Here is a 144,179-nt window from a genome sequence, read left to right as displayed (position 1 = left end):
AAGGTTGAAATGTGAGGCATTCAAACTGGCATCCACCATAAATTGTTTTACTGATTACACGGCCATATGAAATAGATGCATCTGCCATTTTCATTAACTAGTACCGTTTATACAGAGGAGTTTAGTTTTCATATTTCCAATTTCAGATGATGACATTCTAAATAATACTATGTTTATGTAAATATTTGTGTTTTGTATTTGTATTTGTATACAATACAAAATATTGTATAACTGTAGAAAAATATAATGGCCACTCTGAAAACATAATTCCATTATGCAAATACAAATACCTCGTGTTTTTCTGTTTAAAGATACATTTTTTTTCCCTTGATATGACTATCTACTGAGTGGCTTATTAACACCCTCTTCTAACTGCAATGTCCCTGCTGATAATTGTAACTGATGGGGCTGTTCCAAGGCATTATTATTTCTCAGATGTCTCTACCTTTCACCTGTCACTGGTTGTGATTACTAGTCACCTAATTGACCTAATCTATAGGCTGGATGATTGGTCTATGACATTGAACAACAAGCTATGGCCTCTAAGCCGAATATGGCCCACTACCTATTTTTATAAATAAGGTAATTTTTTTTATTTTGGTTTCAGGGATATATGTGCAGGTTTGTTTTATAGGTAAATTACATGCCACCAGGGTTTGGTGTACAGATTATTTTAGCACCTAGGTATAATAAGCATAGTACCCAGTGGACAGTTTTTTACCTTCACGCTCTGCTCACCCTCCATTCTCAAGTAAGCTTCTGTGTCCATTGTTCCCTTCTTTGTGTCCATGTGTCCTCAATGGTTAGCTCCCATTTATAAGAGAGGACATGTGTTTGTTTTCTGTTCTGGCATTAGTTTGTTTAGGGTAATGGTCTCCAGCTCCATCCATGTTGTTGCAAAGGACACGATCTTATTATTTTGCGGCTGCATAGTATTCCGTGGTGTGTATGTACCACATTTTCTTTATTCTGTCTACCATTGGCGGGCATCTACGTTGATTCCACGTCATTGCTATTGTAAATAGTGCTGTGATGAACTGTAAGTGTTCTTTATAGTAGAACAAGTTATATTCTTTTGGGTATGTAACCAACAATTGGATTACTGGGCCAAATGGTAGTTCTGTTTTAAATTCTTTGAGAAATTGCCAAACTGCTTTCCACAGTGGCTAAACTAGTATACATTCCCACTAGTAGCGAATAAGAATTCCCTTTTCTCTGCAGCCTTGCCAGCACCTGTTACTTTTTTGGCTCTTTAGTAATAGCCATTCTGACTGGTGTGTAGTGGTATCTCATTTGGTTTTGATTTGCATTTCTCTAAGGATTAATAATGTTGAGCATTTTTTCATATGCTTGTTGACCGTGCTTAGGTATTCAGTAAAGTAATTTTGGAACAAAGCCATGGCCATTTACTTACATATTATCTATGACTTCTTTCAGGTTAACATGGTAGGCTGAGTAGAGACTTTATGGAACAAAAAACCTAAAATATTTACTCCGTGGCCTTTTACAGAAAAAAAAAAATCATTTATTATATTGTTGTCTTAGTAAAATTTTGGTCAAGTTTTGTCACTACCAATGAACTATCTTTATCTCTAGTAATAGTTCCCATTGTAAAATCTACTTTGTCTGATATTGATATAGCCACTCTTCTTTCCACTTGGTACTTGTTGAAATGGTGTATTTATTTCACTGTTTAACTTACCTATCTTCTAAAATATAAAATGGACTTCTTTTGATGATCACATACTCAAATCTTGCCTTTTTGTGCAACTTGATAAGTTTTGACTTTAATTGATATATTTATTAATATTTTATTTTTATTTATATATTTAATATTATATTTATTTATTTATATTTAATTTAATGCAGTTAAAATTTTTATTTGGTTTCAATATCATATCTTCCTATTTGATTTTCATTGTTCCATGTATTTTTTTAAAAATTTTCTTTTTGTGTATCTACATTAATATTCCTGTCTTTAAATGATGCTCATTTTGTCTCCACTAGTGGCTTATTAGCTCTTCACCTTTTTTTATCTAGAGTGAGAGTTAGATCTAGAATTTGAAATTGACATCTTTAACAAAATTTACTTTCAAATAATATTTCACTGCTTTACCTATAATGGAAAAGCCTTAGAACATTATACTTTCAGAGGTGATGTCAGCAACATAGGGAAATAGGAAGCCCCTGACTCTCCCTCCATCCACTAAAGCACCAAATAAATATGCATTCATAGATCAGTCTCCTCTGAGAGAGAGCCAGAGTCTAGCTGAAAGATTTTAACCAATGGACAACTGGGAAAATATCCACATATGACAGGGAAGAAGAGTTAAGGCACACTCCACTCAGGCACAGAGCTTGCCCTAGGCACTGCACCATAAAATAGGGAAAATAATTCCCAACATCCAGCTTCTCCCTGTTGAGAGGAGGAATCCCAGTTCACATACAATGTCCTAAATCTAAGATTCCCCACTGTTTGTCGCTTAATTCATCAGCAGAGGGAATTAGACGACATGAGTGTCTGTAGATCATAGGAAAAAAGCAGTCATTTTCTATAGGTGCCTAAGTTCTTTCAGGGGCTTCATAACCTACTAGCAGTGCAGAAACAGGGTTTAAAAATGCAACACCCAGTTTAACCCCAAAAGGGGCTTATGCACCAACTTTTATAGCTACCCATCAAAGAACTCCATCCTAAGCCTCTTACCTCTGGACAGAAGGGCCTAGACATATGTATGTATCCCAAGATGACAAAACGGATGGTTTTAAATGGATATGTGAACACTTCCAATGACTACAACTGCTTGTGGTAATGCAGAAAAGGGGTGGAAATATGCAGCTCTGATTTCCTCTTGGGAAGGGGATTACGGCAGACACTTCCAGTGGCTACTTGTTATCTTGGCTTCTAAGAAACTTGCTTCGGGGAGCTAACAGGGTAAACAAACAATAGTCCTTCAGCACCCACAGCCAGAGCTTGGCACTGCACAAGCATTCTCCCTGACTTGCCCAAGTGATAAAACCAGACCTACCCATTCTTCCTAGAAGGAGTGTGACCCATGCATCCAATACTGCAATGTCTGTAGTTCTCACCCAAGGTATTATCTCCTTAATGACTTAGCTCTGGGGTCAATATAAGTTTGCATTTCTGAGTGGCCCTAGGCCACAAAAGAACAAAGATTTGGATATACAATGAGCCCTCTTCCAGCAGCTATCCCCACATGATCAGAGCATCCTGAAAGTGAGTATCAGGCATTTTTCAAAGATCCTCTCCCCAGCTTAGTGCAGGAAGAATGGGAAATAAGCATCTTCAGTCAGCTTCACTAATCTTCCTTCTCAAATTGGACTTTTTTCTAATGTCTTTGAGTTCACTAATTTTTTTTTTCCATCTTGATGAAAAGAGCTATCTTCATCAAGATAGAAGGAACTAGAATACACATCTAACATCCCAACATTTCCAGATTTATCTGGAGAGTCTGGCTTGTACCTTACTTGCTTCAGTATCCTTACAAACATGGTACATCCTAAGCTCTAGGAGATCACCTTAAGCAAAGACAGTAGTCTGAACAAATGAATAGTTGAGAGACTCCATAAAGTCTCTAGCTGGACAGATTAATGAAATCCTTCTACTTCATGAGGCCAGTCTGACAAGACTGGGAGAGGTAGTGGTCTTAACTAATGCATACCAACAAAGTCAAGAAAAATGAAGAAATTGGGAAACATATTCCAAATAAAAGAAAAAATATCTTTCTCCAGTAATTGAACTGAGTAAAATAAAGATGTGATTTTACCCAACAGGGAATTCAAGATGGTGTTTATAAAGTTGTTGGCCAAGGTCAAAAGAACAATGCAAAAACAAACTGAGAATGTTAACAAAGAGATACAAAGTATTTTAAAGTATCAAACAGAAATCACAGATCTGAAGAATACTATAACTGAACTAAAAATTGAATAGAGTGGTTTGAGAGCAGACTAGATCAAGCAGGAAAAAAAAATTAGGGAACTTGAAGATGTTAGAAAAAAATTTGAAGAGGAAAAAATTTTAAAAAAGGAAGTGAAGATAGCTGAAGAGACTTATAGACGACATCAGATGGAAGACTTTATGCATTATTCACATGCCAGAAGGAGAGAAAAAGATTGAACACATATTCTAAGAAATAATGGCAGACAATTATCCAAGACCAGGGAAGAAAATAGCAAATCAGAATCAGAAAGCCCAAAGGACACCAAATAAAATAAATCCAAAGAGACCCACACTAAGACACACTTTACTAAATCTGTCAAAATTTAAAGACGGAAATATTAAAAGCAACAATGAAAAAGCAAATTGTCACATATTTAAAAAACCCATAAGACTATCAGTAAATTTCTCAGCAAAACTCCTGCAGGCCAGAAAAGGGTCGAATGATACATTCAAAATCCTGAAAGAGAAAAACTGGCAACCAAAAAATAGTACATAAGTCCCCTGCCTCCCCATGCCAATCAGTGGTTTCTCTCTCTGCGGTTTGAGTTACCTGTCATCAACCATGGTCTAAAATTATTACATTAAAAATTCCAGGACCAACTGCAGTGGTTCACACCTGTAATCTGAGCAATCTTGGGGCTATACCCATTTTGGAAAAATCTCCTTTAGGTCAAAAACTTAAAAAAGAGACAATGAAGGTTATTATGTAGTAAAAGGGTTCATTTCATCATGAAAATATAACCATTTAAAATATGCATGTACTCAACATCTCAGCACATAAATATTACAAGTAACATTAGGAGATTCAAAAGGAGATATAGACTGCAAGAAAATCATAATAGGAAATTTTATTATCCCATTTTTAACATTGCGCAGATCATCTAGACAGAAAATTAGGACAGAAAACTTGGACTTGATCTACACTTTAGACCAAATAGACCTAGCAGTCATATATAGAACATTCCACCCCATAGCAACAGGATACGTATTCTTCTCTAGTACACACAAAACCTTCTCTGGGATAGATCATGTTAGGCCCAAAACAAGACTTAACAAATTTAAGAAGACCGAAATTACATCAAGTACCTTTTTAAACCACAATTGTATGAAATTAGAAATTAATAACAGAAGAAACCATGGAAAATTAACACATGTGGAAATTAAACAATTTCTTTCTGAACAACTATTGGATCAAAGAAGAAATTTAACAATATTTTAGAGAAACAAAAATGGAAACACAATATACAAAAACTTGTAAGATTCAGCAAAATTATTTCTTAAAGGAAAGTTTAGAGCAATGAACACCTACATCAAAAAGAAGACAGACTGTAAACGATCTAACATTGTATCTCAAGAAACTAGAGAAAAATAACTAATTAAGCTCAAAGTTAACAGACAGAAGGAAATAAAAATCAGAGCAGAAATAAATGAAATAGAGACTAGGAAAAAAATAGAAAAGATAAATGAAAATGAGTTGGATTTTGAAAAGCTAAACAAAATTGACAAACCCTTGGCTAGGCTACTTAAGAAAAATGAAGACTCAAATAAATAAAATCAAAAAAGAAAGAGAAGATACTGCTGTTATACCCAGACCGTTTGTTCCCCAAAGAAGACCACCAGAGTCCAGAGTCAAAGCCAAGCGGCAAGGATCTTTTACTACAAGTTCGAACTTGGTCCCGCCATACCACAGTGTACAAGAGGGCCCTGAACAATGTGAGTGCTTGCTTTTATAGCCCGATGTAAACAGGATATGTAAAGTTACAGGGGAACAAGGTAATTCTCTCAGTTACAGCATTATAATTGGTTAATATTATACATTTAGCATTTTTTATTGGTTCCCGCTGTGTCCTTATCGGAGATTTCCCAGGTGGTGTTTTTCTGAAGTTTGAAAGAAATATGGAGGAATGTGTTTGTGCTGGGCTCAGGAAGTTGAGAGATATATGGTGGGTTGTGTTTGTGCTGGGCTCAGGAAGTTGAGAGATATATGGTGGGTTGTGTTTGTGCTGGGCTCAGGGAGTTGGGAGATATATGAGGAATGTGTTTGTGCTGGGCTCGTGCTGGGCTCAGAGAGTTGGGAGATATATGAGGAATGTGTTTGTGCTGGGCTCGTGCTGGGCTCAGGGAGTTGGGAGATATATGAGGTATGTGCCTTATTCCTTTCACTGCCGCTACAGAAATACAAAGGATCATAAGAAACTACCACAACCAATTACATAACAGGAAATTGGGCAACCTAAAAATAATGGATAAATTTCTATCAACATATAGCCTACCTAGACTGAACCTCAAAGAAATTGGAAATCTGAACAAACAAAATAACAAGAGATTAAATCAGTAACAAAAAATCTTTCATCAAAGAAAAGCCCAGGACCAGAAGCTTCATGGCTGAATTCTATCCAACGTTTTAAAAAAACTCATGCCACTCCTTCTCAAACTCTTCCAAACAAATTGAAGAAGAGGGAATATTTTTAAATGCATTTGATGAGGTCAGCATCACCCCGATACTGAAACCAGTCAAAGACACTGGAAGAATAGGAAAATAAAAGCCAATATTACTAATAAACACAGATGAAAAATCCTCAAGAAAATACTAGCAAATTGCATTCAACAGTACATTAATAGGCTCATTCACCATGCACAAGTCAGATTTATCTTGGAATGCAAGGTTAATGCAACATATGCAAATTGATTAACTTGCTTTGCCATTAAAGCATTTTTCAATTAAATATACTTTTATGATTAAAATCTTCAACAAATTAAGTATAAAAGGAGTGTTCCTCAAAACAGTATAGGCCACCTATGATAAGTCCACAGTTAACACCGCACTCTACATTGAAAACATGAAGGCTCTTTCCCTAAGATCGGGAACAAGACAAGGATACCCACTCTCAGCACTTCTGTTTAACAGTTAACTGTTAGTAGTTAGTAACAGGTAGTAGTTGCAGATGTTGAATGGTTTTTGAGTACAGTCATGTGCCACGTGATGACATTTTGGCCAATGATAGACTGCATATAGAACAGTAGTCTCATACGATTGTAATGGAGCTGAAAAATTCCTATTACTTAGTGATGTCATAGGCCTTGTAATGTTGTAGCATGACACATTATTTACTTGCTTGTGGTGATGCTAGTGTAAACAAACTTACTAAACTGCCAGTCATATAAAAGTCCAGCACATATAATTATGTATAGCATATAATACTTGATAATAAATGGCACTGTTACTGGCTTATGTATTTACTATACTTTTTTTGTTATTTTAGAATTTACTCTTTCTACTTTTAAAAAATAAGTTAATTATAAAACAGCCTCATGCAGGTCCTTTAGGAGGTATTCCGGAAGAAGGCTTTTTTTTTTTTTTTAAATCATAAGACATTATAGTTCCATGTGTGTTATTGTCCCTGAAGACCTTCTAGTGGGACAAGATGTGGAGGTGGAGAAAAGTTACATTAACGATTCTAAACCTGGGTAGACCTAGGCTAATGTGTGTGTTTGTGTCTTAGATTTTAACAAAAATATATATTAATAAAAAGTAAAAAAAAAAATTATAAAAATAGAAAAAGCACTTAGAGAATCAGGAGATAACTAAAGAAATGTTTTGATATAGATATACAATGTGTTTCTGTTTTAAGTTGTGTTATTATAAGAGTCGAAAGGTTTTTTTAAAAATTAGGTTTTGTAAAGTTAAAAAGTTACAGTAAGCTAACTAATTTACCATTAAAGAAAGAAAAACATTCTTTATAAATTTAGTGTGGCCTAAGTGTGCAATGTTTATAAAGCCTGCAGTAATGTACAGGAGCGTCCTAGGCCTTTACATTCACTCACCACTCACTGATTCACCCAGTGCAACTTCCAGTCCTGTGAACTCCATTTATGGTAGGTGTCTTATAAAGGTGAATCATGTTTTATACTGTACGTTAACTGCACTTTTGAAATGTTTAGATATGTTTAGATACATAGGTACTGATATGGTTTGGCTCTGTATCCCCACCCAAATCTCATCCAAACTGTAGTTGCCATAATCCCGAGGTGTCCAGGGTGGGACCTGGTGGGAGGTGATTGGATAAATGAGTGTGTTTCCCCCTTGCTCTTCTCATGATAGTGAGTTCCCACGAGATCTAATGCTTTTATAAGTGACTCTTCCCCCTCTGCTCCTTTGATCACTCTTGCCTGCTGCCATGTAAGATGGGCCTCTTCCTTTTTCACATGATTGTAATTTTCCTGAGGCTTCCCCAACCATGTGGAACTCTGAGTGAATTAAACTTCTCTTCTTTGTAAATTACCCAGTCTCGGGCATGCAAGAGCAGCATGCAAATGGACTAACACAAGTACTTACCATTTTGTTACAATTGCCTACAGTATTCAGTACACTAACACACTGGACAGGTTTGTAGCCTAGGAGCAATAGGCTGTGCCATATAGCTTAAGTGTGTAGTAGACTATGCCATCTATATTTGTGTAAGTACACCACATCACATTTGCACAATGACAAAATAACCTAAGGACCCATTTTTCAGAACTTGCCCCCTGTCAATAAGCTAAGCCATGCATGACAGTAGTTGAGGGCTTTAAAAGATAGGGTACCTGATACTTGGGAAACAAGTGAGATCTTAATGTGTGGGTTTTGTGTCTTGATCTGGAGAACAGATTCACCACCTGGACTGTCGTTTGCAGGTTGAGGTTAAGGAAAATATCATTAATCTTGGGTCTTGACAAAAGTCTTGAAAGGACTTTTGACTGATGAAAGAAACAAAACAGGTGTGCGTTTTCAGCTCTGCCAAGATTTCCAACTGCAGAGTTAGCTAAATGCTATGTATGCTAAACTCATTGTTTTCAATTTACTACTTCAAATTCTATTAATTGCACTGAAGGACAAAAGTAGGCACTTCTTTTTTGTAATTTTATGGTTTGGACATAGCCTCTTGAGAGCCACTTTGTCATCACAAGGTGGCTCTGGGTTTGATACATTCAGGAGTTTTGAACATGGCTTTAGATTTCAGAGATAGAAATGGTAAAATGATAGATTTTATAATAAAGAAACACATAAGGGTAGATGTTCTTATAATAAAGGTAATATTCTGTTGTTTGGTTTAAGTTATGAAATAATTCAGTGAAATTATTGTAAACAATGCTAAGAAGGGAAAACCAAGAAAGCAAGCAAGAAAGCTAATTTGTGCCTGGAAGAGCCTGATTCTGAGAATCAAGATTATCAAGGTAATTAAATCAAGTGAGAACTGAAATGATTTGTTTAGTCTTACTATCAGAAAAGAAAAAAATAGAATAACGAAAATAGAACACAATAAAAAGAAACATTTTAATCAATAAACCTGACAGTGATTATAATGAAAAAGATGTCTAAATCAGGATACATATTAATAAAAGATAAAAGGGAGTGCTACCAAGTGCTTGATCTTAAAAACAGCATTCAAAAAGAGAAAAATATTTTCAATATGCCAGAAATGGTGACTGGATTCAGTAGAATCAAAGATAGGATGAGAATCCAGATTTTGAGAGCAGATTAGAATGACTCCTCCACAGGACACAATGAATTAGGAAATGATACATTTTAGGTAGAGTCCAGAATGAAGCAATGAGGGAAAATCCCATACACCTCCAGGATGTCTTTACCAAATTTTCAAAGACTTGCAAGGGGAAAACTTTGAAAAATCAATGTAAAATACATAATTGCTAGGTGTAGTTATAAATCAGGTAGATACTTGAGATGAAGTAGCATACTAGATTAACATATGTAAGGCTGTAAGAACAGATAAAAATAAAGATGAGTAAATTAATTTCCTATTGATGTATCACATACTACTACAATCTTAATGGCCAAAAATAACACCCATATATTACACCAAAGTTTCAGTCTGTCTGGATCAAAGTTCATGGTAGTTGAGTCATTTGTTTAGGTCTCCTGAGGCTGCAATCAATGTGTCATGCAGACTGGAGTTCTTATGAGTCTTTTTCTAATATTAGTCAGGCATTGGCACAATGTAATGCCTGTGGTTATACTAAGACTATCTGATGTTAGATTCTGTCATTCTCCACAAGCGGTTCGCTACGTGCTACTTGCATCTTTCTTAAACTCAGTCAACTGACTGGGGAGCTTAATTACATCTGCAAAATGCCTTTTGCCACTTAACATAAGCTGATTATAGATGTGATATTCCATTATACACACAAACCTCATCCATATGTAAAGAGAGGTGATTATACCGGGCATGTACACTTGGGGACAGGAATCCTGAGAGTCACTTTAGACTTCTGCATACCAGAATGAGAATTATTAAAAAGGGCCAGTTAGTTTAATACTAGATTGAATCCTGGTTTATTAGAATATATTCAGAGAAACAGCACATTGAACAGATGAAGGAAATTTAAAATAAGAAACTAATTTCAAGTTTGGTGGCAGGAAAATTTTTAAAAGATGAGGCAAATACATTAGGAAGCTGTTATGCATTTTAGGGTTGGATGGGCAGAGCCTAATTAATAGGTCCGGTACCAACTGCTGCTCTGCAGGGTAATGAGACAGGAGGTAGTGCTGTGAAGAAGGGGTCATCTGGCTGTATCTGAAGCTAAGGGCCATGAATAAAGTACAGAAATTTGGAGCGTCAAAGAGGGCTACATAGCATTATTTCAGACCTCAGTGAGAAGAAGGAAAATCCTTCGGACTCTTTTCCTGTTTCCTGCCAAATTGTCTTTGGTGATCTCCCTTGGCTGTACACAAGCAGAAGCCAGCACACAAGATTATCTGGTACCTGTAGAATGAGGAAGTCATCTCACTTAACAAAGAGTGAAAAGAAGAAGAAGTGAGGCAGGTTGGGATGTGTGCAGAATCTGCGAACAACAGGCAAATGACTGTTATACGAGCCTTAGATTAGACATGGGGCCATTGGGAAAATGCATTCTGGTTGAGATTATCCTCAATGAGGAAGGTGAAGAGGGGTAATAATTTTTTAATGACTGAGTTTAGTGGCTATTAAAATACTGACTCTGTGTGTGTGTGTGTGTGTGTGTGTGTGTGTGTGTGTGTGTGTATGTATTCTCACATATAAAGGATTCCAACTATAAAAATTGGAAAAATAAATTAGAAAAACAGTATAATTCAGCTAGAGAGATATGAAAATGATGAAAGGATTTCCATTCCCACAAATAATGCTGGCCTTGTGTGCAGTGTGACTAAACTTCTGGATAGCCAGGGACAGTCATGGTTTGTACCTGCTGTCCCTATCACTCACAAAACTTAGAGAAGGAAGTAAACCAGCTTAAGGAGTAGAATAAGCTATTCAAAACTCAGCTACATCTTCCTCAAAGAAGTAGGAAAATAGCAGATGGAAATGACATATTTGAGGCATATCTCACTACTGCAGAAGAAAATGCAACATAGAAAAATATATGTTACCCAAGACCTGAACAATGAAATGTTGCAGACAGTGTTCTAATGATCATATAGCATGCGTATTATTCCTCTACAGGTTTACAGGGGTCCAGGCTCCACAAACATCCGCAACAGCTTCATTTCAGCAATCTGCTCAGATTGATTGTCCAGTGAGAGGGACTGCAGGCACTAAGGCTAATTTTTCCCTATAGGCAAGGTGTTCCAGGACTAAGCAATTCTAGAGAGACAGTAGAAACCCAAGAAACATATTTTTCCAAGAGAGTCTCGACTCTCACTATTGAGCAGTAGGATTCCAGGAACATAATGAAAGGAAATACAAACATTAAGAAGTTTTCATGTGTCTGTTGGCTGTATGAATGTCTCCTTTTGAGAAATGTCTGTTCATATCCTTTGCCCACTTTTTGATGGGGTTGTTTGTTTTTTTCTTGTAAATTTGTTTGAGTTCTTTGTAGCTTCTGGATATTAGCCCTTTGTCAGATGAGTAGATTGCAAAAATTTTCTCCCATTCTGTAGGTTGCCTGTTCATTCTGATGGTAGTTTCTTTTGCTGTGCAGAAGCTCTTTAGTTTAATTAGATCCCATTTGTCAATTTTGGCTTTTGCTGCTGTTGCTTTTGGTGTTTTAGACATGAAGTCTTTGCCCATGCCTATGTCCTGAATGGTACTACCTAGGTTTTCCTCTAGGATTTTTATGGTATTAGGTCTAACATTTAAGTCTCTAATCCATCTTGAATTAATTTTCGTATAAGGAGTAAGGAAAGGATCCAGTTTCAGCTTTCTACTTACGGCTAGCCAATTTTGCCAGCACCATTTATTAAATAGGGAATCCTTTCCCCATTTCTTGTTTCTCTCAGGTTTGTCAAAGATCAGATGGCTGTAGATGTGTGGTATTATTTCTGAGGACTCTGTTCTGTTCCATTGGTCTATATCTCTGTTTTGGTACCAGTACCATGCTGTTTTGGTTACTGTAGCCTTGTAGTATAGTTTGAAGTCAGGTAGCGTGATGCCTCCAGCTTTGTTCTTTTGACTTAGGATTGTCTTGGAGATGCGGGCTCTTTTTTGGTTCCATATGAACTTTAAAGCAGTTTTTTCCAATTCTGTGAAGAAACTCGTTGGTAGCTTGATGGGGATGGCATTGAATCTATAAATTACCTTGGGCAGTATGGCCATTTTCACGATATTGATTCTTCCTATCCATGAGCATGGTATGTTCTTCCATTTGTTTGTGTCCTCTTTTATTTCACTGAGCAGTGGTTTGTAGTTCTCCTTGAAGAGGTCCTTTACATCCCTTGTCAGTTGGATTCCTAGGTATTTGATTCTCTTTGAAGCAATTGTGAATGGAAGTTCATTCCTGATTTGGCTCTCTGTTTGTCTGTTACTGGTGTATAAGAATGCTTATGATTTTTGCACATTAATTTTGTATCCTGAGACTTTGCTGAAGTTGCTTATCATCACTGGCCATCAGAGAAATGCAAATCAAAACCACAGTGAGATACCATCTCACACCAGTTAGAATGGCGATCATTAAAAAGTCAGGAAACAACAGGTGCTGGAGAGGATGTGGAGAAATAGGAACACTTTTACACTGTTGGTGGGATTGTAAACTAGTTCAACCATTATGGAAAACAGTATGGCGATTCCTCAAGGATCTAGAACTAGATGTACCATATGACCCAGCCATCCCATTACTGGGTATATACCCAAAGGATTATAAATTATGCTGCTATAAAGACACATGCACACGTATGTTTATTGTGGCACTATTCACAATAGCAAAGACTTGGAATCAACCCAAATGTCCATCAGTGACAGATTGGATTAAGAAAATGTGGCACATATACACCACGGAATACTATGCAGCCATAAAAAAGGATGAGTTTGTGTCCTTTGTAGGGACATGGATGCAGCTGGAAACCATCATTCTTAGCAAACTATCACAAGAACAGAAAACCAAACACCGCATGTTCTCACTCATAGGTGGGAACTGAACAATGAGATCACTTGGACTCAGGAAGGGGAACATCACACACAGGGGCCTATCATGGGGAGGGGGGAGGGGGGAGGGGGGAGGGGTTGCATTGGGAGTTATACCTGATGTAAATGACGAGTTGATGGGTGCAGCACACCAACAAGGCACAAGTATACATATGTAACAAACCTGCACGTTATGCACATGTACCCTACAACTTAAAGTATAATAATAATAAATAAATTTTTAAAAAAAGAAGTTTTCAATATGCTACACGGAAAGGGAAAGTACCTTAAACATGATCCAGTGACTAGGGCTGTCATAATTGCAAACTATAAGAAATCATAAGATGTCAAGAATGGTTCCCAGTATAGGAAAACAGCCTGTTGCACGGCAAGAGTAACATCATCTCAAAGGATACATTCATAAAGAGGGATGTTTGACTCCTGTGTACCAAGGCAGTCCCGCGGCAAGGTCAAGAGACAATGCCTGTAGCATAAATATCTTCTCATAGAGAAACACAGATAACCCCTCATAAAGAGGTTTATCTACCCTGCCCAGTGGTTACAAGTTTTGTTAAATATTAAAAAAAAAAAAAAAAGTGTGATGTGTAACCAGCTGCACAGGTTTTATCAAAAACTTGCTATATAAAGAAAACTTACTGGAGGGCTGGTGTGAGGATCCACCATCTCATGGCCACCAGAGACAGCTTCTGTTGGTAAGTCCCTATTAATGTTTCTTTCCGAGAAACTGGATTTGGCAGCCTCTTTCTTCAGCCTCAGCTCCATTAGCCTTTGAGGAGAGGTTTGTGTAGACCTGCTCACTGCTGAACACCGAGTGACTTTTCTTGTCCTCTGGTGTTTTCCAGCAATAACGTGTCTGTCCTTTGCTTGTAGACTCATCACTCCAATCTCTGCCTTCTTCACCACATATAATTTTTCTTATAAGCAAGTGACATTGAATTAGGGCTCCCCCTAATCATGTATGACCTTACCTTCACTTGCTTACATCTTCAAAGACCCTACTTTCCAAATAAGGTCACCATTACAAACACCCGAGGTTAGGACTTCAATATGTATGTTGGGGAGACGAAGTTTAATTTGCAAAAAAGCACATCAATTTTATTTTTCTCTTCAATACAATTGCAAAGTCAGAATTGTTCTGGAAGCCAACAAGAACTATTATAATATTGCTTGAGATGTATGGTGTTCTATAATTAAGAGTTATAAAATTTTATAGTAATACATTCCATAAGAGCTTCTTCCTCACTAAAATGGCTGATGATATATCAAAATTCAATTAGTGGAAATGTTAAGTTTTGAATCATTCTGTGTTAGGGACTGGAACGAAGTGACCTGTTGCACATCAGAACTGTTTATTATAAGAAAGACATTTTTCTACTGTCTTGTAAAACAAAGACAGTTGATTTATCCTTTAACCAAAAAGTACTTTTGTGAGGAATCTGTCTCTTTACGTGGGTAGTATATACAATTTAGTTAAATTAAAATATCTGTCACATATATTGAAGTATTTCCCATTATTGAAATGAACCAAATAAAAGCATAATATTGTTCTCATGTTTCTTCACTTAATTTTCAGAAATATATATATATATGCTATTAACATAACAAGCATGAGTAAACTTCAGGAAAGCAGCCAGATTGTTTTTGCCTGTGATATCAAAGTTGATGCAGTTCACAGCTGTTTGTTTCTTGACATCTCCTAATAAAGGAGATCTGTTTTATTCAATTTTCCTTTAATAACCATAAAATTATACAATCAATTTGCATATTTTAAATGATAAACGAGTACTTCCATTATATATCAGTGGGAGAGTATCTTAAGTTTCATGCTGTCAGGAGCATTTTGAAATTTTGGTTGTTCTATTAGCTTATAGCTATTATGACATGATTCAATTAAAGCATTAGATACACTAAGATTATAACTGGGTAAAAATACATTTTTATCTTTAGAAACCCCATAGTCAAAAATCTACATCCAAAACCAATGATGACTTCAGTCTAAGAAGTGGATCTCTGTATTTTATACATGTTCTTTCAAGCAGATAACTTTTTGTTAATGCTCACAATGTCTACAAAAACCAGACATGAATGCAATACTTCAGAGAACTTTATTTTTAAAGTAGATTTTATACAAATGGCTTGAAACTAAAGGAAATAGTATAGACAACATTCTAAATGCTGAATGTGTTACAGAAGTACATTTATTATTTCTTTATGCATGTTTTCTTTTTGTTGGCTTAAAAAGCAACTGATTTCACAATTAACATTATAGAAATATTACTGTAACCTAGCAATAAAAGCAGAAAATAGAATATGTTGATGTGGTATGTTGTTTATGATATTGTGCATGATAATTTCTAACTAGTAGTGAGAAATAAAGTTTTTTTGAAACTTTCGAAGAAATCCACAACAACAAAAATACCATTAGAGCTTAGCGGTATTCACAGTATTTTAAATTTATTTAAAATTTACCTTTCTCTTTTCTGTATATAACATGTGTAATATATTAATAATTCTAATTTATAAGAATTATCTATTATAAAATAAATTTTTAAAAATTATTTTTAAAATTTATAATTAACATATAATTGTACATAATGGTACTTGTGGAATACAATGTGAGGTTTTAATGCATGTATACAGAGTAGAATCATCAAATTGGGGGAGTTAACATTCTGTATTTTTGCTCTTGTGAATAGTTCTAAATACGCACTGAAGTATAACTATCTCTTCAGTATACCAATTTTCTTTCTTTCAGCTATATACCCAACGGTGGTGTTACTAGATTATATGGTAGTTCTATTTTTAGTTTTTTGAAGAACCTCCATACTGTTCTCCATCATGACTATACTAATTTACATTTCCATCAACAATGGTATGTAAAAGTTTCCTTTTCTGTACATCCTTGCCAGCATTTTTGTTTGTTTCTTTTGTGTTATCCCGTGTTTTTGTTTTTGTTTTTTTTTTTTTTTTTTCCTTTTCAATTATAGCCATTCTAGCTGGGGTGAAGTAATATCTCATTGTAGTTTTGATTTTTTGATTTGTATTTCTCTGATGACTGGTGATGCTGAGCATTTGCCCTTACATCACTTGGCCATTTGTATGTCTAATCTGGAGAAAAGTCTACTCAGGTATTTTGTCCGTTCTTTAATCAGAATGTTTGTTTTTTTGCTGAGTTGTTTCGGTTTCTTATACATCCTGGATATTAACTCTTTGTCAGGTGGATATTTTTTTGCATATATTTCCCATTTTTAGGTTGTCTCTTTATCTTATTGCTTGTTTCCTTTGTTGTGCAGAAATCTTTAGTTTGATGTAATTCCATTTTGCCTGTTTTTGCTTTTGATCCCTGTGCTTTTGAGCTCTTATTCAAAACATCCTTGCCTTGTCCAGTTTCATGAAGCATTTTCCCTATATTTTATTCTAGTAGTTTCATAGTTTCAGGCGTCATATTAAAGTTTTTAATTTGTTTAGAACTAATTTTTGTGTATGGTGAGAAATCAGAGTCTAGTTTCGTTCTTTTACATGTAGTTATCCAGGGTCCCCGGCACTACTGATGGAAGAGACTGCTCTTTCCTTGATATGAACTTTTCATGCCTTTGAAATGAAGAAAAGAAAAACATTTGGTAACTCGGAAAAGGTAAGTAGAAAAAGTAAAAGCAGTAAGATGTTGAAGAAACACACATGCATTACAGGAACTGAGTACTTGTATGATTAACCAAGTTTTGAACAGAAAAGACAAATGCTTGAACCACAAGAAGTGGTAAGGAATAAGTGATTTGAAGAACTAGTCTCTATTATGGAAACTAAAATTATTCTCCAGGACCAGGAGAACTAGTTATAGCCCATTTGGAGTCCCAGCAAGAATGTCAATATGTGAAGTTCCTAAGATTAAAAATAATTTTAATAGGAAAGATGAAGCAAAGTCACTTCTTTGTGTATACAAGGAATATTTATTCATTTTTGTACTTGTAATTCTGTGAGTTTCCATAAGTGGGTTATTACTAGTATTGTGGCACAAACCGTTCTTGAAATATCATCTCCCAATCCTAATTCATAAGATAGAATCATAGCTCCCTCACTGTAAAAATAATTATTTTTAGCTAGATTTACTTTAGAAAATAGCACTTGAAATGGCAAAAAGCCCATGGCTAATGCTGCAATTTTATAACTCTGATACTAATTAATACTATAATAGCAAATTAAATAAAGCTAAAATAATTTATTAGAAAGCAACATTTCATATTCAGGAATTTATTGCATTTAATATAACTTCATAATGATTTAGAATTTGAAATTAGCCAGAAGATTTTTCATAATGATAAATGTATTGCATTTTATTAAAATGAAGTTTGGATCCTTGCTGAGAATGACCATTATTTCTTATCCCATTGGGATCTTTGAAGCCAAAGCATGCTACAACACTAATTCTTTATTTTGCTAAAAATGGAATTTGATTTGGATTATTCCTCCTTATGTCCTCAGTGTAGAAGTTTATATACTTCATATATTGTTACACTGATCTTGATTGATTATCAGACGTATTATAAGAGTTACTGTTCCTTTAACTATCCTCTATTCAAACTGTTTATTTGCCACATTTAATTTTTAGATAGCTCATGCCACCTACTCTTTTATAGAGTCAAATATGTATTGAATTTTAGAGACAGTTAAGATTGGGGTATTAAATAAGTTGAAATGCATTATGCATAAGATAAACTCAGTACTAAACAAACACAATGGGCATTTTATATATACTCTTGGTGGTATTGTATAAAAAGCTCTTTTGAAGTTGTACAACTACATTATGAAATATATTTTATATTACTATGGTATATAAGACATGGCATTTTTAGCTGGTTTTTTTTTCAGTAATTGCAACTTTTCACAGATACCATGAATTGACTTGCTCAATACTTATTCTGAGTTGCTTTTCAATTCTCGTCCTCAATGACACATATAGAAAGACTAAAATCTGCACTTCCACAAAAAGAACAAAGGTGGAGGCATCACACTACCTGATTTCAAACTATACTACAAAGCTAAAATAATTAAAATAGCATGATACTGGATTCAAATAAACACATTAAACAAATGGAACAGCATTGAGATCACAGAAATGAACTCATGCATCTAAGGTCAATGGATTTTCAACAATGGTGCCAAGAGTATGCAATGGACAAAGGACAATCTCTTCAATAAATGGTGTTCGGAAAACTGGACATCCACATGTAAAAGAATGAAATGGGATCATCATCTCACATCACATAAGAAAATAAACTCACATGGATTAAAGACATAAACATAAAACCTGAAACTGTAAAACTACTTAAAGAAAATATAGGAGAAAAACTACATGACATTGATCTTGGGCAATGATGTTTTTATGTTTGACCCCAAAAGTGAAGGCAGCAAAAGCAAATATAGACAGATTGAATTATATCAAAATGAAAAGCTTCTCCAAAATAAAGGTAACAATTAACAGAATGAAGAAACAACCCCCACAGATTAAAAAAAAATGTTTGTATGTTCTACATCTGATGAGGGATCTATATTCAAAATAAATAAGGAACTCAAACAACTCTATAAAAATGAAACAAATAATCCAGTTAAGAAATAAGCAAAGGAGTGGAGAGACATTTTTCAAAAGAAGATATAAGTTGCTAATAGATGGTACATGAAAAAATTACTAATCATTATAACGATGTAGTTTAAAACCACAGTGTGATATCACCTCACACGTGATAGATGGCTATTATCAAAAAAACCAAAGACAAGTGTTGGCAAGGATGTGGAGAAGAGGAAACACTTTTACTCTTTTTGTGGGAATGTAAATTAGTACAGCCATTATAGAAAACTATACGGAGGTTTCTCAAAAAACTAAAAATAAAATTAACATACGATCCAGAAATGCCGCTTCTGGGTATTTACCCTCCAAATTTGAAATCATTATATCAAAGAGATGTGTGTACACCTATATCCACTGCAACACTATTCACAGTAGCCAAGTCATAGAATCTACCAACGTGACCATCAATAGATGAATGGATGAAGAGAAAATGTGGTGTATATATATGCACTTTTCTTTACAAAAGAAAAGAAAAAATATGTCAACTGTGATAACATAGAATTGGAGAACATTACACTATGTGAGGTAAGTTAAACAAAGAAAGGCAAATACTGCATATTTCCATTCAAATTTGAAATCTAAAACCAATTAATCTTATAGAAGCAGAGAGTAGAATGGTGGTTACCAGAGGCTGGGGCATGGGGAAAATGGCAGATAGTAATCAAAGGGTACAAAGCCTCAGTTAGACAGGAGGAATAAGTTTGATTTTGTGGGTGTGTGTGATCTATTGCACCATATGGTGAATATAGCTAAGAACTGATTACTATACTTCTAAATATTGCTAAAAGAGTAAATCTCAAAAGTTTTTAATCACAAAAAACTCAAATATTTGAGGCGATGGATGGGTTAATTAGCTTGATTTTGTCATTGCACATTGTATTAGAAATCATCATGTCAATTCATACTCTATAAATATATACAAGTATAATTTGCCAATGCATAATAAAAAAAAGAGTATAAGGCAAGGCACATGTATAATGTTAATATTTATAGTAGCCACATTAAAAAGGTTAAAGGAAACAGGTGAAATTAATTTCAGTAACATATTTTATTTATCCCAATATAGCCCAAATAGTATCATTTCAATATTTAATCAATGTAAAGGCTAAGATATTTTATATTCTTTTTTCACATTGTCTTTGAAATGCTGTACGTATTTTATACTTATAGCACATCTCAATTTGAAGCAACCACATCTATTAATTTTTTAAATTAATAAGTAGTTGTTGTATGTATTTATGGAGTACAATGTGAAGTTTTCATACATGTATACATTATGAAATTATTAAATGAGTGGAGCAGCCACATTTTGAGTGCCAAATAGACATTGTGATGAGTGGCAGCCACATTGGAGAATGAACTTGCTGTGTCTGGTTTTTCTGTCCTCATTATGCTGTGATAGAGTTTGGTAACTACCTCCAAATATTCATTTCCCCTACTAGTTTAATAACAGCCCTGATTTTTTAGCTTCTATTTATTTTAATCACCTGCATTTCAATGCGGCAATGACCAAGTTCAGGTCAAGGAGATATAAGTGGCAGCCCACCGTGTCACCAGGATATATCCTTGTGGGCCAAAAGGCACACGTTCTTTGTCAGTGCTACCCATGTTTAACATCTGATTTGGGTTGAAAAATCTTTTAAAAATAGGGAATATGGCCAGGCACAGTGACTCAGGCCTGTAATCCCAGCACTTTGTTAGGCCGAGGCAGGCGGATCACCTGAGGTCGGGAGTTCGAGGCCAGCCTGACCAACATGGATAAACTCTGTCTCTATTGAAAATGCAAAATTAGCCAGGTATGGTGGTGCATACCTGTAATCCCAGCTACTCGGGAGGCTGAGGCAGGGGAATCGCTTGAACCTGGGAGGCAGAGGTTGTGGGGGAGCCGAGATCCCGCCATTGCACTCCAGCCTGGGCAAAAGCAGTGAAACTCGGTCTCAAAAAAAAAAAAAAAAAAAAAAAAAGAGAATAACCTGAGTTATTTGGAGAAAAGCATTGTCTGCCTTCTTTCATCAGTTGTAATAAGCCATGAAATGCTGTCTTGGAGCTACGATAGCAGCCCAGTGGGCTGCTGGCTTCTGGACACCTACGGGAAAGTAATTAAACTTCTGCTTTATTACAAAATTTTAAAAACCTCTTGTTCTTCAGTCTTACTGGTTCTCAACTCTGTTTGCATCTGTACAAAGGATAATGATGCCCTATTAACATGATTTTGAGAATTTTTTGTATGTCATACTGTGCCTTTGCAGATGCATATCTGTTTATGGATATATTTTTATACTTTATGCATAAACAGTCTAAGCATGTAACAAGCAAGGCAAAATATCCTATTGGTGAAAGAGCATGGTTCTGGACTCTACCACTTACTAACAATGTGATCTTGAGAAATGACTTTCTTTCCCTGTGTTTTGTGGTCCTCATTCGTATAATGGGGTTTATAATAATGACTACATCAAAATAAATATTGGAAACATTAATGCTCATAAAACAATTGAAAAATTCTAGCAGGTAGAAACTTTTAATTAAATGCTAACTGTGTTGTCATCATTATTATTGTAATGTGTGTTCTATTTTGAATAAGCAAACTTAGATCAAGGAAACCACTAGTTTTGAATTATGCCTAGCTAGTCAAATAGCCTCCTTTGAATTACATGACTAGGGAGTTATGGCCCTCAATGGTACGTGGCAATTCTTCTTCCCCCATCCGTATTTTTAGGCAGCTTCCTCTTATTTACTCATTGCACAATTGCACCAATGCTGAAGAAACACATCCTCATTTATAGTTTAACTCTAAAATGGGGTGTCCAATCTTTAGGCTTCCCTGGGCCACATTGAAAGAAGAACTGTCTTGGACCACACATAAAACACACTAACAATATCAATAGCTTACGGGCTAAAAATATCACAAAAAATTCTCTTAATGTTTTAAGAAAGTTTATGAATTTGTGTTGAGCCACATTCAATGCCATCCTGAGATGCATGCAGCCCGTGGGCCGCAGGTTGGACAAGCTTGCAAAAAAAGTTCACTAAATGAGTGTTTCTAAGAGACACGTTCCTTCCTACTATATATGCTGTTTTTAAGATCACTATTTGGAAATATTATATAGCTACAGAGAAGAATTAATTTAATACAACCCGGTTGGAAAGAGGCAAACTCATAAAAATGAAATACCACTAAAAGCTCCATTTTAAACCTTAATTTTAGTTAATTCAAAGCTCACCATATAGTATCAGTAATTTAGTAATTATTTTCTATTATTAAAACAAACGGTGACATGCTGTGAAGTCTATTAATGCTAAAGCTACTGAAAACAATTGGTATTTTTAACTGTTACAAGATGAAAACCATAAAAAAGAACAGTTTGTGTCTCAAATGGTCATGTTATGAAGTTTCCATGTAAATAAGAAAGCTAATTATCTATTTACTTAAGGCCTAAAGGCTCAAAAGCCCTGTCCATCAAGTTGTAGTTCTGAGGTGTGTGTTTCCTAGTTGAAGTGATTTTGCCCTGTGTGTATTCTCATCCCTAATCATAAGTCAGGGGCCTTTAGAGGCTGCCTCTACTCTTTCAGACAAGAAAGTGCTATTTAGTGCACTGAAGCAGTAACTTACTTAACACTATTCTGGTGACCTATAACAGCTGATGCAGTTTCCAAAGATAGTTAACTTTCAAATAGGCAGTATTTTACTGACTATTTAATGAGTACTGCTTCAATAGACTATATAATGATGACCTAAAAGATGTAACGCTCCTGCCAAAATTTTGGGAATCAATGGGAATACAGCAATGGTGTTTGTTCAACAAGTCATATTACGAACATGACTACCCACTGCTACCCTCTCCACAGCAACATAAATATAAAATGCTTTAAAGTAGAGTTTAAACTTATTTTTATGAATTAAAAGCATTATAAAATCAAAACTCTACCTTGGGCTTAGAAACAGCTAAATATGTGCTGATTAATTAAAAATGCAATCTACAACCTGCATCCCATTATAAGGATGAAGCTACAGACTTCAAGTCTCAAGTTCAGGGTAATTTTTATTTTCTAAATCCATCCTGTTTCCATGTCTGCATTACGTAATACATGCTTTCAAGTTGGTATCAGTAGCATTTAGTAACAGAAATAAATTTAAAATAACAGTTTTTGGAGAAGATTTTACTCGATTTTTTGATATTTAAACTAGCATCTAATGTATAGCAATTACCTTAGATTGGGATTACATGATATTAATGTGATTCAATCTAATTACATTAGATTTACATTAATGCTTGGAATAATTTTACAACTTTTTATCAAATAATTTTATAGTTTCTACAAATCAAATATAGTTAAGGCTGAGGCTAAGAACTAATGGTCAAACCCATCAAGTATTCTCTGTTAATTCCCACAACAAAGTATCAGATATTTACAATCAAACTACCACAAATCACCTGAACCACTCTCCTCACACCCAGACTTCGTTTGTCCATAAACATAGTCACAGTTTGAGCTCTAAAGTCTTGTGGTTGCCAACATATTTAATAATCTTCCTTTATTCCATTCCTCGATGGCCACCACAGGCCTTCCAGTCATATGCATTCAAATGAAACTAAAAATGTATAACGATTAAATATATAGGTTTAATAATCACAGGTGTCAGTCTCTTTGGGTAACGGGCACTTTACATGCTTGCTTCCTTCAGACGCTGTCCATGAAGCTCTTGGAGCCCCAAAGTAAGGGAGTTTTGCTTACATTATTTAAATGTCATTCTCCACGGATTTTTCCAAGGGTCTCCTCACACAGCTAGCTTATTCCCATTGAATAACATTACTGGAGGTTCCGTTGCAACAAAAGGGTAACATACAGATAAATTTCCACAATAGATTGTTTTTTATACCAGTGCCTTTACAATAGAGTTGGATGAAGAACAGGGTATATTAAGGTATTATTAGAGACCGTGGACTCCCTCCCCATCAAAAAGGTAGAAATTAACTTACACACTATGGTTTGTAAACTATTTCAACTGATTTGTCAAAACCAATATACATGTATGAATATTCTAGATGCTCCTCACCCTTCATTTAACAAACCTGTCCTATTCCAGTCACATTCTTTAGTCTAGTGATTTAAATTTGATTAAAAGAAAGGCTGATCAAATATTTTAAATGGTTCAAAAGAAGAGATCAATTTTCACTTTCCTTTATCTATATTCACAAGGGTTTATAACAGCATGTCTTGCATCTTTTCACAGTTTCCCAAACCAAATATAAATTCAATTGCTATTTTCTGAGTGAGAAACAAATAATTAAATAACAAAGCATCAAATTTATTGAAGAATAAAGACAAAAAGTATTTCATTTTATATTCATCTGATTTATTTTACATGGTTACATTAAATCAGATAAATTGTTATTACACTAAAATTTCCTAGCTTAAAGGAAGAAGTTGGGAATAACCAATAATTGATATATTTTAGGTTGGTGCGTTAAAAGTTATGTCAAAAACAGCAATTACTTTTGCACCAACCTAGTATTTATAAAATAAATCAGAAAAACTTGGTTCATTTGCTGCATAATAGTAACAATACTCTAAATAAATACTGGGTTCTTTGGTTAAAAGTTTCCTCCTAAACTATCTATATCAAAAGTGTATTAATAGCAGAAACAATCTATGATATCTTGCCACTTGTAGATTTAAAGCAGCATGAAATGATACCAAACTCTCAACATCAGATGAATCCTAGTATATATTTTTTATTGCAGTCACTGCTGATACCCTTCCAAAGTGCTATCAGCAATCTTAAACTAGGTCATATTTTTTCCTGTTACTGCATTGGACTTCACAAGAAGTCTTTTGAGATTGAAGGATGATGATGATGATGATGATGATAATGATGACGTTGATTTTGTGTGTGTGTGTGTGTGTGTGTGTGTGTAACATTCAATTCTGCACCAAAAAATCTGTCTGAAGTATGTAGACAGTACAAACATTCTTCAGAGCTTATCACTCCAGGAGTATGTTTTGTAATATTGGAAGCAGCTGTAGTGTATCTTCCGCATGTGAACTTTTAAAATAAATATGCTGGCTTATCAACCTTAACACAGAAGCTGAGCAGTTTCCTGTTATTCACTCAGGTAATGAACCTACACAATAGGTAGTCTTCCCCTGGGCAGAGCTAGGTTTGCATCTTGGCCTTTTTCTTCCTTAAATTTTAAAACATATTGTATCAGCTGCCATGCAGCAACATGAGCGTCTAACATTTTCATAAATGAAATCTCCAGTTCAGCCTCTTTCAGTGGCAAATAAGCAGCCATAACATTTTGTAAATTCTCCCTCTGAAATCGCAGAGAAGAAACTCGATATACTCACCAATGACCCTTATCAAATAGCAACTTTGTGGAATGCTCTTTGCCTTCATAGCCTCTCTGGAGGTTACTAACTCTAATGGGAAGGCAATGTACCATTGGCTATTATTCTTACCAGCGGTGAAACTTGAAGAAACATGCATTCATTAATTCTGTGTTCTCATTGCAGTGTATGAAATCCCAGTGGAACTCTCTTTACTTCCCTTTGGAAATTAATTGTAGTTTTTGTTATCTGTTTATAGTAGTGGCTTAGATGCTGGCTCCCAGAACTTTTATGAATCTTAAACCATCAATGTGAATGACAGTTCATTTTATTTACTCTGAGTTATTCTCATAATATTATTTTGATGTAATTTTATAAAATAATAGAGGCCTTATTTACTTTTCCTGAAAAGACAAAGCAGTTTTTATACTGTTTCTGAAATCTCCATCTTTACCAGAAGGATTGTACTATGTTAAGAGGGAAGAAGACTTTTACAAAATAATGTTTTTGGTAATTGAAAATGATAAATATGTTAAACTTTTTTTTCCACTGAGGTAAATTAATTAATTAGGTAGTACATCTAATCGCAAATAATGCAGTCATAACTACACTGGACTAAACACAAAATGGTTTAGATAATTAATTAATCTGAAGCAGGTAGTTAGGGATAGTGATGATAGTAATTTGGATGTTGAAAAATATCAGGATTAAGATCTTTGAAGTTCTCTTGATTTTTTTTCTCATAAGATCAAAATAACTGCTATAATTCCAGTCATCACATTCCGTTTTAGACAAGAAGGAAAAGGAAGGGTAAAGAGCAAAAGGCTAATTTAGCCCCATGACTTTTACAACTAAGTGTGCATCTTCATTAAATGAAGAGAAATATATCACCGAGTCCTCACAAAAGGCAATTTCATTAAATAACATCATTGTTCAATGTAGATTTTATTTTCTAATGTGTGTGATTTAAATCGTAGATAGAAAAAAATGCATTCTACTATAATGACAGTAATTCTTAGCTATTTGAATTATGTTATTTCAGTTATGTATAAGCACGTTGATTCACAAGAATCGTAACATCATCATGCATATCTTTGAATAAAAAGGGTTTATGGCTAAAATGTTTATTATTTATTTTTATTGTACTTCTATATTCACAGTTATGTTTATGTGTATGGTACTTTCCAGAATTTAAATGCTATTCCAAAGAGAGTGATTTATAAGCTGACATACACACTTCAGGGAAGGATTTTTTTTTCTTCTCATGCATTGAAAATACAGTAAAATATTATAATCTTTTCCAAAGTACTTTGAAAATAAATTGTAAGCAGAAATCATTATTAAATAGGAAAAATACATGTCTACACATTAGGTTGATCTGTTATCTTTCGTTTTAGTACCTTATAAACAGGTTTCATACTGTATCTGTATATCATGAATTATGAAGGTTGCATTCTTTGTGACAGGTATTTTAAAGTTAAATGTCTTATAAAAATTGCCTACACTTTCTATTATTATCCCCCATATATGTTCTTCCTAAAAAAGTATTTATTAAGGCTACCCATCGTCTCTTTGTAGATTCAGAAACTGCTGTACAGAGTACTTGAAAGTGTATGTCAGTTATTGGTGATGCGTCCTTTAAAATCCATTCACCTTTCTTGTGTTTTGGGTCATCTATTAAATGTTAATATCCATGTCTTCTTCCTTATAGACAATGTTGAGTATCTATAAAAATAAATAGTAGGATAATTTGTTCATTCATTCATCCAACAATGTATTCAGCACTAATATTAAACATATATATTGCTAGTCAGTATAATACGGTTATGAAAAATTTGTCCAATGCCAAATTAAACCACATGCATACACAACTATCTTTAAAATGACAAAGAAGTTACAAGTAAGTTCAATGCAAGGAATCTTCTGAAGACATAAAATAGATACCTAATAGCTAAGTATTTGAAATTGTGCGACTGGTAAAGAGAATCCCCCTCAATGTTTCCTTTAGCTGAATACGTCTATAATTTTTATGTGATTACTCATGTAACTTGTTATCTGGATTCCCAGGGCACATCAGATCATAAACAAACACTTTCAAGAGCCTGGGTATATGGTATTTAATTTTAAATGATATATTTCATCCGGATGCTAGAGTCACAGTGAAGACGCACAAAATAACTAATATCTTGACAGTGAGGGAGGATTTAGGACTCAAAAGAAATACAGGCACAAGGTTAAAAACATCCCTGAAAGCAATTTCTGAAAGCAATTTAATGTAACAACGAATGTCGCATTCAAATATAATAATAGTGCCAAAGACTATAAACATATATTTAGGGCTTGAGAGACTGATTGTGTGGCTCCCTATTCAAGTTATATAATACCTACTGACAGCAGAAGGAAATATGTATTTTGCTAAATACAAAATACATATTTACATTTTAAATAAATATTTATCATAATATTTAATATGTCATTTGTTTTCAGCAGGTAGGTATGTGGAAAACATACTTTAACATATTTAAAATTTGTCAAAGCTTTAATAAAATAAATCATCAAAATAGCTAAGTAAATTTAATTAACTAACACTATATATTTATATATTATTGGGTTTTAAATTAAATTTTAACTTTGGATGACTACTTATTAGCAACTATTCTCATCTTCATTAGCACAACCTGTGTTTTCACAGTCATTCTGTCAAAAAATAATAATAATAATAACCCGAGAGTTTCTACCACCTGTGAAATCATCTTTCTTTTTGATGTGCTGTCTGAATCTGCAGGAATTTGAACAATGTACATTCAACAATTTGTATAGAAGTTTCTATGCGAAAACCACAGTTATCTGGCATCATAAATCCAATGTGTTTATAATAATATATTAGTGTCCCTTTTAAATTTAGTGTCCCTCTTAAATTAATGCCATGGGCATCTCCCTTGCTAGCCACCCTGTTAAACTGGCTCAACACAGAATGACTCAGGCAAGACAATGTCTCATAGCAATAAAACACATGAGGTGTATCTAGGCATAAATAAATCCAAAGAGAACCACTAGGTAACTTCATGACTCGCATCGGACAATTATAAGTAATTTATAACTAAAGGCTTCTTAAAAACCTTAATTGATAGAATGAAAATTTTTAATAGTACCCACTTTTCAGTTAATTTGTAAGTAGTATATCAGATGTAGATGTAGAGTACACTGTGCTCAAGAAAATAGTCAAACTGTTCTGTATTTTCTACGATTGAATTTGAGTTGGAATTATGATTTTTTAATATGCATTCCAGAATATATAATAGAATATTAAAAAAATATATTTCTGTCATTTTAGAAAATCTGACTTATACTCAAGGACATTTCTTTCATTAAGTCAGGATCTTAAATGAGCAATTAACTACTCAGTCCTTAAATGTTGAAAAGTAAAAACTATCCACTCATTAAAATATACATAGTACATAAGACTATTCTTCTAAATTTTAAATACAGAACTAAAAGTGGAAAAATACATATCATATTGTGTTTTGATGACTGAAAAAGGCTTTGAGAAGAAAATGGACTGTAAGTCAACTTCAGAAACAGAGAACCTGAACTTGAATACATAAAAGAATCAATAGCGAAGCTTGACATGAGTCAGGATTTCATATAAGTAGTTCCGGGTTATAAAGCAGAAATCTGAATTTTCTAAGAGCATTGCAGAACATTCTGCTGCAGATGAACTTCAGTCCACACTCTGGGAAACACTGCTTTAAAAGGTAAGTTAAGCGCACATAAAATATACAATGTAGGATCCATGAAAGGCAGGCATAAAAAACGTGAAACATTTCAGTGCAATAGCAATTCAAAGTATGAGAAGGATTTTAATAGCTATTTCACAGATTAAGTTGATTAGATTAGATTCTGGTGTGTCTTGAATGCGCAGCTATGCATCCTAAATTTAATCTTATAGTTCCTGGAGAGCTATTTTATTTCTGCAAGAAAATTTTTATTCAGGATGTAATTTAAAATTAATTTATTAGTATCTCCCTGGTTGGGTATGGAAGAATACATGTGAAGTCAGAAAGATTAGTAAGAAAATCAGAGCAATAATAAATGAAGGGATGGAATCCTGATCATCACTGGTTTAAAGGTAATGAAAAATAAATACATCACTATGGTTGAAGAAGTGACCTAAGTTGGTAAGAGTTTATTCAGAGATAGAAAGCAAAAAAAAAAAAAAAAAAAAAAAAGGAAGATAACTCACTTTAAAATATAGAGTCCATAAATTTAACGTGTTCCTTATTTTTAAAACAAACAAACAAAAACAACTAGGTCCAGTTAAATGAAAAGAATGTCCATTTCAGACAGATTTTTACTTCCCAGAGGATAATCCAGAAGAATTGCATTACTATAGTTTGGAAAGTAATTGGGAGTAACTAAAGGGTTAAAAGTATTTTTCATAAAAATAAGAATCAAAACATCAAGATGAAGTGTTGGTTTTGAATGCATTAATTTACTTCTTCTTTATGTCTATTTTTTCTGCTTCAGATTAATCTTAAATCTTCCCTATGTAAACCAGCATATCTCTTAGTAAGAAAGAAGGAAGAAAAAAAGAAAGGGAGGGTGCAGGGAGAGGAGTGGGAGAAAGGGAGAGGGCAAGAAAAGATGCATATTGATTTTCCTCCACTCACTTCTAAGTTTTATGTTCCCTAAGAGCCTCGTTCCCATACCAGCACAACTCAGAATCCCCTAGACAGCCATGCAAATAACTGGATCACAGGTGGATATGGTAGTATATTCTGTTTATGAATTGTGCTGTTTATAAATTCTCAGTTTCCACTCACCCAACTTCTGAAACCAGCTCCCTATTTCTTTTGGAAGCCATCCTGCCCTCATATTCAGTCCATGGAACTTAAGTCCACCCTGTAACTCTGCTCAAGCTGTGCATACATAATCCATGCTGGACCAATTAATCCAAGTTACTTTTGAGTCACATTTACTAGTTCACAGATATGTTCACAGCCTAGCTAGTGTGACTATATTAGTTTCTCTTAACTGCTGCAAAAATACTAAAACCAACTTGGTCACTTAGAATAACAGAAATGCATTATCTCACAGTTCTAGAAGCCAGAAGTCCAAAATCAGCTGAAATCAAGGTTTCTGCTGGGCTATGCTTTCTCCTAAGACTTTAAGGGGAGAATTTGTTCTTTTCCTCTTACGGTTTTTTTTAGCTGTCTGTATTTGGTGGCTTCTGAAATCATCACTCTAACCTCTGTTTTCAAGACCTCATTACTTTCTCTTCTGTATTACAGTTCTCTCAACCCTCCCTCTTATAAGAATGTTTATGTTTGCATTTGGAGCCTATATAATAAACTACAATAATCTTTCCATCCCAAGGTCCTTAACTTAATCACACTTGCAAAGACTTTTCCATACAAAGTAAGAGTCACAAATTTCAGGAACTAGAATATGGACATCCATTATTCAGACCACCACAGTGACCATTTCTCAATATTTTACTTTAAAATATTTGGGTAGTTGTATCATTTTGGCGTTAAGTTGGAATGATTGGAAAACAGGATGGAGCCTCTACTGTTTCAATTAAATTAGTAACTGTTAGAAGAGAATCTGAATGGAAATTCAATCCAGATACTGAATGAGGGAAAGGAGAGAACAATTCTGAAATCTGGTAGTGTAATTTTAGCACCAATAGCTAGCCATGTCTGATGTCAACACTATCATTTTGATTTTTCAGAATGACAATTCCTAAATTCCTTGAATTGCTTTGTTACTCCTGCTTCTGCAATTATTTAAGCCACTTTGCAATTTAAATATAGATGTTTTACTATTCTGTGTGTGTTTTCAAACTTTCCTGAAGTTTTATTTGCTGGGAACTGATGCATGTAACCTAGAATTAAGGTAATTCAGAAAGAATATTATATGTACATATACACTTCCAAAACATAAATAAAAGGATTGCTTTTCCCTTCCAATTTGCCTCTCTTTAGTCATCTGCCAACATATCTGGAAATGAAACAAATATAGCTCAATATATTTTTTATTATCTGCTAACTCCTATGCTCAGAAACAAAATAAGCAAATCAATACTGGCTCTTCACTAAATATAGAATGCATGAATCAATACTACCCAGTTCCAGACAATGCAAGCTGCTTAGCTTCATGACACTGTCATGCTGTCAAGAAAGAAACAATCCTACAAGAGGGTTTATCCTGCCTTTTCTATTGTACACATTAATCTGTTTAATTTTTGAGTTTTTTTCAACTCTCTGAAGAGTAAATCTCAGTATGACTACTATACTTGTTCTTGACAAACTGTTATAGCTAGAGTCTCTTGGTGCCTGTGTTAGCCAGAATAATGACTCCCAAAGAGGTTCATGTCCTAATCCCTGGTATCTGTGGCTATGTTATTTTACGTGACAAAAGGGATGCGTTATTTGTTTAAGTATTTTGAGATGAAGGATGGTATTGAATTACCCAAGTGGACTCAATATAGTTACTGAAAAAAGATTGCAATATACTACTCTGTTAGTGGTGAAGATGGAGGAGGCAGCTGTGAGTCATGGAATGCAGTCAGCTTCTAAAAACTGGAAAACACAAGGACTCCCAATGCCTGAAATATAGCTCGCTGAAACCCACATTTGGACTTCTTTCCTACAGAATAGTAAAATAATTAATGTATGTCATTTTAAGTCAATGAAATTTTAGTACTTTGTTACAAAACCAAAAGGAAACTAATACAGCACCCCACCCCAGATCACAGTGTAGGTTGGTGTCCCATCCCCTTGTGGTTGTTGGTGCAGTTAGATACTTAATGTCCCTATTGTGTAAACCTTTAGGGGGTGATATGGTTTGGCTGTGTCCCCATCCAAATTGCAACATGAATTGTATCTTCCAGAATTCCCACATGTTGTGGGAGGAGCTCAGGGGGAGGTAGTTGAATCATGGGGGCTGGTCTTTCCTGTGCTATTCTCATGATAGTGAATAAGTCTCGTGAGATCTGACAGGTTTATCAGGGGTTTCTGCTTTTGCTTCCTCCTCATTTTCTTTTGCCACCACCATGTAAGTGCCTTTTGCCTCCTGCTGTGATTCTGAGGCCTTCCCAGCCATGTGGAATTATTAGTCCAATTAAATCTTTTTTTTTCTCAGTCTCAGGTCTGTCTTTATCAGCAGTGTAAAAATGGACTAATACAGTAAATTGGTACGAGTAGAGTGGGGCATTGCTAAAAACGTACCTGAAAATGTGGAAGCAGCTTTGGAACTGGCTGACAAGCAGAGGTTGGAACCATTTGGAGGGCTCAGAAGAAGACACGAAAATGTGGGAAAGTTTGGAACTTCCTAGAGACTTGTTGAATGGCTTTGCTCAAAATGATGATAATGATATGGACAATAAAATCCAGGCTGAGGTGGTCTCAGATGCAGACAAGGAACTTGTTGGGAACTGGAGAAAAGGTGACTCTTGTTACGTTTTAGCAAAGAGATTAGTGGCATTTTTGCCCTGCTTTAGAGATTTGTGGAACTTTGAACTTGAGGGAGATGATTTAGGGTATCTGGCGGGAGAAGTTTCTAAGCAGCAAAGCATTCAAGATGTCACTTGGGTGCTGTTAAAGGCATTCAGTTTTAGAGAGAAGCAGAGCATAGAAGTTTGGAAAATCTGCAGCCTGACTATACATAGAAAAGAAAAACCTATTTTCTGGGGGGACATTCAAGCCAGCTGCAGATACATGAGTAACAAGGAGCCAAATGTTAATCCCTAGACAATGGGAAAATGTCTCCACGGCATGTTAGAGACCTTTGAGGCAGGCTCTCCCATCACCAACCTGGAGGTCTAAGAGGAAAAAATGGTTTTGTTGGCAGGGTCCAGGGTCCCTGTGCTGTGTGCAGTCTAGGGACTTGGTGCCCTGCGTCCCAGTTGCTTCAGCCATGGCTGAAAGGAGCCAACATAGAGCTTGAGCCATGACTTCCAAGGGTGCAGGCCTCACCCTTGGCAGCTTCCAATGGTGTTAAGCCTGTAGGTGCACAGAGTCAAGAACTGGGTTTGGGAACCTTCACCTAGATTTCACAGGATGTGTAGACCGCCTGAATGCCCAGACAGAAGTTTGCTGCAGGAGCAGAGCTCACATGGAGAACTTCTGCTAGGGCAGTGCAGAAGGGAAATGTGGGGTTGAAGCCCCTATGCAGAGTCCCTACTGGGGCACCACCTAGTGGAGCTGTGAGAAGTCCACCATCCTCCAGACCCCAGAATGGTAGATCCACCTGCAGCTTGCACTGTGCACCTGGAAAGGCCACAGACACTCAATGCTAGTCTGTGAAAGCAGCCAGAAGGAGGCTGTACCCTGCAAAGCCACAGCAGTGGAGTTGCCCAAGACCACGGGAGCCCACCTCTTGCATCAGAATGACCAGGATTTGAGACATGCAGTCAAAGGAGATAATTTTGGAGCTTTACGATTTGACTGCCCCATTGGATTTTGAACTTGAATGGGGCCTGTATCCCCTTTGTTTTGGCCAATTTCTCCCACTTGGAATGGCTGTATTTACCCAATGCCTGTACCCCCATTGTATATAGGAAGTAACTAACTTGTTTTTGATTTTACAGGCTCATACATGGAAGCATTTTCCTAGTCTCAGATGAGACTTTGGACTGTGGACTTTGAGGTTAATGTTGAAATGAATTAAGACTTTGGGAGACTGTTGGACAGGCATGATTGGTTGTAAAATGTGAGAACATGAGATTTGGAGGGGCCAGGGATGGAATGATGTGGTTTGGCTATGTCCCTACCCAAATGTCAACTTGAATTTTTCTCCCAGAATTCCCATGTATTGTGGGAGGGACCCAGGGGGAAGTAACTGAATCATGGGGGCCAGTCTTTCTCATGCTATTCTTATGATTGTGAGTAAGGGTTATGAGATCTCATGGACTCTATCAGGGGTTTCTGCTTTTGCTTCTTCCTCATTTTCTCTTGCCACCACCATGTAAGAAGTGCATTTCACCTCCTGCCATGATTCTGATGCCTCCCCAGCCATGTGGAACTGTAAGTCTGATTAAACCTCTTTTCCTTCCCAGTCTCAGGTATGTCTTTATCAGCAGTATAAAAACAGACTAATACAGGAAGATATCCTCTAATGATCAAAGCTGCCTAGCCCTGTGGTCCTGGCACTTACGTTGCACCCCACCACACTAGTAGCAAAACTTTGCAGGCACTAACTCACTAGAGTGGAGATATATATGGCCCATTTCCCTGTCACAATTGTGAACCAAATCAACAGTTCAAATTGCATTCCAGATTTCCCCATGAAATCAGCTACCTCAAAATACATTTTCGCATGGCTGCTGTGCCTTCTGTATCCTGCTTCTCTCACTCTTTTACCTGTTCTCTAGGGAGCATTAATACAATAAATCACTAGCATCCAATTACCCAACTCAAGTTCTACTTTGGGAGAACCACCTAAAACAAATGCAAATTGCCCCCCCCCCTTTTTTTTTTTTTGGTCTTATGTAGGTCAATGTCTCTTCACAGATACTCTTTCCTGTATTCTTAGAACACTCCAAAAGCTAGGTAAGGAAAGACATTATTATGCTTTCAACATTTTCACCAAATTCAAACAAAAGGCTAAATAGGTTTTGTAAGCTATTATTTTCCTTTTCTTTATATCTAACTAGGTAATTTTTTAGTCGATTACATTATCATTTATATACTTAATTTTACCAATGCTTGTTCAATCTCTGCTTAGAATAACTACACACTATACACTATATAACATTCAAATGTGGCAACTATGACTGTTGCTTTGGTGGTTCAGTGGTAGAATTCTCCAGTGTGACAACTTTTTACGTCAATTTTAAGAAAACATATGAATAAAATTTGTCAACACCACCTGATAACTTAAAACTGAAAATACTTAGCGTTCTTTAACAATGTGAGTTATGTTAAAACCACTTAGTAAGTCTCTTTTTCCTCTATTAGCATCAAAATTGCTTCATAGAAAAAAATTACCCACATATTCAGGCCTTATATTAGAACTGGTCATCTTAGCAGTCATGGAAACAAAAAATTGGTAGTTTTCAAAGACCAGTGAACTCATTTTCAGAAATTATATCCCTCACTCTTACAGAATTACTAAAATATAAATGCTTTAATACATATCAACTAACATTTTCAAAAAGTAAAACAAGCTAGGTGTGGTGGCTCATTCCTGTAGTACCAGCAATTTGGGATGCCGAGGCAGACAGATCGCCTAAGGTCAGGGGTTCGAGACCAGACTGGCCAACATGGTGAAACCCCATCTCCACTAAAAACACAAAAAATAGGCCTGGCGTGATAGCACATGCCTGTAATCCCAGCTACTGGAGAGGCTGAGGCAAGGGAATCTCTTGATCCCAGGATGCAGAGGTTGCAGGGAGCCAAGATTGTGCTACTGCACTCTAGCCTGGGCGACAGAGCAAGACTCTGTCTCAAAAACAAAAACAAACAAACAAAAAAGGAAAACAATACAGTGTACTGAAGAAGACTTGATTCAATAGAAAAAAATTTGCTCACCAAATATTAAGTGTAAAAATTAAAGAATATTAAAATGTCAGTTTTGGTTACTGGTGTTGTCTGAAAAATAATACCTGTGTTGCTAGTTATGGCAGTAAGCAAAAGGAATAGAAGAATACATTTAATAACTTGACCATTGTCACAAAAAATTTTGTGATAACACTAGATTAAAAATCCTATTAAATGTTGAATTAAATTAGAAAATATTAGGCATGGAATAAAAAACTTCACATTTTAAATATTTTGCATTGGTGAACAAAGCAGAGGTGATCATATGCATAAAGTTTTAATCTGGGATTATTGACATGACTATATTGAAATTGGAAAGTACTAACCAAAATAAAATAAATTATTGTTAAGGGATATTATTGCATTCCTCTACACACAAGCAAGTTTTGGAGTTTGTGTACAATATTAAAAAAATATATCATAATTTATGTATTCAGAACAAAGTTAACTAAAGGAATAAAAAAGGAGAAAGTTTGTATTAGCTCAAAAAATTAAAAAACCAAATAAGATAATGTGACCCTATTACAAAGGTTTTAGTTGCAATTCCCAAGACATGGGAATAAACAGGAATTACAGGAATTATGTAGAAATTAACTCAATTTAGTCATGTTGTTTATATTCATAGATGCAAGCGATAGTAAATGTTGACAGTTCAGGGCTTTTTATTCTTTATTTTTATTTTTTTGTACTTCTTCCTTACTTTAATTTCTGCCTGCAACTCTCCTTTCTGTCTTCCTACTTTGAAATCCCAAAGGGGAGACAAAATACTGTCTCAAAGATAAAACAATTTCAAGATTACACATCACCTTTTATGAAAAAATAATTTGCATTAAAAACATTTAGGTGTTTTTAAAAATACAGCAAAGCAATACACAGAAATGTTGAAATTCCTTGACAAATAGAAATGCTTCAAAGGATAGTGCTTAATAAACATTAAATTGATAAAGTCTGTTAATAACACTGATAATAACCAATTTGATATATTCTACCTATATATTTAGAATGTTAATTAGATAACAGAACCATGCTGGTATAGTGAGATCTTTACCAGAAAATTATGATTTCTCTCAAGCAATTATTTTTAATAATAGATTCCTTGTTTCTCATTTTTTTATGTGTACTTAAGTACTTCTTTTATTGTTTTCCTGCTGGGGACTTGATTATGCTGGCAGCTTTATATATTTCTTTGTATTGTTAAAGCAGACACAATGCTTTATGCTTATATATGGAAATGACTCTGAATATAGGTTAAGAAGCTGTTTTAGTGCTGTCTTAGAACACACCAAAAACTAAGTAAGACATTATTGTGCCTTCAACCTTCAGCACTGGGGATGTGCTCTAATAAAATATTCTTTAAATACAACTTTTAAGGTTTATTTTCTCCTTTTATACTACTTAATTTCTCTTTACAATGAGAACCATTTGTTTTAATTTTCTATGACAAATAATAAAACTGTTTAGATTCCAGGTATTTTTTTTTTATCAGAATATGACAAAATGGAATGCCTAATGTCCATTGAATATTCTCCAGTTAGTGTTCAGCTTGTCTGGGAGCCTTTGAATACAAATATTCTGTGGAAGATGGACAAAATTGTAAGTAGTGACAAAATATCCCTAGCTTTTTTCCAGTGTTTCTATCTATGGAGAGTAGAGGGTGTTACTACAGGACTGCCAGTTTCATATGCCAAGTGCATAGCAACAGACCAATAAACTGTGAGCGGGATTGCAGCAGAGAAAGGGGTTGTTAATTACGAGGTGCCCAGTGAGGAAACGGGAGGAATTCTCAAGTCTCAAATCCATTTCATTGAGGGGTTCTGGGGAAGGGTTTTTAAGGGTGAAGGGCTGGAAAATTTGGGGTCATAAATTGGTCAGGTAGGGGGATGAAATTTTCAGAATGTGGTCATTGCTTCTCTCCGAGTTAGCTTTTTACTGGGCCCATTAGACCAGCTGGCGTCTGTCAGTATCCAGAACCTACAGAAGAAGCTCAAATAGAGGGTTTATTGTCCCACAATGTCTTAGATTTTACTTATAGAACCAAAACAAACAAACAAACAAAAAACCAAGAGTTTTGTGACAAGGGCCACACATGATCCCGGAATAGTAAATAACAACAAGCAACAGGGAAGAGGACCAAAAAGGCAAGCTGGCTTAATGATTGCTGCTGTAAGCCTAGTGGATTTTTATTTTTTGTTTAATTGATTTTATAACATTTTCCTGAGGTGATTTCAAGAACAGTGTTAAATGAACATTCATCAGATCTAAGTTGGTTTTTTGAAAGTTGGTTTGCAACCATAAAGGCATTGAAAAGCTTCCAACATTGTATAATTACAAAACTTTTGAAATAATGTTTTAAAAATAACAAAAATAAACTGAATGCTTTTTCTTTTTTTTTTTATAAGAGTTATGTGCTCATTACCCAGGCTGGAGTGCAATGGCGTGGTCTCTGCTCGCCGCAACCTTTGCCCCCCGGATTCAAGTGATTCTCCTGCCTCAGCCTCATGCACCACCATGCCCGGCTAATTTTGTATTTTTAGTAAAGACAAGGTTACTCCATGTTGGTCAGGCTGGTCTCAAACTCCCGACCTCAGGTGATCTGCCCACCTTGGCCTCCCAAAGTGCTGGGATTACAGGCTTGAGCCACTGCACCCGGCCTTATTCTTACTCTTATGTTGCTTGTTCTTATGTTGGAACCTCTTTTAGTGAGCTCAGGCTACTATAACAAATGCCATAGATTCACTGGCTTAAACAACAAACATTTATTTCTCATTCATCTGGAGGCTGTACCTCTAAGGTCAGAGTTCCAATGCCTCTCCTTGCGGCTTGTAGGTGGCCACGTTCTCTCTGGGTCTTCACATGGTGAAGAGAGAGAAAGCATCTTTTGCGTGTCTCTTCTTGTAAGGGCACTAATGCCATTCACAAGGGTTCCACCCTCATCACCTAATTACCTCCCAAAGGCTCTACTTTCAAATACTATCACAGTGGAGATCAAGACTTCAATATATTAACTTAGGAGGACACAGATATTCAGTTCACAGCACAATATTTCCTTTATTCATACATTTTTTTATTAGTACAGTCTCATGAGGAACAAGAAATGAACCTGTTTCAACTATGCCATTTTAAATGTTTCATTTAATCAGCCAATGTTATGTCTACACAATGAAGAATATCTAAAGTACATGGCTTCTGTATCCTGGCAGTAGGAAAATGGATAAGCCAAAATTTAAATACCTGTACTACAAACCAGATAATACAAGGCAATCTGATGCCCTTAATTTTAACCTAGGTTTGAATCTTGCACATTTCTCTGGCTTATATTACAGAGAAACCTCAGAGTCTAGCCTCTGATTACTAAAATATTCCGGGCTTCTTAAGGGAGAATCGGCTCCCTTCTCTTCTGAATGTCTCTTGAAGTATTAAAATTACAAATTATTCTACACTGCTACATCATCCATTTCTCTCATCTTTTTCCATCATCCAAAATTGTGTTGATATCTTCTCTTCAGTGCTGCCTCCACTGGAGATTTGAAGACAAGATAGAAAGAAAGACAAGCTTAACTAGAGGTCTATATTTTTAAACAATGGGCAAATTCAATACAGAATGTTGGATGGATTGAGATGAGCAAATTTTGATATTTATACCAAACTATATCCCTCTCACTAAGTTTTTTAAATTCTTTCACAAATTTAAAATACTTATGAAGAAGCATGAATTCAACTAAAGATATAAACTATGTCTATAATATACACAGTTTGTTTTTTCAAGCCCAGAAACTTGAAAAATTTTTATTATAAACAAAGCACATATCTATTTAGTTTACATATAAACTACGTTTATGTGTGTGTGTGTGTATATATATAGAGAGAGAGAGAGAGAAAACATATAAGTATTTAGTATGCTACAATTCTTTAGGTAATATTATTTAGATAATATCACATAACTATTATTATTTAAATTATAAAATGATAATTACTTAGTATAATATCTGTATAGTTTTATTTTCACACTTTTCTCCAAATAATTACTTTGAAAATATAGTGTCAGTTTGACACTTATTCTTGGAATAGCTACAATAACAAAAGTAATTGTCAGCAGATTGTATTAAAGAGGCATAACAGAAAACAGTGTATAAACATAGCATGTTTATAATTCCTTAATGATTCTCTATTTTTAGAAGGCACTCATCTCAGCTACAGTTGTTACATCCTTCATTTTTTCTGGACAATGTAGAAGACATTAGGTGTTATCTTTGTTTTCTTCACAGACCACAGCATCCCAGCTTTCCAAGAAAAACGTCTCTCCCGGCCGAGTGCCTTGGCTCACGCCTGTAATCCCAGCACTTTGGGAGGCCAAGGCATTTGGATCACGAGGTCAGAAGATTGAGACCACCCTGACCAACACGGTGAAACCCCGTCTCTACTAAAAATAAAATAAAAAATAAATAAATAAATAAAATTAGCTGAGCATGGTGGCAGGTGGCTGTAATCCCAGCTACTCAGGAGGCTGAGGCAGGAGAATTGCTTGAATCCAGGAGGCGGAGGTTGCAGTGAGGCAAGATTGCGCCACTGCATGCTAGCCTGGGCGACAGAGTGAGATTCTGCCTCAAAGGAAAAAAACAAAACTAAACAAAACAAAAAACAAAATGTCTCACCTTTGAATTGATAGGAAAACTTTGGATCAAAATAATTAAAAGGCGTTGATAACTAGAAATCAAGAATTTACTTGAGTATCAATGCGGCACCCTTACATTGGTGACTGTTTTCCTATATGCTCCTGTTTTGAACTGCTGTGCCTTCCCTTTCCAGGAATGTGGTGTCTCCTCAGTAATGGCACTTGCCTTGTCAGCTCTTGATTATGGTCCACTGTTTAAAATAAGGTAAAGATAAGCTCTTTTTGTTGCTCTTGTTAAAGCAGTTTTAGTTTAATTTTCTTTTTCTATGACTTTGCCTGCTCATAAAAAACGACGCTGTGTGTTTCCATTGGCATCTAATTTTTACCCACAAATATTCTACATTTACTTTTTTCCTCATCCACTGACAACTAACTCTCAGATGAGTATTACATTATTTCAGTTTAACTACCTCACAGATGATCAAAGTTAATCTGACTAAATACTTGAATAGGTAAACAAAATATTTAAAAATTAATCAATTATTCAAAATCCCTCAAACAAATTTGAATATTTAAATACTGATGTTTGAATGTCTGAATGATTTTTAAATATTTTAATAATAAATTATAAATTTCATACTGATCAAAATATACATTAAGAGGGCTTTTTATTTTGATGTGATGAATGGCAAAGTGACTTCTGTATTAGAGAGATACAAAATGCTTATCATATTCCAATCAAAAGCTAACTTTTGTTAACAGTATTCTTTCTACCCTTCCAAATGATTCTGCAAGTGTTTACATTCTTGAAATATGCCATGTGTATGTTAGGTCTTAGATTATAGCCATAAATAAACCAATATGCTTGCTCTCATGAAGACCTGGTTCTGGTGTTAAATAATATTAATTTGAAAAAATGTAAGTAGTAAACATTTTGTTAACATTTTTTGGTTGTGTCCATTTTTGCATGTAACCATGAAAAGTTATATCATGAAAATCCTGATCACTAGTAATTTTTAAGCACAAGTGAATCAAAATTAGAGTATATTTGATTTGGATTTCATATTTAAAGAAAACCTGAAATAAGCAGCGTTTTTATAAAAAAAAAATATTGATCACCTAGCAAAAAGAGAAGCTTTGCAACAATTCCTTTGCTAAAGATGCTTTTGACAAAGTAAAATTGGAGAAAAATTCTTTCATCGTGAAGAGCTTATTATTGATTTCCTTTGTCAGCCTTCTGAGTAGATTTTTCTCCAGCATCCACAAAGCAATTATTGATATCAAAGGGATTTCTTTTGATGCCAAAAGTCAGCTATCAAACATATGGCTTTGCCATGTAAATGTGTAATTAACTTTTTCCCTGAAGAGTCAAGAAAAATGTATCAGTAGCTACCGTATATTTTTAAGCTTTTATAAATGCTAGAATATTTTTTTAAAATACATCTGACAAATTATGCATTTCTATTAGTAGTGAGAGGTGAAGCCAGCTGGGCTTCTGGGTCTGGTGGGGACTTGGAGAACTTTCATGTCTAGCTAAATGATTGTAAATGCATCAATCAGTACTCTGTGTCTAGCTAAAGGATTGTAAATGCACCAATCAGCACTCTGTAAAATAGACCAATCAGCACTCGGTAAAATGGACCAATCAGTGCTCTGTAAAATGGACCAATCAGCAGGACATGGGCGGGGCCAAATAAGGTAATAAAAGCTGGCCACCCCATCCAGCAGCAGGAACCCACTTGCGTCCCCTTCTACACTGTGGAAGATTTGTTCTTTCACTCTTCACAATTAACCTTGCTGCTGCTGACTCTTTGGGTCGGCACTGTCTTTAAGAGCTGTAACACTCACCGCAAGGGTCTGCAGCTTCATTCGTGAAGTCAGTGAGACCGCGAACCCACCAGAAGGAATAAACTCTGGACACATCTGAACATTCGAAAGAACAAACTCTGGACACATCATCTTTAAGAGCTATAACACTCACCGCGAGTGTCCGCGACTTCATTCTTGAAGTCAGCGAGACCAGAACCCACTGGAAGGAAAAAATTCTGGACACATTTTGGCAACCACAAAGGGATTTTTGTCTATCGCCAAGCAGTGAGTACCATCAGACACCTTTTGCTTGCTATTCTGTCCTATTTTTCGTTAGAATTCGGGGGCTAAATGCTGGTCACCTGTCAACCAGTTAAAAACTAGTGTGGCCTCTAGACTAAAGATACAGGTGTCAGGTTTCTGGGAAAAGGCTCTCAAACCCCTACTCTTCGGAGTTGGAGCATTGGTTTGCCTGGAACCAACTTCCACTTTTCCTATACTTCGGGGCTGAGCCGAGGGTTGATAGAGAGGAAAACCATTCAGCTCTGGGGTCCCAACCACAAGTTGGTTGACCCTGCAGCCTTGAGCAGAAGTCTCAAAGTCATGTCACCCAAGCGAGACTCACCCATCTATCCTATTTATCCTGACCCTTGCCTCCTGGGTCCTAATGCCTTTCAAACAAACTTCCTCTTGCCTCTCTTCTCCGAGGGTAGTCCCACTTCTAAAACCACTGCCTGTCTCTGGTGCTTTAGTTTATCCTATAAGAATGATTTCTAGTATAAACTCCAGGACACTTCCCTTCTTTAGGCACCCAGGCTCGCCAATCAGAAGACATAATTTTTGCCCAAAGCTCCGTCACAGGGGGTACTATCTGGAATTTGAGGATCCCTCCTCAGACAAGCAGGCCTAACAAAAGCTATTCCTGAAGCTAGGATATAGGGAGCTTCAGAAATGGTATCATTCCTATTCATATAAGTGAGGACAAAAGGCATCACTCTTCCAACTCTAGAGATCCCTTCCTCCCTCAGGGTATGGCCCTCCACTTCATTTTTGGGGCATAACATCTTTTATAAGGCAGTGGTAAGGTCCCAATACTAACAGGAGAATGCTTAGGACTCTAACAGGTTTGTGAGAATGCATTAGTAAGGGCCACTAAATCCAAACTTCCTCAGTCCTCCTTGTGGTCTAGGAGGAAAATTAGTGTTTCTACTGCTGCATCAGTGCGTGCAACTATTCCGATCAGCAGGGTCCAGGGACCACTGCAGGTTCCTGGGCAAGAGGTGTTTCTGCTGCTGCATTGGTGAGCACAACCATTCTGATCAGCAGGGTCCAGGTACCATTGCGGGTTCCTAGGCAAGAGGTGTTTCTGCTGCTGTGTTGTTGAGTGCAACTATTCCCATCAGCAGGGTCCAGGGACCGTTGCGGGTTCTTGGGCAGGGGGAGAAACAAAACAAACCACAACCATGGGTGGGTTTTTCTTTCAGATGGGAAACACTCAGGCCTCAACAGGCTCACCCTTGAAATGCATCCTAAGCTTTTGGGACCAATTTGACCTGCAAACTCTGAAAAAGAGGTGGCTCATTTTCTGCACTATGGCCTGGCCCCAATATTCTCTCTCTGATGGGGAAAAATGGTCACCTGAGGGAAGTATAAGTTACAATAAGATCCTACAGTTTGACCTTTTCTATAAGAGGGAAGGCAAATGGAGTGAAATACCTTATGTCCAAGCTTTCTTTTCATTGAAGGAGAATCCACAACTAGGCAAAGCTTGCAATTTACATCCCACAGGAGGACCTCTTAGCTTGCCCCCACATCCTAGCCTCCCTATATCTTCCCTTCCTATTAATGATAAGTCTCCTCTAATCTCCCTCCCCTCCCCAGAAGGAAATAAGCAAAGAAATCTCCAAAGGACCACAAAAAACTCCAGGTTATCAGTTACATCCCCTTCAAGCTGTATGGGGAGGGGAATTTGGCCCAACATGGGTATATGTCCCCTTCTCCCTCTCTGATTTAAAGCAGATCAAGGCAGACCTGGGGAAGTTTTCAGATGATCCTGATAGGTATATAGATATCCTACAGGGTCTAGGGTAAACCTTTGATCTCACTTGGAGAGATGCCATGCTATTGTTAGATCAAACCCTAGCCTTTAATGAAAAGAATGCAGCTTTAATTGCAGCCCAAGAGTTTGGAGACACTTGGTATCTTAGTCAAGTAAATGATAGAATGACAGGTAAATAAAAGGGACAAATTCCCTACCAGTCAGCAATCCATCCCCAATATGGATCCCCAATGGGATCCTGACTCAGATCATGGAGACTGGAGTCATAAACATCTGTTGACCTATGTTCTAGAAGGACTAAGGAGAATTAGGAAAAAGCCCATGAATTATTCAATGATGTCCACTATAACTCAGGGAAAGGGAGAAAATCCTTCTGCCTTCCTCAAGGGCTATGGGAGGCCTTAAGAAAATATACTCCCCTGTCACCCAACTCACACGAGGGTCAACTGATCCTGAAAGATAAGCTTATTACCCAATCAGTCACATATATCAGGAGAAAGCTCCAAAAGTGAGCCCTGGGCCCTCAACAAATTCTGGAGGAATTATTAAACCTGGCAACCTTGGTGTTCTATAATAGGTACCAAAAGGAACAGGCCCAAAAGGAAAAGTGAGATCAGAGAAAGGCCACAGCCTTAGTCCTGGCCCTCAGACAAACCTTGGTAGTTCAGAGAGGACAGAAAATAGAGCAGGCCAATCACCCAATAGGGCTTGTTATCAATGTGGTTTCCAAGGACATTAAAAAAAAGATTGTCCAATGATAAACAAGCTGCCCCCTTGCCCATGTCTACTATGCCATGGTAATCACTGGAAGACGCACTACGCCAGAGGACAAAGGTTCTCTGGGCCATAAGCCCCTAACCAGATGATCCAACAACAGGACTGAGGGTGCCTGGGGCAAGCGCCAGCTCATGTCATCACCCTCACTGAGCCCTGGGTACATTTAACCACTGAGGGCCAGGAAATTGACCTCCCCCTGGACACTGGAGTGGCTTTTTCAGTGTTAATCTCCTGTCCTGGATAGCTGTCCTCAAGGTCCGTTACCATCCAAGGAATCCTGGGACAGCCTGTAACCAGGTATTTCTCCCACCTCCTCAGTTGTAACTGGGAGAACAGCAGGATAAGCGACAGGCAGAGGCAGGGAAAGACCAGCGGAAAGGAAAGAAAGAAAGAGGAAGTCAGAAAGAGAGAAAGAGACAAGACGTCAAAAAGAAGAGAAAGAAAGAGAGCTGGAAGTAGTAAAGAAAAAACAGTGTACTCTATTCCTTTAAAAGCCAGGGTAAATGTAAAACCTATAATTGATAATTGAAGGTCTTCTCTGTGACCCTATAACACTCCAATACCACCTTGTTGTCAGTGTAAGCAAGGGCATAGCCAGAAAGCACTGAGGCCACTGACAACCGATAGCCTTCCCATCAAAAGTCCTTAACCCAGCAGATATCCTAAAAGGGGATCTAAATCTTAATTAATTACCATACAAAGGTCCACCCAGACCTAGGAGGAACTCCCTTCAGGACAGGAGGATAGATGGTTCCTCCCAGGAGATTAAGGGGAAAAGATACAATGGGTATTCAATAAGTGATAAGGAAACTTTTGCAGAAGCAGTTAGGAAAATTGCCTAATAATTGGTCTGCTCAAAAGTGCGAGTTGTTTGCACTCAGCTAAACCTTAAAGTACTGACAGAATCAGGAAGGAGCCATCTATACCAATTCTAAGTTAATATGGATTGAACGAGGTCTTATTAATAGCAAAGAATAATTGAAATTCCAAGCTTACAAGGTTTTCAACAAAAGTAAAGTTTGCTAAAAGTTAACAGTGTAATATGTATTATCCTACTACTGTACACTCTCAAAGGATTTCTCAGACAGTTTGCAAGAAATAATGAAATCTATCCTTACTCTATAATCCCAAATAGACTCTTTGGCAGCAGTGACTCTCCAAAACCACTGAGGCCTAGACCTCCTCACTGCTGAGAAAAAGAGGACTCTGCACCTTCTTAGGGGAAGAGTGTTGTTTTTACACTAACCAGTCAGGAATAGTACAAGATACCACCCAGCATTTACAGGAAAAGGCTTCTGAAATTGGACAACGCCTTTCAAACCCTTATACCAACCTCTGGAGTTGGATAACATGGCTTCTCCCCTTTCTAGGTCCCGTGGCAGCCATCTTGCTATTCATCACCTTCAGGCCTTGTATTTTTAACCTCTTGTCAAATTTGTTTCCTCTAGGATTGAGGCCATCAAGCTACAGATGATCTCACAAATGGAACCCCAAATGAGCTCAACTAACAGCTTCTACTGAGGACCCCCGGACCGACCCACTGGCCCTCTCACTGGCCTAAAGAGTTCCCCTCTGGAGGACACTACAACTGCAGGGCCCCTTCTTTGCTCCTATCCAGCAGGAAGTAATTAGAGCAGTCATTGCCCGATTCCCAACAGCAGTTGGAGTGTCCTGTTTAGAGGGATGATTGAGAGGTGAAGTCAGCTGGGCTTCTGGGTCAGGTGGGGACTTGGATAACTTTGGTATCTAGCTAAAGGATTGTAAATGCACCAATCACACCCTGTGTCTAGATAAAGGATTGTAAATGCACCAATCAGCACTCTGTAAAATCACACCAATCAGCACTCTGTGTCTAGCCAAAGGATTATAAATGCACCAATCAGCACTCTGTAAAATGGACCAATCAGCAGGACATGGGTGAGGCCAAATAAAGGAATAAAAGCTGCCCACCCCAGCCAGCAGTAGCAACTGCTCGGGTCCACTTCCATGCTGTGGAAGCTTTGTTCTTTCACTCTTCACAGTAAATCTTGCTGCTACTCACTCTGGGTCTGCACCACCTTTAAGAGCTGTAACACTCACCACAAGAGTCTATGGCTTCAGTCCTGAAGTCAGCAAGACCACAAACCCACCAGAAGGAAGAAACTCCAGACATATCTGAACATCTGAAGGAACAAAGTCTGGACACACCATCTTTATGAGCTGTAACACTCACCGTGAGGGTCTTCAACTTTATTCTTGAAGCCAGCAAGACCAAGAACCCACTGGAAGGAATAAATTCTGGACATAGTAGGTCTCTTCATGTTCCAGTTATTTGAGTTATGAAGAGAAAATCTTTATTGTAAAAGCTTCCATTACACTGCAATGGAAATATATTATAATAAAAAGGGTAAGTCCATATGCCATGAATTGGCAACATCTGTTCCACCTCCATTCTATGGGATATGAAGGAATAGTAAATGAAGAACCTTGATAAATAGTAAGATATTAAGGAATAGCATAACTCTACAAAAATCAAATTCTTTATAGTAACATAATTAAATGTGATGGCAGAATGACAAGATATTTAATCCACATATTATAATTATCTGAAAGTTAAAACTTCAATCAGTCTAATAGTAGTGTGTAAGTGTATATATTAAAACAACATCAATTTATTTGAGTTATTTTACTGAATTAGCAAGGTGTACCAAAATATCAATACAATCTTTGTAAAGGCATATGTTTGAAACTTAACATCGTCAATTAAAAAAAAAAAAACCAACCTAGACTATACATAGGGACTTTATCATGTAATGCAATAGTTAAAATTGTATACTAATTAAACACAATACTACAGGGAATATAGAAAAATACATATTATACTTTTTTTAATGAAGTAGCTTTTTCCTGTTTCAACACAGTTTTCATTTACCTAATGGTAATTATAAAGTTGTATCAGTGATTAAAGGCACAAATTTGAAGACAGAAGCCAGGAATCAAATTCAAATTTTACCACTGACTAATTATATAACTTTGGGCAGGTAACTTAAACATTCTAAGCCAAAACTTAATCATCAATCCTAGATATGATTGCAAATTTATCATGCTAAGTGCTTATAAACACACCTAGTACACCATGAATAGTCGATAAATATTAACTATAATAGTTTCAGCTGTAGGGGACATGGGTTGAGTAAGAATGAACAAGATAATATCTTCTTTAGATTTTATGACAGCAAATTATAAAGATGTTTAGTATCAATTGTAGGAGTTTTATATTTTGTTAGATGACTAGTTATCATAGAATATTTTATTAGAATAGAATAATATTGCCAAATTCATAGGCAAATTTGACTCGATATTAGAAAAAAGTTCAGTGAATTGATAGGAAAATTTTGGATCAAAATAATTAAAAGGGACTGATAACTAGAAATCAAGAATTGCTTGAGTATTAAAATAATAAGTTAGAGGCAACAAGGACTTGCTTCAGGAAGAAAAGAGAATGAAAAGCAGTGAGGTTTGTCTGCATCAGAATGAACAAGATTTGATGACTGGAAGTAAATGAAAGAGCCAAATATGAGGACCTCAAGGTTCAGTAATTAGAAAAACAGTAACGTATTAACAGAATCAGAAATACCTGAAAAGAAAAAAAAAATAGAAGAAGAAAAGAAAAGAAAAAGAAAATGAAAATATGGGCTAAATGGAAATGAATAAAGATTTATGTTAAAATGTTGGTATCTTCTAACTTCCTTGATCCTATACCATCTAATAACTGTTCAAACGTATATTAAACACTGAGAAATGAAAAATGAAAAACAGAGAAAAAGGAAAAAAAGCAAGTTAAGAAATTTACTCTACAAAGTTAAATACTTTAAAAAGTTAAGGTGGAGAAGGATGGAGAAAATGTCATTGTATATGGATAGTTAAAATGTGATGATTGAGATCCTTAAAGTGGTTTCAGTTGTCTAATAATGTTGAAACAATATTAAACAGAGAGGATATGATGAAAAAGAAAAATTAGTGTTTATATTTTAAGGAACTATTCTTGATAATTAAAGTAATTTAAAAAATCGTTTAAAAAAAGTGGAAGAGAGGTCAGTTACAGTGTGAAGAAAAAAGACAAACAGATAAAATGGGAAGAAGTAAAAATGATATGGGTAGACACTGACACAGGGGAGGCATTGGTACTTCAAAATAGGCTCAACTTTATTTTAAATAGAGAGTTTATGTTTTGAATACTTCTAATTAAAATATGAGTTAACTTATAAAAAAGAAAAATCAGGCACTATAGGTTTAGTAAACTAAAGTGTGTGCTAAAACAAATGGAAGAGATGGATATGTTGAAGAACATCGAACCAGAAAACCTGGGATCAATTTAGCACAAAGCTTTGTTCGAACATTTCTTCAACATCAAGTAAGAGGAAAATACATTACAAAATGCTCATTTTCTTTTCTTTCTTTTTTTTTTTTTCTCTTTTGAGACAGAGTCTCACCCAGGCTGGAGAGCAGTGGTGCAATCTCAGCTCACTGCAACATCCGCCTCCCAGATTCAAGCAATTCCCCTGCCTCAGCCTCCCAAGTAGCTGGGATTATAGGCACTTGCCACCATGCCCAGCTAATTTTTGTATTTTTGGTAGAGACAGGGTTTTACCATGTTGGCCAGGATGGTCTCAATCTCTTGACCTCGTGATCCACCCGCCTCGGCCTCCCAAAGTGCTGGGATTACAGACATGTGCCACTACACCCTGCCAAAATTCTCATTTGCTCATGAGAGGGCATTCTAGTTTTGCAGTGGGAAATATTGGCTTATTTCTTGCATTAATATCTCAGAGTAATTCATGATATTAATTGTTCTGCAAGGGGTTCTTTGAACAATATAGCTTTAATAAAATTCAATATCATCATAATAAATAAAAATTCTGTTAGGGTATTCTTACAAAGAATAAAATGTTCTCTTCCAGTTATAATGTGTCTACTGAATCTGTACTGAGAGCCAAGTAGTTCAAGTCATAAACTATCAATCTGTGGCTGGATTACTGAAACATGGATTCTCAAGATTTTATTTTATTTGAATGAAGCCTTGGTATTTGTCAGGGTTCTCTAGAGGGACAGAATTAATACAATAAATGTATATATAAAGGGGAGTTTATTAAGGAGTATTAACTCACATGGTCACAAGGTAAGGTCATCTGAAAGCTGAGCAAGGAAGCCAGTCTGAGTCCCAAAGCTGAAGAACTTGGAGTCTGATGTTCGAGGGCAGGAAGCAGCCAGCATGGGAGAAAAATGTAGGCTCAGAGGCTAAGCCAGTCTAGTGTTTTCTCCTTCTTCTGCCTGCTTTTATTCTGGCTGAGCTAGCAGCTGATTAGATTGTGCCCACTCAGATTGAGGGTGGGTTTGCCTTTCCCAGTCCACTGACTTAAATGTTAATTTCCTTTGGCAACACACTCACAGACACACACAGGAAAAATACTTTGCATTCTTCAATCCAATCAAGTTGATGCTCAGTATTAACCATCACATCTTGTTTTTGACAGAAGATATAAGAGATCTCTGTGTGTGTGTTTTAGAAAATTAGAGGAAATGGACAAGAGAGCAGAGGTTTACTTAGCTGAGCCCCATAGCTAGTGCCTATGCCCCAAGGAGAAATTGATTTCAGTAGAGTTTCAGTAGCCATTTTCACAAACTTAAGAGTAAAATATGGGTACAAAAGCATGCTGACTACGTATTGAATTGACATAATATGACATGGAATAAAGAAGATAGGCATTTTGCTCACTTATTCATGAACTATTCCACATCCATTCTGATGTACTGGTACAAATACTTACCACAGCAGCTGCAAAGAAGTTATTATGCTATAGCAGATGTTATGATGTAGCCAATGCCTGGAAGACATAGTAAAATCTGCTGGTTGCCCAGCATAGGCATGACAGTATTGGAGGGATAGGACTTGCTTTTGAGAAAATGAGTGGTACATTCTCAAAGAGCAATAATAGGAGGAAGAGAGGTTTTATACAAGGAGCACATACCAGAGAATTTTGATTTGGTCAACATGGCAAAAGCATTAATGGAACTTACTATCAAAATGTTGAATGCAAGAAGCCATAATTAAAGTGTGTACCCTGAAGATTTCATTTATATAAAGTTTAAAGTTAATAAAAATTAATTTATGCCAGTAGAATTAAGAAGAGTATTTACCCTCAGATCAGAGACCACCGATTGCAAGGACACATAAAAAAATTCAGGAGTGATAGATCTTTTTCTATTTCTTGATTTAGCAGTAAGATCAAGCCAAACACTTATTATTTGGGCCATTTTAGAAGTGCAATTCATATATTAACGAAGTAGTTATTAAAATTAAGGTGAAGACTTCATGAAGATGAGTTAATAAAAATTCACATGCACTAATATCAAATGAGCTTCGAACTCTCTAGCAATTCAACTGTATTTCCTGTTTATTCTTCAACTCTTCTTAGGGTTGTTTCATACTTATTAAATTTCTAGCACCTTCTCTTTTCCTCATCCTCCATTTCAGTCAATGATCTTGCTTTCTTTTTTATGGAGAGAAACTAAAAGAAGGCACCTGGAGATTATTTCCACATTCATCTTCTACCATGTCCACCAATGTAACTGCCTTTGTAACCATACCCTGAATTTATTCATTCATATATTCATTTATGCATTTACTCATTCAATGGAACAAATAGGCATTGGAACCTGGTATGTATCAGGAACTGTTTTGGATATAGAATAATATAGCAGAGTCCAAAACATATGAGAATCTGAAATTGTGGAGATTATATTCTAGCAGGAGGATACAGAAAAAAATAAACCAAAATTTAAATGCTTGATTTTTCTATTTTTGAGATCTATTGTACTGTGTTGTAAATATAGTTAATAACTGAGCACTGTACATTTCATTGTCACCAAGAAAGTAAACTCAAATGTTCCATCACAAAAATTTCAAATATTTGTTGTGATGGATTTATTAGTTTGATTTAATTTTTTCACCTTGCATTCAAAATCACAACATCACTTTGTGCCCCATGAATACATACAACTGTAATTTGTCAATCTAAAAGAATAAATAAATAGTTGCTATGAATGCCATTGAAAAATAAAATAAGCAAACCATTTACATAGAAGGTATAATTTCCAATAGGGTAGTCTTGGAATGCTTCATTTTGTTAACATGAAATAAAAACATACAGAGATGAATCTTTAGGCAAAGAGTTTATTTAAAACTCTGTTAGAACTGCAAATCAGGACACACAAGTCAGGTTAGCCCCTAGGTATGTCCAAAGGCAAAGAGAAAGACTGAAGTTTTAGTGGGGGAAAAGAAGACAGCTAATTAAGTTGTTTTGAACATTCATTGGTACTGGGCAAGGTCTTTCTGGGTGAGCCTGCTTTGCATGTTCTAGGAGGACAGTGAATGTAGTTGGAATAGGAATAACAGGGTACTAAGGGATGGGATAAGCAAAGTAATAGAATACCAAATTATGAACGCCCAACTTTCTTGTTCCTTAGATGAATTATTCACACTTCCATGCACAATCAATTACAACATTTTTACACTAAGTACTATCCCGTCTAATTTCCTCAAGAGCCTTGCACTCACATATCTTCCTTCTTTCCTGCATTATCATATTTCCTAATCCATAGGTCATTCCCACTACCATCCATTTTGCTTATTTTATTGCCCAAACTGGTTTTGTGACATTCTGTAGGTTGTCTCTTTACTCTGTTAATTGTTTCCTTTGCTGTGCGGAAGCTTTCTAGCTTGGTGTAATTTCATTTGTCTAATGTTGCTTTTGTTTCCTGCGCTTTTAGCTTCAAATCCAAAAAAATAATTGCTCAGTCCAGTGTCATGGAGCATTTACCCTATATCTTCTACTAGCCCTTTTATAGATCAGGGTCGTATGTTTAAGTTCTTCATACATTTTGAGTTGGCTTTTGTACATGATGTGAGATAAGGGTTTAATTGTATTATTCTGTATTTGGATATCCAGTTTTCCCAACACCATTTATTGAAGAGATTCCAGATCTGAGATGCAATAAGGATGAATGAGTCTGATGTTATTAGATCTAAACAAAATTCAACTTGTAAGACAATACTAACATTGCCTTGAGGTACACAAAATGTGAGCAAAGTAAAGTATTTGTACTGTATTAAAACATCAAGAATATGATGATCAGTCTTCAAGTGTCCTGTCTTATTATGGAACATAATGAGAGTAGTTCCCTGGATATTGATAAATTAATTATGTATAAGGCTAAGGCTAATAACTAAAAAGATAGAAGTGTGTACGACCGTCAAGTGTTCATGGAAAAACATAAGAAATAAAATAAAACCAAAAGAATACAAGAATGGAAAGGAGAAAAAAAACCTAACAGAGTTGGGACAAACAAAAAAATTTTTAAATGGAGTGGTAACATAAATACACAGATTTCCAAAATTATTATAAATTTTACATAATATTAATAATATTTGGCTCAATGTTCCAGAGTGTTAAAATCTTGTGACACTGGGTCTAGTTTTTCATGCACCTCTATGCAATTTGTAAGAGACATATTTAAAATGTGACGGTAGTTTTAAATTACAGAAAAATATATTCTGGGTAAGTATTGTCTGAAAATAAGCTAACATAATTTACTAGCTTAGAACTTTAAAATATAACTTTTCTCAAGAACACATAACATATTTGTGGACATTGACTATATACTGAGTCATAGATTCAATCACAAGCATTACTATTATCATTGCAATCATATAAACGATATTCTCTGACAAAAACACAATAATGTGCAAATTTTTTTAAATATAAAACATCATGCTTTAAAATAAAAGGACAATGTCACAGTTTTCATTGGACAAGAAATAAATCAGAATGGCGACTTGAGACATACAAAATATTCATGAATTGGACACCTCATATCATCAACACGTCAATTCTCTTTTGATTAATCTTTAGAAACATTTACATTTCCTAAGAGAGAGAACAAGGAGGAATGAAAAAGGAGAAGAAAGAGGGGGATAAAGGAGAAAAAGGAGAAGGTGAAATAGCAGGAGTAAAAGAAGATGAAGGAGGAGAAGGTAGAATTTAAGAAGATGGAACAGATGGAGATGAAGGGTGAGGGAGAAGAGAGTTGAAGAGAGGAATGGTGAAGAGGAAGGAGGGAAGAAGGTGGGGAAGGAAGAAAAGCTGGAAGGAATGAAGAAAGGAAGAATAGGGAGAAAAGGAAGAGAAAGGGGGGAAAAGGAGAAAGAAGAAAGGGAAAAAATAGCAGAAGTATGCTACAGACAGGTAATGTTTGTATTCCCTCAAAATTACATGTTGCAACCAAATTTCCAAGGTGACAATATTTGGAGGTAAGGTTTTTTGGAAGAGGATTAGGTCATGAAGACATCCCTAATGAATGAGATTAGTGTTCTTTCAAAAGAGACCTTAGAGAACTGACTTGCCACTTCTGCCATGTAAGGACACATTGAGAAAACTATGAACCAGGAGGTGGGCCCTCCTCAGAAACTCACTGTGCCTGCTCCTTGATCTGGGACTTTCAAGCCTACAGAACTGTAAGAAATAAACTTCTCGTGTTTATAAGCCACAAGTCTGGGTATTTTGCTTGCTCCCAAAAATGGATGAAGACAAAGTAGTGGTAGTAAGCTTGTTTTATTATATATGAAAATAGTATAAAGCTAACTAACTTAATATAATAGTTATTGGCATACGTTTTTAAAAATTGACCAATAGAGAATAGTAATTTTAAAATATATACATACATGTATGGAAACTTGATTTTGATATACTTAGTATTGGGTAAAATATTCTTTTTTCTTTTAGCATTGGGCAAAGTATTTTCTTTTTGGCAAATGTATCTGAGAGAACAGGTAATTAATTCCATCATAAAAAAAATTAAAAGTGGATCCCTAATTTAAACCATGTAAAAATTAAATTCCAGTGAATTTTAATTGAGAAAATAATGATAAAACATGAAAAATAAAACATGAAAAATGAAACATGAGAATGTCTTTATAAGTGCAGAATAAAAGAATATTCTTCAATGAAATTAAAAATGTTCAAACCACACTCTCCTAAACTATGTACAAACTCAAAAAAATCCTATTGGCAGCTTCTTCAAAATATGGCATTTAATACATCTCACCACTCTATTATTAGATAGATAGATATTTTTAGATGGTAGCTCAAAGCTTGCATCATCTCTCCCTTTACTATAGTAACACTCTATTTCCCTCTTCTTACAGATTTGAAGACACATATCTTTGTGAGACATCTTTGTCAATGTGAACAAGGCCAAACACTGCTTTAATGGAAGGGACATGGGTGCTTGGCACTTGGTTGACTATATAACTATACAAATCCTTATTTAATTAACTTGAGAAATTGCATAGCTGACATAAAAACATAGTATTCTATCCTATTTAATCCACAGTAATTTGGGATTATTTATTACAGCAACCTAACCTGTATTCTAGCTAATGCAAGGAAGCTGCTAGATGTACATATTAAGGAATACAATCTCTTGGTTCTTAATTATTAATACTTCTTAAAAAAAGTAAAACATTTAGAAACACTTAGTTATGTGAATTTACTTTTTAAACTGCCAATATCATGGAATCTAAATTCAAATTAGGTATATTCAAATAAAATTGGGCTATAAATATAAATTATTATGCACATTGATATTAAAATAATTTCTATAGAAAAACAAGGTAAAATATTTCTTAAATAATTTTACAATGTTTTTATCTTTAAAAATTATAATGTTTGGGACTTACTGCGTTAAATACATTATTAAAATCCAATTCATTGGTTTCATTTTATTTTTTATATGTTGCTACTAATAATTCAAAATTAGAATGTATTGAGGATTATATTTCTATTGAAAAATGCCGATCTAGAAATTTGATGCTATTTACGTTGGTGCTTTTTTTGCTTTTCATTGGAAACAACATGACTTCAGTTGTCTCTTTTTTAAAGAATTACATTAGTAACTATTCATAATCATTGTCTATGTTAATGTTATCATTATGTATTACAAAACAATGATATTCTAATTCTAAAATGAATTATTTATGTTTTAACCAAAACAGTTATATAAAGCATTATTTGTACATTTGGCATTTATAGTACTATTTCATATCTACTTTTATATTTCAGATATATGTGGTTTGAGAAAATTATACATTTTTGGAATATTAGACATGATGCCTAATAAAATAATACAAATCAAAATATGCAATGTATATAATATTAAGCACAGAACTCAAAATGCATTTATTTAAATAAGCTACCCATTGGTGACTGAATTGAACTGATGAATACCGGCTTTTTAAAACTTGAGAAAATTGGGGGGCGGAGCAAGATGGCCGAATAGGAGCAGCTCCAGTCTCCAACTCCCAGCGCGAGCGACACAGAAGACCGGTGATTTCTGCATTTTCAACTGAGGTACTGGGTTCATCTCACTGGGGAGTGCCGGACGATCGGAGCTGGTCAGCTGCTGCAGCCCGACCAGCGAGAGCTGAAGCAGGGCGAGGCATTGCCTCACCTGGGAAGCGCAAGGGGGAAGGGAGTCCCTTTTCCTAGCCAGGGGAACTGAGACACACAACACCTGGAAAATCGGGTAACTCCCACCCCAATACTGCGCTTTAGGAAACAGGCACACCAGGAGATCGTATCCCACACCTGGCCGGGAGGGTCCCACACCCACGGAGCCTCCCTCGTTGCTAGCGCAGCAGTCTGTGATCTACCGGCAAGGCAGCAGCGAGGCTGGGGGAGGGGCGCCCGCCATTGCTGAGGCTTAAGTAGGTAAACAAAGCTGCTGGGAAGCTCGAACTGGGTGGAGCTCACAGCAGCTCAAGGAAACCTGCCTGTCTCTGTAGACTCCACCTCTGGGGACAGTGCACAGTAAACTAAGACACACAGATACCTCTGCACAGACGCAAACGACTCTGTCTGACAGCTTTGAAGAGAGCAGTGGATCTCCCAACACGGAGGTTGAGATCTGAGAAGGGACAGACTCCCTGCTCAAGTGGGTCCCTGACCCCTGAGTAGCCTAACTGGGAGACATCCCCCACTAGGGGCAGTCTGACACCCCACACCTCACAGGGAGGAGTACACCCCTGAGAGGAAGCTTCCAAAGCAAGAATCAGACAGGTACACTCGCTGTTCAGAAATATTCTATCTTCTGCAGCCTCTGCTGCTGATACCCAGGCAAACAGGGTCCGGAGTGGACCTCAAGCAATCTCCAACAGACCTACAGCTGAGGGTCCTGACTGTTAGAAGGAAAACTATCAAACAGGAAGGACACCTACACCAAAACCCCATCAGTACATCACCATCATCAAAGACCAGAGGCAGATAAAACCACAAAGATGGGGAAAAAGCAGGGCAGAAAAGCTGGAAATTCAAAAAATAAGAGCGCATCTCCCCCGGCAAAGGAGCGCAGCTCATCGCCAGCAACGGATCAAAGCTGGACGGAGAATGACTTTGACGAGATGAGAGAAGAAGGCTTCAGTCCATCAAATTTCTCAGAGCTAAAGGAGGAATTACGTACCCAGCGCAAAGAAACTAAAAATCTTGAAAAAAAAGTGGAAGAATTGATGGCTAGAGTAATTAATGCAGAGAAGGTCCTAAACGAAATGAAAGAGATGAAAACCACGACACGAGAAATACGTGACAAATGCACAAGCTTCAGTAACCGACTCGATCAACTGGAAGAAAGAGTATCAGCGATTGAGGATCAAATGAATGAAATGAAGCGAGAAGAGAAACCAAAAGAAAAAAGAAGAAAAAGAAACGAACAAAGCCTGCAAGAAGTATGGGATTATGTAAAAAGACCAAATCTACGTCTGATTGGGGTGCCTGAAAGTGAGGGGGAAAATGGAACCAAGTTGGAAAACACTCTTCAGGATATCATCCAGGAGAACTTCCCCAACCTAGTAGGGCAGGCCAACATTCAAATCCAGGAAATACAGAGAACGCCACAAAGATACTCCTCGAGAAGAGCAACTCCAAGACACATAATTGCCAGATTCACCAAAGTTGAAATGAAGGAAAAAATCTTAAGGGCAGCCAGAGAGAAAGGTCGGGTTACCCACAAAGGGAAGCCCATCAGACTAACAGCAGATCTTTCAGCAGAAACTCTACAAGCCAGAAGAGAGTGGGGGCCAATATTCAACATTCTTAAAGAAAAGAATTTTAAACCCAGAATATCATATCCAGCCAAACTAAGTTTCATAAGTGAAGGAGAAATAAAATCCTTTACAGATAAGCAAATGCTTAGAGATTTTGTCACCACTAGGCCTGCCTTACAAGAGATCCTGAAGGAAGCACTAAACATGGAAAGAAACAACCGGTACCAGCCATTGCAAAAACATGCCAAAATGTAAAGACCATTGAGGCTAGGAAGAAACTGCATCAACTAATGAGCAAAATAACCAGTTAATATCATAATGGCAGGATCAAGTTCACACATAACAATATTAACCTTAAATGTAAATGGACTAAATGCTCCAATTAAAAGACACAGACTGGCAAACTGGATAAAGAGTCAAGACCCATCAGTCTGCTGTATTCAGGAGACCCATCTCACACGCAGAGACATACATAGGCTCAAAATAAAGGGATGGAGGAAGATTTACCAAGCAAATGGAGAACAAAAAAAAGCAGGGGTTGCAATACTAGTCTCTGATAAAACAGACTTTAAACCATCAAAGATCAAAAGAGACAAAGAAGGCCATTACATAATGGTAAAGGGATCAATTCAACAGGAAGAGCTAACTATCCTAAATATATATGCACCCAATACAGGAGCACCCAGATTCATAAAGCAAGTCCTTAGAGACTTACAAAGAGACTTAGACTCCCATACAATAATAATGGGAGACTTCAACACTCCACTGTCAACATTAGACAGATCAACGAGACAGAAAGTTAACAAGGATATCCAGGAATTGAACTCATCTCTGCAGCAAGCAGACCTAATAGACATCTATAGAACTCTCCACCCCAAATCAACAGAATATACATTCTTCTCAGCACCACATCATACTTACTCCAAAATTGACCACGTAATTGGAAGTAAAGCACTCCTCAGCAAATGTACAAGAACAGAAATTATAACAAACTGTCTCTCAGACCACAGTGCAATCAAACTAGAACTCAGGACTAAGAAACTCACTCAAAACTGCTCAACTACATGGAAACTGAACAACCTGCTCCTGAATGACTACTGGGTACATAACGAAATGAAGGCAGAAATAAAGATGTTCTTTGAAACCAATGAGAACAAAGATACAACATACCAGAATCTCTGGGACACATTTAAAGCAGTGTGTAGAGGGAAATTTATAGCACTAAATGCCCACAAGAGAAAGCAGGAAAGATGTAAAATTGACACTCTAACATCGCAATTAAAAGAACTAGAGAAGCAAGAGCAAACACATTCGAAAGCTAGCAGAAGGCAAGAAATAACTAAGATCAGAGCAGAACTGAAGGAGATAGAGACACAAAAAACCCTCCAAAAAATCAATGAATCCAGGAGTTGGTTTTTTGAAAAGATCAACAAAATTGACAGACCACTAGCCAGACTAATAAAGAAGAAAAGAGAGAAGAATCAAATCGACGCAATTAAAAATGATCAAGGGGATATCACCACCGACCCCACAGAAATACAAACTACCATCAGAGAATACTATAAACACCTCTACGCAAATAAACTGGAAAATCTAGAAGAAATGGATAATTTCCTGGACACTTACACTCTTCCAAGACTAAACCAGGAAGAAGTTGAATCCCTGAATAGACCAATAGCAGGCTCTGAAATTGAGGCAACAATTAATAGCCTACCAACCAAAAAAAGTCCAGGACCAGATGGATTCACAGCTGAATTCTACCAGAGGTACAAAGAGGAGTTGGTACCATTCCTTCTGAAACTATTCCAATCAATAGAAAAAGAGGGAATCCTCCCTAACTCATTTTATGAGGCCAACATCATCCTGATACCAAAGCCTGGCAGAGACACAACAAAAAAAGAGAATTTTAGACCAATATCCCTGATGAACATCGATGCAAAAATCCTCAATAAAATACTGGCAAACCGGATTCAGCAACACATCAAAAAGCTTATCCACCATGATCAAGTGGGCTTCATCCCTGGGATGCAAGGCTGGTTCAACATTCGCAAATCAATAAACATAATCCAGCATATAAACAGAACCAAAGACAAGAACCACATGATCATCTCAATAGATGCAGAAAAGGCTTTTGACAAAATTCAACAGCCCTTCATGCTAAAAACGCTCAATAAATTCGGTATTGATGGAACGTACCTCAAAATAATAAGAGGTATTTATGACAAACCCACAGCCAATATCATAGTGAATGGGCAAAAACTGGAAAAATTCCCTTTGAAAACTGGCACAAGACAGGGATGCCCTCTCTCACCACTCCTATTCAACATAGTGTTGGAAGTTCTGGCTAGGGCAATCAGGCAAGAGAAAGAAATCAAGGGTATTCAGTTAGGAAAAGAAGAAGTCAAATTGTCCCTGTTTGCAGATGACATGATTGTATATTTAGAAAACCCCATTGTCTCAGCCCAAAATCTCCTTAAGCTGATAAGCAACTTCAGCAAAGTCTCAGGATACAAAATTAATGTGCAAAAATCACAAGCATTCTTATACACCAGTAACAGACAAACAGAGAGCCACATCATGAATGAACTTCCATTCACAATTGCTTCAAAGAGAATAAAATACCTAGGAATCCAACTTACAAGGGATGTAAAGGACCTCTTCAAGGAGAACTACAAACCACTGCTCAGTGAAATCAAAGAGGACACAAACAAATGGAAGAACATACCATGCTCATGGATAGGAAGAATCAATATTGTGAAAATGGCCATACTGCCCAAGGTAATTTATAGATTCAATGCCATCCCCATCAAGCTACCAATGAGTTTCTTCACAGAATTGGAAAAAACTGCTTTAAAGTTCATATGGAACCAAAAAAGAGCCCGCATCTCCAAGACAATCCTAAGTCAAAAGAACAAAGCTGGAGGCATCACGCTACCTGACTTCAAACTATACTACAAGGCTACAGTAACCAAAACAGCATGGTACTGGTACCAAAACAGAGATATAGACCAATGGAACAGAACAGAGTCCTCAGAAATAATACCACACATCTACAGCCATTTGATCTTTGACAAACCTGAGAGAAACAAGAAATGGGGAAAGGATTCCCTATTTAATAAATGGTGCTGGGAAAATTGGCTAGCCATAAGTAGAAAGCTGAAACTGGATCCTTTCCTTACTCCTTATACGAAAATTAATTCAAGATGGATTAGAGACTTAAATGTTAGACCTAATACCATAAAAATCCTAGAGGAAAACCTAGGTAGTACCATTCAGGACATAGGCATGGGCAAAGATTTCATGTCTAAAACACCAAAAGCAACGGCAGCAAAAGCCAAAATTGACAAATGGGATCTCATTAAACTAAAGAGCTTCTGCACAGCAAAAGACACTACCATCAGAGTGAACAGGCAACCTACAGAATGGGAGAAAATTTTTGCAATCTACTCATCTGACAAAGGGCTAATATCCAGAACCTACAAAGAACTCAAACAAATTTACAAGAAAAAAACAAACAACCCCATCAAAAAGTGGGCAAAGGACATGAACAGACATTTCTCAAAAGAAGACATTCATACAGCCAACAGACACATGAAAAAATGCTCATCATCACTGGCCATCAGAGAAATGCAAATCAAAACCACAATGAGATACCATCTCACACCAGTTAGAATGGCAATCATTAAAAAGTCAGGAAACAACAGGTGCTGGAGAGGATGTGGAGAAATAGGAACACTTTTACACTGTTGGTGGGATTGTAAACTAGTTCAACCATTATGGAAAACAGTATGGCGATTCCTCAAGGATCTAGAACTAGATGTACCATATGACCCAGCCATCCCATTACTGGGTATATACCCAAAGGATTATAAATTATGCTGCTATAAAGACACATGCACACGTATGTTTATTGCAGCACTATTCACAATAGCAAAGACTTGGAATCAACCCAAATGTCCATCAGTGACAGATTGGATTAAGAAAATGTGGCACATATACACCATGGAATACTATGCAGCCATAAAAAAGGATGAGTTTGAGTCCTTTGTAGGGACTTGGATGCAGCTGGAATCCATCATTCTTAGCAAACTATCACAAGAACAGAAAACCAAACACCGCATGTTCTCACTCATAGGTGGGAACTGAACAATGAGATCACTCGGACTCAGGAAGGGGAACATCACACACCGGGGCCTATCATGGGGAGGGGGGAGGGGGGAGGGATTGCATTGGGAGTTATACCTGATGTAAATGACGAGTTGATGGGTGCAGCACAGCAACATGGCACAAGTATACATATGTAACAAACCTGCACGTTATGCACATGTACCCTACAACTTAAAGTATAATAATAATAAATAAATTAAAAAAAAAAAAAAAAACTTGAGAAAATTGTAAAAATGCATTATGTAAGAACTTGATATGATTATTTAAAAAATCACAGTTTTTAAACCCCTGAAAAAATGTCTTCAAATAATATATGACTTTTTCGCTCCGAATACTCTCAAACAATTTGGAGCCATTTGTTACACATTTACAAACATTTTTCTTCTGAGAACTCCTTGGGAAATATTATACTTTGAATATAGTTTTACACTGTAATGCTTAAAAAGTGATGGAAATTTTTATAAATACTTAAAGGAATAGAAAAGTGTCCTGATCCAGAACTACTTATACTTCTTTTTGTTTAACAAATAATAACTGAAATTACAAACTTAAATAGCAATGAAATCAATTTCCTTCCCTTCTAACAACACAGCAAATGCGTCCTAGGAGGCTGATGATAAAAAAGAATATTTTCAGATTTAATTGTCACTATGAGACTCAGTTTCTGAAGGACAGAATATGTTACATTTATGTTATTTTTAACCTCTGGGTACTTCCTTAGAATCAAATACAAAAACTAGGGATTTAAATCATTTAATCTTAAAAAAGCATTCATTTGATATGTAAATTAGATAGGGAAACAGAGATGTGAGAAGAGTTTTATTCTCTAAATCAATCCCCTAAGGCCATTAGACTGTTTCAGGTTTTATTGAACATTCCATCAATTGCCTACTAACCCTAATAATAAGCTACCTAATGATCCTTCGGAATGTAAATTCTTACTGAAGTTTTTCCTAGGTTTATTTCTCCCTATTGTACCCTTAATAAACTTAAATTCATCTGGTTGATTTTTGTAATGCAATCGTATTATTAATCTTTAAATAAATGGAACCTTGTGAGCAGCAAGGGCTTTTGAGAGTTCTTTTTCTCCCTTTTGCAGTACAGTCAAAATTACATGTAAAAACTCAGTTGAAGATAGCATTACCTCTCCGTATTTGCATATAGTTTCAACATCAGTTTTAGCAAAGATAAACACAGAGTCTAAGTTCTGTATTGATCTTAAAAGGCTCAAGATATATTTTGAACATTTGTAGATATTTTAATTGCAAGAGCATTCAACAAGCAAATTTCTGACAATAACATGCTTCTGAATACAGACAAAACATAAGACGTTAGGTAAAGGGGGGAAAAGCCTCACTTCTCTCTCACTTTCTCTCCATCTCACTCACAGAGATTTATCTGTATCTATAAATATAGGTGTAGATCTATGCATGTATGGAAAGAGAAATAAATATAATACACATATGCCAATATCTTTATGGCAATAAAAGCAACCTGCTTACCAAATATAAACGAGAGATTCTAACACTTATTTCCTAGTAACTAAAATTATTCTTTCATTTTTTTTGTTTTTTTTTAAAGTTTTTCTTAAATTTTATACTATGCTAAAGTATATTTTTCCTGTATTTAATTTTACTGTCAAGAAGTTCATAATCTTTTCTGCTTATAGAGTCCCCATTCACCAGTAGCTATAAATGTATAGCTTTTCAACTGTGTCAGTTGCAGTGGGGACACTATGAGTTTATTAGCATTACTGTTAAATGGGCCAATAGCTGAATACTGTCATCAGTGACTTTCTGAAAAGGGTGATACTCAAGTCAGTAACAGACCTTTTAGCTTATTATAAAGGAATTTACTTTGTGGTACTAGTTTGTGGCATGAAGGAGGGTACAAAAAGAGAAGTATATTCACACTTCTTACCTGTTCTAGTGAAATCTATAGATAAGTAAAAAACATAGCTTCATAAATTTCCAGAAATTACTGATTTTCTACACACACACCACACACACACACACACATACCACACACACACACACATACAGACACATACACAGTTCTAAGCATTTACTCCATTGTCTAATCCCTACTGTTTTCTGCTAACATTCTCTATATCACATATCAAAGTGACTGCAATCACTGTGCACTAGGGTATTGAAATGAGGTCCCAATTTTGATATAACTTGCTCAAATTTCCAAAGAAAACATAAACTTTTTACTCTCCGTAGATAAATTATACTAACTTTTCTGTTTCTTCTATACTTGACCTTTTAGAGTAATTCCATCTCTTCCCTTTAAAACAATCTCTTCCAAGTTAGTTAAATTTAGGCAAATTCTTGGTCTCATAATGCCTCCCCCTTCTGATGCTGTGGTTATAAATAGTCTCTGGGCATATGAGCTAGAAGGACTGGTAAATGATGATTTGGTGATTTATGACTGTTAGCAACATGTGAGTTTTAACTCCTATGAATTCTTGCCAGTTTTTCCTGGGCCTTTTAAACTCCCAAAGTTAGAGATGTGTTTTAACTGTGTGTGTGTGCGTATGTGTGTGTGTGTGTATTGTTTTGTTGTTTTCTCTCTGGCTAGTTTTTAGATGCTTTTTGTGGTTGAATTGGATCAATCATTCTTGGTGCTGCAAACTGTTCTTGAACTTCGTCTATATTCTCCTCCTGGCTTCTTCCTGCCCCTTCATATTTGTGATAGCACCACTTTGCCACTTGCCACAGAGGTCCCCACAGCAGGCTTCCTAGATGTCATAGTCTGTTTTGAGTAGCTACAACTGAATACCTGAGGCTGGGTAATTCATAAACAGCATAAATTTGTTTCCTACCAGTTCTGGAGGCTAGGAAGTTCAAGATCAAAGTACTGGGCATCTGATGAGGGCCTTCTTTTACATCCTCACATGGCAGACGGCAGAAGAACAAAATAGGAACAAAATTCCCTACACGGCAGAAGAACAGAAAGAAATAACCACTCCCATAAGCCCTTTTAATAGTGGCATTAAACCCATTTATGCCCGAGGTTGCAATTTTTTTGATTTTCACAATCAGATCTTGGTGAGGACCTTGAGAAGTAGGATATAAATAACTCCCACATGCTTAATGTTCCAAGAATGGAACACTAGGCATACATCAGTTTTAATCCATTCATGAAGGTGGAACCCTCATGACCGAAACCCTTTCCATTAGGCCCAACCTCCCAACACTGTTGCATTGGTGATTGCTTCCAATGATGAATTTTGAAGTGGACAAAAACATTCAAACCATAGCACTAGTTGTCCACTTACATCCCTCATAGAGTCTCTAGAAACTCCTGAATTCTTTCTACACTACGTGAGAATGAGGACACTTTGAAGTGCAGACTCAGTCCTTCTCTTTCTCTCAGCAGTGCTCCCTTTGACAATGCATGCACCTCACACAGAGTCACCTTTGGCACTGTTTTTCCTTCAGTATCCAAACAGGGAGTGGGACATTCAAACTTCTCCATTGCCTGCCAGGATCTGAGTTCATTTGTCTGACAACAATTCTTCCATAAATTGATCCATATCTCTTGTCCCCAACTCACCTCATCAGTCCCTAACTTGTGTGAAGAAAAGGCTTAATGGAGTAAAGTCTGTGATGAAGGCATCATCGACTGAAAAAAAAATGCCTTCTTTATAAACTATGAAGCCTCTCTCTTACTTGAGCCACCAGGCTTTGCATTAGATGTGGGTCTTATTGAAAAACTAAAAGTTAGTGATGACAAAGCCATAAATATATAATTTAATTTTCAAAAATTCAATCCCAGATACTAACATTTGCTGTCTATGTATAATTTCCAAATGAACTTTAAACTAAAATAGAAATTATGAAAAGGTATCAAAATTTATAAAGATCAGTATTATACAAGAATATAGAGCAGTTTCATCTTAACTGTGGGAGATTTTTCCTAAGATCCTCAGAGGGTGCCTGATACAATGGCTAATACCAAATCCAACATATACTGTTTAATTTAAAACTAGGCACACTAAGGGATTAATAATAACTAATAATAAATAAAACAATTATAAAATATAGTGTAATAAAAGTTACGTTAATGTAGTTTCTTTCTCTCTCTCTCAAAATACTGCAATATTTTAGGAACAAAGTTGAAGGCAGGTAACTGAAACCACAGAAAGAAAAAGCATAGATAAGGGGTGACTACTATATTTAAATAATACTATGCTAACATTTATGCAAATTAAATGTATCTTATTCTTGTTCAAAATGGTATAATATTATGCCCTAATACTTTTCTTCCTGTAAAATTTTATCATTCAATGTATACTTAAGGTGTCCCTCTAATCTTATATTGCTGTGATTTTCAAGATAATAAAAATAAGTCCATTCTTTATTTCAAAGCATACATTTATATAAGTAGATTATAAAATGAGATCTTTCTTGCTATCTGTTGCCCTAAGTAGGAGGTTTCAAACGTGTACTTCCTAAAATTAATCATTTCATAAATAGATGTTCTTGATTTTGTATGATAAAGCTGGAAAATTCTATAAATTTAAATTCGTATTGGCTTTAAAAATGATCTAGCCAAAGTGACACTATCTATATCTAGTTATTTTAAATAGTTTGCTGTCATTCATCCAGTGTTTGCCTTTTAAATAGCATATTTCACAACAGTCTTTGATTAACATTTTACTCTAAGCAAGTAAAATTATGTCAATTAGTTCTTGAACTATTTATTTTCTGCACTGAAACCTTATAAATTGCTTGTTTCCATGGATAACTGATGGGTAGCTAGTGTTATGCATATAGACTTCTAATATGAAGATTCTAGATAGTATTTTTGTCTAGTGTGATTACCCTCTTGATGTCTGCACTATCATATGTATCTATCTCTTTAGAAATAAAAAAATGAGAACAATTTTTTATGCAAATAGTTGCAAAATGGTATGAAGGCTCCGCATTTTCAATATCAATATAATCTAAGTTTTAGTAAGTGTTAAGCAATGCCAATATTTGTTATTTAGTGCTGTATCACCTGTGTAACTGTTTAGCTCTTCCACTTTAATATTTTGTTATATGTGGATGTCTTCTAATTCCTTCAGCCATTACTGCAATCACCCGAATATTACTAATACTTGCTTTGCTATCATTTAACTGATCTTAAATATGTGGCATTATCATAAGTTTGTGGATCTATATTCTCAATAAATTCATTTTATCACAAAGATAGGCATCTTTTATATATCATAACATTTACATATATAAACAATTTTATTAACAATCTCTTTGGGGGCATCTAGGAGGAGATAAGGATAGGATTAAATATGTCTGATATTTCAGTTTAGAAGTATTTCACTTTGTCTATCCTACCTCTTCTAATTATGAAATAGTTGGATTGGGTGTGGATCAGTTGAAAAACCATTTTAGATTTTTAAAAATAAAGAAATCCAAATTATAATGTAAGGAAAACATCCAAGGAAGATATCGGACTTAAAAGTTATTCTTGTAAGAGGGGGTATGTCATTTTAAAACCAAAAACTATAGTCCACGTTGTTTGGGGTAAATTTCACTGGATGCTGCACTTTCCAAGTCGTTCTGGGTTCTTTACAAACATGAAAAGCAATATTTCTTCATTTTTTTCTGTCTGCTATTTATAAATTCATGAAATATAAAATAATTCCTTTTCACAATATTACTTGCAAAGAAAATGTGGTTATAATCAAATGCATTCAATTATCTTCATGTATATTATTTATAGTAAATATCGAAATCAAATTTCGGTCATGTTAGTCAAAACACTGGCACATTACATTCTCAGAGATTTTATCATTATTTTTTAAGGCATGGTTTCCTTTATTATTAATGTTATTAATTTTATTTAATTTTTGTGAGTACATAGTTGGTGTATATACTTATAAAACACCAGAGATGTTTTGATACATACATGCAATGTGAAATAAGCACATCATGGAGATGGGGTGTTCATCCCCTCAAGCATTTATCCTTTGGGTTACAAACAATTTAGTTATATTCTTTAAGTTATTATAAAATGTACAATTAAGTTATTATTGACTATAGTCCCCTTGCTGTGCTATCAAATAGTAGGTCTCGTTCATTCTTTCCATTTTGTTGTGTCCACTAACCATCCCCGCTTCCCCTAGATGCCCACTGCCCTTCCCAGCCTCTGGTAACCATCTTTTACTCTCCATGTTGATGAGTTCAATTGTTTTGATTTTCAGATCCCACAAATAAATGATAACGTAATATGTTTGTCTTTCTGTGTCTGGTTTATTTCACTTAACATAATGACCTCCAGTTCCATCCATATTGTTGCAAATAACTGAATTTCATTCTTTTCATGGCTTAATAGTATTCCATTGTGTATATGTATGATGTAGCCTGTCCAGTCATCCAGTGTCCAGTTGATGGACACTGAGGTTGTTTCTACATCTTAGCTATTGTAAAGAGTACTGCAACAAACATAGGAGCGCAGATATCATCTCTTTGATATACTGATTTCCTTTCTCTGTGGTATATACCAAACAGTGGGATTACTGGATCATATGGTAGCTCTATTTTTAGTTTTTTGAGGAACATTCAAACTGTTATCCACAGTGGTTGTACTAATTTACATTCCCACCAAGAGTGTACAGTTCATTTTTCTCCACCTCCTGGTCAGCATTTTTTATTCCCTGTAATTTGGATATAAGCCATTTTAACTGCAGAGAGATCATATCTCATGGTAGTTTTGATTTGCATTTATCTGATGATCAATGATGTAGAGCATCTTCTCATATGCCTGTCTTCCATTTGCATGTCTTTTTTTTGAGAAATGTCTATTTAAATCTTTTGCCCAGTTTTTGATCAGTTTATTAGATTTTTTTTTTCCTATAGAGTTGTTTGAGTTCCTTATATATTCTGGTTATTAATCACTTGTCAGATGGTAGTTTGCAAATATTTTCTCCCATTTTGTGGGTTGTATTATCCCTTCGTTGATTGTACACTTGGTGGTGCAAAAGCATTTTAACTTGCTGCGGTCTCATTTGTGCATGTTTGCTTTGATTGCCTGGGTTTGTGGGGTATTTCTCAAGAAATTTTTTGCCCAGTCCAATGCACTGGAGATTTTTCCCAATGTTTACTTTTAGTAGTTTCGTAGTGTGAGGACTTAAGATTTAAGTCTTTAATCCATTTTGATTTGACTTTTGTATACAGTGAGAGATAGGGGGTTCGTTTTATTCTGCAAGTGGATATCTAGTTTTCTCAGCACCATTTATTGAAGAGACTGTTTACCCTAGTATATGTTCTTGCCACCTTTGTCAAAAATGAATTCACTGTAGGTGTATGGATTTGTTTCTAGGTTCTCCACTCTGTTCCATTGGTTTATGTGTCTGTTTTATGCCAGTAGCATACCGTTTTAGTTACTATACCCTTGTAGCATAACTTGAAGTCAGGTGATGTGATTCCTTCAGTTTTGTTATTTTTGCTTTGGATGGCTTTGGCTATTCTGTGTCTTTTATGGTTCCATATAACTTTTAGAATTGTTTTCTTTTTCTATTTTGACCAATGTCATTGGTATTTTGATAGAGATTGCATTGAAACTGTAGATTGCTTTGGGTAGTAAGAACATTACAATATTGATTCTTCCAATCCATGAACATAATTTTAAAAATTTTTTTAGTGTCTTCTTCAGTTTCTTTCATCAGTGTTTTACATTTGTCCTTATAGAGATCATTCACTTTCTTGGTTAAATGCTAGGTGGTTAATTTTTGTGTGGCTATTTAAAATGGGAGTATTTTATTTTATTATTTTCAAATTGTTCACTGTTGGCATACAGAAAAACTACTGGTTTTTGCATGTTGATTTTGCATCCTGCAATTTTAATACATTTGTTGATAATTCCTGATAGTTTTCTTGTTGATTCTTTAGGTTTTTCCAAATATAAGATCATGTCATCTGCAAACAAGAATAATTTGGCTTCCTCCTTTCCAGAATGGATGCCTTTATATCTCTCTCTTGTCTGTTGCTCTAGCCAAGACTTTGAGTACTACCTTGAATAACTGGTGACAGTGGGCATCCTAGTCATGTTCCAAATCTTAGAGGAAAGACTTTCAGTTCTTCCCCGTTTAGTCTGTTACTAAATATGGGTCTGTTGTATAACATGGTTTTTATTATGTTGAGGCATGTTTGTTCTATCCCCAGTTTGTTTTAGGGTTTTTATCATGAAGAGATGTTGGATTTTATCAACTTGCTTTTTCAGCATCAATTGAAATGATCATATGGTTTTTATCCTTCATTCTGCTGGTATGTTGTATCACATTATTGATTTATATGTGTTCAACCATCCTTGCATTCTAGGGATAAATTCCACTTGGTCATGATGAATGATCTTACTAATGTATTGTTGAATTTGGTTTGCTAGTATTTTCTTGAGGATTTGTTGTCAATATTCACCAGAGATATTGGCCTAGAGTTTGTTGTTGTTGTTGTTGTTGTTGTTGCTGCTGCTTTTTTTTTCTTTCTTTTCATATGTCTTTGTCTGGTTTTGGTATCAGGGTAACACTGGCCTCTTAGAATGAGTTTTGTACTGTTTCATCTTCCTCTGTTTTAGAATAGTTTGTATATAACTGGTATTTCTTCTTCTTTAATGTCCGGTAACATTCAGCAATAAAACCATCAGGTCCTGGGCTTTTCTTTACTGGGAGACCTTTTATTATGGCTTCAAACTAGTTACTTTTTATTGCTCTGTTCACTTTTGGATTTCTTCTTGGTTCAATCTTGGTAGGTTGTATGTGTCTAGAAATTCGTTCATTTCTTCTAGTTTCTCTAATTTATTGGTATATAGTTGTTCATAGTAGGCTCTAAGGATCTTTTCAATTTTTGTGGTAATGTCTCCTTTTTCATTTATGATTTCATTTACTTGTATTTTCTGTCTCTCTCTTTTTTAGTTAGTCTGGCTAAAGGTTTGTCAATTTTGTTGAACTTTTCAAAAAACCAACCTTTTAATTATCTTTCAATAAAAAAGCTCTTTCTAATTTTTCAGCAGACATCCTCTGGACTGAAACTGGAACATTACCTCTCCTGGGTCTCCAGCATTCTAGCCTATTCTGCAGACTTTGGATTTCCTAGACTTCATAATAATTACTTGAGTCCAAATTCTTATAATAAATCTAATAAAGATATTACATATATATGTGCATATATACATATACATAAATATGGTACATATGTGTACATATGTCATCTCACAGTATACAGAGAGGGAATTGGTTTCAGGATGCTGTGCATACCAAAATTTATACATACTCAAGCCCTAAAGTCAGTCCTGCAGAATGGGCTTACACAACATATCAGCCCTCCGTATACACATATTTTTTTTTTGCATCCCAAGAATCTTGAATTTTCAATCCACATATAAGGTGGAACTGTACATTTCAAACCCATGTTCCTCAAGGGTCAACTGTGTGTGTGTGCATGTGTGTGCTTGGGTGTGTGGGTGAGTGTGTGTGTGGGTGAGTTTGTGTGTGTATCCTATTGGTTCTGTTTCTCTGGAGAACTCTGACTAATACACTATCTTAGCTAGCATCTTTTGTGGAGACACAGTAATTTATTTTCAAAATACATGTTCTTTTCTAATTATTAAGTGTAATTTATTTTCAAATTGCATGTTTTTTCTCATTATTAAGTCTAATTTATTTTCAAATTGTATGTTCTTTTCTCACTATTTAATTATTTAATTTTTGATTTTGTTAACTTACTTTCCTTAAATATAATGTGTTTCATTTTCTCCTTAAGTGTAATAATTTTTTATTTTCTTTAAGTTTCTATGTCATAACAATATTCATGTCAAAATTAAATATTTTTGTTCCTTCAGTTTTTTCTTTATTCAACTTACTAGCATTTTGATATAATTTGGTTTTATGCTGTCCTGTCCAAATCTCATATTTAAATGTAATCCCCGATGTTGGAGGTGCGGTCTGGTGAGAAGTGATTGGATCACAGCAGTGGATTTCTCATGAATGATTTAGCATCATCCCTCTTGGTACTGTCCTCAGGATAGTGAGTGAGTTCTTGTGAGATCTGATTGTTTAAAAGTGGAGCATGGGCAAGGACTTCATGTCTAAAACACCAAAAGCAATGGCAACAAAAGCCGAAATCGAGAAATGGTATCTAATTAAACTAAAGAGCTTCTGCACGGCAAAAGAAACTACCATCAGAGTGAACAGGCAACCTACAGAATGGGAGAAAATTTTTGCAATCTACCTGTCTGACAAAGGGCTAATATCCAGAACCTACAAAGAACTTAAACAAATTTACAAGAAAAGAATCAAACAACTCCATCAAAAAGTGGCAAAGGATATGAGCAGACACTCCTCAAAAGAAGACATTTATGCAGCCAACAGACACATGAAAAAATGCTCATCATCACTGGCCATCAGAGAAATGCAAATCAAAACCACAATGAGATACCATCTCACACCAGTTAGAATGGCGATCATCAAAAAGGAAACAACAGGTGCTGGAGAGGATGTGGAGAAATAGGAACACTTTTATACTGTTGGTGGCACTGTAACTAGTTCCACCATTGTGGAAGACAGTGTGGTGATTCCTCAAGGATCTAGGACTAGAAATACCATTTGACCCAGCCATCCCATTACTGGGTATATACCCAAAGGATTATAAATCATGCTGCTATAAAGACACATGCACATGTATGTTTATTGTGGCACTACTCACAATAGCAAAGACTTGGAACCAACCCAAATGTCCATCAATGATAGACTAGATTAAGAAAATGTGGCACATATACACCATGGAATACTATGCAGCTGTAAACAAGGATGAGTTAGTGTCCTTTGTAGGGACATGGATGCAGCTGGAAACCATCATTCTCAGCAAACTATCGCAAAGACAGAAAACCAAACATCGCATGTTCTCACTTATAGGTGGGAATTGAACAATGTGAACACTTGGACACAAGAAGGGAACATCACACACTGGGGCCTGTTGTGGGATGGGGGGAGGGGGAGGGATAGCATTGGGAGATATACCTAATGTAAATGACGAGTTAGTGGGTGCAGCACACCAACATGGCACATGTATACATATGTAAAAACCCTACACATTGTGCACATGTACCCTAGAACTCAAAGTATAATTATTAAAAAAAAGAAAAAAATAAAAATAAAAAAATGAATGTGTGTAGCCCCTCCCCTCTCGCTCTCTTGCTTCTGCTTTCACCATAAGACATGTAAGCTGCCACTTGGCTTTCAGCCATAATTGGAAGCTTCCAGAGTCCTTCTCAGAAGCAGATGCCACGAAGCTTCCTGTACAGCCTGCAGAACCATGAGGCAATTAAATCTCTTTTCTTACGAATTGCCCAGTCTCCGTTACTGCTTCATAGCAATGAAGCAAGAACAGCCTAATCCACATTTGTGTGCTGTTTTTCACACGTTAAAAACTAGCCCTTGTTTATTTATCAATTGTACTGTTTTAGTAGTTCCTAATTAAATAATTTATGTTTATTTCTTTTCATTCATATCTTGGATATTTTTATCTTGTTTTAGGATTTTGCACTCAAATCATTTTTAATATTCCTTTGTTTTAAATAAGTCATTGAAATTCGAATTTTTTATTAGAACAAACACATCTCCATCTGACATTTTGTCACATAGTCTTGTCCTATCCTGATTTCAATGTAAGCTACTATTGTACTTATATTTAATCATTTAAGCAAGAAAGAATGTTTTAAAATCCCAAGTGAATTTCAGTTTGAAATACTAATACTAAAATCTGTGTTCATCAGCTTTGAAGGCAATTTTACTTTTGTAGTCTGGTGTGTATAATTTTTGTAAATTTTCTATGAACATTTAAAAATAAAATGTGTCCCTTATTTAATGGCAAAATGCTTGATATGTTTATTAAAAAATAATAATTTAATATTCAATTTAATGTATCTTTATCAGCACTTACTGTTATTTAGATCTTTCCATTGTTAGAGTATTGCTTTGGTTTCTGTATTTGATACTAAGATTTTGGCCTACTTCTAGTATTTACGTCTGTTTTTCTTGGAAACTTTATGCTATGTTATTTAGATTTGTGAACGGCATGAAACCATTAAATTGAACTTTTATCAACATTAGCTGAAGCTTCTATCTCAAATAGGCTTTTCATTCTAATTTACTTGAGATTAGTAGAGTCATCCTAGTTTGTTTTGTTTGGGTGGGTGTGAATATATTTATTTGGTACTTATTTTTACATCTCTCTATGTTTTTAGTTTTGAGAAAAAAAATGCTATTTATAATTCTAGTAACTGGCTTTCAGTTTTTTTAGAACTATTTTAAATACTTTGTACTTATTTCAAAATATTCTAAAAGTTTATAACCTCTATGATGTGTGTTCTTGTTTTTCTATACACCTTTTGATGTAATCTTGCTTCTATATGCTCCTTTATTTTTTCTTAGCCTATTTATTTTGGGCTATTTAAAAAGTATGCAGATAATTTTAATTTAACAAGATATAGTCCTTAAATTATAGTTATTTATATATCTCCATATTTTTAAGGGTGTCACTAGCATATATTTGTAATGTGCTTCATTAAAAGTAACAGACAAATTAATTTACAGTGGTTTAAAGATCAAGGATTCTATTTCTCAAAAATAAGAAATTCAAAGAAAGCTCCCAGACTGGCTTAAATTGCTAAATTATCATCATCAGTGTATTGGTCTTTCTTACGCTCATAACTTCATGATTGCAGGATGGAGACTGTGCCTGATGGTACAACGGTCGAGTTCCAGCCAGACAGAAAAAAAAAGAATAAGTAAGCGAAATCTGAAAGTGCCATGAGAACCAAGTCAATATGCTGTATCAGGAAAACAAAAACTAAACGCCCAGGGGACTTCTGTTTTCTTCTTTTTTTTTCCCCAAAAGTCACTCCTAACGGAAAAGTGCTTAAGTAGAAAGGGACTGTTGATGGGCATTAAATCAACCAGTCAAAAGTGTTTACTAACGTCTTTCTTACAGTGATTACATGATTTAAAAAATTAAAAAGATTGACCATGACATTTCTAGGGCAAAAGTGAAGATATAGAATAATTTTGTGTCCTAATTCACGCTATACACCCAAACACATCCCATCCATATTTCACAATATATGTGGAATAATCTACACTGTTAGATCCTGTGGCAGAAATTGATACATTCATATTCCAACAAGCCTCCACTCCTTTCTCGTTAGAAAATTCTCCTGACACTTTTCTGGGCATATGTCCACCAATTACCAAAAATAGAAAAAAAAATGTTCTTACCTCTTTTACAGCTAGGTATCCTCAGTGAGATGTATACAAAAGTATCTCTGAAACTTCTGGACAGTGTTCTAACAGAGAAGGGGCTAACTATACTTACCAGCTTCCTAAATGGTCCCAGAAGTTCAGACATGATCGCTAAATCCCCCAAAAGACATCATAAAAAAAAGAAGGCATGAGAAAATTTTTGCAATCCATCCATCTGAAAAAGGTCTAATATCAGAGTCTACAAGGAACTTAAACAAATTTACAAGAAAAAAAACAAACAACCCCATTAAAAAGTGCGCAAAGGACAGGAACAGATCCTTCTCAAAAGAAGACATACATGTGACCAACAAACATATGAAAAAAAGCTCAACATCCCTGATTATTAGAGAAATGTGAATCAAAACCATAATGAGATACTATCTCACACCAGTCAGAATGGCTATTATTAAAAAGTCAAAAAACAACAGATGCTGGCAAAGTTGTGAAGAAAAAGGAAAATGCTTTTACATTGTTGGTAGGAGTGTAAATTTGTTCAACCATTGTGGAAGACAGTGTGGCAATTCCTTAAAGACTTAGAGGCAGAAATACCATTTAACCCAGCAATCCCATTACTGAGTATATATCTAAAGTAATATAAATCATTCTGTTATAAAGATACATGCACATGTATGTTCATTTCAGCACTATTCAGAATAGCAAAGACATAGAATCAACCTAAATGGCCATCAATGATAGACTGGATAAAAAAATATGGTAGACATAAACCAGGGAATACTATGTAGCCATAAAAAGGAATGACATCATATCCTTTGCAGGAACATGGTTGGAATTGAAAGCCATTATCTTGCAACATATATCCCTGAACTTAAAATAAAAGTTGAAGAAAAAAAAAAAAGAAGGCATGGTTCACATTCCTTAAATGGGAGAGTACATAGCTCGATTTAGCCCACACCACTTACAAATGTAAAACCACCATGCTTTCCTATCTACGTCAGTGCTTTTTATATGGCAGAGGAATTAAATTATCTCTCTTGGGAATCATTGTTATTAGAGGTTATTTCTGGCATAGTAGGCCAAAATCAATACTAACTAATACAGATAAATGGAGGTATTAATACTTTCTATTTTATTCTGTATCACTGAATTTGTTTTAAAAATTATATTGGCATTACTTTATAATGTAACCAAATATGAATAAAAACAAATATACATTTAAAAATTAACAAATACAAGTTTACTGTAAATCAGTGGTCAAATGTCAATATCCCAATAGATAAATGATATTGAATCAGTAGTTTTAAAAGGAATAAATTGCAATGGATAGAGATAATGAAAGATAATTTTAATAAATTAGTATTTAAAACAAGAAAAGATTAAATGAGGGCACATATGCCATGTTTTGGAAATGATTACTATCAGTGATGATTGGAATGTGGATCAGCACAATATTCCTCAAAAATACTTTAGTAATATATATATATTGAATCATTAAAACATGGGAAACATTTGAACCAGCAACTCAAGTTCATAATTCACTTTTTTAATAATTGAAGAATATTTCTTTCTTTCTTGGTATTTCACCTTCACGAGGTATGTTTATTATACAAGTATAACTAAAGTGTGAATTTATGTTTCCCTCACTCATAACTTAATGATTTATCAAAATACTTCTCTTTTGGATGAACTCGGCTGATCTTTCATTATTAATGGCAATGCTTGCTTTTATCCCTGCATGAGATGATTCTGTTGTGTAGTGTCCTTCTTCAATGTCTGTCAATTCTTTATCAGAAACTAAACAAATACAACCTCTTTACCTTTACTGTCCCTTTATCTTTTTCGTAATTGTAACTCTTATTAGTCAAATGTATATCAGGGTTAGAAGAACAAAGTAAGGCTGGGCGCGGTGTCTCACGCTTGTCATCCCAGCACTTTGGCAGGCTGAGGCGGGCAGATCATTTGAGGTCAGGAGCTCAAGACCAGCCTGGCCGACATAGTAATAGCCTGTCTATATTAAAAATACACACACACACACACACACACACACACACACACACACACAAAGTGAACTGGGCATGGTGGTATGTGCCTGTAATCCCAGCTACTCAGGAGGCTAAGGCTCAAGAATGGCTTGAACCCAGGAGGCAGAGGTTGCAGTGAGCTGAGATCACGCCACTGCACTCCAGCCTGGGTGACAGAGTGAGACCCTGTCTCAAGAAGAAGAAGGAGAAGGAGAAGAAGCTAATTAGAAATTATAAAGACAATAAATTTCAAATAGTAATCTTAATTTCTCTTCTTAATTGACACCCTCCTCTTTATCTTTCTGCCATGGGTAGAAATAAAATGATTTGGATTATTGTGTAATATGCTTATGAAAAAGAAACCATACTTGTTTACATACAGAAATATTTCCATCCATTGTGAAAACTCATGGAATATATGGTTTTATTCGTAGGTTCCTTGAAGTTAAAGAAAGACATAGACTACCATTGCTTTGTCTATATTGCTTAACTTTCTAATTGATAAATTGAAAATGTTTTCCTCTTTCAATACCAGGAGTGACCATATGCTTCTTTTCTAAGATGGAAGAAAAAAATTTTATGTCCTCTTTATCCTTGCCAACTTCAATAAAATTGAAAGTAGTCAACAAGTACTTACATGATAATGAATAACAACACCATGCATTTAATTATTATAGATTACAAAATAGGTTAAAAAAAAAACCACAATAGTTTCAACATTGCTATTTAATCTGATGCCAGAAATAAATAGCATATTACTGTGTTAAAACTGTAGAGCCTTGTCCATCTTAGGCGTTCACGAAAGATGTCGATACAGAACTGTCACTCTTTTTGACACACCACTGACAACAAGCCTATCCCACAGAATGATGGAAACCTAATGCAATCAGAATTTCTAATCTCCCAGTGATCACATATTCTTTTTTTGAAGCTCTGCCAGGAAATGTCTTCTCTGAGAAGGATGTTCAAACTTTTCATTACAGAACTTGAAACTACTTAAATTCACAACATTTTAGATACGCACATTTACACTAAACTCAAAAGATTGGAGTTAAACTCATATGGGGAGCTCTAAATTATATACTATTACCATTTTTTTTCTGTATTGAACATTAAATGCTTCATCGGTGTTGATCACTGGTTTTGTATCAAGTTTGATTCAGCTGTCTCATTTATTTTGGGATGCTGTGCTTTAGTGGGATGTAATGAATAACTGAGTAAGAAGCACTTGCTTGTGGTTCATGATTGATAGAGAAAACATGTGCAGGAGGATGTATGTGAAGGTGTGCGTGTGTGTCTGTCATTCTGTAGAAATTTATTTGCCCACTGTAATATAGGTATTGGGGCACAGGATTTATTGTCGTCTTTAAGTTCACTTGCATTGTATTCGGGGACAGTGTTGGGCTATAATAAACTATTGTGAAACAAACCCAACTTAACTAGTTTTAATGTATTTCTGCCTTCCCTGAAAATCACCATTGAAAATGAATTTTTGGATGTTACCAAGAAGAAATAACCTCTTTTTATAATTATTCTGCAATGCAAATAAACAACAAAACTCTATCCATTTCCTCAAAGACTCATTTAGACAGTTTTTTGCTTATGTTCCAGAGCAAGATTTTAAAGCAATGATTGGCACCCTTTTTCTATAAAAGGCCAGCTAGTAAATATTTCTAGGTTTTGTGGGTCAGATTGTCTGTGTCGCACCTACTCAGCTTTGCCATTGTAGCATGAAAGCAGGATGATTGTATTCCAATTAAACATGACTTATAAAACTGAAGTGGGTTGGATTTGGTCTGTGGGTTCTAGTTTGTGAGACCGTGTATTAAAATATGAATAAGTTTAAGGTGTCAAATCTAAATATTCTCCATGAATAAAACACTAAAATAAGCAGGCATAATTAATCTACTCTCATTCACAATTATGTACCTTCATATTAGAGCCTATTAATATGAAAATGACTCAAATATATAAATATTACTACTTGTTACATTAATTGGAAAAGATTATTTGCAACAATATTTCCAAGTCATTTTTCAGAAATAACAAAAAGAATTAGGAGATTGATACAAAGGCAAAACGCATTGTTACATTATTTAGACTTGATTGTTTTTCTACTTCAATCTTACAAATGTGTTCAGTACTAAAATAAAATTCTCCAATGAGTTAAATATTAGGATTACATATATAGTATGTTTCTCTTTAAAAATGAGAGAGTAATATTTGTTAGGTATATGTTAATAGGAGATCAAACAGTATCATATAAATTTATATCAGAATATAAATTTTTTAAACTAGTTATGTTTTTTGACCAATACATAGAAAGAGAGGACAATTTGAGGGAAGGTAAGTGGGCATAACTGTGAACATATAAAATGGGACACTGTCTACATAAACTCACTCACTCTCCACCTTCCTCTTCTTATTGTGTGACCTCTAGAAATTCCAACAATTTTGCAAGCACCTAATCCTTTGTATTAAGTCACTTTCTGTCACTAATATCAAGAATAGTTTCTGCTTTTGGCACTGAACTCTAACCTTTGCTAACCTTGAATATGCAATTACAAAACATTTTCAGACTGTAACCTGTGATAGTTGACTTCATGTCAACAGACTCAACAGACATGTAACAATAGTTGAACTGGTTGGGAAAACTGTGAATATTGATTTGGTTGCATGTCGAATAGAGGTTTTAGCAAAGCCCTTCAAAAGAGATAAAGGTAGAGCAATTTAATGTGGCTCTGAAAAATAGCCTTTGCAGAAGATAAGGCTTCAAACCTTTCTCAAACACCTCTCATTAAGACATTTTGGCCAGACAAAGCATTAAAGATCAGACCTAAAGTGTTTCTATGGAAATCAAGTTTCTTGTATCAAAGGACTTAAAGGTAGCCACAGTTAATTTGGGGGAGAGAGTGCTAAACCTAATAGTAGAATTAGGAAATAACTGACAGATTACTGATTTATGAACTGTACTTAACAAAGGCCTTTGCAATTACTTTCATGTGGAAACTGTATGCTAATAGATCAAAGGCTAAAATGTTTCCAAGGGAACTTGAACCATCAATTTGGTCTATAATGTCTGTGACTTTTAATCCTTAAAGCATCTCAAGAATATCAGGACTATAGCAAAAGAAGTGGACTCCAAACCTGTGCAGAAAATGCTTTAAGACACTCAGCTGAATAGAAGTTTTTCTGTTTATTATAGAATGAAAGGCTTTTCACAGATTCTTGCTGGCAGTGGCTGAAGTTTGTTCAAGAAAATTTTTGTCAATAGACACAAAGTACAGACGACACATTAAGCCCTCTGTTAAGTACTAAGGTATACAAAGGGGTGTGTGTGTATGTGTGTGTGTGTCTCTGTGTGTGTGTGTGTGTATGTGTCTGTATGCCTGTGCATGCATACATGTGCATGTGCTGTATGCTCCCTAAAACTTCCAATTCAATATGCTGAAAAATCTTTGAGTATCATTCGTGATCCAACTCCCCCCAGAAAGTCTCCTCTGTTACTGGAGTTGTATTTATTCAGAAACATGTAGAATGGATTTTTATAAAATTTCATCCTCTGTATCTTTACACTTGCTGCTCTTCTTTAATTTCATATTTACTTTCATTTATATTATTAGAGATTTCTCCTCTTATCATCATATTTCTTCCCATGTGTTTTCATAATATATTTAAAAATTTTAAATCAACTATTGAGTTATAATTTATATACAATAAACATACTCATTTGGACTACAGAGGTAAATTAATTTTGATGACAGTTTACCTTTTGATATCACTACAATAGTCATGATATAGAATATTTCCACCATCCCATAAAGTCCCCAGTGACCTCTGCCAATCAGTCCTATCAATCCTCTCCCACGCTTCACTCAGGCTGTTATTAATTTGCTTTCTATCAATATGGTTAGGTTTGTGTATTCTATGGTATTTATAAGTGAGTAAAACAGAATATATTCTTTTATGAATTTTTTTTCATGAAGCATAATCTTTTAGAGTTTCAGCCAGTTGTTGTGTGCATCAATAGTGTGTTGCATTGTATAAGTATAATACACTTTGTCTTTCATTCACATCTTTAGTGAAATGCAGATTGTTTACAGTAACTATTATGAATAAAGGTGCCATAAATATCTGTGTTCAAATATTTCTGTGAAAGATATACATATATACAGAAAGAAAGAGATTTTTATATCTATGGTCATATATATATAGACAGTCTTTTTATTTATGGTAGTTATGTTCTATAAAGTCACCATGAGCCCTGAATTAGCGAATACTAAACATTACTCTTGGAGAAATACATGGTTAGGTCCCCACGAGGCTTTGGTCACATTTTCATTAATAATCAGTATATTATCTTGTTTTATGTATGTTATTGTTTAGGGACACCTTATTTAATATGTATTGTTGATTCAGTAACATTGGACTCACAACGAACAGTGCAATAAGTTAAGCCCGAATGAAGCTAACCTAATACATACATGAATTTTCTCCATCAGGCACATCAGTGCATTCTTGCATTTAGAAACACTAGACAGTAATTCAGCACTACATTTGAGAACCATTTTAAAAAGTGAAATCATCAACAAAAAGACTAACAATACAAAAAAAAGTGGCACTAAATGAACCCTGAAACATACACTTGTTTACAGTATGAGAGCTGAAATCAGAAGGCAAATCACTGTCTTATTCATCCTCAACTGGAAAAATGCATGTTAAGCTGCTCAAAATTTCACTGCTCTGTACATGTCCATGAATGGCCATGAAAGTACTACAAGCATTGATTTTAGGGTTACAAACACATGTTAGTGAGTAGATAAATTTGCAAATAGAAAATTCACAAATAATGAAGATCGAGTGTGATGTGTGTGTTTGTATATCTGTGAGTGTATATTAGCTATATACTTATAAGAAGATTAAATTTTTGAATTGCTGAGTCCAGATAGTAAATACATATTTAATTTTTAATAACCTGCCAAACCTTTTTTTTTAAATTTCAGACCTCAATCAGTAAAGTATGAGAGGTCTATTTATTATGAATCTTACCCTACAGTTGATATTATCAGTTGTATGACCCTACTTTTTAAATTTTTTGTTATTCAGATGTGTGTATTTAAGTGTGTGTAGTTGTGGGGGGGTTATCTCATTATAAAATGTTCGTCTTACAAATGTATTTGCTGTGTAAAAAAGCTATACATGTTCAATGGATATAAATAAATCAACTTTATTGAAGCTTCATTTAAATATCATGAAATGCATCCATTTTACGTGTATACTTGAGTAAGTTTTCATAATTGTATGACTCCATGAAACCACCAGTATTGAAAGGACAGACTGTAAAGGGAAGAAAACGTTGTTGTTTTTTTTTTTTCTCTACTCTCATGCTTACCAAAGAACAATTCTATGATCAGATGTGTGGGGACTTTTCTTCACAAACCAAATAATTCTCTAACAGACAACAATTGAGTGTCCTATAATTCAATTCATTTCTGATACTGTCTACACGAAGATGTTATCAGATCCCACAGGTTAAAAGCTCAGTCTCATAACTTCCCCCACCAATTTCAGATGCCAATTTCAAGTGCCAGGTTGTGACCTGTGCTTCTGACAGTCCAACTATAAATTTGAACTCCCACGAATTCCCTCCCGGGATTCAATACTTTGCTAAAGCTGTTCCCAAAATTCAGGGGAACACTCCACATACATTTACTGGATTAACTTAAGGGACTGTATAAAGGATATAGACGAAGAACCAGATAAAGAGATGAACATGGCAAAGTACGGTGGGAAAGGGGGGGACAATCCCAGAGCTTCCATGTCCTTCTTGTTGGCACCACCCCTCCAGCAACCTACATTGTTTAGCAACCTGAGAATTCATCAAATCTTTTTGTTCAAAGGTTTTCAAATAGCTCAATTTTCACCCCTACCCTTTCCTATATGATGGCAGGTGGAGTTAAAAGTTCCAACCCTCCAACTGTCTAATAATTTTTTCTTTCTGGTGAATGGCCACAACCTGTGGCTATCTAGAGGCCTTGCCCCAGGTCATCTCATTAGCATAAGCTCAGGTGTTATAAAGGGACTTGTGAATAACAAAAGACATTCCTATCACTAGGGGGTTTTAGGAGTTCTGTGACAGAAACCTAGGAGAAAGAACAAATATATTTTATATTTCATATTGTACCACGCAGACATTTCTGTCACCCCCAGCAGTCTGCGTATTTCCCTTTGCTCACTTACCCTCAATTCCTTGTAAATGGGTCATGATGTGTCCTGCTTCTTGTAGAAATGTGATATTTTCTAGAAGTTTTTAAATTTTTGTCTTTATGTTAATAGTGATGTGTTTATAGTGAAGTAAAGGTCAACATTTAATTTTTTTTTCCATATTGGTAGCTATTGTTCTTGCAACATCTTGTTGAAAAGACTAGCCTTTGTCCTGGGTATTTTATCAAAACTCAGTTCTGTATGTTTAATGTTTTACTCCAATTGTCTTTAAAAATCTGGTTGTCTATCATTACACATTACACCAATACCACGTAGTTATGAAAAATTAAGTGTTATATTGTTATAGGTAGTTAGGCATGAGCAGGGCCGGAGAGGGCTCTCCCTCACCCGCTGGAAATGTAGGGTGACAGTTTGCCAATTATTACATTGCCTCTCTAAACGTGATAAATTGGCAGCTGGCACCAGGGAAAGGCCATTTTCTGATGGTCCTCACTTGTTGTATAAAAGTGTTAATTGAATGCAGGTGACAAGGAGAAGTAACGTCTTGGGCATACACATTAAGAGACAAAATGGTGGAGTATGACCTTCTGGGGACACACCAGTGGAAAAGGGAAGAAAGCCTCAGATGGACACTTGTAAAACTTCCTAAACACACTGCACATGCTCACGTCCCAAGGTTAAGGAAGGCACTGCCCATGTGGGGAGCCCATCCTAAGGGAAGAATCATGGGAAAGGGATCAGCCTGTAGAGCCCTAGGATCAAGGTTAAACATCACACTTGACCTTCACGTGCCCACTTGGGTTTCTTCCAAGTGTACTTGCCTGGTTTTTTTTCCTGTTATAAAAACTTTTTAAATAAACTTTCACTCCAGCTCTGAAACTTGCCTTGGTCTATTTTTCTGTCTTATGCCTCTCAGTCGAATTCTTTCTTCTGAGGAGGTAACAACTGAGTTTGCTGCAGACCCATACAACTGGTCACTAGTAACTCAGATACCTGCCACTGGTAACATATGTGGTGCTGTGAGGCTCAGATATTTGCCACCCCTAACAATAGTAAGATTGAACTCAAAGAATATGAGGCCGGGTGTGGTGGCTCACACCTGTAATCCCAGCACTTTGGGAGGTCTTGAGGTCAGGAGTTCCAGACCAGCCTGGTAAACATGGTGAAACCCTGTCTCTACTAGAAATAATAAAAATTAGACAGGTGTGGTGGTGGGCACCTGTAATTCCAGCTACTTGGGAGGTTGAGGCAGGAGAATCACTTGAACCTGGGAGATGGATGTTGCAGTGAGCTGAGATCATGCCGCTGCACTCCAGTCTGGATGACAGAGAGACTCTATCTCAAAAAAAGAATATGAGACTCACATTAATATCAAACATGTTTGGTTCTTTCTAAGTCTAAAATTATATGATTTCATTATTTCATTAATTCAACTAAAATTATGGAATGTTTACTTTGTATCAGTTACTTTGTTCCGAAACGAAAACGAAAACAAGAAAATTGATTTTTCAAGACTTCAAAGTCTAAATATAAAACTACAAACTGTTAAAATAGAAATGAATACCAAATATTATGTAACAGAAAATAGAAAATGTAGGAATTAAATTTGCCTGTGTAAGTCAGAATGGCTTAAAAGACTACTCTTATAGTGGGATTTTCTTTCTCTTTCAGAGACAGAAGAAAGACGGGACTCAGCCCCTCCCTATACCCCACCAAGGACTTCTACTGCAGATTAATTTGGTGGGGAGGAGGGGGCATGGCCAGCAGGGACCCCACCAGACCATCAAGACCTTGCACCGTAAACCTCACTCAAGGTACCTAATTCACTAATTGTGACACCATAAGGAGGCTAAAATTAGCAGCTTCTGCCATAAATCTTACTAAAGGGAATTGAAATGTGGAGACCCATTGTAAATTTTACCTGCTGAAGATAACCCTATTACCCACAGGCTCAGAAGATCAAAATAATGATCAGTCTTTGCCCTTTGCCTCATTATAACATCAGAATTCACAGCCGGGGTGGAGATTTAACATGCTAATGAGACATGCAATACAGAAGAAGCATGTTATCAGACTGCACAGACACCAGAAGTTCTCCACTTCTAAATGCTTACATGTCACTTCCTTCCCTCTTTAGCTCATTGAAAATTATTCTCCTGACTCTTCAGAGAGGCAGCAGAGCATTTTTTCTCTCTTATCCCTGGGCATAAGGTCAAATAAAGAATTGCTGGGAAAACGCCTTTGGCCTTGTATCGATTTCTATTGCATTGACAGCACAAGAATCTGTGTTTGATAGTATATTAATTGGGGCTCATATGAGATCATGGGACATGGAGCGCTCTTTCTCTCATGATGGGAGAGATTTGCGGACTAAAAGGACTGCTGGACAAGATCACTACACAGCTAGTGAGCTGCCGCCTGAACCTTTGATTCAGTGTCACCACACTGGTGAGTCTTTCTTCAACCTCCAGAGCTCCTTGCCACCTCCACTAAACAATGCTCTTTTCCCTTCCCTTCCTCTCTCTCTTTACTCTCTTTTCCCTTTCCTATCTTTTCTGCCACTCAGAGTGCCCCTCCTCTCTTCCTCACTTCTTAACATGGAAAGTTGGATCTAAATGGACATCCATATGAGACAAGTTGAAACAGTCAGCTCAGTTTTACCAGTCTGGGACACTTGACTATGTATTTATAAAGGACAGATTGAAACAGTTGATCTGGGTATAATCAATCCGGTTGCCAGTGAGATGGTTTTCACTTCATCCTTCACATTAGTTGGTTTGGGTTTGAGTCCCAAGAAATACATCTTTCTCTCTCTCCCCCTTTTTTTCCTTCTCCTTATATACCCAGGTTTTGATTTTGTATCTTTGTGTAAAACTCCTCATTAATACTTTGCTTCTCTTTGCCACACTTCTGGCCTTCAGGAAGGCACCAGGCACACCTGAGTGTGACAGTAATTATTGGTTTTCTGCACAATTAAAAAAAAGTTCAGAATCCTAATAATCTACAACTACAGAGTTAAGTCTTCTAACATTCTCTATCTCCCCCTATTTCTTTTCTGCCTGCTTTGAATCTGCTGTTGTTAAGCTGCTGGTGCTGAAATAAGACTCAATATGTATGGTTTAACTGAAATGTAAACATTTAAAACTTGTTTAAAACTAAAGAAAAAAGGGGTAAAAGAGAATTTTAAAACCAAACTACCATACAGACTACTTTATCCAAATTGTGGTACACAGCTTTCCTTAGATTATCTATCAGGACAGGCAAAGTTTAGCCATATGAACAGGTTACAATTTAGTTAGAAAAATAATTTGAATCCAACTATCTATTATACAATGGTGAGTTCATATTGCCATATTTTATAAAATGGCTAGAATTCCAAGGTACAAGCCATTGAATCTTTGTTTATGAGTGTGTCTACATGTTTAGATGTGTTTACATACATGTATTATGATACATGTTTTGTCTAGCAGAATACCAAATTGGCTTATAAGTAAATGAGTGAGTTCTCACAGCTTAAATCCATTGCTCTTTTGTTTCATATGACTTCAACTATTGTTGATAAATACAGACAACTTTAAAGATCTTTGGGAAAATAAAATTAAAAACATCTTCAGTATTTAATCTTGGTCTAAATTAAGCAGGTTAGAGACTTTGTTCACAAGATGCTTTAAGGTCATAAACTGATTCTATGACATATTTGATCATTGTTTCCCTTGTCAGTTTTACAGCCATTGGAATCTAGGTAAGGCCTGGAGACATGTGAAGTTAGCCATGTACCCTGGCTAGGCTGGGAAGACTCAGATACTGTCTGCAGCTCTGTCCTTGTTCTAGGCTCTGCAATCCGATACATGGTTAAAATTTTTACTAACCAAGCTTTTCACTAAAAGTAAAAATTTAAGAGTTAACATTGTAACATTTCTAAGTGAGACTACTGGAAAAACAGTTTCACATGCAAAGTTTGTAAAGTAAAATGTGTTTTTAATAAAAAGTCATAAGAAGGTATGGAAATACAGCTTTTGTTATAGGAAAAATAATTTTCTTGAATTTAGAGACTTATAAGGATCATCCTAAATTCAAAGAAGAATACTACAGAACTAAAGTTCTATCAGGTTATAAAAGATTTATAAAAGAATAATCTTATAAGGAATGTTAAGTGTGGAAGAAAGCTAGCCAAAATTTGAAGGTGATTTTTCAGGTTATTTTGTTCTGTCTTTATTAGGTCTTGTTATTTGGAAAGCCGAGTCAACCTTGTATAAATAACTAAAGGATTTTACTTTTTTGAAATTTTTGAGTTAGCACTTTGGCTAAATAAATAACCTGAGATCTTATTTTGTGATATTGAGTGTTTTAAACCTTTGATATTTGACAAAATTTCTAAAATCAAGTCAAAAAAGAGACATTTGGCTTATATGACATAGTAAAATTATACAAGAAGCATTGTCAAATGTAAAACAGTGTTTGGCTTTGTTGGAGGAATGTTTGAATAAATGCATTATTAATATATGTTCCAGAATTCCACAGGACTCTGTTATTTTGGGTATGTCTCAATTATAGTATTTTCAGTAATAATTATGTTTATGTTAAATTGTTGTACACCATAACATAACCAAATTTTATTTTCAGTTGTGTCATTAACCATGGTTGTTCTGAGATTTTTGTCATCTCCAATTGTTGTTTACTTTCTGATCTTTCTCAAAAAGTGGTTTTAAAATCAGCTGTAGGTCTCTGACAGTTGCTCTTGAACGCAGATTTCTAATAACTAGAGACTGGGCCATTAGGATACAGCAAAAAAACTTCAAAGTCTCTCTTGGAGCACTAATATGTTCTTAAATATGGAGTAAAACAAGAGTTACCTGCATAAACCGAACTAATAGAAGATTTTAAAAAATCTTCTTATGACTTTGTTTTCTCTAATTGCCATTGCTTTTTCGTTTTATTTTGTTTTGTTTTGTTTTTCAGAGCCAAAACATTTCTTTGGAGTTTTTACAGCTTTCAACAATAGAGAAAAATATACTCCTAGAAGCAAAATTTAGAACATACTTCTTTATCTCTACTGAATTTCTCCAGAATATAAAAACTATTTTTGTGTATTCTTATGTCAATACAGTTTTTTGCATAAGTGTAATAAGAATCTCTTTTCTTTTCTAACAAGACACATTTACAGAATTTTTTTTTTTCTTAAACCAAAGCTTTAACTGCAATGACATGCTTTATAAATAGAAGTTGACTTACATTGCTGATAAAAACCCTTTGGAGAAACTGGCCTCACACCTTGTGTATATAGTCCTTGTACAGAATTTCTCACCTGTGGTAAGTAAAGAATGGCACTTTCTAACAGGTCTAGAACCCCAAGTTATATTGGGACCTCAACAGGACAGGCATTCACCGAATTCATGCAGGTACTTGCAGGCACAGATAAATCTATGGCTTGGCTCAAGGCTTGAAAACGTCTAATCTGAGACTCCTTATGAAACAGAGTTTCAGCAAAGCGAAGTTGAAAAAAAAAAAAACAAAACAGAAAGACTATAAATCTATATGTCAAATAATTTTTCTTGGTACACTTTATGCAACTAAGCAAGACAAGTATAATAATATTAAAACTTATTTTGCAAACAAATTGGTCCTATCATTGTTTATCTTTAGTTTTGTCTAAAAGTTGGAAACTGGAGAGAGAAAAATTATGTTTCAAAAAACACTATAATACAACCGTTATTAGATTTCAGTCTTTTCCATTGTTTTTGAGCTTTTAATTTTTTTTTTTTTTTATAATTTAGACTACATCTCAAATTATTTCTGGGCTACCAGTCTCCTAACTTACGTTTTCAAGGTTTTCTGCAGGCCAAAATAGCACTAAAGGCTGAAGCTTATTTCTTATAATACAGATGAACCCACAGAGGACCTCAAGTATCTGTTCAAGAAGGCCAGTTTACAGATAAATGTGGTAGGTGTCTCTAAGTCTGATGATTTTCCTCATGATATTGTCTTGCTGATATTTTGTGACTTTGCTTAGCCCACTCCCCTGAACAAAAATCTCCTTTCTCCTTGTTGAGTATAGGGAAATAGACCATGCTGCTCAGCAAGGCTATAATCCCCTTCCTTCTCTTGACTGTTAGAAGGGAAAAAGACAGCAGTTTAATGCCTTGATCCCAACAATACTGGCAGTGATTGGGTTGTGGTATATAGCACACCACCCCACCAAAAAAACAAAGTACTCTCCAATAACCCTGATAGCATTTATCGGCCAAAAAGAAAGTCAAAGCAAGCAATAGGTATTCTAATTGACAAAATAGTAACCTTAATTGATTCTTTGATAGGACTAGCCAGGGAAATAGTTTACAACAATACTGTCACACAAAATGTTACAGTCATTATGTCCACAGTGGCAGCTGCAATGGGACAGAATTTTAAACTCATACAAAAGTCGTTAGATTTCCCTGGCTTCAATGATCCTAGACCATCAATTAACCTTGGATTACTTACTGACTAAACAAAGAGCATTATATGCTAACATAAATACATCCTATTATTTCTACATTGATGTTACTGGGGAAATAGAACAAAGGACGGGACTCATCCTCCAACAGGCTACATGACTATTGTTATGGTTTGGCTGTGCCTCAACCCAAATCTCATCTTGAATTGTAGCTTCCATAATTCCCACATGTTGTGGGAGGGACCCAGTGGGAGACAACTGAATCATGGGGACAGTTTCTTTGCTGCTGTTCTCTTGGTAGTGAATAAGTCTCAGGAGATCTGAAGGTTTTATAAGGGGAAACCCCTTTCACTTGATTCTCATTCTCCCTGGTCTGGCACCATGGAAGACATGCCTTTACCTTCCACCGTGATCGTGAGGCCTCCCCAGCCACGTGGAACTGTGAGTCCATTAAACCTCTTTTTGTTTATAAATTACCCAGTCTTGTGTATACCTTTATCAGCAGCATGAAGATGAACTAATACAGTAAATTGGTACCAATAGAGTAGAGCACTGCTGTTAAGACACCTGAAAATGTGAAAGTGGCTTTGGAACTGGGTAAAAGGCAGAGGTTGGAGCAGTTTGGAGGGCTCATAAGAAGACAGAAAAATGAGGGAAAGTTTGGAATTTCCTAGAGACTTGTTGAATGCCTTGATCAAAATCCTGATAACAGTACGGACAATGAAAACAAGTCCAAGGTGGTCTCAGATAGAGATGAGGAACTTGTGGGGAACTAGAATAAAGTTGACTCTTGTTATGTTTTAGCAAAGTGACTGGTGGTATTTTGCTCCTGCTCTAGAAATTTTTAGAACTTCGACTTGGGAGATGATTTATCTGGTTATCTGGCAGAAGACATTTCTAAATTTCAAAATTTCTAAGCAGCAAAACATTCAAGGGGTGTCTTTGGTGTTGTTAAAAGCATTCAGTTTTAAAAGGCAAACAGCATAAAGGTTTGGAAAATTTGCAGCCTGATGATGCCATTGAAAAGAAAAACCGATTTTCTGGGGAGAAACTGAAGGTGGCAACAGAAATGTGCAAAATAAAGAGGAGCCAAAAGTTAATCACCAAGACAATGGGAACAAATGTCCCCAAGACATGTCAGAGACCTTTGTGGCAGCTCTTCCCATCACAGGCTAAGAGACCAAGGAGAAAAAAATGGTTTTGTGGGCCAGGTCCAGGGCCTCGCTGCTGTGTGCAGCCTAGGGATTTGATGCCCTGCATCCCAGTCACTCTAGCCATGGTCTGTGCCTTCAGAGGGCTCAAGCCCCAAGCCTTGAAAGCTTCCAAATGGTGTTGAGCCTGTGAGTGCATAGAAGTCAAGAACTGAGGTTTGGGATCCTCCACCTAGATTCCTGAGGATGTGTGGAAATACCTGGATGTCCAGGAAGACATTTGATGCAGGGACAGGGCCCTCATGGAGAACCTCTGACAGCCCAGTGCAGAAGGGAAATGTGGGGTTGGAGCCTCACACAGAGTCCCAACTGGGGCACTGCCTAGTGGAACTGTCAGAAGAGGGCCACCATCCTCCAGACCCCAGAATGGTAGATCCACCTACAGCTTGCACTGTGCACCTGGAAAAGCCACAGACACTCAATGTCAGTGCGAGAAAACAGCTAACATGAGGGCTGTACCCTGCAAGCTACAGAGGTGGAGCTGCCTAAGACCATAGGAATTCACCTCTTGCATCAGCGTGACCTGGATGTGAGACATGGAGTCAAAGGAGATTCTTTTGGAGCTTTAAGATTTGACTGTCTGCTGGATTTTGGATTTGCATGGGGCCTGTAGCCCCTTTGTTTTGGCAAATTACTCCCATTCAGGATGGCTGTATTTACCAAATACTTGTACCTCCATTGTGTCTAGGAAGTAACTAACTTGTTTTTGATTTTACGAGCTCATAGGTAGAAAGGACTTGCCTTGTCTCAGATGGGACTTTGGACTGTGGACTTCTGAGTTAATGCTGAAATGAGTTAAGACTTTGGAGGACCGTTGGGAAAGCATGATTGGTTTTGAAATGTGAGGACATGAGATTTGGGAGGGGCCAGGGGTGGAATAATATGATTTGGCTATGTCCCCATCCAAATCTCATCATGAATTTCAGCTCCCATAATTCCCACGTGTTGTGGGAGGTAATTGAATCATGGGGGCAGTTTTCTCCCTACTGTTCTCTTGGTAGTGAATAGGTTTTATGAGATCTGATGGTTTTATAAGGAGAAACCCCTTTCACTTGGTTCTCATTCTGTCCTGTCTGGCACCATGTCCTCCTGAGACATGCCTTTCACCTTCCACCATGGTTGTGAGGTCTCCCCAGCCATGTGGAACTGTGAGTCCATTAAACCTCTTTTTGTTCATAAATTACCCAATCTTGGGTATGTCTTTACCTGCAGCATGAAAAAGGACTAATACAGCTATATAATTTTAATAACCCCTCTGCTAAAACCATCTGGGACTCTATTACAAAATCTACCAAGCATTAGTGGTTCCTGCCTTTTCTGAGACCAATGATAATCATTTTATTATTACTTTCTTTGGCCCCTGTCTTTTTACCTTTTGGTAAAGTTTATATCTTTCAAGCTTCAACAGTTCCACATGTAGCTGATGTAGGCAAAAGAATTTCAACTCATACCATCCCAAGGGGAGTCTAGTCACTATAAATCAATAGATCAGTCAGTAAGACATTTGCAGAACTTTCAAAGTTAGTCAAGGTCGATAGTTTGGCTCACCAAGAAGCAACTCCAGAAAATGAAACTCTGATTCTTTTCCTTAAGAATAAAAGGCATAAAATCTCTCAGGGGGAAATGAGACAGATGAGGGATGGGACTCATTCCCCAACCCTTTGCCTTACTGAAGACTTCTAGTGCAAGCTGGTGGTCGGATGGAGCATGAGCGGCAGGGACCCCAACCAGACCATCCAGACCCTGCATCATAAATCTTAAGGCTCCTTACCCATTGATTGTAGGACCTTGAAGCGACTAAAATTAGCAGCTTCCACCATAAATCTTACTCAAGGGAGTTAAAAGGCAGAGCCCTACCACAAATTTTACCCAAGGGGGATAACTCTATCTGCCACGTGCACACAAGACCAGAAGAATTACTAGTATTTCCCTGTTGTTCATTATAATACTAACCCCCCCGCCCCGGGGTGCAGACATAACATACTAATGAGATATGCTATGCATGAAGAAGTATGGTACCAGACTATACATTTGCCAGAAATTCCCTGCCACTACATGCTTAAACGTTATTACCTGCTTGCTTTAGCCTCTTTAAAATTACTCTGTTCTCTTTGGGTGGCCAGTCAGAGAATTGTCTCATGTACTGCCTTCCTTATGTCTGGACATAAGCTCCAATAAAGCTTTGGGAAAACTCTTTCGGTCTTGAGTCAATTTCTATTGCATTGAGAGCCCAAGAACCTGTGTCCCCACCGAAATCTCATCTCAAATTGCAATCATGGGTTGAGGGAGGGACTCAGTGGGAAGTGATTGGATCATGGGGGTGGTTTTTCCCATGCTGTTCTTGTGATAGTGAGAGCTCATGAGAGCTGATGGTTTTAAAGTGCAGCACTTCTTCATGTGCTCTCTATCTCCCTCATCTGCCACCATGTGAGATGTGCTTTGCTTCCCCTCTCCCTTCTGCTATGATTGTAAATTTCCCGAGGCCTCCCCAGCCAGGCAAAACTGTGAGTCAATGAAAACTCTTTTATTTATAAGTTACCAAGTCTCAGGGTAGTATTTTTATAGCAGTGTGAGAACTAACTAATGCAGTAACATTCCTGTCACCCAACTTAAATGCACAATAATGTAATCACCTTTGTTGGGCTGTCCGAATTCTGGTGTAGGAAGACCATGGAGCAAACATGTTTGTTTCAGTATTCCAATTAAGATGATTACAGGTCTAATTTAATTCAGAGCTGGTTTAATAAAAAATAACAAATACATTTGAAATTAATCTAGGTGGTAAAAATTAATAGAAGTTAATGCACTTTGGATAAGTATACTGCAATGGTGAAGAAGAGAAATTACCAAGAAAGATGAACTGGGTTGCCATAAACTTTGATTATAATATGAGAAGGAGGATGTATACCAATCGATAGTTTAGAACATCATACAGTTGGGGTTCTGGTAGGTATTTATGGAACTGCCACTGGGTCATTGTAATTAAATGTTTGGGAGAGACAAGCAGCCTTTTAAATGCCACTGGGGCATCCCTAATCAACTGTTCCAGAAATTATCTCATTAAACAAGTGAGCTAGATCATAAATGTATTATGCCACACTAATAGCATTGTCTTTGAAAGATACATGAATATTTAGATAGATAGTATTTTAAAATTCTATCATTCATATGTTATCATTTAATTTGGGTGTAGATTTTGCAGTTTATTTAATCATGAACATGCTCTGGGACTGAGAACTCCACAGATTTGATTCAATTATAAGAATCCTATAAAGGTAGAAAATTGTTTCATGGTTGTTTGTAACACCATCTACTTCAAGGTCGACTTTTTCATCATTTGTGAGTTTTATCTCAAGAATTCAGTTAAGCAATTGTTTGAAAACATGCATGAATAAAAAATAACCTTATAATATTTTAACACTTTGAAGGTATCTATGTTTCCACTACTTATGAGGAAATAAAACAGTTTTTAGAACATGTATAATTTAGAGTCCTTGATTTTCATAAGGAAGCATTATTTAATTATTCTACTTGCCTGACACTCATAGCATATAAACATTACTTCAATGGAAAACATTAAATCTCTTTGGCTTAAATGCCTACAGGTAATATCAAGTATGATTTATCTCTCACAAGCCTATTATACATGTTTAGGAAAGACATTAAAAAAACAGTATTTCAAACAATTAATGCTGTAGTTGTGTTAAGCTGCATAACTGAATCAATCCATATCATCAATATGCTATGCTGCATAATTCTGTTATTTCAATGACTGTTTTAAAATTCTGCACCCTTGACATTCTAATCTGCCATTTATTGGATTTTATTAATAATAAAAATAGTAAATATTTATTAAAAATTGTTGATGTGCCATGCGTTCAGCTTAACCTTGGTATTAATTAACTTGTGAGTCTTCAAAATAGGTTATTTAATCTCTAGAAGTACAGAAAGATTTCTTAAAAAATGTGTCTTGCATGTTGGAATATTTAATTTTAAATATTTCAATTTCCTTGTGTGCAACTTTCAAATGTAACATTCCCTAAAACTGATATTTCTTAAAACACCTATACTTGGCCAGGCGCAGTGGCTCATGCCTGTAATTTCAGCACTTTGGGAGGCAGAGGCAGGCAGATGACCTGAGCCCAGGAGTTTAAGACCAGCCTGGGCAACATGGTGAAACCCCGTCTCTTCCAAAAAAGAAAAATTATCTGGGTATTGTGAAGCATGCCTGTAGTCTCATTATTTTGGGAAGATGAGGTGGGAGGATCACTTGAGTCCAGGGAGGTTGAAGATTGCACCATAGCACTCCAACCTGGGGAACAGAGTAAGACCTTGTCAAAACAAAACAAAACAAAACAAAACAAAAACAAAAATAAAAAATCCCTATTACTTACTCATTCCCCTATTCTCTTTCCCTTTTATAATAGTTGTTTGCCATATTTGGAAACTAAAGGTAGAATTTGTCACTTTCCACAAATCATAAAATGGTTCACAAAAAGAATATTTCAAAATATTTGTTATATATTAAAAGTAATAATATGCACATTCAATATCTTATTTAACAAATAATTTTCACCAATTCAGATGGCCGACATTGTTTTCAAAAGTTTGTAGAGGAAGACTTGAATAATTGTCAGTTGATAGATTATTAAAAGTAATATTTGAGAGGTGGCAAGAGGATTTCTCCAACCACACACACACACACGCACACACACACACAGCTGAGTTTTCAACAAAATCATAAGTTTTCTGTAACTCATTAAAGAGTTAAAGTCACAATAAATAATGTATCCTGAAACTGAAATACAAATCCTGTCAAGGAGAGATTGTATACAAGCACTTACACATCTAAGGCAGTGCATTGGAGAAAAGAATGCCAAGTGCACATAAAATGTGGTAAGAACAATACAGTTAAATTGTTAACAAAATTACTAAATGCTGGCTTCGGGCTAGGACGAGAGTATAGAAAACTGAGCCACAGACAAAATGGAATTTATACTCACTCGAAGACTGTTCTCCAAAAACCTCACGATTGGCTCGCAAGAAACATTGGCTGACAGAGGGACAGAAAATCCCTCTTGCTGCAGACCTAGGAGAGGAAAGCATCAGGCCCTGGGAGAAAGAACAAACAAGCTCCACCCATAGTCTTCACTACAGAAGACTTAAACTACCAGGAAGCAAACTCTGTCACCCTAATGGCAGGTGGAGAAAATCTGTTGGAACAAAGAGGAGGGGAAATATAATGAAACACTTCTATTCCTAGGAAAGAGACAGGAAACACTTTTGGGGCCAAATCATTGGAGGTACCCAATCACTGTATAGAAGCAGGATCAATTAGAAAGTCCCATTGCCAAGATTCAGAGACATAGGCCCTGAATATAGGTAGATACAAGGCCTGATTAAATTTAGGCTGAGTGAAACAACAAAAAACACTCTGCTATCCCCACCCTATTTCAAAAAAGCTAGCAAGTTCTAGGAAACATACCACAGCAGCCTACCACTGAGTTAGACAAGAGAAGAAGAGCAAGTCTTTCTGAAAAATCAGGCTCATAGGAACAACCTAAAGCTAAGGGTGAAATGGGATCTTTATGTAGAACTCTTGAGCACCCAGCCCCTGACCAGGTAAAGCCAGAGGATTTGAAGCTAGTAATGCACTGAGGTTAATCATACGAAAACCTAAACCCACACAGAAAATCTCAGATTGTGGCATTCTCTACTTAAAAAGTCACTTAATAGTTGACATTTTTTTTTTCTTATTGCTTTTTCCACATGCTTGCTACTCAGAGCAATGTTGATCAGTTATCATTCTCTGATATTTCCTCTGAAAGATCAGACCTGCATTATAGGTTATTAAAGAATTGCTAAGAAGAACATTGAGGAAAGGCTTCTGGCATAAGTTGAAAGGAAGATGGGGTGCATTGTATGGGTTCCTTGTACTATATGGCCTTGTCTGCTTGTGATAATGTAAAGTCTAGATTCAGAGATGAATATTCCTAGTTGCATAGGTCAACCCGTCACTAACTCAGAAGGGAGGATATAAAGAACCTGAGAATGACTGGATCTTTTTGCCGTTAAACCTCTAACTATAACATGCTTAAACTAGAAATTATTAATAGAATGATATTTAAAAGATATTTATATATTTAAATTAATATATATGTGTAATTAAATAATCAAAGAATATATGAGAGGCATATATTTTAATTGAATAAAAATGAAAGCAAAATATATTAAAATTGATGAGGTGCAATGAAATGATAGCACTGAATGCTTATTTAGAAGACAGTCCTCATATAGATGATCTAAATTTGTTAAACAATCTAGAAGAAAAGAAGAGCAACTAAAACCCTAAAAAGGGCAAGAAAAGAAATATCAAAGAATAATTTATCTGTGAAATTTAAAAAAAAAGTCTAAAAGGAGAAGAAAAATCAAAGAAAGCAAAAACTGGTTCTTTGAAAATATCACTGAAATTGAAAAAATTCTCACCAGAGTCACCACAAAAAATCAAACATAAAACCCACAAATACTAGGAAGAAAAGAAGAGAAATTACCACACATCTTGCCAATATTAAAAGACTAATAAGGCCAGGTGTGGTGGCTCACGCCTGTAATCCTAACAACACTTTAGGAGGCCAAAGGTGGGTAGATTGCTTGAGCTCAGGAGTTTAAGAACAGCCTGAACAACATGGTGAAATATCATATCCTCAAAAAATATCCCCCCTGCATTTAGCCGGGGGTGGTGGTGCATGCTTGTAGAACCAGCTGCTCAGGAAGCTGAAGTGAGAGGAACACTTGAGCCAAGGGAGGTCAAGGCTGCAGTGAGCCATGATAGCACCACTACATCCCAGCCTGGGCAACAGAGTGAGACCCCATCTCAAAAAAAAAAAAAAAGAGACAATAAGAAAATATAAATATATTAATGCCTATTGACTAGAAAATTTCAAGGAGATGATATAATTCCTTAGAAGTTCAAAACTAGCAATTCTCATTCAAGAAGTAATCTGAATAGTTCTACATGATTTTAAATATCTACATGATAATGATATTAAATCTTTGCTCAAAAATATTTAAACTAAGGAAACCCCAGGCTATATGCCCTTCCTGGTGAATTCTATCACAAATTTAAAAAAGGAAAAGTATCAATCCTATATAAACTCTTCCAGAAAATGAAAAAGGATAAAATCTTTTCTAAATTATTTTAGAAGACTATTCCTTCCTTCATTCAAAATTTAGACAAAATCCAATAAAAAATTACAAATTGATGTCCCTCATGGACATATATACAAAATTTTTAAATAAAATATAGCAATACATAAAATACAAAATTCAGTTACATGTAAAAAGGATAATACAATACATTGTAACCAATCTTGGCTTATCCCAGAAAGGCAAAGCTGGTTCAATATTTGAAAATCAAACAACAGAATTCACCATTAACAGACAAAAGATGAAAACACATATAATAGATGCAGCAACGTCCTCTAAGAAGACTCAACATTCATTTATAATAAAAAGTCAAAGCAAACTAAGAATAGAGAGGAATATCTTCAATCTGGTCAACAGCATCAAAAGCAATAAACAAACTACAGTTAACATCACTAAGACTGATTTTTCCCAAAGTTTGGAAAAAGGTAAGAATATATACTCTCACTAGTAAGTAAATACTTCTATGCAATATCATACTGGAGGTCATAGCTAGTGCATAGACAAAAAAATATAGATAAAAGGTATATGTACTGGAAGGGAAAAATTAAAATTGTCTCTTCACAGCTAACATTTTTTATGTAAAAAATTCCCAGGATTTACAAAAGAAAAGCTATTTGAATTAATAAGTAAATGTAAGGGCTTCACAACATGACAGCATGCAAAATCAATATGCAAAAATCAATGATACTTTTAAACACTAACAAATTAATTGAAAATTAAAAATTTTAACTACCACTTACATATCACCAAATATATGAAATAGTTATGTCTATCAAGATATGTAAAAAGATCTGTATGCTGGAAATGACAAAACATTGATGAAAGAAATCAAAAGAGCAATAGAGATACGTACTATTTTACATATTGGAAACCACAATTGTATCAATCTCCCCAGTCTGCATTATGAATACATTGCAATCTCAATAAAAATGAAGGCTGAAATTGTTTTTATAGAAATCAACAAATACCTTTGAAAGAAAGTAGAATATCCAAAATAAATTGAGAAAGAACTAAGTTGTCAGCCTTACACTGCACAATTTTTAGAGTTAATCTAACTTTATAGTAGACTAGATATAGTTTGTATTGGCAAAAGAATAAACAGATATCAACAGAACAAAATAAAAGGTCTGGAAATTGATCCATAAATGTAGTCAATTAATTTCAATAATTTTGTCAAATTCTGTTATGGATGCAGAGCAACTAGAATTCTTATAGCTTGACAGTGGAAATCCAAAATAATACAATCATTTTTGGAAACAATTTGACAGTTGATTATACAGTTAAACATCCACTTAACATGTGTAGCAACAGTTCTCCTTCTAAATATTAGCCAAGTGATATGAAAATTTATGACCATTTCAAAACCTATGTAAGAATGTTTACAGCAGCTTTAATAGCAATTACCAAAAACTGGAATCACTCCAAATGTCCTACAACTGCTTAATGGATAAGCCATTAAGGTACATCATCAAATGGAATTACTCAACATTAAAAATCACACACTACTGATACATGCAACATAATTGAACCACAAATATATTATGCGAAATGGCAGAAAGACTAAACATAGTTGTACACAGTATGATGCATTTCCATGACATTGAGGAAAAAGAAAACCTTTAAGAAAATAGATGGCTATTTGCCTGAGGCTGTGACTAAACAGCAGTTTTTCCAATGAACATCCACAGAAAGATTGAAGGGCAGAGACAATTGAGCTGTCCTAGATCTGGTCATGATTACATGACCATATATGTTTTGGAAAACTTACAAAATTGAACACAAAACCAGTGACAGTTTACAACCTGTAAATTGAATCTCAATTAAAAATATAAAAAATGATATTCATTGATAAACTAATATGTGATTTTGGCTAAAATCTTGGAAGAAATTTAAAGAGTTTTTGATATTGCCATAATGAAATTCCTTTTATTTCTATATACTTATTTATTTGAACAATATTTTCTAGCTGCTTATACTATAAAATTGAACTATAGAAATAGAATTTTAATTAAATTGATCTTATTGCACCATTAAGTGAAAATTTATCATGGATGCACAAATTAATTGTGAAATGCAAAAGCATAAATTTTTAAATGGCATTATAAATATTTTATTTATAATATTTATTATTTATTAATATTTATAGTATAATCTCATAATAGATGCATTTCCAAAGAAAACATTCATGTGTAATATTTGCCTATCACTAAAGTAATATATTGAAGTTTTGTCAGTTAATATATTAATATCAATGATGTAAAATATATAATTTATTTAACAAATTTGCTTAATACAATAGGTTGTATATAATTAATATATGATCATAATATAGTTATATTTAAATAACATATATGATATATAGGCAAATATTTATATAATATGGAAATATATAACTTTTAATTATATTTTCACATATTATTTTCAAATGTATATATTAACATATACTATGTAATATACTAATCTATAAATATTAATGATGTTTTTATCATGAATTCATTAGAAAGGTATGCTACATTGATAAATAAAAATATTAATCATAAAATTTACATTAAGATAAAATTTTACCAAAAAGTGGAATGAGAGTACCAGTTTAATTTTCTCTCTTTTGTAGTTAAAACTAGAGAAAAAAATCAAAACAACTACAGAATAATAGAAATATTAGTCAAATGGATCATTGTTAGTTGGCAACAGGCAATAATAGGGCTAATTGAATCTAACACTTATACCCATGTTCTCATTTTCTTCTTCAATATACTGGAATATTTTTCACAAAGGATCTATGTAGGAAAAAAGTATAAAATAAGGGGCTTTTGGGTTTTGTTGCTAATTTTTGGAAATCAATTGTATACTTTGCATTGTCTTTTAATTCACCTTATATAAGAAGGACTTCCACTGCTAATTAATTCAGAATTCTTGACCTGAATAAAATCTGCTAATCTTAATCATGTGTTGCAACTTCTCAGCTTCTTTTTTCCTTTGGATGCAATTGAAGTTACATAACCTTTAATTTTCGTTTTTGCCTTTTCCGGTAGAAAATTCAAGATAAAAGGTGAAGATAAATTGCTAAAGACTGCTTCAGCTTGAGTTGTACCTGTTTCTTCGTGTATAGATATTCAACACAAGTGTGTGTATGTGTGAGTGTCAAAATTTATCACAAAACATACATTGTATCATATTTCTTATTTAAGATATTTTAATTAGTTATCACAATAATCCTGCAAGGAAGGTATTTTAACAATAGGTAAATCTCAAAACGTTTTTTGATGTTCTTCTTTATGAAATGGCCTTTTAAGTTATATTACTAGGTTAGCCTTACACTGAAATTTACCCATAGACCACCTCAGATTTAAAGAGTAAGTTGAAAACAAATGAACAAACAAAAAGAATCTTTAACTCTTTAAACTATAATCAAGATTTGAAGACTTGACAGTGAGATGAAGAGAAAAATAAATGTTTTTCAACAGTATTTTGTTTTGTTGTAAATACAATACACAGATTATAATATGCTATCATAAGAGGCTGAAATGAAATCTGCCTTTCCAGTTCAAACTTGAGTTTCAGAAATAGACTATTTTTTGACTGTTAGAAGTTGATATAAAACAAATGTCAAAAAGTCTCTCTAAATGTCACACCTATTCTTTTCAAAGTAAAATTGAATTAGCTGATCTCATCAATAAGCTGATATATTTTGAACTGCAATGGTATGCATATATAAGGTATCTAAATATTCCTTTTTAGAAAGAAGTATAAAAAACATTTTCTGTCTTCATAAAGTGAATAATTCGTATGTATATCAATTGTTTTTTAACTGCTAATTTGAATAATAAAAAGTCCCTGATATGGTTTGGTTTGGCTCTCTATCGCCACCCAAATCTCATATTGAATTGTAATCCCCAGGGTTGGGGGAGGGATCCGGTGGGAGGTGATTGGTTCACGAGGGAGAGGGGGTAGGCAGATTTCCCCCTTGCTGTTCCCATGACAGTGAGTGAATTCTCATGAGATTTGGTTGTTTAAAAGTGTGTAGCACTTCCGCTTTCACTCTCCTATTACATGTGAAGACACGCTTGCTTCGCCTTTGATCTTCTGCCATGATTATAAGTTTCCTCCGGCTTTCCCAGTCATGCCTCCTGTACAGCCTGTGGAATTGTGAGTGAATTAAACCTTTTTCCTTTATAAACTACCCAGTCTCAGGTAGGTTTTTATAGCAGTGTGAGAACAGACTAATACAGTCCCCAAAGGCAAAATATTAATTGCCTTAAGGTTATATGCTATGCTCCTGAACATAAAATTTGAGAGTAAATGATTATTTAAACGCAAAATTTTAAAAAGACTTTTAAATTTCTTGTTTTCATTTACTGTTGGAGATATTCTAGAATTAATATTTTTTATGTACTCAAAACATTCTAAGTTAATATGCTTTTAGTTTCTAACCATTTTAAAAATACATGTAAAGTAAAAGCTGTGTATATTAGTTAAATGCAGCATAGCTTATTTTCCCATTTGTACAGTTTTAGTAAAAATTATATATCACAGCTGCTTTAATTGGAAAGCTGAACAATTTTGACATAAACATTGTGCAAAACATCCCTGGGACTTAACATAATTTTATTTATTTAATTCTTTTTTATAAAATGTAGTTCATATTTTAGACATTTCTTTCTAGTGAGTTTGTTATTCTGGGGGGGAAACATGTTATACCAATATAATTTACAGTGTTTAGAAAGAAACACTTTTTATGTCTCCACAATTCAATCTAAAATTTATCGTTTCAAAAGCAGATATTTTTCTAAGCAAAGCATTTATAGAATGTATCTAATTGCCAAGGTAAGTTAATGACAATACAATAAAAAGTAAGAAAGTGACTTAAAGGTCATCCAGAACATCTCAAAGGAGCTAAAAACTTTACAGGCTCTTCCCCCTCCCAACTGAAATCAATCTCTAATCGATTCACACACTTGTGGGCAGTTGATAGGAAATAATCATTCCTATCTGTATTTTGTAAATGACAATCCTGTCCTTTTTTTGCTTTCATCATTCTGAACAAACTGTATGAGAATCCACTATATAATTTAGACCATAACTTGCATTGTATTTTTATTTTAAATATGTACATTTACAGTGAGTAATTGTCCTATTCCCTGATTAAGAATTTTCCTATAGATAATTCTGGCTGAATTTGGTTTTGTTATTTTTTTACATCTTACATGCAACCTAAATGATTACCTTATTCCACTTCAACTTAATAATTTTAAAAAGAGAGTAAGTCTCAAAGGGATGTGGGTGCTGTCTACTGGAAAGGTCTTTCCCAAACCTTCTGCTCTCTACAAGAGGTCATTGGTAACTCTATTGTTTATCATGGCACTGACACAGAGACTAAAGTCCCATTAGGCTCAATGTCACTGCTTACACAAGAGTAAGTTGAAGAAGAAAAGACAGAGCATGCTACATGTCCTTTTATGACTATGTTTCTTACTTTGAGCATATAAGCTCATTCAAGTATTCAAATTTTACATGTAACACTTAGTTCGAAGGAGAAAGAGAATAAACAATATGTAATAAATGTAAGGTGTCATTGGGGAAAATATGTGAGGAGTCCACTCTACCATTATAGTTTAAGGTAAACACCCTCAAAGAGTAAAAATCTTACAAAAATTATTATACTGGGTCACTTCGTGGATTTTAACCTTCTAACCTGGTCCCAGACTCTGCAATTGTCTGCAAAGGTATGTTTTCCTTTAACCTAAGTGTTACATTCCATATTCATAAGCATTGGTCTTGATCTGAAATCTGTCATCTGGAAAGGTAGAGAGTAATTATTCCCAAAAAATGTGATCCAGATCTTCCAGGTGGAGTCCAAATATTCCACAAAAACAAGTTTGCCATCTCTAGAACAAATATCTCCAAAAACTGTTGGGAGAGTGAGGAAGAGGGAAGGAAACTGTGGCACTGCGTGTTCTGCAGAAGAGTTCCAACTGTGCCCTATGAGTCAGAGTGGATCCATGGTAACAGGAATTCCAAGATTTATTTCCTTTGGGCTCATTCCAGCAGGCTGATTTGTAGCTATATTTTCTATTGTTCAGTCAAGTAACTTTACACACACATACACACACATACAGACACACACTCACTTGTGCAGACATTCATGAGTCTCTCAGAAATATTACAGTTTAAACCAGAAGGAAAGCCATAAATGCTTTTTATAAATGAGTTATAACTTACCATACTCATGATGGAGTTAATTTTTCACATGGTATCCACACCAATAGATGTCTATTGATTAATTTTATGTCTTCCAACAACGGTTCAAAATCTTAGCATTTCTCTCTACCCAATTTTCTTCCTTCATACAACATAGTCATTACTAAAAATATAACTTGTGTTTGTTTAATGTTAACGTTAAAGTTGATGTTGTAAATTTATTTTTTAAAATTATAAATACTGATTGGTACAGTGGCTTATGCCTGTAATCCCCACACTTTGGGAGGCCAAGGCAGGCGGATCACAAGATCAGGAGTTTGGGACCAGTCTGGCCAAAATAGTGAAACGCTGTCTCTAGTAAAAATACAAAAATTAGCCGAGCGTGGTAGCTGGCACCTGTAGTCTCAGCCACTCAGGAGGCTAAGACAGGAGAATTGCTTGAACCCAGGAGGTGGAGGTTACAGTGAGCCAATATTGTGCCACTGCACACCAGCCTAGGTGACAGAGCAAAACACTGTCTCAAAAAAAAAAAAAAAAAAAAAAGAAAAAAGAAAAAGAAAAAAAATTATGTGTACTAACTTACAACAATAACTAAATTGATAAATGAAAAAGGTTTTGTTAATTTATTCAATAGTTACCTGCTTTACCAACAGGAAGGATATGTGTTCATTCTAACACAATGCTAGCATGTCTTCAGAGGCAAGCCATTGAGACTGGGTGGAGGGAAGAAACAGAGACTAGGCTGACGGGGGCAGAAGCTGGGAACCCTACATGGGGTTACCATGCACTGAGACTTGTTCCTGGCTTCCAGGGACTCTTACAGAGGGCATGAGTTGAACACACAAGGAGCAATTCATTCTCACCACAGGCCTCTGGAATCCCAAAAGGAGGAGACCCTTCAACCACTACGGACACTTGAGTTGGCAGGGAAAGCTACTTAGGGAAGTGGTAAGGGCAGAACTCCAGCCAGGTCACAACCCAGAGAATTTGGTGTGGGAGTGTCTGTGGTGGAGCACAGCCAGGGATGCCCATCCTTCTAGACTTGGTTTACTCCCATAGGAGACTTTATCCTTAGGGGAACGCTCAGACCTGAATTATTCAGGACAGTATTGCCCATCAGACAGCAACAATCTGATACAAGCACCCTTCAATCTACTGGTCTCCCTCGGGACCTCAGCCTGGCCATGTTATCTTGCAGTGAAGCCCCCAGGTACATCCTAGGGGCCTACATCATAGCTCCCATGCTGGTAGGCAGTACTTAATGGGCAGAGTACTTCACCAGAGTAGTCCCTGCGTGCACCAGCTGTCCTGTGCCTTTTCCTCAATGTAGCCTCCCTGATACTGACTTGCCTACAGGCACTCAGCCACCCCCAACTTTGCTTTGCTGGTGTGTGCTCAGGAAGATGTAGCCTTCCTTTCCCATGAATGTGTGTGTGCATGTGCACCCCACCTTGCCACTGCTGACAATGTGAGTACACCCCAACCCCTTGCCACACCACTATTGTTGTTGGAGCATTGATGGTCATGCAGCCCACCAGCCCCACACCCACCAGCACCCCATCCTTGCACTGGAGCTGCCTGCATAAAACTAAGGCGTGGAAGACAATGGACTCTCCCCCAGCCCTGGGTGGGCACTGCTGCCCGCATGAACATGCACAAAGGGTGCATAGAATCCTGTGCCCCACCAGCTCCCACCCCTGTGCTAACACCACCACCAGTGCAAATGTATGCACTGTCACTGGTAGAGGTTCCCATGCTGCCAAGCGTTACTGCCATCACCCCTGCTGCTAACACCCACACAGAGGCCAGCACCCTGGCACCCTCTAGTACCCTGCAGCAACAATGGAACCTGCACTGTGCTGTGCTGCCACTGCTGCCTTTGCTGTCACATGCAAATGAAAATGATCCTGCCACCAGTGCAGCAAGTGCTTTGGCTGGCACCACACATCGGAGTGTTGTGACCAGAGGTCTAGGAGCACCTTAGACCCTCCAGTGCAGCAGGTTTCTAAATTCAAGGAGCCAGAGATCAAAGCTAGGGCTGAATACCAGTTCCCCAGAGTTAGAGCAGGCAGTCAGGAGTACTGAGCGGAGACTTGGGCCCCCAAAATCTTCCAGAAATGACACCAGTTGAGTGAACACAGCTTATAGCACAATCAAACCCCCAAGATTATCAAATCGGATAAAAGAAAAAGAAAATCCAGAGGACAGCAGCTTCAAAGATTGAAGGGACATCAGCCAACAAAGATGAGAAAGAACCAGTGCAGGAACTCTGAGAATACAAAAAGCCAAAGTGTCTTCTTTCCTTCAGATGTTTGCCCTAGTTTTCCAGCAGGAGTTGTTAATCAGGTTAGGGTGACTGAAATGACAGAAATGTAATTCAGAATATGAATAGGAGCAAAAATCATTGAGGTTCAGAAAGATATTAAAATCCAATCTAAGGAAGCTAAAAATCACAATGAAAAAATACAGGGGCTGACAGACAAAATAGCAAGTACAGAAAAGAGTGTCACCAACCTGCTAGAACTGAAAAACACTATTCAAGAATTTCATAATGCAATCACAACTACTAATGGCAGAAAAGACCAAGCTAAGGAGCAAATGTCAGAACTTGAAGACAGACTTTCTTAAATAAGACAGAGAAATTTAACAAAGAATGAAAGGGAATGAAAAAAACCTCTGATAAATATGGGATTATGTAAAGAGACTGAATCTATGACTCACTGGCATTCCTGAAAGATATGAGGAGAATAGGAAATGCAGAGAACCTCCCACAAAGTACTTCACAAGCAAATTATGCCAAGGACATAAAATAATAATCAGATCCTACAATGTCAAAATGAAAGAAAAATTGTAAAGAGCAGCTAAAGAGAAAGGACAAGTAATCTACAACAGGAAGACCATCAGACTAACAGTGAACCTCTCAGCAGAAACCCTAAGCCAGAAGAGATTGGCGGTGTATATTCAACATTCTCAAAGGAAAGAAATTGCAACCAAGAATTTCCTGTCTCGCCAAACTAAGCTTCATAAGTGAAGGAGAAATAAGATCCCTTTTAGACAAGCAAATGCTGAGGGATTTCATTACCCCCAGACCTGCCTTACAAGAGCTCCCAAAAGAAACACTAGAACTGGAAAGGAAAGACTGACCAGTCACTATAAAAACACACTTAAGTACACAGACCAATGACACTATAAAGCAACCACACAAAAAGTTGGCATAATAAATGGCTAACAACATAATGACAGGATCAAATCCACACATATCAATACTAATCTTGAATGTAAATGGGCTAAATGGCCCAACTAAAAGGCACAGAATACCAAACTGGATAAAGAACCAAGACCCAATGGTATTCCATCTTCAAGAGACCCATCTCATGTTCAATGACATGAAGATGCTCAAAATAAATGGATGAATAAAAATCTACCAATCAAATGGAAAATAGAAAAAAGCAAGGGTTTCAATTCTAATTTCACACAAAACAGACTTTAAACCAAAAAAGATAAAAAAGACAAAGAAAGACATTATATAATGGTAAAGAGTTCAATTCAACAAGAGGACCTAATGATTATTAACATATATTCACTCAATATAGTGGCATCCAGATTTTACAAAGCAAGTTCTTAAAGACCTTCAAATAGACTTATACTCCCACAAAATAATAGTGGGAGACTTCAACACCCCACTGACAGCATTCGACAATCATCAAGGCAGAATACTAACAAAGATATTCAAGACCTAATCTCAACACTGGATCAAATGGATCTGATAGACATCTACAGATTATTCCACCCAAAAGCAACAGAATATACATTCTTCTCATCTGCACAGGGCACATATTCTACAATCAACCACACGTTTAGACATAAAACAATCCTCAGGAAATTTTAAAACATGAAATTATACCACCCACACTCTTGGACCACAGCACAATAGAAACAGAATTCAATATTAAGAAAATCCCTCAAAACCATACATCTACATCGAAATTAAATGACCTTCCCCTGAATGACTTCTGGGCAAAGAATGGAATTAAGGCAGAAATCAAGAAGTTATTTGAAACTAGTGAGAACAAAGATACCACATACCAAATTCTCTGGGACACAGCTAAGGAGTGTTAAGAGGGAAATGTCTAGTACTAAACACCCATGTCAAAATGTTAGAACGAAAATTAACAGTCCAATATCACAACTAAAAGAGCAGGAGAAGTAAAACCAAGCCAACTCCAAAGCTAACAGAAGAAAAGATATAATAAAAATCAGAGCTGAACTGAAGGAGACTGAAACATGAAAAACCATTCAAAAGATCAATGAAGTCAGGAGCTGTTTTTTTTTTTTTTTTTAATTAATAAAATAGACTGCTAGTTAGACTAATAAAAAAGAAAAGAGAAAAAAACCCAAATAAACAAAATCAGAAATGACAAAGGGGGTATTTCTGACTGCACAGAAATAAAAATAATCATCAAAAATTATAATGAACACCTAAGATTTTTGCCAGAGCTTTTGTTCAGAATGGTATTTTCTAGGTTACATTCCAGTGTTTTTATAATTTTAGGATTTACATTTAAGTCTTTAATCTATCTTAAGTTGATTTTTGTGTATGGTGTAAGGAAGGGGTCCAGTTTCAATCTTCTGCACATGGTGAGCCAGTTATCCCAGCACATTCATTCAATAGGGAGTCCTTTCACCATTGCTTGTTTTTGACAGCTTTATCATAGATCAGACGGTTGTAGGTGTGTGGCCTAACTTCTGGCCTCTCTATTACGTTCCATTGGTCTATATGTGTGTTTTTGTACCAGAACCACCCTGTTTTGCTTACTGTAGCCCTCTCGAAGTCAGGTAGCATGATGCCTCCAGCTTTATTCTTTTTGCTTAGGATTGTCTTCACTATTCTTGGTCTTTTTTTGTTCCATACGAATTTTAAAATAGATTTTTCTAGCTATGTAAATAACATTATTGGTAATTTGATAGGAATTGCATTAAATCTATAAATTGCTTTGGGCAGTATGGCCATTTCAACAGTATTGATTATTCCTATCCATGAGCATGGAATGTTTTTCCATTTGTTTGTGTCACCTCTGATTTCCTTGAGCAGTGTTTTGTAATTCTCATTGTAGAGAACTTTCACCTCCCTGGTTGGCTGTATTTCTTGGTATTTTATTCTTTTTGTGGCATTTGTGAATGGAATTACATTCCAGATTTGGCTCTTGGCTTGGCTATTTTTGGTGTATAGTAATGCTAGTGATTTTTGTATGTGGATTTTGTATTCTCAAATTTGATGAAGTTGTTTATCAGCTGAAGAAGCTTTTGGACCAAGACTACAGAGTTTTCCTAGATATAGAATTCTGTTGTCTGCAAACAGATACTTTGACTTCCTCTTACCTTACTTAGATGCCATTTATTTATTTCTCTTTCCTAATTGCTGTGTATAGAACTTCCAATACTATGTTGAATAGGAATGAGGTGGGAGGTCATCCTTGTCTTGTACCCATGTTCATGGGGAATGCTTCCAGCTTTTGTCCATTTAGTATGATGTTGGATTTGTCATAGATAGTTCTTATTATTTTGAGGTAGGTTCCCTCGAAATCTAGACTACCTGATCTTCAACAAGCCTGATAAAAACAAGCAACAAGGCAAGAATTCCCTATTCAATAAACAGTGTGGGAGAACTGGCTAGCCATATGCAGAAGATTGAAACTGGATCCTTTCCTTACACTATATTATAAACCAACTTAAGATGGATTAAAAACTTAAATGTAAATCCTAAAATTATAAAAACACTGGAAGATAACCTAGGAAATACCATTCTTGACAAAAGCTCCAGCAAAAATATTAGGATGATGATGCTAAAAGCAATTGCAATAAAAACAGAGATTGACAGATGAGACCTAATTAAACTAAAAAGCTTCTGCATATCTAAAGCTACTATCAACAGAATAAACAGAAAACCTACAGAATGAGAGAAATATTTGCAAACTACGCATCAGACAAAGGTCTAATATCCAACATCTGCATGGGAGTTAAATAAATTTACAAGAGAAAAAAAAAACCATTAAAAAGTGAGCAAGGGACATGAACAGACATTTTCCAAAGAAGACACAAATGCAGTCAACTAAGCCTATGAAAAAAATGCTCAATATCAATGATCATTAGAGAAATGCAAATGAAAACTGTAAGATACCTTCCCACACCAGTCAAAATGGCTATTATCAAAGTCAAAAAAATAACAGATGCTGGCAAGATTGTGGAGAAAAGGGAATGGTCATATATCTTTGGTGGGAGTAAAAATTAGTTCAACCATTGTGGAAAGCAGTAAGGCAATTCGTCAAACAGCCAAAAACAGAACTAAGAACCGACAGCAAACTCATTACTGGATATATACCCAAAGGAATATAAATTATTCTATCATAAAGACACACACATATGTGTATGTTCATTGCAGTACTGTTCAGAATAGCAATGACATGGAATCAACCTAAATGCCTATCAATGGTAGACTGGACAAATAAAATGTTGTACATATACACCATGGAATACTGTGTAGCCATAAAAAGAATGAGATCATGTCCTTTGCAGGAACATGGATGGAGCTAGAGGCCATATCCTGAGCAAATTAATGCAGGAACAGAAAACCAAATATCACATTTCTTACTTATAAGCAGGATCTAAATAATGAGCATGAACACAAAGAGAGGAACAACAGACACTGAGGCCTACCAGAGGGTGGGAGGTGGGAGCAGGGAGAGGAACAGAGAAAATAACTATTGAGTACTAGGCTTCGTATCTGGTAATTAAATAATGTGTACAACAAACCCCTGTGACACAGTTTACCTATAAAACAAATCTGTATGGTACCCCAGAATCTAAAATAAAAATTTTTTAAAAGTAAAATAAAAATAAAAGTGTAAGTGCATATAAATCAGAATAGCATAGATTTAAATCCTGTTTTTCCAACTTACTATTCTGGTCAGATATCCCATGAAGCAGTGGGTGGGAGGACAGGAGAAACCTCATACCACCACTAGAAATACATGTGTGACTAGGTAACTTCATATTCCAAATTCATAGTTTACCAGTGAGAATTTGATTACTGAAATAGAATAAAGAGAAATAATACAAAATAAATTAACTATGGAGATGTTACCTTACAAAAATGTTGGGGCTAGTTGTGCAGATTATATGCAATCATTGATTCTTCTTCAGCTGCTGGAACTGAGGTTGGCAAAGCCAATGGTTATGAAGGAATGGTGAATGTAAAGTGAGACAAAGGGGGCAAAGAGAAATGGAACCTTCAAGGAGGAGCCAAAAATTGGGTCAGTCTCTCATTGCCTGCATGCCTTCATCCCCATGTTGTAGATGAACTTCAGGAGAAGCTTTTCTCACAGAGATAAGCACAGACTTGAACCAGGATCCAAAGAAACTCAAGGAAGGGATCCAACAAAACATGGAGACTGAGAGCCTGGCTACTGATGCCCCAGTGTTGCATGCTGTGGCCAAGGACTCAGAAAAGCTGAAGGAGTATAACCAGTCGGAACCGGAGGAGCACTAAGGTGAGTTGCTGTTTCATAACAACCCATAAGCCAGCAGATCAGTGACAATGTGCACAAGCAGCAGAAGCATCACAGCACCCTGTTCCAACATTCCCAGTATATAAAAATATGGCTGTCCTTTATGTGCACATTTCAAATTATGCACAAAATTTCTTCTGTGGCTAATACTGTCTTGGAGCTATGCAGCACAGCTTACACCTAGAACATTTCACTACTAATTTAACTAAGTTGACTGTTTCTTTTTTTTTTTTTCTTTTTTTTTAAATCTTTTGGTTTTTGGTCTGCTTTCCGACCACAGCAATCATCAACACAGGAGAAGACTGCTGTTATAAAACCTAGGTGGGTGGGGTTCTCTTCACCACCAAGCAAGCAATAAATTTTGCAGTGAACATTAACTGGGTGTTCTACAATTCAATTCCAACACTACCTAGAGATAGGATCAGATCCCCCAGACTGAGAGTTTGGTCCCGATGTATGCCCCCCACTAGACATCCATTACAAGTCCTAGACTCCAGAACTTCTGATCAACCATCTTCAAGTCAAGGTTTCCATGACTCCCTCTTTGGCTTTCATTAATTTTCTGAAGCAGTTCAAAGAACCCAGGAAAACTCTTGCTTTTGTTTACCAGTTTATTTTAAAAGATATTACAAAAGATACAGGTGAAAAGATGCACAGGACAAGGTATGAGGGAAGGGGCACCTAGCTTCCCTAACCCATCCTTGGCGAGTCATCCTCCAGGAACCTCCACTTGTTCAGCTCTCCAGAAGTTCTTCAAAACCTGTTCTTTGGGGGTTTTATGGAGGCTTAATACGTAGGTGTGACTGACAACCATGTAGCCTTTTTGTCCAATCACATATAGAGGTGTCCGCAAATAGATGTGTGATTGCATCAAAAGGGCACATGGCTATTAGTATGATTTCATACTATATGTATGGGGCAGGACTACTCTGGAATAAGGATCTTTTAACCCACCAAAAGATTAGAGTCCTGTCTTGGCCAAATAAAAGGACAGGAGAATTTCAGAGAGAGAATTTCTGTTTCCTGAGGTCTGATCCTGACTCTAACAAAGGCTATGGGAGTCCAGGAACAGTGGACAGAAACCAACGCATGACACGACATTGACGCGTTCCAAGCCCACCACAGTTCACACTCTTTCAACATGCTATCTCTATACGTTTTAAAACATGCTTAACTTCCAAACAAAGACAACAATCAAATCACACTTCTTAGTAACATGTTACAAACGATTTGTTGTATGACTAAAACAAAGTAACTGTCTTCCCAAAATAATATGTTCAATTCCTTTAGATATCTTTGGTGGTGTTTATTAAACCAACCTCTCAAGAAAACTGAGCTTTTAAAACTTGCTCATAGTCTGGATCCACAAAAATGCAAGATTAGCTTGGAGAACAAGAAAGAAAGGAAGTGCTAAATATTCAAAGGGACTATGGCATGTTAAAGGGACCCAGGAGCCACCAGGAAAGAGCTGTCAATGTCCAGAACCATAATATTTGAACAACACAATGAAAAATAAATTACGGGATTATTACCCAAAGTATACAAATAAATATGTATGTTTTCTTACTGTTATAAATGATTGAATGAATGAAGAAATAAATTAGAAAGAGGAAACTACTCTTTTTTAAAGAAGAATATTATTTCCTCTAGAAACTGAACTTTAAACTCACTTTGTTTGTGGTGGACTGGACATAAAGTGCAATATGGAAAGGGTAAAATAGTAACTTTACAGTGGGGAAATGTGACAAATGCCACCTTAAATAAATGATTAAGGTTAACATCACCAGTGATGTTATTCTAATATAATGTGCCCTCTAGTAGGACATAATGACAAAGGCATATCATTTCTGCATCATTCTTTATAAAAACCCGTAACTCCAGCATAGTCATGACAAAAACATCAGACAAACCCAAATTGAGAGAAATCCCGCAACATAACTGACCAGTACTCCTATGAGTGTCAAAGACATGAAACTTAAGAAAAACTCAGAAATTGTCACAGAACAAAAGAGACTAAGGAGACATGACAGCTAATTGCAGAATGGTGTCTTGTACCGGATACTGGAAGAGAAAGGGCATTAGGAGAAAAACTGATACAATCTCAATAAGGCCTAGAATTAATTAATAGTAATGCTAATATTTGTTCCTTAGTTTTGAAAAATGAACCATAGTAACAAGACAACATTAACTAAATGTTATGTTCATTGAAACTCAAACTTAGTGAGAGATATATGGGAGTTCTCTGTGCTATCTTGGAATCCTTTAAATTTAACATGTTTCCAATAAAGAGATTATTTTTAAAAAATAGCCACTTTCCAATTCTATTAGGCCAACTACTTTACAGTAACAGAGAACATAAAAAGGCCAATGAAACCAATAAGTAGAACCCCATAGCCACAATTTGTTTGCTATAAAATATGTTCTGTGGTCACTAGCAATAGTGTGTGAAACATCATGATTGTAAGAAGGACATTTTAGTGGTTTACAGGTGGTGCTTTGGAAAGAAGCATTGTGTATAAGAAAGGCAAATCTATGTCATATAATGGTCATTTCCATGACCTTCGAAATGTTTCTATGTAATTAATTTGCCACTAGGTTGCACCAGGAATGTGCCATACAGATAGGTCACTGTTGGTCTTTCCTACTAACAGGTTTGACAATCAGCAGTGGATCTAACCATAGAGGCCTTAGTGATTGCAGGTCTATGCTGTTGAACCCAATGTGTACTATAACCCTGTTGAGTTGACAGCTTTTATTTCTAAACTTATTGAGCATAAACATGGTTGGCTGGGAAAAGAAGTCTTCTAATATCTACAGCACAGATTGTCCTATACACTTGATTATTAAGATCTTCATTGCTAAGATTTATTTTTAATGAATACAAATGTAAGACACAATTATCTGTATACTTTGTCCTCATTAGAAGAGTTTTATCCACATATCCACATATCTCTTTCCTCAGTTTTCTAATAATATTCTTTCCACATTCCTGACCATTCAGCCAAGCTCATAATCACTGTACGTGAGTCAATGTAAATCTGTACCTCTGGAGGTGTCATCCAGATGGCTGACCAGAGTCATCCAGCACTTGCCTTCTCCAAACAGAAGGACCCAAACAGCAAGTAAATAACTACTTGTTGAATAGAGTATCTAAGAGGGAACATTGGAATTCAGAAAAGAAGTGACAAAAGCCCTTTAAACTGTAGAAACTCCAGATGATAACACAGAGAGGGAAGCACACCAGTCAGCCAGGATTGGTTTGGAGTCAAGAAAGACGCCCCATCGTGGAAAAAAAGTCAACAGAAAGCCCCAGTATTCTACACTTCCACCACAGAGGCCTGCAGTCCACATTATAGCAGAGTTTATCATCCTTCACAGGCCCTGAGCCCAGTATAAGGAGTTGCCTAGAGTCCATGAGACTGAAATGTTCTAAGGAAATAGCTCCACTGAAACCCCCCAGAAACACCCAAGTCCCCCAGCTGCTGCAGTACAGTGTCATTTTGAGAGTGAAGCTACCATCATACTACATTCTGCCCTGACTTGGGGCCTAACAGCCCCTGCATCTCCACATCCGTGAGGCTCCACCCATATCCCCCTACATCCAATCAGAAGGCTGCAGCATCATGACATCAGCTGGACACAAGGGTTTAACCATATCCATGGCAATGAGGCCTCCACGATGGCCTAGATCTCAAGGAACAGGTGGCCCAGCGCATCAGGGAGGCTGCCCTTAGGACATAGGAAGTCAAAGGATGTACTCTGCAAAGTCTGAGAGCCATTTGGTTCTGCTACTCTTTATGGTCATATCACTTGTCTAGTGGTGGATCCAACATGCATCCACAGGTGCCACCTCTAGGCCAGCAAACTGACCCATGCAGGTTCATGTGCACTGCCTGAGGACCTAAGGACTGGTCTCATGGGGGTCCAAGAAGCAGTTTGCCTGGGGTCTGCCACCAAGACGCACATGTGTACATGCTATAGCCATCACTTGAGCCTGCACACACCACCAAGGGACTGAAAAATTGCCAGGCCCTGGGCCCCACTGCTGCCAACACTGGTGCCCATGCATACCATCTGAGGGCCCTGAACTGGCTCACACATGACATTTGGGGGCTCAAGGACTGCAGGTGCCTGTGCATGCCACCCAGGAGCCCAATAAATCACCCAACTGGGGACTACCATCACTATTGCCAGTGCCCACACATACCACTCAGGGGCCTGAGGTCCACACCACCTGACACCGGCTGCCATTGCTGCCTGACCAACCCTCCACATCCAGCAGCACAACAAATAGGAGTCCCATAATTGGCCTCCGTGTGCCTCACTTTTACCACTGCTAGTGTCTGCACACACCCTGTAGAGGCGTGAGGATTATTCCACCCAAGTGTCCCTTTTCTCAGAAAAGGTACACCATGACCTTCACAAACAACCATAGCCTAAGCTACTGAGGAACTTGCATACACAACCAATGTTAATTGTAGCCAAATAAAAAGAGACCACACACAGACAATACAAATAATAGAAAACCAATTTAGGAAATGAAGACAAATTTTTAAGTCACTCATTCAGACAAAAAAGGAAGAAAAAATAATAATAAATGATTTTAAAAGGCCACATGACATTGGAACACCAATAAGAGAACACATATTTAATTTTGGAAGTTCCATAGGGAGAAGAGGTGGGAAAAGTGATAGAAAACTTATAATGAAATAGTAATTGAAAAATGTCCAAGTCTTGAGAAACATATCCAGATATAGGAAGCTAAAACATTTCCAAATAGATTCAGCCCAACAAGGACTTTTCCTGGAACATTATAGTTAAATTTTTAAACATCAAAGACCAAAAGATAATTCTAAAAACAGCATAAGAAAAGCATCAAATCACACATATAAGTAACACTCATCAAACTAACAGCAGATGTCTCAGCAGAAACCTTACAGGGCAGGAGTTAATGGGATAATATTTTCAAAGTACTGAAAGAAAAAAGAGAAGTCAACCAAAAAGACTTTACCCAGCAAAGCTATCCTTTAGAAATGAAGATGAGATAAAATCTTTCCCTGAGGGGAAAAAAAAAAAAAAAAAAACTGAGGGAATTCACTGCCATTACACCATCCCTTCAAGAACTGACTCAGGGAGTTCTACATCTTTATCCTAAAACAAAAGAATAATATCTACCATCATGAGAAACTAGAAGAGTATAAATCTCCCTGGGAAAGCAGATACAGTACTAGAGTGTACACTCCTCTAGAGAAAGGAACCAAATGTTATTTCTACAGAAAACCACCATACTACAAAGATAAACAATACGAGAGGAAGAAAAGAACAAAGGAAACACAGCTCTTAAAACCTCAGAAACACAGCAAAAGCAGTGCTAAGAGGGAAGTTTTGGCAAAAAAGAAACCCTACATTTAAAAAAATAGAAAGATTCAAATAAACAACCTAATGATGCACCTCAAGAAACTAATGAGGTAAGAAAAGTCGACCCCAAAATTAGTAGTAGCAAAATAAGAAAAATCAGAACAGAACTAAATGTAATAGATGTAAAAACACAATAGAAAAAAAATCAATGAATTCAAAAGTTAGTTGCTTGAAAAGATAAAGAAAATCAGCAAGCTGTGAGAGAGACTATGCAAAAAAAAATAAAAAGAGAGAGAGAAAACCAAAATTTAAAAAAATCAGAAATGAAAAGAAAGATGTTACTACTGACCCCACAAAAGTACAAAAATTACTAGAGGATATTATAAAAAACTACATATCGAAAAATTGGGAAACACAGAGTAAACAAATAAATTCTTAGTAAAAAATAACTTACTAAGATTGAGACAAGAAGAAATAGAAAATACAAACATACCAATAACAAATAACAATGTTGAATCTGTAATACAGATCTCCCAATAAAGAAAAGGTGAGGACCAGGTGACTTTACTGCTCTATCCTACCAAACATTTAAAGATCTAATAGAAATGTCTCAAAATGTTCAAAAAGCTTGAAGAGGAGGAAATTCTTCCTAACTTATTCTATGAGGTCAGTTTTACCTGGATATCAAAGTCAGACAGTCACAACAAAAAAGAAAAGTTACAGGCTAATATTCCTGATGAACATAAATTCAAAAATTCTCCATAAAATACTAACAAACTGAATCCAATAGCACAACAAAATGATAATATAGTATAATCAAGTGAAATTAATCCCAGTGATGCAAGGATGGTTCAACATATGCATATCAATAAATGTGATATGTCACATCAACAGAATGAAGAACAAAAACTTGTATAATCATCTGAATAAACACAGAAAAAAACATTTGTTAAAATCTAACAAAGTCCCAACAAATTAGCTACAGAGGAGCACACTTTAGCACAGTAAAGGTCACAGTTAACATCATATTCAATGAGGAAAAACTGAAAACATTTCTTCTGCAAACAGGAAGGAGACAAAGATGCCCACTTTCACCACTCTCATTCAACATAACACTGGAAGTCTTAGAAAAATTAATTCTACAAGAGAAAGAAATAAATGGCAGCCAAATTGGAAAAGAGGAAGTAAAATTGTATTCATAATATATGACATGATCATGTATAAACAAATATTTATAGGCTCCACCAAAAAATAATTAGGCCTGATAAATTAATTCAGTACAGCTGCAGGATACAAAGCCATCAGACAAAAATCAGTAGCATTTCTACACACAAATAATAGACTAGCTGAAAAAATCAAGAAAGTAATCTCCTTGCAACAGATACCAAAAAATAAAATAACTAGATATAAATTTAACCAAAATTTCACCCTCTTGGTTAAATTTATATCTAGTTATTTTATTTTTTGGTATCTATTGTAAAAGAAATTATTTTCTCTACAATGAAAACCACAAAATTTTGATGAAAGAAAATAAAAACACAAAAAATGGAAAGACATTTCATGCTTATGGGTTGAAAGAGTTAATATGTTTAAAATATCATACTACCCAAAACATTGTACAGATCAAAACAATCCCTAGCCAAATACCAATAATGTTTTTCACAGGAATAGAAAAAAAATTTCTGAAATATGTACGGAAGCTCAAAACATTTCAAATAGCCTAATCAATCATGAGCAAAAGTATCAAAGTTGGTGACATCACACTGCCTGGCTGTTAAAATATACTACAAAGTGACAGTAATCTAAACAGCATTGTATTGGTATATAAACAGACACATGTACAAATAGAACAGAATAGAGATCCAAGTTTTTACAGTCAACTAACTTTCAACAAAGGTGCCAAGAATGTTCATTGCAGAAGGAGACCTTCTTCAGTAATTGGTGCTTGGAAACTTGATACCCACATGTGGAAGAATGAAACTAATCACTTTGATCTCATGAACATCAACTCAAAATGGGCTATGGCCTTAAATGTAAGACAAAAACTATAAAACTACCTGAAGAAACATAGGACATATGCTTCAGGACATTGGTCTAGGAAAATATTTTACAGGTAAGACTACAAAGGAATAAGCAACAACAAAAAATAGACAAATGGGAATATAGTAAACTAAAATGGTTTTGCACAGTAAAGAATTGACAGAGTGAGTAGACAGTCATCAGGGTCTGAAATTTTATGTGTGTGAGACGTATTTTAAACATAAATTTAACTTCTTTAATAGATAGAGAGGTGTAGAGATTATCACGTTTTTCTCAAGTAAGCTTTAGTAGTCTGTATTTTAAGGAATTTTTTCCTTTAATCCAAATTGTTGAATTTATTTTAAGAATCAGCTAACCGCATGTTCTTATTATCATTTTAACACGTACAGAATTTGGAATGGTGTCTCCTCTTTCATTCCTAAGAATGGAAATTTGTATTCCCCCTAATGCTTCAATTTGGTTGGTCTGCCTCTTTACTGGTGACTCTTTCCATGGGTTTAGTTGCACATATGAGCCAATTTTTGCTTTCTTCTTCTACAATATTCTAGAATTCTAGTCAATATGCATCTGCATCATCTTTAATATTTTGCTTCACAAATTTTAGCTTTCCTGTTTTTTTCCGAACTCTGATGTACGTCTTTTCAGTTCACCAAGATTGCCAGACTCACTTCCCTCTCCCTGTCCTGTGGCCTAGGAGTAAATTAGAAAGAAACTCATCTTATTGTTTTCCCTTATTTTGCACATCACTGTTTTGTACTATATATTGTCTTATGCATAAAAATACTGCTTTATGTATTTCTCTGTTTTTAGCTTATTTAAGGCAGTGGGGTGCGCCTAGTACTTTATGGCTAAAAGCAGAAACAAAATATAGTTCCTTAATCTGAATGACAGGTATTCAACAAAACTTATGTTAAACTTACAAGTGATTAAAATGTATTGTATGTAAAATAAGAAGCTGATTAAAAATGCACATTGCTTTCAGTTAACTTTTAATTAGATGGCTCAGCAGTGTGGTGTGATAAGAAAAATAAACAATGGAATAAAGATGATAAAGAAATGCAAACATCTTAATTTTCAGATAACAAGGTTTCTTACATACATGTCTCATAAATTTACAAAGAAAGTAATCATAAATGGCAACTCAGTAGCCATGATGGATACATCATCAATATGAAAGTCATCATATTTCTATGCACTAACAACAGTTAGAATATATACTTCGGGAGCGAGTGAAAAAATGTGACTCATTCTATTTTTTAAGCTTTATTTTTTAATTTTTATTTTTTATTTCAACAAGTTTTGGGGGAACAGGTTCTGTTTGGTTACATGGATAAGTTCTTTAATGGTAATTTCTGAGATTTTGGTGCACCCAACACCCTAGCAGTGTACACTGTACCCACTGTGTAATCTGGTATCCCTCAACCCCCTCCCACCCTTTCCTCCAAGTATCCAAAGTCCATTGAATCATTCTTATTCTTTTGTGTCCTCACAGCTTAGCTCCCACTAATGAGTGAGAATATGTGATGTTTGGTTTTCCATTCCTAAATTACTTCTCTTAGAAGTAATTCCATCCAGGTTGTTGCAAATACCATTATTTTGTTTCTTTTTATGGCTGAATAGTATTCCATGGTGTGTGTGTGTGTGTGTGTGTGTGTGTATATATATATATATATATATCACATTTTCTTTATCCACTTGTTGCTGATGGGCATTTAGGCTGGTTCCATATTTTTGCAATTGCGAATTATGCCACTATAAATATGTATGTGTAAGTATCATTTTCATTTAATGATTCCTTTACATACCCAGGAGTAGGACTGCTGGATGAAATGGTAGATCTACTTTCAATTCTTTAAGGAATCTTCACATTGTTACAAGAGTGGTTATACTAGTTTACATTCCCACCTGCAATGTGAAAGTATTCCCTTTTTACTACATCCACACCAACATCTATTATTTTTTAATTTTTTTGATTATGGTCACTCTTGCAGGAGTAAGGTGGTATTGCATCGTGGTGTTGATTTGCATTTTCCTGATCATTAGTGATGTTGAGAACTTTTTCATATGTTTGTTGGCCATCTGTGTATCTTCATCTGACAGCTGTCTATTCATGTCCTTAGTCCAGTTTTTGATGAAATTGTTTTTCTTTTTGAGTTCCTTGTAGATTCCAGATATTAATCCTTTGTTGGATGCATAGTTTGCGAAGATTTTCTCCTGCTCTATGGGTTGTCTGTTTACTCTGCTGATTATTTCTTTTACTGTGCAGAAAGTTTTTAGTTAATTTAAGTCCCATCTATTTATCTTTGTTTTTATTGCATTTGCTTTTGGGTTATTGGTCTTGGAGTCTTTGCCAAAACTAATAATTATAGATTCACTTACAGTTTTAATAAGTAATACAGACAGATTTACTCTATCCATTACCCATGATAACATTTTGCAAAACTGTAGCACACCAAAAACAGAAATTTGACATTTATGTAAAAACCCATATTATTTATATTTTCACAGTTATACTGATACTTATGTGCATGCATGTATGTGTGCTTAGCTTTATGCAATTTTATCAAATGTGTAGACTGAATTATCCACCATTGCAGTCAAGATACAGAACAGTTACATCCCCATAAAGATTTCTCTTGATGTTGGCTTAGTATGTACTTTTAGAAAGATAATTTCTAATATCATTAAAAGTCACTCTAGTAATATGTGGAATACACTTTATGATTAAGAATATAACAATATATTGAGCAGTATTAACAGAGACCTGAGTAAAGGAAAGGATGTACCCTGAACCTGGAAATGAAGCTCACAGTTTTAAAGATTACAATTATCCTCACATCAGTCTAAGAATTCAGTGCAGGTCCAGCATTGTTTGTTTTGTACATAAAATGTGACAAAACTGATTCTATACCTAATATGGGAAAATGTTAAAACTAAGAAAAATAATATAATTTTGAAGAAATATAAGAACTGTTCAGGGTTTGCATTACTAGATAACAAAATTATTGAAACATATACTAAATTACCTCCAGTATTAAGAAACAGTGAAAAACATGGAAAGACCAAAGGGGCAGAGGTGAGGTTACAGAGCTATAGGTGGGCACATACAGTTCATTGATATTTAATGTTTCCTTGTAGATTTGTAGATGGTTCTGCATCAATTGAGTCTTCATCTGAAAAAATTAAATTGGACTCCTGTTATTCATGGCCTGAAATAGTTGCCAAATATATTACAAACTAAATGTGAAAAGCAAAATTCTACAATATTTTAAGAAAAACTGAGTTCTGCATATGGCTACGCAATTATCTCAGCATCATTGATTGCATAGCGGGTTCTTTACCCCCATATCTAAAATAAAAGAAGAATTTAAAAATATACTGGATATGGGGGAGCTAGTGACAGTATAAACAAGTTTGATCACAAATTGATAATTATTGAAACTTGGTAATAGGTATTTTGGGAGTTTGTTAAAAAATTCTACTTATTTTTGTATATGTTTAAAATTTTCAGTAATAAAATGGTTTAAAAAACTGCATTGACTTTATTATTAAACAATATATAAAAATTGAAACACTCAAGGAAAAGACTAGTAGATGTGATTTTATAAATTTAAAATACCTGTTCCTCAAGACTACGCTGGAGTGAAACAAATGTCACAGAATATCAGGATATACTTCCCATGCATAAATATGTATGATATATATCATTTGAAGTGTTAATATTAATATATTAAGCTGAGTTTTAATTACACAAATGTTTAGTATGTGGTTTTTCCTACATTTCTGTATCAAAAATATTTCATAAGTTCATTTAAGTATTAGAAAATATTATGTTGGCTGTTATGTTGTAGTGTTTTCATTTCAATTTTTGTTAATGCCTTATTATAAATAGCAATAGATTATATCAAGTTCAGTTTTGACATCTATTAAAAGGTTATCAGATTTTATAATTGTATTTAAAATGTAGAATATTATATTAATACATTTTATAATCTTATACTTGCTTTGAATTCCAGAAATAAGTTTGATTTAATTATAGTGGGAAATTATTTTTAATGTACCCCAACTACAGCTTTTTATTTTAGTTAGTGTCTTTCCATAACAAGCAATATTGAACTATTTTTTACATCTGATTTTTTCTAACATCAGAGAAATTCTACATTCATAAACTGTATTCAGAAGTTTTACATGATATAAAAATAATATAACATGAAATACAATGCATCATTATTCTTTCATTATTTTCTTTTTAAATTCATTTTGGACAGTAATCTTTTTCACAGGCATTTATTTCAACCTACACAATTTTTTAGTGACATATAATCAAGTTTATAAACTTTGTTGCTTGAGATAGGGTATTTTTGGCATTAATAAGTTCTGTAAATAACTATAAATTCAACTATATAATAACAGTCAACATTTCTACATATGAAGGTATTTGCTGTCTTTAATTTGCCAAACTGATTTCATGTAATGTTAAAATTTCCAGCATTGTCTATTTAGTGTTTACTTTGTCTTGATTTCTATATTTTACTCTGTTAGAGAGTGCTTAAGGAAGAAAATAATATTTACATAATTGACCTTTGTCTCAAAATAAATTGATCACATATTTGTGTTTAATGATTATTGCCCTGTATTCTGACCTTATCATAACATTATTTATTCATGTTGATGCATTTACCTGATAAATCTTTGTCCATGTTATTCTATTTGACCTTTCCTTTTATGATGTATTCTCTTGTAAAGTGCATATAGATAAAATTTTTAACCCAAGCTGGCAGTCATCATTTTAAAAAAGTTATTAATTACATTAATTCCAGATATCATCTTGCCTTATATGTTCAACAATCTTTCATATTGCTTCATACATTCAGATTTTTTGTCATCTTTGTTATCTGCTTAATATTAGAAGAAGTTATTTCATCTCATGTGCTGACGGTAATTATTTGCTTGTGGTTCCATGGAATGTTAGGTTGAGAAGGATTCTGAAGCAATTAATGGATAACTATCCTGAGATACTACATCAAGCAAATAAAGCAAACTATTTGACTCACTGGCTGAAAGGAGAAAAAGTCTAAAATGGATGGGAAAGAAAGAAAAGTATGAATATTAGTCAAGGCTATAGGACCAGTTGTAGTGTCTGGTAGATAAGGTAGTTTGGTTTGGTTATCTTCTCTAATGTCTTTCAAGAGTTCCGACAGGTCACTCCATTAAGTTTTGGGATTATACTTGAACTCTTGAGAAGAAAATGATGATGGCTGTTCTCATAGAGGATTCAGGTATCATAAGAAGGTACTAAGAGATGTGAGTGGTATAGGGGTAGTCTATAACAGGATCAATCTTTGCACCTCCCTAATTTGATCAGCTTTACCTGCCCCTGGGACTTGGCCACATGCTGTATGTCCTGACTGATGATCAGCTGTACAGTTGAAATCTTGGTCACCATTGCCATTGCCTCTTTTCCTGATGCCACTACAACATACCTGTCCTACTCTTTCAATGGCAAGAATCCAGCTTCAGTATAACTTTCACTTTTATAATTAAATCAGGTTACAAATACTCTAGCACCCAGGTCTGACCCAACCCAATTCACAGAGACTATATCTTTACGGAAGTCCTGAATAACATAATCCTGAATTTGAGGAACTCTCTCTGCTAGGAAGGGCTGCTTGATAGTCTAGATGTATGGTGAACTTAAATGCATTGGGTGAACATTTAACATTGAGAAAAAGGAGACTGGGAGAAGCCAGAAAATTATTTTCTCATTTTTTTGGGCCAGATGAATGATTCTTGAGTCTCCAGGGATTACTAATGTGGCTAAGAAACCAAGTAAGTTTCTCATGAGGCTGGGACAAGCTTCGTAATATATCACCTTCTACTTTGTCTACCTCCTAGCTTATTGTACTTCCTTCTGTCCATCATTCTTGCTTTAGTTGATTGTAAGCAGTAAAAAATATGTAAAGTATGCCAGTGTTTAAGGAACCCATGTTAAGAAGACAGTTTTCATTGTATTGTAAATTATAGTAATAACCACATATTTAACTACCAAATATGAGTAGTGCTATAACTTGTTATGCCTTATTAATGATATATAGTGTTATTTTCCTCTGCACCATCAATATTTTAGTGTTTGCTTCAAAAATCAATATTTTTATTAAATGGTATTGCTTTTTTTAAAAAATTATTTTGCATTTTACTTTAAGTTCTGGGATACAAGTGCAGAATGTGTAGGTTTGTTACATAGATATACATGTGCCATGGTGATTTGCTGAACCTATCAACTCGTTGTCTAGGTTTTAAGCCCCACATACATTAGCTATTTGTCCTAATGCTCTCCCTCCCCTCACCCCCCAACCCCAGCTAGCTCTGGTGTGTGTTGTTCCCCTCCCTATGTCCATGTGTTCTCATTGTTCAACTCCTACTTATGAGTGAGAAGATGTAGTATTTGGTTTTCTATTCCTGTGTTAGTTTGCTGAGGAGGATGGCTTCCAGTTTCATCTGTGTCTCTGCAAAGGACATAATCTCATTAATTTTTATGTCTACATAATATTCCATGCTGTATATATACCACATTTTCTTTATCCAGTCTATCATTTATAGGCATTTGGGTTGAGTCCATGTTTTTGCTATTGTGAATAGTGCTGCAATAAACATATGTGTGCATGGGTCTTCATAGGAGAATGATTTATATTTCTTGGGGGTATATACCCAGTAATGAGATTGCTGGGTCAAATGGTATTTCTGGTTCTAGATCCTTGCGTAATCACCACACTGTCTTCCACAATGGTTGAACTAATTTACATTCCCACCAACAGCATAAAAGCATTCCTATTTCTCCACAGCCTCTCCAGTATCTATTGTTTCTTGAAATTTTAATTGCCATTCTGACTGGCATGAGATGGTATCTCATTGTGGTTTTGATTTGCGTTTCTCTAATCATCATGATGTTGAGCTTTTTTTCATATGTTTCTTGGCCACATATATGTCTTCTTTTAAGAAGTGTCTGTTCACACCCTTTGACCACTTTTTCCATGGGTGTTTTTTTCTTGTAAATTTGCTTAAGTTCCTTGTAGATTCTGGATAATAGACCTTTGTCAGATGGGTAGATTGCAAAAATTTTCTCCCATTCTGTAGGTTGCCTGTTCATTCTGATGATAGTTTGTTTTGCTATGCAGAAGCTCTTTAGTTTAATTAGATTCCATTTGTCAATTTTGGCTTTTGTTGCCATTGCTTTTTGCGTTTTTGTCATGAAGTCTTTGTTTATGCCTGTGTCCTGAATGGTATTGCCTAGGTTTTCTTCTAGGGTTTTTATGGTTTGGGGTTTCACATTTAAGTGTTAAATCAGTCTTGAGTTATCTTTTGTGTAAGGTATAAGGAAGGGGTCCAGTTTCAGTTTTCTGCATATGGCTAGCCAGTTTTCCCGGCATCTTTAATTAAATAGGGAATCCTTTCCCCATCGCTTGTTTTTGTCAGGTTTGTTGAAGATCAGATGGTTGTAGATGTGTGGCGTCATTTCTGAGGTCCCTGTTCTGTTCTATTGGTCTATATGACTGTTTTGGTACCAATAACATGCTGTTTTGGTAACTGTAGCCTGATAGTATAGTTTGAACTCAGGTAGCGTGAGGCCTCCAGCTTTGTTCTTTTTGCCTCAGATTGTCTTATCTATACAGGGTCTGTTTTGGTTCCACATGAAATTTAAAGTAGTTTTTCTAATTCTGTGAAGAATATCAATGTTAGTTTGATGGGAATAGCATTGAATCTATCCATTACTTTGGGCAGTATGACCATTTTCACGATACTGATTTTTTTCTATCCACGAGGATGGAATATTTTTCCATTTGTTTGTGTTCTCCCTTATTTCCTTGAGCAGTGGTTTGTAGTTCTCCTTGAAGAGGTCCTCCACATTTCTTGTTTGGTGTATTCCTAGGTATTTTCTGCTTTTTGTAGCAATTGTGAATGGGTGTTCATTCATGATTTGACTCTCTTCTTGTCTATTGTTGGTTTATAGGGATGATTGTGATTTTTCCACATTAATTTTGTATCCGGAGACTTTGCTGAAGTTGTTTATCAGCTTAAGGAGTTTTGGGGCTGAGATGATGGGGTTTTCTAAATATAAAATTATGTTATCTGCAAAAAGAGACAGTTTTGCTTCCTCTCTTTTTAATTGAATAACTGTTATTTCTTTCTCTTGCCTGATTGCCCTGGCCAGAACTTCGAATATTATGTTGAATAGGAGTGGTGAGAGAGGGCATACTTGTCTTGTGCCGATTTCCAAAGGGAATGCTTCCATCTTTAACCATTCAGTATAATGTTGTCTGGGGGTTTGTCATAAATAGCTCTTATTTTGAGATATGTTCCATCAATATCTAGTTTACCAGAGTTTTTAACGTGAAGGGATGTTGAATTTTATCAAAGGCCTTTTCTGTATCTATTAAGATAATCATGTGGTTATTGTCGTTGGTTCGTTTGATATGACGAATTATGTTTATCAATTGGCATGTGTTGAACGAGCCTTGCATCCCAGGAATGAAGCCAACTTGATCATGGTGGATAACCTTCAGAATGTGCTGTTGGATTCGGTTTGCCAGTATGTTATTGAGGATTTTCGCAATGATGTTCATCAGGGATATTGGCCTGAAGTTTTCTTTCTTTGTTGTGTCTCTGCCTGGCTTTGGTATCAGGATGATGCTGGTCTCATAAAATGAGTTAGGGAGGAGTCCCTTCTTTTCAATTGTATAGGATAGTTTCAGAAGAAATTGTACAAGCTCATCTTTGTATCTCTGGTAGAATTCTGCTGTGAATCCATCTGGTCCTGGGCTTTTGCTGGTTGGTAGGCTGTTAATTCCTGCCTCAATTTCAGAATTTGCTATTGGTCTATTCAGGAATTCAACTTCCTCCTGGTTTAGTCTTGGGAGGGTGTATGTGTCCAAGAATTTATCCATTTCCTCTAGATGTTCTAGTTGATTTGTGTAGAGGTGTGTATAGTATTCTCTGATTGTAGTGTGTATTTCTGTGGGTCAATGGTGATATCCACTTTATCATTTTTTATTGCAACTATTTGATTCTTCTCTCGTTTCTTCTTTCTTGGTCTTGCTAGCAGTCTATCTATTTTGCTAATTTGGAAAAAAAAAAAAAAAACCAGTTCCTAGATTCATTGATTTTTTTGAAGGGTTTCACATGTCTGTATCTCCTCCAGTTCTGCTTTGATCATAGTTATTTCTTGTCTTCTGCTAGCTTTTGGATTTGTTTGCTCTTGCTTCTCTAGCTTGTTTAATTGTGATGTTAGGGTGTCAATTTGAGATCTTTCTGGCTTTCTAATGTAGGTATTTAGTGCTATACATTTCCCTCTTAACACTGCTTTAACTGTGCACTAGAGATTCTTGTACATTGTCTCTTTTGCTCTCATTGGTTTCAAATAACTTCTTGATTTCTGCCTTAATTTCATTATTTACCCAGGAGTCATTCAGCAACACGTTTCTAAAGATAGCTTTGTGTAGTTGCTGTTGTTTTTGTTGTTGTTGTTGCTTTGATATAGAGTCTTATTCTGTTGCTACCAGGCTGGAGTACAGCGGCACGATCTCAGCTCACTGCAACTTCTGCCTCCCGGATTCAAGTAATTCTCATGCCTCAGCCTCCCAGGTAGCTGGGAATACAGACACGTGCCACCATGCCAGCTAATTTTTGGATTTTTAGTAGAGACAGGGTTTTGCCATATTGGCCAGGCTAGTCTTGAACTCCTGGCCTCAAGTTATCCACCCACCTCAGCCTCCCAAAGTGCTTTGATTACTGCATAAGCCACCGTGCCCAGCCCTAAAGATATCCCTTCTTATTTTCTGATGTGCTTCTGTTGCGTTTTGATTATTTTTAATTAAATCCCACCATTTTAAAAAACATTTCCAAATTTGGCTGTATTGTGTCCTCAACAGACACATTGATCACACTTGCACTTATTTCTGAATTTGTAAGATGTTCTTATTGTTGCTCTAATGATCCATAGAAAAATGCAATCTCATTCGGATTGTATGAAGTTAAATGAGATATTATACTTAAGGCACTTCACGCAATCATGGTACACAGTCAGTATTGTGGCCATGATGCTGCCACAGAAGTCAAGGAATGATGGCAGCCACTAGAAGTTGCAAGAGGTCAGGAACAAATTTTCTTTTAAGGTCTGCAAAGGGAGGCCCTGCTGACACCTTGTTTCCAGCCTAGTGATACCAATTTCATACTTCAGGCTTCCAGATGGCGAGATAATAAATTGCTGGTCTTAAACCACCAAATGTGTTATCATTTATTATAGCAGTCATAGGAAATTAATACACCATTACAGTTATTACCATTTTAGGTGATAGGAAATACAGATATACCTCAGAGTTATTGCAGGATCAATTCCAGACCCCCAAAATAAAGGAAATCACAGTAAAGTGAGTCACATGAATTTTGGTTCCCCAGAGCATATAAAAGTTATGTTTACATTATACTGTAGTCTATGAAGTGCTTTCTCATGATTTTTGTGTTCACTGGATAAACACTTTTAATTTCTTTCAGGAACCCTTCCTTTGCATTTACAACTTTGGTGCAAGAAGCTTTGCTTTCGGCTTATCTCAGCTTTCAACATGACTTCCTCTCTAAGCTTAATCATATCTAGCTTTTGATTTAAAGTGAGAGATGTGCAAATCTTCATTACACTTGAACACATAGGGGCTATTGTAAGATTATTAATTGGACTAATTTCAATAGTTGTGCTTCAGGGAACAGGGAGACTCAAGGAAAGAGAGAAGGAGAGGGGAGTGGCTGATTGGCAGAGCAGTTGGGACGCGCACATTTATTCATTGCTTGCCATTTTATATGGGTGCAATTTATGGTGCTCCCAAGCAAGTAGAATAGTAGCATCATAGGTCACTGATCGCTGATCACCATAATAGATATAATAGTAACTAAAAAGTTTGAAATATTGAGAGAATTACCAAAATGCTACACAGAGACATGAAATGAACACATGCTGTTAAAAATAATGCCTTGTGAGCCGGGCGCGGTGGCTCAAGCCTGTAATTCCAGCACTTTGGGAGGCCGGGACGGGTGGATCATGAAGTTAGGAGATCGAGACCATCCTGGCTAACCCGGTGAAATCCCGTCTCTACTAAAAAATACAAAAAACTAGCCAGGCGAGGTGACGGGCGCCTGTAGTCCCAGCTATACCAGTTACTCGGGAGGCTGAGGCAGGAGAATGGCCTAAACTCGGGAGGCGGAGCTTGTAGTGAGCCGAGATCCGGCCACTGCACTCCAGCCTGGGCGACAGAGCGAGACTCCGTCTCAAAAAAAAAAAAAAAAATTAATGCGTTGTCAGGCTTCCTCAACAGAGGGTCGTCACAAATATTTAATTTGTAAGAAAAACGCAATATCTGTGAGGCACAATAAGCAAAGCACAATGAAATAAAATATTCCTGTATCCAGTTTAAAATGTATTTCTGATAGAGACATTAAAATAGAATAATTGACGTACCATTTATAATTTAATATGCTAATATAAAAATTTTAACACAGGACATTTTCTTTATTTTTTACAACTAAAAGATATTAAATAGTAATTGGTATTTTTTGGATGTCTGTAGCTTATTTATATGGAATTAAAGAAGACTGGATGTATTCAGTTTTTAAGCCATAGTTAGCGGTAGTGACAGAAATGAAAACATCCTAAATTCATCGAGGTAATATTATCTGACTAACCCAGATACAGTCTCAGAATCCTTCTTAACATAACAGTCAAGAAAACTACTACCATGTGATAAGATTTACCATGTATATAAAACCAATGTACTACTTGAAGCAAAAATTGTGAAATGAAAAAAATAGAAGAAAGTAAATTTGCTTTTTTTAAAAATAAGTTTTTATTTCAATTTTATTCTTCCTTTACTACTTTACAGGCTGAGTTTTTATGTTCCTCTGAGTCATCAAGATTATAATTGTAAGAAATTTTTCCAGGAAAGATGCAGATTGATTCATTGTTTTGCTGAATATTTGACATTGTCCTTACGGTTTCTCGTCAATGATGTGTTTCTGAATATGCACTTCTAAGAGAATGATATTAAACCAAATACTCAGCTCATCACATAGATACATAAACATGTGAGTCTAAATCTGAATTATCATGAGCTCTACAGTGTTTGTGGTTGTATAAAACTGAACATTAAACAATTAAGAACTTTTTTTGGGTAAAATCTGATATGTTTTTGTCAAATAGCCATTGAGCCAAAACAGCATAATGAGTAAAAACTGGAGCTAGATTTTTGCTTTTGGGGCCGCTTTTTTGCACTTGCAAATTGCTTCTCAATTTTGTCAACATTTATTATAATATCTAATATATATAAAACACCTATAATATTGTCTTAACATATAAGAAGTACTCAATAACTTTTATTGGCTTTATAATATTATAAATATATTTTACATATATTTATATATATATAACTGTGAATAGTAAAATATATTTCACTAAGCATAGGGAAAAATATAATTCTTCTAATGTGTAGGTATTTGGTAATAGATCTATTTCTAATATAATGATATGAAGTATATATTTAATAAACATATGTATTACCATTTCAGCCTATTTTGAAATAAAATCTTGATGTCAGATTTGTAAAATGTCTACATTGTGAGCCTTCCTTTCTACAAGTAGGTAGATATGCTTTTTTAGGGAATTTTCTAGGTACATCATCGCATTGATTTGGTGATAAATACACAGCACAGAATAATTCCTGAACTTAATACCTACTCATTTCTATTCAGCAGAAAATCGGTAGTGTCAATGATGATCTAAAATAAATATACTGTGAAAACAAAATGGTTTCCCTGTATTGGGTCTTAACTGTCTTTAGGGTTTTACATGTTTTGCTAAATTGAAATTTCATACACTAAGAATACCTCTGATAGCTCTGTAGCTTCCTAATCCCATGCTTTTTAGATAACGTCCTTTCTGGAACAAAAAGAAAAAAGAATGAGAAGCTAATTGCTTACACTCTGACTAATGCTTTTCTTTGAACTCAATGAAGCACAAAGATAAATAGTGTATCACTAAAGGGAATTTAGCTCTATTTACGACTGCTTGTAGTGTGAAATTGGTTGTTTGTGATCTTTAAAGTCTTGCTTTCTTTTCAAAACATTGTATGCCAGCTATGACTACAGAAAGAGATGGGAATGTAAAATGAATTTAGATTAAGGGAAACTCCTTTACCTAAACAATTTTTAAATCATTCTGTCTCATTTTTTGGTGTTGTGAATGTTATGAAAACCTTAACTGATGATTTCTCAAATAATAAAATACGTGGTGTATTTACATCAGGTCTTTTATTTATTTTTGCCATTCTTTCTGTTTCATCCATCACACTCATTTTATTTAATATCCATATATTGTCTTATAAATGTACCTTTATTGCTTTTTGTTTTGTTTCATCGTGTTTATTTCTAATTTTTCTACTAGGAATATGAAAAATCTTTGAAATCAGTATTTGAGTTTACCATGTCCTTTCAGCCTAAATATAGTTCTTGACACAACTTACAACATAAAGTGTGTTTTTATATGTTTTTCATAATTCTCAAAAGTACATGTGTTTTATAAATAATATAGATATGTACACAACTGAAATATGTTTTGAAATATTTATTTCAATAGAAAACAAGAATTATCTTAATGAGAATACTGATGCAAATTTTATATGAATTTTAATATATTAGTAATACATCATGGAGACAAGAAGTCAAAAGACTACACGATTTTGAACATTAGGATATTGGTTTTCCATCAATAAAAGATTAGATGTAATTTCCACTAGGTTATGTTGCATTATTAACTACTTTGTAGTTATTTTTGTTTATCTCAAACTAATTATTGAAATAAATATAGTTCCACAAGGAGAAGAATTTGTCACTCTCCCTTGTTCCTCAACTTTTATTGTGAGAAAACTTCAAATACATAAAACAGTTAAAGCATTTATACAAAGGTCAAATGACATGGATATATATACATACATACATATAATGAGTGTCAGTTTTATATTTGTAGATAGGTAGGTTGAACCATTTGAAAGTAAACTTCAGATACCATACAACATTGGCCACAAATATTGTACCATGTTAGTATTTATAACATATTCACATTTAATCCATTATTCCCCAAAATGGTCTTATAAATTTACCTTGAGGGCCAAGATTTAAATAATGTTTACATATTGTATTGGTTTTCTACATAATGCATGTATTTAAAACATTTCTAAACCTAAATATTTCACTCAATATTTTTCCCTACTATGATGATAATGTATTTTATGAGGTATGTAAATTGTCTTATGAAATGCCTCATTCTCAAGTGCTTGATTGCTTCATCATGGTGTTGTTTAACTTGTTCCACTATCGTCATTTGAAGTAAATTGGAAGGTATTTCCATAGTCATGTTGAGATGCCGTTTAAGTATTTTTGACAATAATATTTTATAGATGATGCCATATATATCATGTTGCATTACTTCAGGTAGCTACAATTTAAGGTTTCTCTGATAAATGCCCATGATCGTGGACAGGAAGAATCAACATTGTTAAAATGGTCCTACTGTCCAAAGCAATTTACAGATTCAATGCTATTCCTATTAAACTAACAATGATATCCTTCACAGAATTAGTAAAAAAAAAATTTTTAAATCCATCTGGAACCAAAAAATAGCTTGAATAGCCAAGACTATCCTAAGCAAAAAGAATAAAGCTGGAGGCATTACGTTACCCAACTTCAAACTATACTACAAGGCTAAAACAGAATGGTACTGGAACAAAAACAGACATATAGACAATGGAACAGAATACAGAGTTCAGAAATAATGCCACACACCTACAACCATCTTCTCTTTGACAAAGTAAATAAAAACAAGCAATGGGGAAAGGACTCCCTATTGAATAAATGGTGTGGGGACAACTGGCTAGCCATACGCAGAAGATAGAAGCTGGACCCCTTCCTTACACCTATACAAAAATCAACTCAAAATGAATTAAATACTTAAGTGTAAAACCTAAAACTACAAAAATCTTGACAGATCACCTAGGAAATACCATTTTGGTTACAGAAGTTGCCAAAGATTCATGAGACCAAAATCAATTGCAACAAAATCAAAAATGACAAATGAGACCTAATTGAACTGATGAGTTTCTGCATAGCAAAAGAAACTATCAAGAGAGTAAATAGAAAACCTACAGGATAGGAGAATATATTTGTAAACTACACACTGACAAAGGTATAATATCCAGAATCAATAAAGAACTGAAATCAACAAGCAAAAAACAAACAAGCCCATTAAAAAGTGGGACAGGACATGAACAGACACTTCAAAAGAAGACATACATGCAGCCAACTAGCATATGACAAAATGCTCAACATCACTAATCATTAGAGAAATGTAAATCAAAACCACAGTGAGATACCATTTGACCCCAGTCACAGTGGCTACTACTAAAAAGTTGAAAAATAACAGATGCTGTCGAGGTTGCAGAAAACAGGGAACGCTTACACACATCTGATGGGAATGAAAATTCGTTCAGCCATCATGGAAAGCCATGTGGTGATTTCTCAAAGAACTCAAAGCAGAATTACCATGTGACCCAGCAATCATATTATTGGTGATATATTCAAAATAATGTAAATCATTCTACCGTAAAGACACATGCACATGTACGTTCATCACAGCACTATGTACAATATCAAAGACATGGAATCAACCTAAATTTGCATCAGTGGTAGACTAGATAAAGAAAATGTGGTACATAGACATCATGGAATACTATCAATTCATAAAAGAGAACAAGATCATATCCTTTACAGAAACGTGGATAGAGCTGGAGGCCATTGTCCTTAGGAAACTAATACAGAAACAAAAAATCAAATGCCACATGTTCTCACTTATAAGTGGAAGCTAAACATTGAATACATACGGACATGAAGAAAGGAACAACAGACACCAGGGCGTACTTGAGAGTAGAGGGAGGCAGGAGGGCAAGAATCAAAAAATGACCTATTAGGTATCATGCTTATTACATGGATGGAGAAATAATCTGCACACCAAACTCCCATGTCATGCAATTTACCTATATAACAAACCTGCACATATATCACTGAACCTAAAATAAAAGTTTAAAACAAAAAGTTCAAGTTTGATCACATATTTAACGTAATGAAAACCAGATTTCTCAGTTACAAAGATACAGTTTACTTTTTGAGATTTTAAAGGAAAATACTTTGGAAATGAGAGTGAAGTCTTTTTTCTAACAACCTTTTACCTGATAATTTTAACATCAATTAATATATGTTGTTGGAATCAAATAATATCTTGAAGTATTGCAGAAAAGGAATTTTTAATTTTATTATGTCTCCTGTATGTATTAATTGGAATAATTCTTCTGTTTAAAAGACATATTCTTTGTCAACTGAGAATGTGGTACAAATTTCTCATAAAAAGGCAAGGTAAATAAATGCTTATTTATTTCTTTACCAATTTTCTAAAAAGGAGTTAAGATAATCACTTGCCGTGTTCTTGCCATAATTTTTTAAAATGTTCACTCTCTCCTTCTCTCCCTCCCCCTCTTTCTTCCTACCTTTTGCTCTTTCTGGGTAGGCATCACCATAGACGCTATATATATTTTTTGTGATTACCATGTCCTAAATATGGGCAGTGGAAGCCTATTTAAGCTAACTGCTATAAGCTTCAAACAGACAGCCATTGGACATTGGGTGTTTCTTTTTGTTTGTTTGTTTGACAGAGTTTTGCTCTGCACCAGGCTGGAGTGCAGTGGCGCGATCTTGACTCACAGCAACTTCCGTCTCCAGGTTCAAGTGATTCCCCTGTCTCGGCATCCCAAGTAACTGGGACTACAGGAGCGTGTGACCATGCCCAGCTAGCTTTTTGTATTTTAGTAGAGACGGGGTTTCACCATGTTGGAGAGTATGATCTCAATCTCCTGACCTCAAGGTGCACCCCCTTCAGCCTCCCAAAGTGCTGGTATTACAGGCATGAGCCACCACGCCCAGCCGGGTATTTCTTTTTAAAGAATTATTATTTGTATACATTTAAGGGGTACAAATGCAGTTTTGTTACATGAATACATTGTGTAGGTATAAAGTCTGACTGACCTTTTCATGTAAACATTACCCAAACAATGTACATTGCACTCATTGATTTCTCATCCCTCACCCTCCAACCAGCTTCCCACCCTTTCCAGTCTCCGGTGTCTGTTATTCCACACTCTATGTACATGTGTACACATTTTCAACTCCCACTTATAAATGAGAATATGTAGTAACGGATTTTCTGCTTCTGAGTTGCTCCACTTAGGATAACGGCCTCCAGTTCCATCCATGTTGCTGCAAAAATAAATAAATAAACAAAAGATTTAATTCCTTTTTATGTCTGAAGAGTATTCTATTTTATATATAACATGTCTTTATCCAATAATCCATCAATGGACACTTAGGTTGATTCTATATTCTTACTATTGTGAATAGTGCTGTGGTAATCATACAAGTGTGGGTATCATTTTGATATAATGATATCTTTAGGTTGATACTCAGTAGTGGGATTAATGGATTGACTTGCAGTTTTTTATTTATTTTATTTATTTTATTTATTTATTTATTTTTTCAGACAGGGTCTTGCTCTGTTGCCTGGGCTGGAGTGAGGTTGCACCTCACTGCAACCTCTGCCTCCTGGGTTCAAATTGAGAGGTGACAATGTGCTAGCAGCCCTCACTCCTGGGGCCTCCTTGGCTTCAGTGTCCATTTTGGTGGCGCTTGAGGAGCCCTTCAGTCCACCACTGCATTGTGGGAGCTCCTCTCTGGGCTGACCGAGGCCAAAGCCGGCTCCCTCTGCTTGCCGGGAGGTGTGGTATTTGTGTGGTTTTAAGAAAGTAGCAACCATTTTCCAGAGTGCTTATAATATTTTATATTCTCAGCAGCTATGCATGAGATTTCTAGTACCTACATTTATGTTTCCCTAATGACTGATCATGTCGAGCATCTTTTTATGTGTTTATTTGCCATCCACATGTCTTTAAAATGTCTGTTAAAATATTTTGCTCAATGTTTGTTAGGTTGTCTGTTGTTATATTATTGAGTTTTGACTGTATATATATATGTGAGTGTGTGTGTGTATATATATACACATACACTATATACACACATATACATATATATATATACACACACACACAAGTCGGGTATCAAATATATATTTGTCCTTATTGATGAGACAATAAGAGGCTTCTCATTTTCTTAAGTAACCTTCAAAGAATATAAAATTTTCATTATTTTTCTTATACAGTTCTTAATTTTGCATCCTCCCTAACAAATAATTGCCTAACATTAGATGACAAAAGTTTTTTTACCCAGGTTCTCTTCCATAAGTTTTATAGTTTTGGCTATAAGTTATCTATAATACATATTTAGCATATTGGAGGTTCTTTTAAAAATTTTTTAACATCTATTTTTGCCATTGCTATCTCCAATATCTAGTTCATATCTAGCCTCTGTTAACGTTTTTCTTTCTTCGGATCAAATTTTTTTACTTTGTTTCTTGATTTTTGATTATATCCTAGCAATTTTGCTGAAAATATTTAGGGACTGAAGTAAAAATATTTTCTCAAGGAAAAGTCTTGCCCCTTTTGCCTTTCATCTAGCTAGTAAGAATGACAGTCAATTGAATGTTTACTCGAGTTAATCTAGGCTTTGTAATTGCCTCAGTTTAATTCAGCTCACCACTAACTTCCAATATTCTGAAGGCAGCATCAGGGCTTATCTGTCATAAGGGCATGAGATCTAAGCACAGTGAAGATTCTAGCATTTACTATATAATCTGCATCCAAGACATCAACTCTCCTAAGGATAGTAGAGCCCTCTGCTTTGCAATGTGGATACCAGAGTTCGTGGTTACTCCAGAGTTTTTGTTCTCTTCTCTTACCAATAGCCTTTCTATTCTTCCGAAGATCATTAACTTACTTCACTGATCCCTCCATAACCTGCCTTACACAGTGAGGGCCCGACTTTCTTACAGATTTCCCTAGCTTTTTTTCTCTGACTACTTCTTGTATCAGCCCATTGCCTTTCACTTGCAGAGAATGTGTTTAGGCTCTGAGGAAGCTCCTTCTCATCTTCCATGCTCTGATTCTAGTCATAGACCTACTATCTCTGTGCTTTATCTCTGTTCCAGTTAGAACATAGCAGTCATAATATTAAAAGTAAGAAACAAATTAGCAGACTGTTCCAAAGATAATTATGGATAAATATTTGGTTTAGGTCATTGCTTTCACAGGAATGTTTTTAACTTTTCATAAGGCCTAAAATCAACAGATGATATTGACCTAGCTTTCTAAGTCATAGTAATACTTTTTTCCCAAATACACTGTTAGTTAGACGAACGCCTAAGCTACATGTTGTAATTTTATTATCATTACTTCTATCCCAAAGAAACGTCAAATAACTTTTTATTAAACCTCTCTTTAAAAGATTTATTTATCTATTTTATATATATATATATATATATTTATTTATTTATTTTTCGAGACAGAGTCTCACTCTGTCACCCAGGGTGGGGTGCAGTGGCATGATTTTGACTCACTGCAACCTCTGCCGCCTGAGTTCAAGCAATTCTCCTGACTCAGCCTCCTGAGTAGCTGGGATTACCAGCGCCTACACCACATCCAGCTAATTTTTGTATTTTTAGTAGAGACGGGGTTTCACTATCTTGGCCAGGCTGGTATTGAACCCCTGACCTCATGATCCACCCGACTTGGCCTCCCAAAGTGCTAGGATTACAGGAAAGATGTCCTTTTTATAATGAAAGTAAAGAAACAAGAGAGGCTAATGGTTGCTTCTACTGAGAAGGCTGGTTCCTTCTTTCTGTTCTTTCTTCTCTATTTCCTTTCTTTCCAAGATACTTTAAATAATTGTATATGTTTTAGTTTGCTAGGATAACAAACTAACATACCAAAGACCACGGACTGCATGGCCTAAACAACAGAAATTTATTTTCTTATAGTTTTGTAGGCTAAAGGTCCAGTATCAAGGTTGATTTCCTCTGATGCTTCTCTTTGGCTTGCAAACAGCAACCCTCTTGCTGCCACATCACATGGTCATCCCTGTGTGCATGCAGGCTTCTCATGTTTCTCTCTATGTTCTAATCTCCTGTTCTTATAAAGACACTGGTGACAGTTCACCCTAATGACCTCATTTTAACTTAGTTACTTCTTCAAAGGACTTACCTCAAGAGTAAGGTCGAGATGCTACTCAACCTACAATAGGGTTACATCCTGCTAAACCCATTGTAAGTTGAAACCCTGTAATTAAAAAGAAGTATTTAATACCCCTATGTAGTGAACATCATAACTTAACTTACCTTATATGTACTCAGAACACTTACATTAGCCTACAGTTGGGAAAAATCATCTATAACTAAGCCTATTTTATATTAAAGTATTAAATGCCTCATGTAATTTATTGAATATTATACTGAAAGTATAAAGCAGTGTGGTTACATGGGTAATTGAAGTACAATTTTTATCAAATGCATATTTATTTAGTACCCTTGCAAAACTGAAAAATTGTAAGTTAAACCATTATAAGCAATGGACTGTGTGTAGTCGACATTGTGAAGTACTGGGGTTAGGACTTCAACATATGGGTTTTGGGAGGGCACAATTCCATCCATAACAGCATTCTAACATGAGCTAAAATGTGCTCTCTAATAACATGGAACTACTAATGATTAACAAAATGAAAATTAGTTTTCATTAAACTAATGAAAAACTAAAGCTAGAGTTAAATCTGTATATACATTGTTTTCAACTTTAATCTTGCCAAAAACTAGATTAAGCTTTTAAAGATATGAATTTATATTGACCTTTATCAAGTATTTGATTATTATAATGCACACTTTCTCTAATGTGACTTCCTGAAACAAAAAAGAATTTCACTTATAAGGTGAGAAGAAAATGTAGGCTATTGTTAATCAGAAGTAGTCTTTACAGCTTTATATTTTACAATGTCAAGATGAGTACTCTGTAATTCCAGGAGATGTCAATATATTCACTATACAAAAGCTTTCTAGGTAAATGAGTTTGGAACAAACTTACTCAATTAAGATACTTATGCTCTACTGTGTATTTCATTATATCTGAATGTTAACTTTGAAGCTCAAACATGGAAGTTTTGTTATGACTATATTTTAGTACAGTACAAAGAGCATTTAGGAAGCAAGAAAAGGTTAGAATTTGTTCTAGCTTAGGCTATATGTAAAATTTAAAAACACCATCTGAATAAAATAATTAAGCAGTAAACATAAGCAAAACCACAGGGTAATGCTAACAATAAAAGCAATTCTTTTGTGAATTTTCAGCCGGGTTTACTTAAATCACATTATATTTTTATATAACTTGTATTTATTTAATATTCATATATAGTATATAATTTGGGTCTCATCTAAAACCTATGAAGTGAGAAAAGTACATATTATAATTCACCTTTTAAACAGTGACTTCCAATAAAATTCAGGGCAAGATACCAAAAAACACACTGAGATCCGTTAGATGGGAAATCAAGTATTAGAAATTCAAATAAAGAACCATTTTATTTAAAAACCATTTTATTTGTTTAGATGTCATTTTATGTAAATAAATTAAGATAGCCACACTTACAGTAGAGCTAATATGAACAATAGATATTGAATTATGCTTATAATATTTAAAATTGCATACATTATCAACAGAAAACATAGTAGAATATACTTCAGTCTTCAGATTTGAATAACTTGAGAATTTTTTGCTTTCATGATATTTAATGTGAATTTTAGTTTTACATATTAAATTGGTAAATAACAAATGCATACATAATTCAAATTTTAATTCTGCCTTTGTGGGTATGACATATTTATAAATGAGTAAGAGCCTACTTATTATTTTTAACACCCTAAGGTATCATTTTGTACTTAATTAGTACCACCTTTTCATTAATTAATTAAAACATTATATGATACATCTATAGGACTCTTTTTTCTTCTCTTTCTGTGTCATACATAGTTATTAGAGTCTATAGGACTCTTTTTTCTTCTCTTTCTGTGTCATACATAGTTATTAGAGTTCGTTAGCTTCATTTACTGAAGATGTATATTGAATCACTTTGTTTTGTTTTATAAATAATTGTTCACTTTATGGTGGAAATGAAGTTCCAGAAATCAATTTATAAATTTTGGAGAAAATATGCAATAATACATATTTGTAGGCATTGAAATAAGACAGGTACATTGCTCTACTATGCAAGTCATCAATTTGAGTACATTTCCAACTGCAAGAATTCATTATATTGGCATACAGAAGGATCCATTCATATGTCAACTTCTCTTAAATTCAAAAGCTGAATAGCTCCTGAGAGATCTGACAGAAGTAGGTAAAAGAGAAAAACAGAATCAAACAAATGCACACTAAAAAGTCACAGTCAGGTAGCTTAAAAATATTATTGGAAAAAATCTAGGTCACTGAATAAGGATCTTTTCTTTAGGGATACTGAGAATTATTTAGAGTTATCAGTAATTGTCACAAATGACGGTGGTAAGGAATACGTGCAATACATACAGAGTACATTATTTTTCACAAATAGCAGATTAAGACATCAAATGTATTTGATTAAAGTGTAAATTACAGAAAAATGACTTAATTTCTAATCTTGAATGAGGTTGTGAAATCTAACAAAAATTAAAAATAACAATCTATAAAAAAGCAACCCCAGTTATACAATCAAGTATAATTCTATTTATTATCCTGACACTGTTAGAAGAAAAATATTTACTCAAGAATAAACAGATGTAGAAAGTCAACAACCTAGTGGGACCAGAAGTACTTAAGCTTCATGTACTAATATACTGGCAAAAATTCCAATAATTCCAAGGTATGTCTTATTTTTACCACAAGCAGTTAACTTTCTGAATCATGACATTTTTAAAAAACAAGAAAAGTCTTCCTCTGTTGTGCAGGCCAGAGTGCAGTGGCATGATGATCACAGCTTACTGCAGCCTTGAACTCCTGGGCTCAAGTGATCCTCTCACCTCAGCCCCTCAAGTAACTGGGACTACAAGTGCACACCAGCAAACCCAGCTAATTTTTTTCTTCTTTATTTGTAGAGACAAGATCTGACTATGATGCCCAGACTGGTCTCGAACTCCTGGCCTCAAACAATCCACCTGCCTCAACCCTGCAAAGTGCTGGGATTACAAGTGTGAGCCACTGTGCCCAGACTAACTTCTTTATTCTCATTAGCCAATTATTTCAACAATAAGATATGGAGGTTCCTTCAATGTAACTCAAATTTGTGAAAATATTTATAATGTCTGTAGAAAAGAATGACATATCTTTTGATTTTAAAAGATTTTTTAAAAAACAAACCAGACGACATAATCATGTCTGGTAGAAGTTCAAGAAATTCGTGCTATGAAAGAGCTAAGTTTAACTCAAGTAACCAATAAATGCATTTATACCTGCTATCATACTATGACACTGAGGGATGTAACTTAACTGGAGATTGAAATTAAGGAATGATAAATAGAGCCAAGCTGGATTTTGAATCTGAACTATGCCTTCTTCATTATTGTATCTCGAAAAGAGATAAAAAAAATTAAGTCATTTTAAGTTAAATATTAAATTCAAAACTGAACTGCTGGGGAAGAACATTTATTCCTTAACAGAGTGTTGTGTTTTGCCTACTCCAGAGATTTGAGGGCTCTGTGTGTGTGTGTGTGTGTGTGTGTGTGTGTGTGTGTGTGTTGCATGTGCAAGTGTGTAAATCCAACATCCATGCTGCAAATGTAGAAATAGAAACATATAGAAATTAAAGGAAGATGTAATTACCACAGGTGCAGACAAAAAAAAAATAGTTGAAAGCAGAATAAAAAGAAAGTCAAAAATCAAAGCTCAAAAAGGGAACTAGATATGGGGTAGAAAAATAGGCTAGAATTTTAACAGAAAAATAACTGAAACATTTGATGTAGTGTTCCACTACATAGATATATCTAGGATTTTGTATTGTTTCCTACTGCAAGTTACAAACTTGTAATATCCTAAGTGTTTTGACCACGAATTAAGTACATGCATTCTTTCTGTAACACTTCTGCTTTATATTTGAAAACCTCTAGTGATAAAACCTGTCACTCTTTCTCCATTTCCATTAGGATGGGAAATG

At 35.5% G+C, this 144,179-nt stretch overlaps 1 long non-coding RNA gene across 2 annotated transcripts; it reads left to right on the top strand.

The window, feature by feature from the left end:
- Positions 1 to 102,806: 102,806 nt before the first annotated feature.
- On the top strand, positions 102,807 to 143,495 carry LOC135969544 (uncharacterized). 2 transcript variants are annotated; one of them, XR_010584807.1, is made up of 3 exons: positions 102,807 to 102,912; positions 112,318 to 112,511; positions 143,125 to 143,495. It is a non-coding gene; the product is annotated as an uncharacterized lncRNA (long non-coding RNA). The 2 variants fall into 2 exon arrangements; XR_012431778.1 differs by lacking the exon at positions 143,125 to 143,495 and having other exon boundaries at positions 112,318 to 114,079.
- The last annotated feature ends 684 nt before the right edge of the window (positions 143,496 to 144,179 follow it).

Source organism: Macaca fascicularis, chromosome 2 (genome assembly GCF_037993035.2).
Source record: "Macaca fascicularis isolate 582-1 chromosome 2, T2T-MFA8v1.1".
Classification (NCBI taxonomy): domain Eukaryota; kingdom Metazoa; phylum Chordata; class Mammalia; order Primates; family Cercopithecidae; genus Macaca; species Macaca fascicularis.
Note: the sequence above shows the minus strand (reverse complement) of the source record. Positions and strands in the feature narration are given on the sequence as shown.